At 37.2% G+C, this 144,179-nt stretch overlaps 4 protein-coding genes across 4 annotated transcripts; 2 read left to right on the forward strand and 2 right to left on the reverse strand.

The window, feature by feature from the left end:
* Positions 1–6,304: 6,304 nt before the first annotated feature.
* Positions 6,305–9,976, forward strand: LOC142529362 (putative sodium/metabolite cotransporter BASS3, chloroplastic). The gene is made up of 5 exons (XM_075634873.1): positions 6,305–6,814; positions 7,795–7,890; positions 8,006–8,312; positions 8,479–8,726; positions 9,437–9,976. The coding sequence occupies exons 1-5, from the start codon at positions 6,432–6,434 to the stop codon at positions 9,675–9,677; spliced, it is 1,275 nt and encodes a 424-aa protein (XP_075490988.1). The 5' UTR covers positions 6,305–6,431; the 3' UTR covers positions 9,678–9,976.
* Positions 9,977–10,980: 1,004 nt separating this feature from the next.
* Positions 10,981–18,295, reverse strand: LOC142529476 (fimbrin-2). The gene is made up of 14 exons (XM_075635018.1): positions 18,058–18,295; positions 17,806–17,979; positions 16,898–17,139; positions 16,637–16,808; positions 15,885–15,923; positions 15,720–15,788; positions 15,501–15,617; positions 15,102–15,313; positions 14,710–14,865; positions 14,413–14,612; positions 14,174–14,331; positions 13,688–13,784; positions 11,492–11,583; positions 10,981–11,391 (listed from the first exon to the last, which is right to left on the reverse strand). Exons 1-14 carry the CDS (start codon positions 18,142–18,144, stop codon positions 11,209–11,211), a joined length of 1,998 nt encoding a protein of 665 aa, XP_075491133.1. The 5' UTR covers positions 18,145–18,295; the 3' UTR covers positions 10,981–11,208.
* A 23,990-nt stretch (positions 18,296–42,285) lies between these two features.
* Positions 42,286–47,002, reverse strand: LOC142529334 (protein PEP-RELATED DEVELOPMENT ARRESTED 1, chloroplastic). The gene is made up of 9 exons (XM_075634849.1): positions 46,658–47,002; positions 46,038–46,193; positions 45,557–45,625; positions 45,305–45,475; positions 43,913–44,056; positions 43,665–43,820; positions 43,487–43,552; positions 43,166–43,225; positions 42,286–42,726 (listed from the first exon to the last, which is right to left on the reverse strand). The coding sequence occupies exons 1-9, from the start codon at positions 46,955–46,957 to the stop codon at positions 42,682–42,684; spliced, it is 1,167 nt and encodes a 388-aa protein (XP_075490964.1). The 5' UTR covers positions 46,958–47,002; the 3' UTR covers positions 42,286–42,681.
* Positions 47,003–54,026: 7,024 nt separating this feature from the next.
* LOC142528391 (uncharacterized) lies at positions 54,027–55,526 on the forward strand. The gene has a single exon (XM_075633437.1). It carries the CDS (start codon positions 54,027–54,029, stop codon positions 55,524–55,526), a length of 1,500 nt encoding a protein of 499 aa, XP_075489552.1.
* The last annotated feature ends 88,653 nt before the right edge of the window (positions 55,527–144,179 follow it).

Here is a 144,179-nt window from a genome sequence, read left to right on the forward strand (position 1 = left end):
TTAAAACATGGACCGAAGTCCCGGTTTTAACCCGAATCAACCTGAAACTGAACCAAACTTTTCCAAACATAAACCATGACTTAACACCACATAATCGGACCTAAAACAACCATATTGAGACCATTCAAGACACCAAAAACGCGGCTGAACCCTGCTGTAAATTTATGTTCTTATGGAGGTCGAAAACCCTAGTGCGCCAAGCCTCCGACTTTCAATCCTAGGCTCGAAACCAAAGCCTCCAGACCTTGACTAACCCCCCTAGGACCATGACTAGAGCCACGTACATCTGACTGGACTGACCTAACCCAAGTCTACAGCCCTTGCGCCTGGGACCACTTGAACTCACCCAAACCGCGACTTAGCTTGCCTCCAAGCCCTCGATCCAAATCTAGCCCTGCGACCAGCGGCCCATGGACAATTCCAAGCCCCAACATGGACCCACTAGGGTCTGAACCACAGCTCAGACTGAGCCCATGCACGCTGTCCACGGATCTTCATCGGATCAATCCATCATATGTCCTAAACCAAGGAAACACAATCGGTCCATAGACCTCCTCGATCCAGATCCGATCTCACCACTTAAATCTTCTCTAAACCTGCTGTAAATCGTCCCTTAAATGTCAAAACCTGGAAAACCGTTCAACCATATAAAAAACGTGAGGAATAATACAAATAACACTATGTTTTCATGTAAAAATCATGTAAATTTGAAGCTTAAGAGTAGATCTATTAATTATCATGCATAATCATTCAATATACAGGTTTTATTAAAATGCTTATTTATTGATTTTTAAATGCAAGTTGGTGACATGAATATGTGCTTTTATTTCATGAATTACTAGATTTCATTTAATTAGGCTTTTAGCATTATTCCACATTCGAACGAGAAATGGAGACCGGGCACAGTTAAGGAAAAATGTTTTTATTAAATAAATTTTTTTAATTATTTAATATATGATGTATTTATTAGAAATTTTCAAAAATGAGCCTTTGAAGATATATTTATACATTGAGCCGTATTATAAACCGGTATTCAATTTATATCGAAATGGAGGACTTTTCGGTGGTTCGGTAATATTTTTAAAAGCATACTTAAGGAAATATTTTACGTGCATGTTATTGGGCCTAATGGGCTTGTGTTAGTTAGTTTTTGAGCCAACCCATTACACCTCTTTATTTTTAAAACCAAGACCCAATAGTCACTCATTTTATTATCAAAAAATTCCCCCAAACCCTAATCCCTCCCCTCTCTCTCGGCCAGCCCCCTCTCAGAATTTTCAGCAGCTCCGGCTCTCATTTGCAAGAAAATTCGGTAGAAATGTTGCCCCGTCCTCCGGCATTGCATATGTTTCTTCATTAAGGCACACCTTATATCTTGTTTTCTCATCAATCACACCACGGTATGTATGTTGAATGTTTTTGCATGATATATTGGGGATATAGTGTTATGCATCGGTTTTGTTTGATTTTATGCAAAAACGTTGGACTTTCCTGCATGTTTCCCATGTGTTGATCATGTTTTGTAAGGGGCTGACATGGCTAGATAGATAAGAGTGATCAACAGCAGGTTTACCATGGGTTGAAGGTCATGGCAAAGGGCAGTGAAGGGCGGTTTGGTTGTGGTCTAGGATAGGTTGGTTCGAGCCTAGTCCGGGCCGATGTAGCGTGGGAAGATTTGGCTTTGAGGTGGAAATGTAGGTTTTTTCCCCGCAGGCTTGGCGTCGCAGCACTGCAGTGCTTGAGCTTCAACTCTTGTAGCATCAGCAGCGCTAATGCATGGCACCTAGGCGCTTACAAGCTCCGCAGCGCTACTCAGCCGCCTAGGCGCTAGTCCTTCACTTGAGAGTTTTTTTATTTTGATGAGCATGGTTCATTTTGGGTGTTGATATATCAATGTGTTCAAGGTTTTGAAGGTTTAATTTGATCATACAGGGTTTGGTCGGGAGACTTTGAAATATGGTTTAAGTTTGGTTAAGTTCGGACTAAAAAATGGACTTCGGTCTAAGTTTTAAGCGAATTATAGAAGTTAAGGTTTGAGCTCTAGTTTACATCTAAGAAATGGTGACAAATATGTTTTTAAGGCGTTCGATAAGTGTGATTGGGAACCGATCATTTTTGCAGCCGAGTTATGTTAGCAGTCCTTGCAGTGCCCTGACAACTGTTTATGCATGTTTAAAATGTATATGTTAATTATGAATATGAATTTTTATGAAAATGATGATAAATACGTTGCATGCTTATTTTTAAGAAAATGTATGTTTTTGTATTAATTTTACAAGTGATGAATACGATGACATGTTTTGAAGGAGGTGAGTTGGTTGTGACTAATACGAACACGAACATGTAAGGCCAAGGCTCAGTGGACGGATAAAATTGTCGTTGATGTCCCCTCCGTCGGGTACCGCGGTTATACGTAGATGGATCCATCGACCTAGAGCTGATACAAAAGTCACAACTAATGATATGAATTCAATAAGAAAAAATGAACATGTATATGTTGATACGATAAGACATGATTTGAAATTAATATATTTACGCTTATGTTTATACTTTTGAAGATCATGAAACCTAGGTTAATTACAGTACTTTTCACTGTTTCTTGATATGTATATGTACTTGTTATTACGTTTCAGGAGTGTTGAGTCTTTAGGCTCACTAGGTGTTATTGATGTAGGTGATCACGAGGATATAGAGACTGAAGGGACTGAAGACTGAGTAGGCGGAGCACATGATAACCCGAAGACCTTGAATTCTTTCGTATATTATGTCTAGGAGTCAGGGGGTTTTAAAAACTATTTTCACATGTTTATGATTTTCGCTTATGCTCTGGTGATGGCCAGAATTTTAGATATTTGTTGGTGTTCTTTTTGTTAAACAGTAATTTCCCCGATGATATCACATTTTAAGATTTTGTGTAAATGGATTTATTTTTTTGTCAGTGTTTGGATGAATTTTAAAACGCATGATTAACTTATTTAAATGTTTATGAGTGTTTATTTTATGCCACGGTTTTTTTAAAAAAACATAAATATTTCGATATAATTTTAAGCAGTAGATGTTACAAAAAGGGTGTAGGGCATGCCTCAATGAATAAATGCACGCAAAAAGACGACCAACGGAGCGAGGGATGAACACCAGAGGGACTGGGCAAACTTGTACCGAATTTTTCTTACAAAATGCAAAGCAAGTTGCTGCTGATTTTCGAAAGGGTTTTTCAAGGGAAAGAATGATATACAAATAATAGGATAATGGACCTAGGTTTAAAACATTAAAGTATAGAGGTCTAGGCTCAAAAACCCATTAAAACAAGCCCACTAAGCCCAATGATAATCCCGCAAAATATTTCGTTTTAATACGTTTTTAAAAATATTGTCTGAACCCACAAAAAGTCCTTCATTTTGCTAAAAATTGTCTACCAATTTAAAATATGACTCGATTTGTAAAAAATACAACAAAGGGCACATTTTTTAAATTTACATATCAAATATATCATATATTAAATAACTAAAAATAATTATTTAATAAAATATTTTTCCTCAATTGTCCCCAGGTCTCCGTTCCTCGTTCAAGCGTGAAATGCTGCTAGAAGTCTTATATTATGCAATTCTAATAACTCATGAATTAAAAACATATTTCCATGTCCTAGTCATGCATTAAAGGCATTTAACATTAATTAAATAATCATTTTAATAAAATCCTAGATTTGCAACAGTCAGGTTACGTCGTTCGAATTTCTAGACCTTACATCATGACTCCTAGGGTTTGGTTCTCTCAAACACTCGGCCACACACACACCACACATCAGCATATTCACATCGGTTTTGTGGCACAAAATTGCAGCACGTTTCATCCGCGTCTCTCTGTCAACGTCCCTCGTGTCAAGGATTATTTTTCGTGCGTGAAACATGCAAAGGCATGCCTTAGTCTTCTTTCACTCATCGTTCATACCATATTATGTGTATTTATTCATGTTTACTTGAAAAATATGAAACATACCCTCCTTTTATTTTCATTTTTGAGGCATATACATGATAAAACCTTGGTTTTTATGCTTTTAAGTCCATGTTTATGTTGCACAAAGAGGATGTCATGATAGGGGCATAAAAAGGGACTAATTTAGTAGGTTTAGGGACTCCTAGATGCATGACTAAGGGCTGGAAAGTAAGGATGCTAGGGCTACACATTTTCTTGGGTTTTTGCAAAACTAGGGTTGGAACTTGGTTCTAGAAGGACACGGCTGTGGGCTGCTGTTGGTCAAGTCCAGTGGTCCCTAGAGGGGTCAAGTCATGGTCCTAAATAGCTTGAGAAAAGGCTGTTGCAAGGCCTAGGGCTATAGGAGGAAGCTGGAGTCGTGCAAGCCTTGTAGATGCATGGGTTGAGGGCCGATCGTGTAAGGCCTGTAGGTCATGGTCCATCAAATTGTTAAGGGCTCGTTCTAGGTCCTATGATGGTTGGTTAGGGTTTGACATGTTGGCTAAGGGCTGGGCTCGAAGATCTCATAGGTTGACTTGGGCTAGGGTTTGATCAAATTGTGCAGAAAATTCAGTAGACGTTCAAAGCTATTCCAAGGTCTTAAATGGTTTGATTTTGGTTACATAAGGTATGGTTAGGTGTTAATAAACTATGATCCAAGTTTGGTTAAGTTTCGAGTCGATTCGGGTTAAAACTGGGACGTAGGTTCAAGTCTTAAAACGAATTAGGAAATTAGTTGAGGAGCTTAAATTTACGTCTGAGAAATACTTATGGGGTGTATTTTAAGGTGATTTGGTAAGTTTGGATGGATTCGGGACATCGTTTTAAGGTCCAAGGGTAATTTGGGAAGTTAGCGTTTCAGGGGCAAAACAGTCATTTTACATCTGAAAAATGTTAGACGTCCTGTCAGTGTCCTGAATATTGTAATGAATGTTAAAATATTTATTTTGAAAGTTTACGGGATTTTGTGTTCGAAAACGATAATGCTAAAAGTTGTGTTGCATGTTTGGTTTAAAGAAAAAATGATATATATGCATGAATTTTTAAAAGTGATGAATATAATGAAAGGTTGAACGAAGTGACTTGATTGTGACTAATATGAAAGGATATGATGATATGTAAGGCCAATGCTCAGTTGACGGGTGAGAGTGTCGCTGATGTCCCCGCCGCCTGGTACCATAGTTATACATGTTGTCGCTGATGTCCCTCCCGTCGAGTACCACGGTTACGCGTAGATGGATCCATCGACTGACACGATGATACGAAATTCACAATTAATGAACGGAATTCAAATTAAGAAAAACGAACACGTATATGCTGATATGATATGATATGTTATGAAAATATTTATGCTTCAACATGTTATGATTATGCATGCGACTTTTACGATCATGAAATGTATTTTCATTACAGTACTTTTCAGTGTTGTTTGTTATGTATATGTACTTACTATAACGTTACAGGTGTTGAGTCTTTATACTCACTAGGTGTGAACGATGTAGGTGAGCATATCGATGAGGAGACTGGAGGCGCCAAAGACTAAGTAGGCGGGTCTGCATGTGCGCACGCTAACCCGAGGACCTTATTTCTTCCGCTCATCATGTTTATGAGATAGGAATGATTTGGATATTTATTTTTATACGCTATCGTTTTATATGTTGATAGTTGGCAGAAACTTTACACATATTTCATATTTGAATTATTTCTTTAAAAACGTAAGCTTGGGGATGACGATTTGTTATGGATTTTTAACTGCAGTATTTTACTTATTAGTTGATTACAGATATTTTTAATGTGAATTTTCAGCAGTATTGCATGCATGCATTTAAATATAAAATTTCGAGTAGTAGCTTTCAAAAAAAAAATATCTAGTAGTAGTTTAAACAGCAGACGTTTCAAAGAACATAATGTATAACTTATGAATTTCATATAATTATTTATATTTATTATTAAGGTATCCAAATTTATAAAAATTAAAAGTAAGACCTTTGAAAATAATTAAATATTAAATTAATTAGAAATAAAATAATATAATTCAAACACATTAGCGTCTCAGAAAATATCATTATGAATCATTTTTTCCTTGATAAATTTCCAAGTAATTTTTTTGAAAAATAAACTTGTATAAATTTTTCTGAAATATTTAGTTCACTAATTTATTTATTTTATAGTTTTATGTAATATATAATAAAATTAGTTAAATAACATATACAGAAAAGACTATATAAAATATAATATTGGAAGGATAATTGTGATCCCTTTGTGCGAACAATTTGATACAAATAATATAATATAATATAAAGGAAAATATCAACGCTTTACAGTTAACTCATTTTTATTACCTTATCCCACCCCTCCACCCCATCCTCCCCCTCACCGCCGTTCCCTCGCCGGAAAACTCTTCTCTTCTTCGGCGAGCGAATACTCTGCCCTCTGCCCGCAGAAAACTCGCTTCAATAATGTCTACAATATCATTTTTCTCCCTCCAAAGCTCCAACAAGACTTCACTTTTCCAGCCATCATCACCTAAAACTTCGGTGTCCTGCAGTTTAAAGGATCATTCTTTTGCTTCAATTCGAAAAGGGATTCCGAGGAACGCGAAGAATTTTAATGGAGGGACTTTGTTTGCTGTTGCATGTTCGACTTCATCGCCTTTCATTGGGAAAGTTGGGTGGCACAAAAGAGAGGGGAACTTTTCATTGCTTTCGTTCGGTGTGGATCCCAAGAGTTTTGTGGAAGCTGAAGCGAAATCTGATGCTTCTCAATTCTTGTCTGCTCTACTTCCATTTGTTGTTGCTCTCACTGCCGTAGCTGCCCTTTACCAGCCTTCAACTTTCACATGGTGAGCATGACAGGAAACATCAAATTATACAAGTAAATTTTCAGTACATACAAGAACAGATTCGAAATTTTGCTGCCAAATTTGTTAAATAGGCCTTTAGGATTGGGCTCGTTTTGGAGTTTCCTTTGCGAAATTATTTTCGTGATTGAAATCATACTCCAATGTGTTCTAGTGAGACTTATAAATTAGTGCTACGGGATGCATATGGAGTGTAAACACCTAAAAATTGGTGGAAGCCGGTCACTAACATGGCACATAATGAAACGGAGATTGTGTATATATGAGAATAATATCTTCTCAAGTAGAATTAGATTTGGTATATATGTGATTTTGCTCTGGATGCTATTGTTTGTTATAGTCCATTGACATAAGAGAGCAAAGGTGATATATATCATCAACATCATTATGGTTCTTCTTGAACTGTTAAAATACATTTTTGGTATTTATATATTGCTTTTTGCCTTCTATAGTTATGATGTGATATTCAAAATGCTTTACTTTTGTATTTGTTACAATTTTAATTTTTTTTTTTATAATTCTAAGTGTTTTAGAGTTGTATGATGCGGTTATACATGGAATAGTCAAGACCACTACATGAAATTGCCATGGAAGTGGATAGGTGGTTATTGCAACAACGACCACGACTCTTCCTATAAACCATGTGCTTAACGACTGAATATTTATTACTGTTTTTTTTTTTTTTGTTCTTCTTTGGTGGGGTGTTTGGGGCCTTTAAGATTTATGATTTATGATAAGATAGTATTGTACATTTATTTCAAGGAACTTTGTTCGGGCATAGCAACTTCTTGTAATAACTGCACATGCCTAGTAAAACTTTATCTGTTTCATTCCATGATTTATGTGATATTGAAAATTAATGATAATAACCTCTAGATTCTTATTATCGTAGTTAACTAGCGTTGATACGTTTTTAAGATGTGCACATTCTTCTTGTTTGTAAACGATAGAAGAACCTGCAGGGTGTCAAAGGATTTATATGCGCCAGCACTTGGAGGCATTATGTTGTCTATTGGAATTAAACTTTCAATCGATGATTTTACTCTGGCATTTAAGAGGTCAAAACTTTTCTCTGCTCCCTTCCTTTCGTTATTCGTATATTTGGTTAACATTGGTTCCATTTATCTAAATATAACAGCATATGGAACTTATGAGTGTTTCTATCTGTTACAGACCTGTGCCGTTGTCCATTGGCTTTATTGCACAGTATTTGCTGAAGCCAGCACTTGGTTTGTTCATGGCCCGGGCATTTGGAATGTCCCCAATGTTCTTTGCTGGTTTTGTTCTTATGTCATGTGTGGCGGGAGCTCAATTATCTAGTTATGCCAGCTTCTTGGGCAAAGGAGATGTGGCTTTGAGCATCCTCTTGACCAGCTCATCTACCATGGCATCAGTCCTTGTTACTCCTGTTTTAACTGGCCTTCTTATTGGTTCTGTCGTTCCAGTTGATGCTGTTGCAATGTCAAAATCGATTTTGCAGGTATCTAAGGCTTAATAGAGTAGGCATTTATCAGATTTTCTTTTCTTTTTTCTTTTATGCGATCTGGGAAATTTATCTCGAAACAATTTATGTGCACAATCATGCTTGTTGGGACTCAATTGTAATTGCTCAGTGTATTATATTTCTCATGAATTTGCTTTTGCAGGTAGTTCTTGCTCCAGTAACACTTGGCTTGTTGATCAACACTTATGCCAGATCGGTTGTGACTATTCTACAACCGGTGATGACATTTGTCGCGATGATTTGTACGTCCTTGTGTATTGGAAGCCCTCTTGCTATAAATAGAAGTCAAATTCTTTCTGCAGAGGGATTGAGACTGATCGGCCCTGTATTATCATTTCATACAGCGGCATTCACTTTGGGTTATTGGATATCCAAAATTCAACCATTCAGGCAAGTATTATTTCAACTGTACTTTCTTTGTGGGTCCAAATAAAGTAACAGTTTTACGATCATTGTATAGTTTCTATGTTCATTTACTTGTTTGCTAGTCACTATTGAACCATATTTCATGGTACATAAACAATCTAGGCATCTATTGATCTAATAGTGGTGACACAAATGAATACTGTCTTGCATGATGAAATAATTTGATACAGAGAGGTTTATGGTTGAAACCATTTTGTTGATGTTTGAACTGTGCTATGAGGATTCTCAGTACCTACTGTTGGAGCCACTTGGGATTCCTCGGAGCTAAAGTCCGATAGGTGCATGTATAGATACTCAGACTAGACAAAACTTGTTGGGATTTTTTTCTTCGAGATGTGTGATATTCAGAACATCTGATTCTTGGTTATAAAAAACAAGTGGTTAATGATTGCATCTACTTGGTGATGTTTTGAACTTGTGGAGGTAATTTGATTCACTTTGAATGTCGGATAAGGTTTCTGGTGATTCCAATATTATAATCTTTCTATGAGGTGTAGGAAGAATGGTTAAATGTCAGTTAAACATCACCATGATCGAATTGAAGGAGGAGGGAGAGGTGCCATCGCCACTCCATTTTAAATTTTTTTGTCCTGAATTTCGCCCATTATTCCCGGAGCATTGATTGCCCAAATCATCATTATTAAACAGGCTAAAGTGATACGATATGATGACAGGTTAGAGGAAGAAGCCTGTAGGACAATCTCGTTGTGCACGGGGATGCAAAGTTCTACGCTGGCGGGACTCCTAGCAACCCAATTCCTCGGGAGCACTCAAGCCGTCCCCCCTGCTTGCTCAGTCGTTGCTATGGCTATCATGGGTCTTTGCCTAGCATCTTTCTGGGGTAATGGGTATAGGATCAGGGATTTACCATCGCTGGTGATTCCAAAAACTGGTTCAGCCCTGAATGCTCAATGAAGCATCATCTGGGAACACGAGTTCTTGAAATATAACACATACAGGGGAGTAGATTCGGTTAGTAAACTTTAGCCGAATCATAACCCATATGTACTACTCTAGTGATCGATAGGTAGCATGTTCGTGTCCGCTGCTTACAGGAGATGAAATTTTGAAGGTCGGAAGTTTTCCTGAATCTTGCATTAGCTGCACGCGTATGTATATTCGTTGTGTATAGCACATCAAAGGTAGAAGAAATAACTTTCAAGTCCGAGGTTATGTAATTTGGAAGATGGAATCTATAGAATATTAAAAAAATATAGGTAATATTTGATTTTTTCTCCAATACGAGGCGCATCATCTCTGTTGCTTCTCGTTGGGAAAAGACTAAGGTAAACAATATAATCTTATTTATTTATGATGTTGTTTGACTAAGTGTAAAATTATTTAAAACAATTCATCAATATTTTATTTAGAATAAATTATTATTAAAGTGTTTGAATGAATTTATTTTAAATAAATTAAAAAAGTTAATGTGTTATAAGATATTTTTATCATTAAAATTTTTAAAAATAATATAAATAGTTTTAATATTAAAAAATAAATTTATTTTATATTTATATTTAGAAAAATCGATGATTGAGAAAAAAGATTTAATATTATTTTTATTGTGTGCAAGTAAAATTTTGATTAAAAAAATTGTAGTTAATTTTCTTTTTTATATTATAACAAAAGGATAAAACTATAAATTCGATAAAAAAAAAAGTAATAAAATAGAGATTTAAGAATTGAGAATAAAGTCTGTATTTAAAAAGATATATAAGGTTATTTTGAAAAGTGAAATATTAAAATAAGATTTTTTTATTAAAAAAATGTGGTATCTTATTTTCTAGAAAACAACTTATAAGCTGTCAAATAACTTATATTTATCAAACAAATTACGAGAACTTATAAGTTCAGTTTACTGAAAGGATTTTCAATTGAGGTGATGTTATCTTGTCGTGCAATCTAAACATGGAATAATAATTAAATTTGATCGAAGTATGGCGTGTAAACTTAAGGTGTGGATTATGAGCATCAGTATTATTAGTTCAATTTATCTTTTAATATATTTTTTCGTGTGAATTTTAATTATATACATAGCAAAAAATATTAAAGTAAGAAAATGTTTTATATTATGTTATTTAATTTATACTTTAAAAAAATAAGTTCGTATAAACTCGAGTAAACAAAAAAAAACTGTTTTGAAATTTATTGAAATAAATTGTTTGACATTAAAGTCTCAAGTTTTAGACCAAATCCAAACAGGTTGGGGGAGGGGGGGGTGCGGGGGGTGCTGTGTGTGTGGGTGTTTGATTACAGACCCGCCCAGCCCCTAATGAATTGAAGGTGTACAAATGGCCTTCTTTACTATACAAATGTGTAGTTTTTTTTGCTTCAGCAAAAATGAATTCAAATGCTCAATTTCTACACTCAAAATCACTCTATAAACCAATCAAAGGATCAATACAATACAACAAAAAAGGTACTCACGCTCAAATTCTTCTTTTTCTTAGTTATTGCTGTCATCCAATGATGACTCAGAAGCAGTATCATCGATGGTCGAGTTTGAGCTCGTATCTACAAAGCTTCCAGTTTCACTGTCCGAAGATCCAAATGGTCGATCGTCCATCGGTTGTTTCAATGTCCAATACATAATGCTTGCAGTCAATGTAAGGATCATCTTCTGGTTTACCTGCAAATGAAAGAGAAATATGAAGCAAATCACTGGCGGTAGTCTCCCCTTTTTTTATTTTATGAGGATTGGTCTCGTTTAAGTTTGATGTGAAGATTACCTCTATTATGTCTTCCGGAAGCAAAAATATGGAGCACCCGAGTTTCCTGGCAATACTTATTATGTACGTTGCATTCATCTTCTTCTCATCCTCTACATCATCCAAAGTTTAGAGGACAATAAAATGAGCTTCAAAATGATGAATCCATGCGAAAAGCCATGAAGAAAATGTTAGAGTAGATGCCCTGCAAGCCAACGGTTGGCTAGGGAATTTGTTGACTCAAGTGTAATAAACAATCTTTATTTTAATATAATTTAACTTTTTATGGTCTTGTTATACTTTATCTGTATACCCATGCAAACAGCATAGATAAAGTCCTTGATTATGCTTTAATACAAATGAATCGTAATTCGATGTTGAAACTCATTTGTAAACACTGTATATTCTAAATTCGTTCCTAGTCAATTCAGCCGCCTAAAATAGGGATAAAGGTCGCTTGAGCTCGAGACTAGCATCTGTGATGTTGTGTACTGCGTTTCTTGGTAAGGGCATGTAGATGTCCAAATATGCAGATGGGTAGTCATATGATGATTATACCGAACAACCCTCCCTCGGACTTTCCAAGTGGTTATGATTGTACACCATTAGTCCTTACGACCCAGGACAACACTGAGGCTCTATATGCTAGGGCTGTGCTTTGACTCGTTTACCGGCTCCAGGAGAGTCATCAGGTGGCGAGGTTGGGTACAGTTGCGACACATATAGGAGCCAATGCATTGGAGTCAGGGATTCACCGCTCACCTACGGGTGTGGATATCCTGTGTGATCTGATAAAAATAATAGTGCATGGAATCTCCGGCCAGAGTATGAGATGTACGTTAGAGAAGGAGTTCTCAAATAGTACACGCGATGCCACTATTATAGTTATCACATCACATAGTTATCGAATTATTATGCAACCCTCGATGAACCAATGGTTGCAGATTCGATCGGGATATATGAGATGAAGGGACCGTACTGTACGTTAATCATAATCGACTGATTCTTGCAGGCACTATCAGTGATACCTAGGGGATCATGGGGCGATGCTACTAGACGCTCTTACCATGATCCGATGGGTGCAATCAGAATTGAGTTCAAGATGAAAAGAATAGGGCTAACTAGGGTAAGCCCGAATAAAGGATTATGTCCTGAATCACAATGAGTTGTGAACCCACGGCTAGCTGCATCCTTGAACCATTGAGGGTCACACAAGCACTGGATCGTTTGTTCCCGTTGAGAGAATAAATTCAAGGAGTTGAATTTATATTATGATATAGTAAATTCAAGGAGTTGAATTTATGAGATAGTAAATTCAAGAAGTTGAATTTATGAATTTATAAAATTTGGGAGAATAAATTCAAGGAGTTGAATTTATAAAATTCGAGAATTTAATTTATTAAACTCAAAAGTTGAGTTTATTAAATATTAAATTTTGGAGGTGAGAAAATTTAAGGAGTTGAATTTATAATTTAAATAATAAATTCAAATGTTGAATTTATAATCGATTTAATTTATTAAGGCTCAAAAGTTGAGTTTGTTAAATATTAAATTAAAATTGGTATGAGTATGTTTAATGGGCTTGTAGGAGTATAAGTCCAACATACTTAATAATTAAAGTTTAATGGACTTTGATTAAATTAATTAAACTAGTTGGACTAGCCCAATTAATTAATCAAGCCCATTAATATTAATTATATGTATTAGGTCATGAGTTAATTATAAATAGGTGTTGAGAAGCCATAACCCTAGCCACCACTAATTGAGAAATTCGAAAATCCCTCTTCCCAAAACCTAAAAATTTCGGCCACCTTCTTCAAGGAAAAAGGTTGAACCGTCTCTCAAACCTTGATCTCCAACGCAAAACTTCTCCCAATTTTCTAGTGCAAATTGGAAGAGGAATAGATCATCCAGTCGTGGATCTGATTAGAAGAAAAGCAAGGAGTCTCTTGAAGAAAGTTCGTATGGATTCATCAAGAACTAGATCCGTCATACCGGATGAGTTGGTGCCAAGTGATTTAATTCACTAAAGGTATAATTTTCTAACATCCTATGAATGTTTTTGTTAAAATCAAACGAGCACCCAAAGCAAAACATATTTTGATTGTCAAAATAAATAAAAATTTTAAAACTTCCGCTGCGTTTGGGCGTGTAGAAAACCCAGATCCAACAGAAAAATGATATGGATACAACTAAATCACAAAGAAAGATACATACCAGTTGATCCTTTTGTAACAAGACTCCAGTTGACAGATCTGGGGTGCACAGCACTGAGTAGCTCGATGAAAAATATTCCATTAGACAAGCTCTTATCCTAAAACATGACATTGCATACCTTTTCGTAAATGTCTCTACAATAATAATAAATTGGAGGGAGTCAAATGAAAAGAACTAAGATGCACAGAGTGGAATAATAAACCAATAAATCTAAGAGCAATAATTTGCAAGTAAGCAATCGAATGTAGTACTCTAGAGTTATGCATTTTTAAACATTACTGTCAGCTATAGTTTTTGATAAAACCATCAAAACATGATATTTGAGTTTCAGTTTTAAAAATCTGAGTTATATCATTACATCAGCTATAACTCTTGGTCCTGCTGCAATTCTTGATGATGCAGAAACAAACAATTATTGATCCTGCTATTTTTCGTGTTTTCAGTTACATACACATCCATGGAATAAAAATGGTTCGTGAATTCTACCTTAAAACTGATCATGTGACTTTGACTCCCCGAATTTCTGACCTTTCCATTAGCCCACTCTAAAATGTCTGCATCAGTAATTTCTTTACCATGGGAATGATACCTTAAGTTTTTCAAGAGCTGAAGCATGTTACACCTCATCAACTGCCATAGAAAGGCTGAAAATCCACGAAAAGGGTAGATGTTACCATATAGCACTACTAGTTTTTCTTCTCAAATATATGGTATCAAGAAGGTACCCAATATTAGTTTCTTATTCCCTTGAACAATGTCATTTCCAGCTATATTGACCAAGGAAAACTTCAAATGTTTCCCTATCTTCACAACTTGATTGCAGTTTTCTACTTTTCTGAATGGCATCTTAATTGGTGGCTTGGTAGCTATTTTCCAATTAACAATCCCTGGAGACACTTTGTCAAGTGTCTCGAGGAGAAGCCATCTGCAAACAAAGCAAAAATGTCCAGATTTCTGAAAAACTCTTGGAGGACCACTAAAGTATGTAAATTTTTTCCCTGGAAAAAGTAAGAGATATTAACCCGTTTCTGAGATCTTCGAAGACATTGTCAATGCACGAGGAATTTCCGAGACTATTCATCCAAAACCGGAATGCCCTCTCTTCTCTGGAGATCTGTGTGTCATCAGGTAAGGTTTCAAGAAAAGATATCTGTTTTGTTTGGGTTGAGAGTCCATTCCTGTATATGAAGTCTCATCAGCTATACAATAGAAATAAAGAGTGAAGTAGAGACAAGAATTATCCAGTGCCTAATAGGATCAGTCAGCAATCCGGTGTTTTGTATATAGTTTCTAGAAACTGCTATTATATTTTTGCAGTTGTAGCAATAGAGCCATAGTCAGTTGTTAATCTGATCACCAAAAATGCATAAAATGTCATAATTAAGATGTAGCATAATTCAGAAAGTACTCTCACCTGTGCTGGAAGATATGTGCTACAAATGCAAGATTAAGGTTTGGAGAACCTTCAACTATGTCTTTTGCCGTTAAGTATCTCTTGCAACCCATTCTATCAGCATGTTCAAGAACTAATTTTGCTCTCTCGAGATGATTTTTTACTTTCAGCGTAGACGGATGGCTGTGTTCTGGGGCTAGAACATTCAAGAGAAGAGCATAGGCCTCAGCATCCTGCTCGACCAGGAATTTCACCAATCAAATGTTAATAGCTTCCCACTAGTATTGAAGATAAAGCAAAAAAACAACCAAGAGGAGAAACAATACCAATGTAAACAACCAAATACCATGTGAACGGTGAACACGATTATATGTAGAAAACGGAACCAATCTGAATCTCGACTCATTTCCATTTACCTACCTTTACATCAGAAGAGAAGTTTGTAACTGTTTTCGTGTATGCTGCCTTTTTCAATTGAAAATTCATCCATCTTAGCAAGATCTTCTCAGGTGGAAGGCTCATCAACTCTTCCACGTCCTGATATTTAAAATAAGAAAGTGGATAAACTACAGCGGCCAAGATATTCTTCAGGAAAGAATAAAGTTCCACTCTGTTATATAAAAATCTTATATCAATTACCTTACTATCATCAACCAGCTCAACCAACTGTGGTGTTTTCTTCAAATTGAGGTCCGCCAGCAGTTGTATCTATAAGAGCATGTAGAAAAGGTGCTACGTAAAAAGATTTAACTTCCTGTTATTTGTGATCTTATACTATAGGTATATATAAATCTTGATTCATACCTTGATAATTTGAGATATGACTCCAAGAACAAGATGTCTCTGAAAATTAGCGGTGCAAAAATTGTTATGATTTAAGAACTAGATTGAAGTCAATTATTCAAAAATCACAATTATATATTTACCAGAAACATCACGATTATCAAATGTCAACTAAAGAAACCAAATCAACACACGGAGAGGTGATTTCAATCAAATAAAAAAGGCAACAAAATTCGTCAAGCAACCAATAGAACCTTTTAAGCATATTAAGAAATAACGACAGAGAGTGGGAATTCCAATCATAGTAAGTTAATAATACGAGCAGAAGGACAATTTCATATAACATTAGAGCAGATTGGCAAAATGATTAGCAAACACTTTTTAGCCTGCAAAACCAAGCTCTATCCGCTTTGTACACAGCTTCATATTCATTTGTTAGTTCTCCTACACCAAAAGAGAGAGACTGAAAGAAAAATGCAAAATATTTCAGAATTCAAGTATTTAAAAAAACAGCAATTTCAACCTACCAAAACAAAGCTTGACGAGTGCTGAGAATGGTGTCTGTAAATTTTCATCAATAATCACTTAAATACAACAACTACCATTGAATGGAGTGTGAGTGAAAATTATTAACTGGAAAACAAGAAAAAATATAATCAAAATGACTCAAGAAAAGGATAAACTAGAATATCATAATCTTTGTGGAACCCCTTTCACAATGAATGTGAAAGGATAGTCTAGCTTAATTAGGAAAATGGAATGAGTACACATACCCTTCCTTCAATAAAATCCTGAGTTCCTATATTGACTACTGTGCATCCAATTGCCTTGGCAGAGTTGAGGCATAATGTATGATTCTCATTCCTCTCCCATGGATTGAGCATTCTCTTTGTATTTACCGCACGCTCATCGATTGTTCCAGGTACAGCAATATTAATTAGCTTACTGCATTCGAAGGACACATTTCTTCAAAGTTCAAACAAAGTCGCAAAATAAAGAGCATACATGCATGACTTGCAATAATAGATCGTCACCAAATAAGAACTCCATCTTTGGCAATCTCAAATAGATCATTGGTGCTTGCATCAATAGGAAGATATTTCTGCAAGAATTCATCTGCGGCAAGATAGTTATTGATATGTGCAACATATGACGCTTTTTCAGATTCACTTATCGTATGTAGCAGTGTGGAAGTAGGAGATTTCAAGAATGCAGATGAATTCTTTGCACCACTTCCCCATCTTTCGGTTGCTAGAGCTTGGAGTTTGAGATAAACCTTTCACAACATATTAAAAAAAAATTCATACAAACTATACAGATAATATAAGAAACAGGGAAACTGAAAAATTAAAGAATCAAATTGTTGAACCCATTTTGAATTTTCATGAAAATTCAATTTAAATCCACAGGCTGAGTTGACAGCGTCTAGACATAATGTCCAAAAATTCAATTGCCAAGTCTTTCTTATGCCTTGCATTTGTTAAAACATCAGGATAGTGAAACGGGACTAAGCAACAGACTTGTTAAGGAGATCAAAATGAGAAAATTAACATTTTGAAAATTGGAACCAATAGCAAATAAAGTGAACAGCTCCCTTTGATCCCAGACTTCGTGGCCGCACAAAGCTAATGAATAATCCTGAACATATATGATCCGAGGATATTTTACCATCGAAATCATTTCTGTGTAATCAAAACAAGATGTTGCTAAAGCTTTGAGATTCGTTTAACTGCTAAGAAATGAAAAAATTAAAGAAAGAAACCAACAATACATAATCTTGATCAATCGGTTTAGATCTTTCAGCTTTATTACATCATCTTGATAGATCGAGAATTAAAGTTCAACCCTTCGGATCATTCACCTTTTCGAAAAATGTTTTGCATTAAAATTATAATTAAATTCCTCGATCAAATCTAAATGATGCAGAGAAACATCGGCTTACCCTGAGAAAGAGTTCAAAATCAACTTCACTTTCCAAGTTCTCATACGAATCTTGAAGAACCGCAGTTCTGTCTTCCACCGTCAGATTCTCGCCCACGTGTTTCAGCCTGGACATCTTCTCCGGCAACTCCCCCAGCTTTAGACCACCACCGCTCTCCCTTCTCATCGCCATGAACTGCAAGAACCGAATTCATCACAACCGCAACCTAAAGAATTCATTCAAGAAAGGCAACAAAAACGACACAAAACTTACAAAAGACTTCAAGCTGCGTAGCTCCACCTGCGTGAACTGATTCTGAAGCCATGGATCTGAAACCAACACCCCAACATAGCCAGCCATTGTTAAGAATTGTTCGGACTTAGCTAAAAAAAAGAGAAAAAAATTACAGAGAAAAGGGTGTCTGCTTGAGGAGACACTGGGGTAGGAGCAAAGCTGTCACATGAAAACTGAGAATTCAAATATGTCCCTCTTTCTTTCATTTTGAATTGAATCATTATTTTTTCAAAAGAAATAACACGGTGAAAGAGATAATTTAAAAATTATTAAATGTATCGTTTTAACGGTCACTTTTTTTCTAGTTGGATTAATTTCTTTTCATTTTTTCTTTGTTATTTTATTTTATTTTTGGATGGGTTAATTTCTTGCCAATACTATATACTACCAAATAATCAAATATATGGTACTCTTATTACATTTTAATTAATTATTTCCATACATAAAAAAACATGTGTTTTTTTTACTATTGTACTTATTAATATATTAATGATAAAACATTTCGATGCTCGACCAAATCGGTTTCTCCGTATGTTACTTGCTATATTAAGTCTTGATGGTTCAATACCTCCAAAATCACATGAAAATAATTAATAAACCAGTGAAGGTGTGCAAGGATTTCTCTCATAGCAAAAACTTGTGTGAGACGGTCTCACATGTCGTATTTTATGAGACGATCTCTTATTTGGCTTATCCATGAAAAATTATTACTTTTTATGCTAAGAATATTACTTTTTATTGTGAATATCGGTAGGGCTTGACGCGTCTCACAGATAAAGATTCATAAGACCGTTTCACAATAGATCTACTCTTATCTCGGAGTGATCTCCCCAATGGCAGAGTATCGTAGAGTTAAAAAAATGGGGATGAGAGTAAAGTAAAGAAGGTGAAGTAAGTGTTTTTGTATATAATAAAAATTCATCATTATTTTATGTTAAATAAAATACATATTTTCTCCTTCTTATACCTTATTTTGGATAGTCCATTTATTTGGCATAATGTGTCCCAAAAGTCTAGATCTCTGGATCATTCCTAAGATGACTCAAGAAAATAGGACTATATATGATATGCAAATGAGTCTATGTGACGCGTCGAACGATTATTTTATGGGATATCGTTTTTATGTGTATGTATGGAGTAAATTTATAAAAGTTATTAAATCTTGTTTTTAATTTTGTAAGAATGAAGAAATATATATTATTGAATTGTGTGTGTAATGTGTTATTTATTGATGAGTAAAGTATAAAAGCATATCACATGGTTGTGGTTGTTGCTTGGGGCTTCCATTGCTTTTTACATAAAGTGGAGTTTGAAAACACAAAAATAGACCAATGTTTGGCAATTTAAATTATATATAGTTTGTGTGGATAAGTACGTAAAGCTTAATAATCGGGATGGTTTTTTTCTGAAATTAAATAAATATCTATTCTCATTTTTATATGAATAAGTAGTTTAGATTTCATATATTTTTAAAATAATTTACTTTATACTTTTAAAACAAGACTGAAAAAGCCTATACTAAAACAAATACATGTGTTTAGGAGGGGAAAAAAACTATGACAGCTAAATGTTGATCAAAAGTATCGGAGGAAGAGGCATCTCCCTTCGTTTTCTTTTTTGGATGCATAGAAGCACCACACTAATTCCCAACAGCACAACTGAAACTTAGCTTCAAAGTCTCACAACTTTCACTAATATGGTATACCCGTTGATGTGATCTGTCTGAAATGGATGAGCCGGGTAAGGAGCTCCAACGGATCAAATCAACAATTTATTGTGTTTTGAGAATTTTGAGTGAAGATAATAGCTTGGACAGCACCTGTAAATAAGAAAGTAACTCGTGAATGGGCGCCGGAGGGGTGTCCGGCGTGGCCACTCCGATGCTTAAGTCAGCAGGCTTTTAAGGTAGACACAAGCAATATTTGAGAGAAAATATGTGTAATGCTTGAGAGTTGAAAGATTTCAGACCTGGCGCTAGATTCCTCGTCTTCTCCTCCCATCTCATCCTCCCTCATCTCCTGCTCCTGCTCCTGCTCATGCCCCTGTCTATCCCCGGACGGTGTAACATGATGAGATACTTCTTTCCTGGCCATAGCTTGCTTTATGGCATCAGATACAATCTTTTGTAACTCCTCCGGGGTTAAAGTAATGAGATTTGGTCCAGTGTTATTAACACCGGCTTGTCTTGAAGTCTGCCCTCCATCATCCTGGGCGCGAGAATTATCTTGGTAGGTTCTTCTTGTACGAGCCATATCAACGTCTTGAACTCAAGTTTCCCACAGACAGCGCCAATGATGTGATCTGTCTGAAATGGATGAGCAGGGTAAGGAGCTCCAACGGATCAAATCAACAATTTATTGTGTTTTGGGAATTTTGAGTGAAGATAATGTCTTGGACAGCACCTGTAAATAAGAAAGTAACTCTTGAATGGGTGCCGGAGGGATGTCCGGTGTGGCCACTCCGATGCTTAAGTCAGTAGGCTTTTTAGGTTGACACAAGCAATATTTGAGAGACAATATGTGTAATGCTTGAGAGTTGAAAGATTTCAGACCTAGCGCTAGATTCTTCGTCTTCTCCTCCCATCTCATCCTCCCTCATCTCCTGCTCCTGCTCCTGTTCATGCCCCTGTCTAACCCCGGACGGTGTAACATGATGAGATACTTAATGATGTGATCTTCATCTCCCGGCACCATGATATAATTTCTTTGCCCTGAAATTGTCTCTCATTATCTGAGATTAGTCTTCTGGGCACTCCAAACCGGCACACAATGTTCTTCCACAGAAATTTTAATACTTCCTGCTCAGTGATTTTTGCCAACGGTTCGGCTTCTACCCATTTGGAGATGTAGTCCACAGCTACTAACAAGAATTTTTTCTGAGCTCGGGCAATTGTGAAAGGACCCACGATATCCATGCCCCATTGATCAAAGGGGCAAGATGCCCAGATAGGCTTCATGAGAGTAGCCGGGTTGTGCTTAAAATTTGAATGATGTTGAACAGCCCTCAGAAGTTTGGACCACCCGCGCAGCATCTTGACTTAAAGTTGGCCACCAGAAACCAGCAAGCATTGTTTTCCAGGCCAAAGACATTTCTCCGAGGTGCTCGGCACAACATCCTTCATGAATCTCTCGGAGTACATAATCCACCTCTTTCTCAGATAAGCATTTCAAAAGAGGTCCCTGGAATGATCTCCTGTACAAAATATTATTTAAGAGAACAAACCTGAGAGCTTGTCTCTTAGTTTTCTGAGCTCGGGCTCTGTCCTCGGGTAACTCATTATTTACCATGAACTTGATCAGAGGTGTCATCCAGGAGTCCTCTGGTTCTGATAACATTTCTTCCTCAGTAGAAAGGATCAACAGGGAAACATGCAAGACCTCCCGGGTACTTACCTCTGACAAAGAAGCAGCCATTTTTGCCAGAGTATCTGCCTCACTATTCTCTTCCCGGGGTATTTGTTCAATCCCCCAATCTGCAAAAACTTCCGTTCGGGCTTTGATGAGCTGTAAATATTTTAGCATCTTGTCATCCTTAGCCTCATACACGCCCTTTATTTGTTGAGTGATGAGTTGCGAATCTGAATATAGAATAATCCGGGAAGCCCCGACTTCCCGGGCAGCTTGAATACCAGCCAGAACAGCCTCATACTCGGCCTCATTGTTGGTTACCCGGGAGTCAATCCTCAGTGCTAGTTTAATTTTTTCTCCCGGGGGAGATATTATCACAACCCCTACTCCGCACCCGGCAAGGCTAGACGCCTCATCCACGAATACTCTCCATACTTCTTCTTCATTGGGTTGGACCATCTCGGATAAAAAATCTGACAGAGCTTGTGCTTTGATGGCCATCCGAGGTTTGTATTCGATGTCATACTCCCCCAACTCTACTGTCCATTTGATCATACGCCCGAACACCTCAGAGTGAGTCATGATCCTGCCAAGAGGACTATTCACTACAAGAAATTTCAGAATCAACAACACACCTACGACAACAGTTTTAAATAAAACCGTTGTTAAAAAACTTTTAACAACGGTTTTATTTAAAACCGTTGTCGTAGATCATTTTTTAAGCAAAAGACAAAGGTTTTTATAAAACCGTTGTCTTTTGGGGGTCAAAGACAACGGTTTTTAGGGTCAATAACAACGGTTCTGTAAAACCGTTGTCTTTGAACGTTTATGACAACGGTTTCATGAACCGTTGTTTATTAGCGTGTTTTTTCGGACAATCGAGAGAAAACCGTTGTCGATTAGCGTGTGCTTAAAATAAAACACAATATTATTTAGCGACGGTTTGCCTAAAACCGTCGCTAATGTTAGCGACAGTTTAACCTATATCGTCGCTAATTTCAAATTAACGACGATTTCATTTAAACCGTCGCTAAAGTTAGCAACAGCATCATGTACACCCGTCGCTAATTTAAAATTAGAAATTTTCTCACTTACACGATTTTACAACTTCACAACACTTAAAATTTTTTTCTCTTACACGATTTTTTTACCACTTTAAAACAATTAAAATTTTTATCTCTTAGAGCATGACTGACATAATAAACAGGCTTTTGATCAGAGCCTTCTTCTTTTACTAAAACCGAGCTGACAGCATACTCCGTAGTAGACAAATAGACATATAATTTCACCCCGGGCTCCGGCTTCACCAATACAGGGAGTTCTGCAAGATGAATCTTCAAGTCCTGGAAGGCCTGTTCACATTTACCATCACATCCAAACTGCTGGGCCTTCCTCAAAACTTGAAAGAAAGGAGAACTTCTATGCGCTGACCGGGAAATAAATCGAGAGAGGGAAGCAATCCTCCCGGTCAACTTCTGTACTTCCTTGACAGATCGGGGAGATGGCATGCACAACACAGACTTGACTTTCTCCTGATTCACCTCGATCCCCGATCTGTCACTATGAATCCCAAGAATTTGCCACTCTTTACGCCAATGATGCACTTGGCAGGGTTAAGCTTGATCCCGTACTGCATGAGAGTGGCAAAAGTTTCTTCCAGATCAACAATAAAGCTTGCAACCTCCTGGGTTTTGCCCAAAATATCATCCACATAGACTTCCACATTTCGCCCCAACTGCTTCTCGAAGACTTTGTCCATCAGACTCTGGTAAGTAGCCCCTGCATTCTTCAAGCCGAAAGGCATTACAATATAACAAAATGTACATCCCGAGGTGATGAAGCTGACTTTATCTTGATCACTCTTGGCCGGGGGGATTTAATGATACCCCTGGTACGAGTCCATGAAGCTTAGCAATTCGAAGCCCGATGTTGAATCCACCAATTGATCAATGCGGGGCAGAGGATAATGATCCTTGGGACAAGCTTTATTAAGATCGCGGAAGTCTACGCACATGCGCCACTTCCCGGTAGATTGGGCACCAAGACCACATTCGAGAGCCATGAAGGGAATTGAATTTCTCGAATGTGGCCAGCCTTCAGGAGTTCTTTTTATTGCTCATCAATAACTTTGTCCTTTTCAGGACCAAAGTGTCTCTTCTTTTGCTTTACCGGGTGAGATCCCGGGAGAATGTTCAGTTGGTGTTCCGATATTAAGGGAGAAATCCCTGTCAGCTCCTGTTGGGACCAGGCAAACACATGGATATTAGCTTTTAAACAGTTGATTAAACTGACCCGGGTGGATGTACTGAGATCCCGAGCCACCCGGATTTGTTGGCCTGGTCCGACTTCTACTATCTCCTGCTCTTCTTCTGCTACAAAATGCACTTCCCCTTTTTCCACCACTCTTCCTCCTGCTACATCCACTCTGGCTTTCTTCTCCTCCCTCTTGGATTTTCTCTGATCCGCCCGGACCGCTTCCACATAGCATTTCCGAGAAGATGGCTGATCTCCTCGGACTTCTCCCACCCTGGCTCCCACAGGAAACTTTATCTTTTGGTGGTACGTAGATGCCACAGCCCTCAGCTCATTCATGGCCGGCCTCCCTAGAATGATGTTATAAGATGATGGGGAGTCTACCACAGTGAAAGAAGTCATCACCAGTTTTCTTGAGATCCTGGGAGCCCAGGGTTAGTTGTAAGATAATCTCCCCTTCCGGGTAGACCACATGGCCAGCAAAGCCAAAGAGGGCTGTTTCCACAGTTTCCAAGTGATAGCCCTGCAAATCCATCTGCACAAAGGCATCTTTAAAAATTACATTTACAGGAGCTGCTAGAGTCAATAAAGACTCTCAGAATGTCATAATTTGCCACCCGGGCTTGGATCACCAAGGCATCATTGTGGGGTAGATTCACTCCCTTTAAATTCTCGTGGCCAAAAATGATGACCGCCTCGTTCTTCCTCATTCCTTCTACCTCCATACACTCCCTCCTACTCCTCGACTTCTTCGCCCGATTGGAGTCTCCGTCAGTAGAGCCTCCTGATATCATTTTTATCAACCCCGTAGCAGGGGGTGAATTCTTTTTTCTCTCAAGCTCGGGCTCTCTTCTTCTCCCGGGCTCTCCTATCGGACTATTCCTCATACCTCCTCCCCGGGCGCTCGACCCTGGCTGCCGAGATGTCCAAGGTGGAAATCTCGGCTCTCTGTTGTTGTGACTGGGTCCGGGAATGGAAGATGAGACATAATTTCCTTTTAATGTTTTGCAATCTTCAGTGTTATGGTTACACTTTTTGTGGAAGGTGCACAATCCTCTCTTTTCTGGCAAGGATAATTGATGGTCCGGAGCCAGGTCTCTACTGCATTCTTGTACTTCTCTTTTCCGGGCAATCTTCAGAGGCACGTGCTGAGAAAAATGCCCTGGATTACTCCTTTTTTGCCCCCTCTTCTCGGGCTTAGACACCCGATCTCCTCTCTCCTTCTTAACAGCCTCCCTCTTCTGTTTCTGAGCCTCTTCCATGTTAATATACTTATCAGCCCGGGACAATAAGTACTCAAAATCCCCGGGCACCTTCTTAGTTAATGATTTAAAAAACTCACCCTCTCTCAGGCCCTGGGTGAATGCAGTAGTCTTTGTCTCAGTGGCACAAGTCGGGACATCCAGAGCCACTCTGTTGAATATTCGTATATAAGCCCTCAAACTCTCCTCCGGGCTCTGCTTGACTTTGAAAAGACTAAAAGCAGTCTTCTTGTACTTTTTGCTGCTACTGAAATGGTGTGAGAACATCTTTTGGAAGTCTCTGAAAGAACTAATACTTTGGGGGGCCAAACCTTCGAACCACCTTTGAGCCGAATCCACCAATGTTGTCAGGAACACTTTACACTTGATTCTATCAGTGTAACAATGTAGCATGGCCATGTTCTCGAATTTGGCCAGATGTTCCTCTGGGTCTGCGTTGCCATTATAATCCTTTATTTTGGGTGATTTAAAGTTCCCGGGAAGAGGTTCCCGGACAATGATCTCAGCAAACGGGCATCCCCTAGGAACTGCCCAGGAAGTGCCCTGATTCTCCAACTGTCCTTCCAGCATCTTCATCTTTTGTCTCAACTCCAACAACTCTTCTGCCACGGTAGGAGATTTGGACCTGGCGCTAGATTCCTCGTCTTCTACTCCCATCTCATCCTCCCTCATCTCCTGCTCCTGCTCCTGTTCATGCCCTTGTCTATCCCCGGACGGTGTAACATGATGAGATACTTCATTCCTGGCCATAGCTTGCTTTATGGCATCAGATACAATATTTTGTAACTCATCCGGGGTTAAAGTAATGAGATTTGGTCCAGTGTTATTAACACCGGCTTGTCTTGAAGTCTGCCCTCCATCATCCTGGGCGCGAGAATTATCTTGGTTGGTTCTTCTTGTACGAGCCATATCAACGTCTTGAACTCAAGTTTCCCACAGACGGCGCCAATGATGTGATCTGTCTGAAATGGATGAGCCGGGTAAGGAGCTCCAACGGATCAAATCAACAATTTATTGTGTTTTGGGAATTTTGAGTGAAGATAATGGCTTGGACAGCACCTGTAAATAAGAAAGTAACTCATGAATGGGCGCCGAAGGGGTGTTCGACGTGGCCATTCCGATGCTTAAGTCAGCAGCCTTTTCAGGTAGACACAAGCAATATTTGAGAGAAAATATGTGTAATGCTTGAGAGTTGAAAGATTTCAGACCTGGCGCTAGATTCCTCGTCTTCTCCTCCCATCTCATCCTCCCTCATCTCTGCTCCTGCTCCTGCTCATGCCCCTGTCTATCCCCGGATGGTGTAACATGATGAGATACTTCTTTCCTGGCCATAGCTTGCTTTATGGCATCAGATACAATCTTTTGTAACTCCTCCGGGGTTAAAGTAATGAGATTTGGTCCAATGTTACCCGTAAATGCTGCAAACACTAACTTCACCCCAAAACATCGACAATTAAGCAACCACACAGTTCTATACTCTACAATTATCAATAGTCAAGCACTCATAATTATTTAATAATAATAACCCACCATAGCAAGCCTATGATTGAAAACCCACAGGTCAAAAGAAGGATATGTTCATTGGAGAAGAAGGGTATGCTGGAGAGAGTAGGGTTTGCTGGAGAGAACCTTAGTTCACCGAGAAGGAAGGAAGCACCGGTGGTGGTCAGTGTGATGGCGAGGCAGCGGTTGGCTAATGGCGAGTAGGCTAGGTGAAGTGTGGCGGCCGCTGAGAGAGAGGAAGAGAAAAGATAGGGTTTATAATGCTCCAAAAATGCATATCTGAAATGATTTTAATAGAGTCTCGCGCACGGGTGCGCACTCATATCGCGCATTCAGGCGCTCGTGTCTGTAATTCATGGTTATGCCATCATGCGTGGGTGCACGCAGAGATCGCGCAGCTGCACGCCTGTGTCTATGTTATGTGCGTGCTAAGATCGGGTAGGTGCACGCATATCTCTGCTGCTTTGGTACATGGTGTGCGCGCAGATGTGCGTAGGCTTCTGATTTCGGACTTTTTTTACACCTGCAAGAATAAAAAAATATATTGATTGAGTCATCCAAAAATATGTAATCAAACAAGATTGAACTAAAAGCGAAAAATTTATAAAAATAAAGAAAATTTATGGGTCGCCTCCCACACATCGTGTTAGGATCGCTTTGATGGGTCAAAGTGTTAGAATGGATGTTGAATAAACACTTGGTTATTTTTGGCCCTTTTCAAAGTATGAATCAGTTTGGTGCTAAAATGAACTAAAGAATCTTGTTGTCAATATCAATCAGTTAACTTGTTTGAAGTTCGAAAATAAACCAACTGATAGATTGAATACTCAAGCAATAAATAAGGTATTGAACACGAAGATTTTTATGGATGTTCGGAGACTAAAAACGCTCATACGTCACCCCTTCTATCACAAGGATATGTTTTCCCTAAAAGACTTTGATTGATTACAACAAGTGTAATAATTCACTTAAGTTTGGACTTAAATACTGCCAAAATTGAAACTCTTAATTTCTACTAACTTATCAGTATTTCAAACTAATCGTGCTCAGTAACGTAGCACAAGTGATCTTAAAAGATCGAATACAAAAATGTAATGTGCTAGTGTTTTTTGCTCAAATAAAAGCCTGAATGCTATGAATATGACTATGAAGTGTGAGCTTTTTGTCTGCGCAAATATCGCAACTGATCTTAGATGAGTAGCTGAATCTTTCAAATGTTCTTTTTTTCGAAAATTCTCAATCAATCTTCTTACTGAACTCCTCAACTATTTATAGAATTTTCTTCCAACGGTAACATTGAATGTGTTAATTAATACATATCCGTTGATTCTCCTTTCTGAGTGTGTCAACATTCTTCTGACAATAGTACAATGTTGCAGTATGTTGTGCGGCGCTCCTTCTGATTGTTGCAGTCTGCTTAGTATGACTTGTCAGTTTAAACGTCTTGGTCAGTTCTAACTGATAGTTCAGTTGACTTTACTGATTCGGTTAATTTTGTTCAGTTCGATTGCATCCGATCATTTATCTCATTAATCTTCAGATGATTTCAGTTTTCCATCTTATATGATCAGTTATACCAGGGATCAGTATGAGGCGAGAACAGAATAACAGTACTTCTTGTCCCGACTCGAAGTCTCTTATCAGAATATGCTTGCATGTCATTTCTTTATTTTCTCCTTATAAATCTTCGCGTTTTCGTAAGAATCATTCCTGAACTTCTCCATCTCACTTAGTTGTAAATATCGTTGTTCACCAACAGCCTTCATATAAAAATTTAATTTCTTGACAGCCCAAAAGTCTTGATGCTCCAGCATTAGCGGTAGTTGACACGCTTTACCAAATACTAACCGATAGGGAAACATCCTGATAGGTGTCTTGTATGTCGTCCTATAGGCCCATAATGAATCGTCGAGCTTGATTGACCGATCTTTCTGGTTTGTCTTCACTGTCTTCTCCAGCATTTTCTTGATCTACGGTTGGATATTTCTGCTTGTCCGTTTGATTGTTATGTGAGTGCCTCCTTATGTTTCATATTATATTTAGCCAAGAGTTCGTTAAAAATTTTATTACATAAATGTGTACCTTCATCACTCAGTATGGCTCTTGGCGTTCCAAATCTAGTAAAAATATTCCTCTGGATAAAAATACACATAACTCGAGCATCATTTAGTATTCGTAGAAATTTCTTCCACCCATTTTAAACATGTCCACAACAAGTAAAATATAATAAAGGCCAAAGGAAGTTGGCAATGGTCCCATGAAGTCAATTCCACAAATGCCAAAGAGTTCCACCTCCAACATATTTGTCAAAGGTAACTCATCATGCCTAGAAATATTTCCAACTCTTTGGCACATATCATATGAATTCACTCAGGAATAATAGTCCTTAAATAAACCGAGCCAATAAAAATCAGACTGTAATACCTTTGTTGTTGTTCTTGATGTTCCAAAGTGGTCATCGTATGGTGCAGAATGTCATTGTTAGAGGTTTTCACGTGATTCTTCCTCAACCAAACATCTTCTGATAATTTGATCGACACATCTCTTGAACACGAACGGTTCATCCCACATATAGAATTTAACATCATGGGGAAACTTCTTCTTTTGATGGTGATTTAGATCTGGAGGTAAAACACCACAAGAGAGGAAATTGGCAATATTAGCAAACCAATGGAAGTTCAGTGGCTTACCTCGAAAATTTGTTCATCTGGGAATGTCTGGTTTATAGCTTCTCGTTTTCCAACTCTGATATGCTTCTGAATTTTCACTGCCTTTTTTATCTTGTACCTAAAATAAAATTCTTGCAGCAGCGGTATTGTAACGCCCGAAAATCAGTCTACGTAAATCGCATGCATGAAAATTATTAAATTTCTAAAATATTTTAATTAAATGATTTTATATGCATGAATGATATATTTTGAGTGACTAAATGATTGATTATGTAATTTTACTCGATTGCATAATTTAAAGATTTTCAGACGAATATTGATGGTGGCCGGGAACGGAGGATCGGAGACGATTAAGATGTTAAAGATTTAAAAGCTAAATTTTTATTTTTAGTTAAGAAAAATCTTGGAAATATGTATTTTATCTTGGAAATATGTATTTTAAAGATTAAGATATTAAAGATTTAAAAGATAATATTTTAAGAATTATTGTATTTTTAAGGTCAAATTTAAATTAATTAGAGGGGGCAAGGAATTTTATGTATTTTATATGGGAATTTTTGGAAATATGTATTTTTAAACTTTTTTAATTTAATTCTAATAATTTTATTAATCTTAATGGGTCTAATTTATTAATTAAAAACTAGTGTTGATTAACCCATTAATTAAAAAGTTAAAAATCTTTTTTGTTTTTTTAATTATACATTAAAACCTAAACACGCACACACACATTCACGTAAGGTTCAAGGAATGGTCAGAGAAAACTTGGGCTCTTGGCAAGGGATGTTTTTGATTTTTTTTCCTTCTTCGTTCTTCATTTTTCTTCATCGTTCTTTCTTCAAACAACGATCATCCGACTCCCTTGCATCCCAAAGTGGGTTATCGATGGGGTTTTGACAAGAAAAAAAGGTAGAAATCGTCTTCCATTCGTCACTGACGTTCCACCGCTTCGGTATTCGTAATTCGAGCGTTTTAAAAACAAATGCACGTTTCTAAACCTTCTTTTTGCACTATTATAAACTTTTGAATCTAGGTTCTAATTGACGATTAAAAGTATAGTTGTTGTCAGGAGACATTTATTGCATATGTTGGGATTTTAAGAATGCTAAACACATAAATTGGATAGGTAGAATCTTGAATTATCTTGACTACAATAAATTAAGGAATGAAATTTCTATGTTAAATAAATTAATCTAGAGTCCTAGCCATGCTAGGACTCTTCCCTAGCTGCTATACTAGACTCCTAGCCATGCTAGGACTCTTCCCAGCCCTTGACCACATCCAGCCCCGCCTCTAGCCATGCCCTGGCCGAGCTACGCGTAGCCATGCAACCTAGCCGATCACTTATTCACGTGGGAACCATAAGAAACCCTAGGCGTATTTTTCCTAGTCAAGCTTGACTCCAGCCCACGTTCCATCTTAAATCATCCATGTTCCACCCATTAAACATCCTATGTTAGCAGCCTAACCCTTGGAAATCATAACATTTTTCAAACAAGCGTAAAATCATCAAAACTTTGAAAATATTTGTTCTATCATTAAACGAATCGCGTTTAAATATTTTTCATGCAAAAATAAATAAAAACAAGTATAATATGATTTGAATGATGCGTCAAAGGAATTTAGAAACTTGCATTTGCGCTTTAGAACCCTCGAACATACGATAGTGGCGTGGGACGCGAAGAAAGACGAACAACGACGAAAAATCCTGGAATTTGCTCTTGATATTTTCGAAAATATGTGTGTAGTGTGTGTGTGTGTGTGTGTTTCGGCTGCTATTCCTCAAGAAAAACCTAGGATTTCTCTTTTTTTATAGATTTTAATTTGCATGTTAATGTACTTAGGTTTTGGGCCTTTGAGTTTAGGAGCAATCAGGCCTACTAATCTTAGGTAAAATAGACCCTAAGAACACCTATTTAATTGAAAAATAAAAGTTTATAAAAATTAGTTTTCAAAAATAATAATTTTGATATTTTAAAAGTCCATCGTTTGCCAAAAACCGGCTTCCCGGATAAAATCAAGCTCGTCTCATAAAATAATTTGAACTCTACCATTTTTAGAAAAATTTAATCATATTTAATCATATTAATAAGCCTTGAAAATATTTATTGAAAAATATTTATTTGATCTTGAACGTCATCGGTCTCCATTCCCCAGCCTATTATCGAATATTTGGGTAAAATCTACAGTTTTCATAAAATCATACAATTAGACCCTTAATCATATAGTGTATGCTTCATGTAAGTATTTAAAATAAATTAAATAAAACAATTAAGTAATTTAAATAATTTGCGTGCATGTGGTTTACGCGGGTTAGTTGGACGTTACATCAAAGAATAGTTTTCCAAGAGATCAAATAAACTGAAGCAAGCACTCGATTAGTCACATATATTCTCATCTAGCTTATCAGTTTATCTACAATTGTTGTGAATCTGGATCATTTAAGATTTATAATTCATATTTTTTCAAACACCAAAAAATGAAAAAAAATGAATCAATTAAGTTTTAGGTGATTGAACAAATTGAGCTGAACTGAACTGAACATGAGATCAACTGAATGTATTATAAGAAAAAATTTGTTTGAAGCCTAACTGATATCAAGGTTTACTGAACTAAAAGCTGAAGATCAACTGGATTAAAAGATAGTTGAGTAAATGAAGAAACATTCTCTGAAGAATCTTAGACTAGTCAGAGTTACAAAGTTTACTTAATGGATAAAGTATTTTGTACCAACAATCTATGAATTGTCAGAAATCCATTAGCACTACCTACAGTATACGAATTGTCAGAAATGACACTGACGTGAAAAAGAAGGGATTAACGGCTATAATATTTGGAACATATATAATATTTGATTTTATTGATAATTGAATCCAAGTCTCTAAATAGTTGAACTTATAAATCAGTTAGGCTCTCTAGAATAATCGCATAAGTTCAAGTATTTAAACTTTCAATAGCCCAACAGCTTTCAAGATTTCGAAGCACACACTTATGTATTATATCATATCAACGAGGGTCAATTGTGCTTAATATTTTCATTTTGAAATACTTGTAAATTGACAGTTAAAATATTGTTCAGTGTAATTTAAGTAAGTAATTAAATTAGGAGTTTCAGTTAGACAGTGATAAAGTCCTACTGAATCGAGTTACAAATTTGTAATATCCAAAGCCTTCTAGTGAACATCATTCCACAAAGAAGAAGAGGTGACATAGGAGTTATTCAAAAATCCGAACATCCAGAAATATATTTGTGTTATTTAAATTTCAGTCAACTTACTCTTGATAACCCAAATATATTTCTTACTTAGCCATTTTTTAGTGTTCAATATGTCAGTTTGACTTTCTTCTGCAAATAACTTAGTTAATTAACCAACTGACATTGACTTGACGAGAATTACTAAATTCAAAGTTGTTTACCCAACCGAATTTTTGGACAAACTAGTGTAATTGTTTATTCAACCCCTATTCTAACCAATCACCCGATCCTAATACACACACACACACACATATATATATATATTAATTTTAATCAATCTATACTTCTCTTCGTTATGTGTTTCCATTTTCAACAAATAATAGTTACACAATTAATTCAACCCAAAAACTAATGAAATAAGAAAAAGTAAAATTCCAATAAAACTCGAAGTAACTGAATTTTATATATTTTGAAAGGTTACCTTTTTTTTTTCATTTTTCTTACTTCAATGTTGTGAAGATATATGTTACGAAAAGTTCTAATATGTTTAATAAAAAACTATAACTAATGATAATAGTGCAACTCAAATATTTTAAGTTATTAATCGTTCTATGTAATGTGCCGAGTGCTCTCCTAATGAAGGAAATTATTTATATTCCAACAATCTCTCTTCCAGTAAATTGTACTTCTTGTAATGTATAAAATTGAACCCGTAAAATTGCTTTAATATCAATTGTAGGATAGAGAAATTAACGTTTGCCAAAATTTATAAGTAGTGGTAATAGTGTTAGAAATATTATTTTCTACAATGAGCTTACATATTTAAATAACAATTATATTATATATACTATCTAATTAATTTTGAGTCTAATAAGTGATTTATAAAGTCTACTCAATTATATATTTAAAGTATGGAATTTAATGTGTAGAAATCATATAGTATTAGGATTGATGGGATTCTAATGAAAGGGTATCATTTAATGTGGTGTTTGGCAAAGGACACATTGCTTTGCTAAGTCCACATTGAAGGGACACATTGAATGGTTTTAGTCCCCAAACCAAATATATATATATACATGTAGTTATCCTTCTTTCCCCATTCAAGAGAGGATTAAGAAAATTCTAATAGGAATCAAAAGTGAGAAACTTGTTGATCCATTGAGGAATCAAGGAGATTTGGTTGTGGAAGGCTTCATCCAAAACACATTTGCTATTATGGATTCCGGTATATTTTATAGTATTTATTCTGATAATTTGACATGAATGTTTAAAGATCTTGTTGTGGTTATGAAATCTAAAGTGCCAACAAATGGTATCAGAGCAATCATTCATGGCAAATTATTGAATTTTTTTATTTTCTTTTTATTATTTTTTTGGATGGAGTCACTGGGTTAGCACATATGCAATCTATGTACTGTGTCTTATTAATGATGTGTATATGGCCTTATGAGGATTCCGTGCATGATTTGAAATTTGATTACTGTTAGAGAGAATTCCTTGCCATCTTGTTTATACCGTAAGTTTTTTTATTTGATTTGAGTAAAGATTAATAATTGCTAAACATAACTTGTTTCATGCATATTATTTCAACCGCTCATCCATCACCAATGGGGTTGCACCATTTCATAAGTTCTGGCCAAGTGAAAGTTGCATCATTTCATGGAGTCATGTTTTTTGAACTTTAGAATTAAATTCGAACTTTAGAATTAAATTCGAGAGTGATTTTCTAGTTTCGAATTTTTTAAGCAATTGCGATTAAATCCAAGTTTTACAAGATATATACTCTTCAATTTGGATTTTTAAGTTTAACGCTTAGAATTCAAAACTGGAAAGTTCAAATGTCGATCGGTGGTTGCAAGTGTTCGAACGGCCATAAGGATGATCGTCAACTATCGATTTGGCCGGTATGGGGCGGCGATGGTGGTCATAGTGGGTGAGGGAGAACGGTTAAGGCATAAAAATCAAATAAATATTAATTAATTAATTACTAGTTTAATTAATTAATTAATTAATCATAAAATGATTTATTTCTCTTTAATCATAATTATTATATGAATTGGATTATTTTTAAATCTCCATGTCAAATTCAATTCATATATTGTCCAATCTTGTGGATTATTTTGTTATAATATTTCAATATAAATTGATTGAAATTATATGTTGTCAAAGTAACCTCTATAATATAGATTTATTTATTTTGAAATATTATAATCTGTGTCTATTATTTATGAAAATATGATCGGCCCAAAGGAAGATTATTATTTAGTCAAATAATACACATGTTAATTTTTAATTATTTTACATTATAAATAATAAGTCGGTCCAAAGAAAGACTTACTATTTGAATAAATTTAATTAATTAAGTATTTGATTACCATGTCAAGAGTACCATTTGCAATTGATAGTTTGTCTAAAGATTAAATATCAATTTTGTGTTAGGTATCTTGTTTTAGGGCCCACCATTATGTGAAGTATTTAATCATATCATATGTATGTTTATTTATTTATTTTATAATTATGATATTATTATGAATTGCGAGCATGATGTATTATCTTTTATTTGTTCAGTCAATACTTCTACTTCTACTATATCTGCTAGTATCAATTCCATTCCTGTGCTTAATGGCACAAACTTCAAGAACTTGAAAGAGAATGTCATGATTGTTTTGGGTTGTATGGACTTGGACTTTGCGCTTCGGGAGGAACGACCTGTACCTCTTACTGAAGGAGGTTCTGCCGATGAAAAGGCAAACATGGATAAATGAGATCGTTCTAATCGCATGAGTCTTATGATCATGAAACGCTCTATTCTTGAAACCTTCCGGGGCTTTATGTCCGAGGAAAAAGTTGCTACTAAGTTCTTAGAGGAAATAGAACAACGTTTTGCAAAGAATGAAAAGGCCGAGACAAGTACTCTTTTGGCTAATCTTGTGTCCATGAAATATAAAGGAAAAGGGAACATAAGGGAGTACATAATGGAGATGTCTCATATCGCTTCCAAACTAAAAGCACTGAAGCTACATCTATCCGATGATTTGCTGGTGCATTTAGTTTTGATTTCTCTCTCTGTGCAATACAGTCATTTTAAGGTGAGTTATAATACTCAAAAGGATAAATGGACTCTTAACGAGCTCATATCTCACTGTGTGCAAGAAGAGGAGAGGATAAAGCGAGAAAGAATCGAAAGTGCAAACTTAGCAACAGCCTTCAAGGACAAAAAAAGAAAAATGAGGAAAAGAAGCTGCAGTTGGGACATCAAACAACAAGAAGCAAAAGAGACAGAATACAGAAATTAGATGTTTCTTTTGCCGTAAAGTTGATCACTTAAAGAAAGATTGTCACAAGTACGCCACTGGCGTATCAAGAAAGGTTCGCTTCTCAATTTAGTTTGTTCTGAAGCTAATTTGAGTTCTGTACCTAAACACACTTGGTGGATAGGTTCTGGTGCTACTACTCACATAAGTGTGTCTATGCAGGGTTGCCTGTGGAGCTGACGACCAAATGATGCTGAAAGATTCATCTATGTGGGCAATGGTGAAACAGCGGCAGTAGAGGCTATAGGAACTTTTAGGTTGTTATTAAAGACAAGTCATTATTTGAATTTGGAAGAGAATTATGTTGTATCGTCTTTTAGACGAAATTTAATTTCAATTTCTCTTTTGGACAATTACTCTTGCTCATTTAGAAATAATAAATTTAGTCTTTTTCATAATTCAAATCTCATTGGTACTGGTTCTTTATTTTTACATGACAACCTATATTTATTGGATACTATTGTCTCATTTAATGAAACCTTGCACACAATTCACGTGGTACAAAACGAAAATTAATTGATAAAGATTCTGTCACACTACAGCATAAGCATCTAGGTCATATCTCATAAGCATCTACGGCATAAGCATCTAGGTCACATCTTGATCCTCTTGATTTTACAAATTTTCAAATTTGTATTGAGTGTATAAAGAGGAAATAGACAAACACAAGAAAATTAAGTGCAAACAAATGCTTGGATGTCTTAGAACTAATTCATACTGATATTTGTGGACCATTTCCTACAGCTTCATGGAATGGCCAACGGTATTTTATTACGTTCATAGACGATTATTCAAGATATGGGTACCTATATTTAATCCATGAGAAGTCTCAAGCATTAGACGTATTTAAGATATTCAAAGCTGAAGTTGAAAATCAACTTGGCAAGAAAATTAAAGCCGTCAAATCTGATCGTGGTGGAGAATACTATGGCAGGTACGATGGATCTAGTGAACAACGTCAAGGACCTTTCGCAAAATACCTAGAGGAATGCGGTATCGTCCCGCAATACACAATGCCGGGCAAACCCAGCATGAATGGTGTTGCTGAAAGACGAAATAGGATGCTTAAGAATATGGTAAGAAGTATGATTAGTCATTCTTCTTTGCCAGAATCTCTCTTGAGAGAAGCTTTAAAAACTGCAGTTTATATCCTCAATCGGGTTCCTAGCAAAGCAGCAGCAAAAACCCCTTATGAACTATGGATAGGCAAAAAGCCAAGCATTAATCATCTTCATATTTGGGGTTGTCCAGCAGAGGCAAGACCTTACAAGCCTCATGAAAAGAAACTGGACTCTTGAACTGTAAGTTGCTACTTTGTTGGTTACTCTGAGCGCTCAAGGGGTTTTAAATTTTATGTTCCTACTACTAAGAATATTTTCGAGACAGGAAAGCAAGATTTCTTGAGAAAGTTGAGTTTGTGGATGGAGATAAGGTTAGAAATATTGCCTTTGAAGAGGAATTTGTTAATATTCCATTTATTGCAATTGATAATGGTCAATACGTTATTCAAAATGCAAATTTGGATAATCAAGGCAATATAAAAGAACCACAAAATATAGAAACAACTCCTGTAGTGCAAACTCAACAATCTGAAGAAAATATGCCATTACGAAGATCCACTAGAGAAAGGAGAACTGCAATTTCGGATGACTATTTTGTTTTTCTCCAAGAACATGAAAATGATATAAGCATGGTGGAGGATCCAATCAACTTTCATCAAGCCAAACAAAGTCCCAATTCTCAAAAGTGGATAGATGCAATGAATGATGAGATGAAATCCATGATGGAAAATGACGTTTGGGATCTCGTTGAATTGCCTGAAGGTGTCAAACCTATTGGTTGTAAATGGATATTTAAAACCAAAAGGAATTCGAAAGGCAATATCGAGAAATATAAGGCACGTCTAGTTGCCAAGGGGTTCACTCAAAAGGAAGGCATCGATTATAAAGAGACTTTCTCTCCTGTTTCAACGAAAGACTCTTTTAGAATCATAATGGCACTTGTAGCTCATTTTGACTTAGAGTTACATCAGATGGATGTTAAAACTGCGTTTCTTAATGGTAACATTGATGAAACGATATACATGACGCAACCAGAAAACTTTGTATCAGGCGACCCAAAGAAAATGGTTTGCAAACTAAAGAAATCCATCTATGGTCTCAAACAAGCTTCTCGTCAATGGTATCACAAATTTCACCAAGTAATTATCTCATTTGGTTTTGAGGTAAACAAAGTTGATGATTGTGTATATCATAAGTTCGGTGGGAGTAAATACATATTTCTAGTATTATATGTCGATGATATCATACTTGCTAGTAGCGATGTAGGCTTATTGCACGAAACCAAGAGATATCTGACCAAAAATTTTGAGATGAAAGATCTTGGGGACGCCTATTTTGTATTAGGTATACAAATACATCAAGATCGCCATCGATGCATTCTTGGGTTATCACAAAAGAGCTATAATCAAAAGAATTCTTGATAGATTCGGCATGAAAGGATGTTCTCTAGGAGACACTCCTGTTGCTAAGGGCGATAAATTTAGTTTGAGTCAATGCCCTAGAAATGAGTTGAAACAAAAGGATATGCAAAAAATTCCTTATGCATCAATTGTAGGAAGTTTGATGTATGCCCAAGTATGTACGCGTCCAGATATTGCGTTCATTGTAGGAATGTTAGGCAGATATTTATGTAATCCAGGGATGGATCACTGGAAAGAAGCCAAACGAGTTATGCGTTATTTGCAAAGAACAAAAGATCACATGCTCACTTATCGGAAATCAAATAATTTGGAGATCATTGGGTATTCTGATTCTGATTTTGCTGGATGACAAGATAGTAAAAGATCCACTTCAGGCTATATTTACTTGTTAGCCGGAGGGGCTATTTCATGGAAAAGTGCTAAGCAGACACTCATAGCTTCATCCACTATGGCGGCAGAGTTTGTTGCTTGTTACGAGGCATCTAATCATGGGATATGGTTGAGAAATTTTGTCACTGGGTTGCGTGTTGTGGATAACATTGAAAGACCGTTAAAGATATATTGTGACAATAATTCGGCAGTACTTTATTCCAATAACAACAGAAGCTCTTCGAAATCAAAGCATATAGACATCAAGTTTCTTGTTGTTAAAGAAAGAGTTCAGAGTCGTCAAATTACTATAGAACATATTGGGACAAACTTTATGATTGAGGATCCGCTTACTAAAGGATTACCACCTAAGGTCTTTCACGAGCATACTGCTTATATGGATGTTGTACTATTTGATGATGTGCATGTTTAGTGGGAGTTTGTATTTTAATGTTCTTTGGTACATATATACATTTTTTATGTTTGTGTTCCTGCAGAATAAATTATTTGGTTCAATTCTTAAACTCTGAATGTTACTTATGATTTATTTGATTTCATTAAAGAATATTGTTGGACTAGTTGGAATTAGGCATGTTGATCACATAGCATGTAATTTCCATGCTACACATCCATACTTGATCTATATCATTGAATATATCAGTAAGGTGACCATTGATGGATCTAGTTATGAATAAATGTAACAAAGATCGCTTTGATTCCATTCTGATATATTAGATGGACCAGATTGTTGCTAAGAAAATTGGATAGTTAATTTTTGCGCATTCAAGTCCATATAATATAATTGATCAAGAAACATATGAAGCCCAAGTGGAAGATTGTTAGAAATATTATTTTCTACAATGAGCTTACATATTTAAATAACAATTATATGATATGTACTACCTAATTAATTTTGAGTCTAATAAGTTATTTATAAAGTCTACTCAATTATATATTTAAAGTATGTAATTTAATGTGTAGAAATCATATAGTATTAGGAATGATGGGATTCTAATGAAAAGGTTTCATTTAATGTGATGTTTGGCAAAGGACACATTGCTTTGCTAAGTCCACATTGAAGGGACACATTGCTTTGCTAAGTCCACATTGAAGGGACACATTGAATGGTTGTAGTCCCCAAACCAAATATATATATATACATGTAGTTATCCTTCTTTCCCCATTCAAGAGAGGCTTAAGAAAATTCTAATAGGAATCAAAAGTGAGAAACTTGTTGATCCATTGAGGAATCAAGGAGATTTGGTTGTGGAAGACTTCATCCAAAACACATTTGCTATTATGGATTTCGGTATATTTTATAGTATTTATTCTGATAATTTGACATGAATATTTAAAGATCTTATTGTGGTTATGAAATCTAAAATACCAACAAATAGTACAACTAAATATTTTAAACTGTACAACAATTTAAACATCTATGGATCGTTCTCACATGAGAACATTATTACACTTCACACCGTGTGATATTTTAGAAAGTATAAGAAATATAAGTCGGTAATTCATTATTGCGTTTATGTGCCTATATTTATATAGATAGATAGATAAATCGAGTGTCCGGATTTTGTCATGACTAAGTTTCAAATTTGGTTGGATCTGGTTTGAGGCCTTATATATTTTTGTAAAACAAAATATTACAAACATATAGACAATCACGTAATGGTGATCCAAGTGAAATTTATTGATTTTGGGTTTTTCTTCTTCTTTTTTTTTTTTTTTGGGCGACGGGTGCGATAATGGGATGACGAGATTGTCGTTTTCAAAAAGTACAAGGGTCCAGCAAGTTAAAGATGGTTTGCTCTGAAGAAGTTCGAATTGATAACCCAACGGCTCTGTCACCTCGCCCTATAAAATCCTCCACGATATGAAATAAATGTATCTGATAAATTACATTATTTCTTATTTAGCTTCAATATTTTAAATTTTTATTTATTTTAGATTTAAATAATTTCATAATATATTTTTAAAAATTTATTGGATAACAAAATATGTATTTTCCCGAGCTATCTTCTTTCTAAATACATACCTTTGAACGACGAAAAAAAAATAAAACTAAAAAAGTGTTATTCAACAATTTAAATTTTGAAAAACATTTAAACAAAAAAAAGTGATAATCAAAATATTTAACCTAAAATTGAAAAAAAAAAAAAAAAAACTAGAAAAAGTGGTTGATTTCGTCCTAACAAAAGTAGCATTAGATCTGACTTGAATTAAGAACGGTTGGTGGTAGTGGTAGTGGTAGTGGTAGTGGTAGTGGTAAAGTCCAATAGATTGATATAATTTATTTTTAAAATGTTTTTATATAATTTCATATATACAAAATATAGTTTCAATTTCCATCCCATGCAGTGACCTATATGAATTAAATCGAAATCGTTTGTCTAAAGTTTAATGATTCACATTATATTATAGATGTGAATTAAGACTCACGTGCAATGTTGAGAGCCATCATTGATGATGTAGAGGCACAGTGAAGAAAATGGGGAAGACAAGACTACTTAGTGAAGACAGCTGGAACATAATGGAAACTAAAAAGAAGAAGAGGGTTTTAAAGCTTTTGTAGATGCATCTATGTTTAATGTAGCCAAACACAAATGTTACATGAATTATAAAGATTTGGATTGAATATTTCTCATCTTATTATATGGTTAAATGTTAGTCATCGGATCATCGACATATATGTTAAGCTTCAGTAAAAATATGAGAGATTCACATGATCTAATGATATTGAAATAGAAGGTGAAATATTCCCGATATGACGTAGATCAACAACAATCATAATAATCATCATCATTGTTATTTTATTATTATAATATATCAATAATAATGAGATTATTATCATTATAAAATATAAAATATTTTTTTAAGCTATACTTATTTTAAAAATCTTATAATTATTATAGTAATTTTATTAATATTCTAATAATTATTGATACAATTATAATTGTACTTATTATTATATTTTAATTTTTTTTGTTTAAAATAAAAAAAAAATACAAAAAATAACTACTATATTATTTCTATATTTTCACATCTTTTTTGTAATCATCATATAAAAAATCTTATAATATTAAACAATCAACCATTTTAAGATTTATTATCTTATTTTATTCAAACAGTTTAAAATTTTATTTTTAAAATAATACATCACATTTTAAGCTCTTAAAACAACTTATAAGATACATGAATTTATGAGTCGTTTTAAATAAGTTTAACCAAACGTTCTCTTAATTCAGTAGAGGATAAATTGACCATTGTAATTGAATGAGCTAATTAAAACGAAATAAACTGGACTACAATAAAATTTTGTAACTAAACAAAATTGGTCGGTTTTTTTTTTTTTTTTTTTTGCCTAAACGCTTATCATATTTAAAGTTTTTTGTGTTATAAATAATATTTTATTATCAAATTGTCATTTATTTTTTGTTCTTATTTAATATAACATATTATCCTCAACACCATATGTTGCACAAGACTAAATAAATATTTTTTTTATGTAAATCGTAGCTAGTAAATATACAATCACCCCAATCAATCAGTATTACACCAAAAACTATTGAAAAGCAAATAAATAAAATTGATTTAGAATGAGATATGATAACAGACATTGATGATGAGCTGCCCAAAATGTTGCATTCATTCTTCATCAAGGGAAGGGCAGAAGGTCTTGTCTTGTAGGCCCTTCTACACATGGGTTTCTATCAATTTACATGTACAAATCTTGGCCATTGTCATCATTGCCAATTTGCAACTCATTCAGCAGTGACAAAAGGCTATTTGGTCAAGAATGATGCAAGTTTGTGTATCGATCCATGCAAAATTCATATAATTTATTACTTACAATTCGTTTATTATAAATGTTTAATATTCAAATCATGTTATAATATGTTTAAGAAAACACAATAAGTCTGTAAATGTTTGGTAAAATATATTTTAGAAAGATCAAGTTCTAAAAAAAAAACTTAAAAGATTAAACTATCACTATCTCAGACATTTTAGAGGTATTTCAAAATTTTTACACCGACAGAAAGAAACATAATTGCTTCATGGTAAGCAGATTTGTGAATTGAGGCAGTGCATCAACGATATGCGTGTCCACATGTGTATAGAGCAGAAGGCATCTCCGCTGTGTACTAGCACCATATCTTGTAAATGATTCCCTGCTTTGCAAAACTTCATTTTGGTGAGGAAAACTAGAACGCAATTTCTTGAAGAATTTGGAGTGTGTTCTGATGAACCTGCAACATAGACAAGAATTGAAGGATTCGATGTTGCATTCGTCTGAAATCACATTTTTTAGACACATGAATTCATGGGAAGTAACCCAATAATAGTATCGATACTTAAACAAGATCCTTCATGTAAGATAACTTCAGAAAATATACACAAGGAATCATCATCAAAGGTGCACACGTGCACGTTAGCTGCGTGTTGGTACTAGGCTACCATCGTGTTTATACAGATCTTTTTAAGTCCTGTTTTGACCCATCATGCATTAAAATTCCCTCTTTCATTTACAATCCAAATTATTCACTACAATATTGATGCAAAAAACTGGATAATGTGATCTTCGAAGAAAGATATAAAGGATGCCCACGACTCAAAATGAAAGCATGAAATTTCTTCCATTCATTGTTCTCATTGGCACTCTTTTTCTTGAGAGAGAAATTAGGTTACCCATTCTAGATGCTGTGCTGTAACTCCAGATGTGTTTCCTGCATAGATTCCACCTAGTACCTAATATCCCGACAAACAAAGATCAGAGAAAAAGTAAGAACACTTGAAGAAAATTTGTCGTAAGGCTCTCTGAGAATCCATCTGTGTTTTTTAGCAGCTGTGTGCATAATAGATCAAACAGACTAAAGGGAAACATTGGTCCTTGATAGATGGTACAAAAAATTACATAACCCAAACATAATCATTTTTTCTTGAGGGTACGCAGGATAGATGTCCAAACAACAAAAGTGTGAGTACACAAATCCAAAAACACAATGTTACCTTGGATACAGTCTCAAGAAACATGCCAGGTCGCACAGGTAATGGCTTACGACCACTGACACTACCCTGGAGATCAAGATTTGATGTCAAAACATGTGCTACCTAGGTATGTAAATTATAATAAGTTTGTTTTAACAAAAAAATTTTGGTTGGTTTGTTTGATTAGAGACTGTCTCACCCTTCCTGCTACTCCACTTAAAATCTTCTCACCTACTACTCCATCTTCACTTTCAGAAGTTTCTGCACCTTCGTCTTCTCCTTGCATTACACGTTTTATCATACCACGTACAGTTTTCCCTGGTCTTAGAGCGACAAGTTTAGTTAAAAAGTTTACCTGTAAAATGCATGACAATCAATATAACCCACCAGTAAATGAAACAAATCTCTATCAAATGGCAAGGTCATGATGACCCAAAGAATACAGACCTCTGATTCAGGGAGTGTGCTAAGACCACGATCATTTCTCTCATCCAATATTCCACCTCCAATCATATTCCTGGCTTCTTCTCTGATCAAAACAAGTCTTGCAAGTAGCTTCCGGTCAGGAACAACAGGACGTGATTCCATCGTCTGCAGAAGATTTAATCAGCATTGGTCCATCCATGATCCATCAAGGGACATACTATCATCAGTACAAAACTCAGTTCAAGAAAAGGTGCCAGAAAATAAAAGAAATCAAAACATCCTCACATTTTCAGCACTTTAATTCTTTGTTACATGCTAAAGAATAATCCATGACTGTCCACCCCAGGACCGCCTAAAAACAACTTTGGTACAGTCACGCCAGAGTTGTTCTACATCACAGGGAGTTCAAAAACAAGTTTATTGTTACTGAATGATAACTATTTCAAGGATCAAGAGATATCTAGAACCAAATTACTAATATGGAATCTGATGAGCTTAACTTGGTATACTTGTAAGTTAGAGATGTAATCAAGATGAGAAACGATTCCAACTTAGAGTTTCTTTCTTGTCCACTGGAAAGGACACAGTAGATAAAAATATTCACGCTGATGGAGAATACAAAATATCAGCTTAGGCAAGTAAAAGTTGCGCTCACTACAATATACCAACGGTTCACGTACCTTTTCCCCTTACTTTTCAAAGACTATTTTTTATCAATACAAATGTAGATTTTTATCAAGGGATGGATGATAGTTGCATAGCATGAGTAACTTGGGCCAAGACCCAAGACAAAGGCAAAAAGGCACTTGCCATTTTATCCAATGTACGAAAAATAATATAGAGTACGGCATCATTTGATATACATATATCAAAATACCAAAACATGTTAAATTCTCAAACACAGAAGAAGGTGCTTGCCATAGAATACCCAGCCCTCATCCCCCTCTCTTTATATGGCTTGAAAAATTACCTATCATATTATTTACTGAAGTTTTCCTCGTTAACTTACAGAGCTTCCAAAATCAAATGACATCAGATAAAAAAAAAACCTGTATGGGAGAAGGCCTCGACGTCATAGAGCAATATTGTCTTTCAACCAGAAACACACAAATGCTCCAAGATATTGATTTACTTTACAAGAAACTTTTGTGCTTGTTAATGAAGTCTTATAAAACAATGGCACCTTTGATAGAAAATCTGTCAATGTTCTGAAGAATAACGACGCCATATTACAGGCATTTCACAGATAAAATTAACAACGGTGCACAAATGAGGTGGTCTGAATTTTATACTCATCTTGGGAGCAATTATTTTTTGTTCTATTGAAACTTGTGACAATCAAAAGGTACCATATACACCAATAGTTGGTAGATACTGTCAAAAAACAAAGCATTCATCGTTCCAAAAGCCCACCTCCAAAAGGTCATCAGCCTGGTTAGATATGTCATTCAAATTAGCCCCGGGCAGATGAACTTTTGTACCATTTTCACTTTTAAAAACACCACCACCTGCAGCAACTCGCCTCAGTAATTCATGCCTGCTCTCTTTTTCTGGAGTTCTGCAAAGCAGGCCAATTACTTGAACCTAAAATGAAATAGAACACAGCAGAATTAAGAAGAGAATTTGGACAGGTATAATGGTAGTTGAGTTCATGAGTGTTCTCACATGTGGGGGACATTTTTTCGTGAGATGAGATAATACAGTCTCCTTAATAACCTCCAACAGAGATTTCCTCTGCAAAATAAATAATTGAGGATCACATGAATCTGCCCAGGCTCAGTGAGCTATAAAACAGTATTCAGACTTGTATTATTAGTATCAACTTGATTTTACTTATATAAAAAGATTAAACATACCAATCTCATATAGCTTAGTGAAATGAAACTTGTCGCCATAATTTGAAATTAATTCATAATCGAAGTCCTTACAATATGAGAAGGGATACAGTACACTTTTTGATATGCCAAGATAGTTTTTCTTACACCCGACATAAACCTATTATGTTTCCAAATTTACCCTTATGCATATCTCTTTAACTTGAGGTTACAGATACAATGAAACAATTTACAGTCATACAAAATAAAATGTTGCATTACTTTCGAATCATAAAAATAAATTGTGGCTTATATGCATTTCCTACCATTACCTTATCATCCCGGTCTCTTTCCGCAAGCTGTATCATGTAATCAAGTCCCATCATAAATCCTGTCTCCATCTCATCAACTCTCTTCCCAATCACTCCTTGTGCAGCTAATTGTACTGCCAGCTCCTCAGATGCTTCATCCATGTTCATATCCTCCAACTACTCTTACATGTATGCACCAGAAATAAATTTGTTACACCTGATCTCTTAACTACAGGAATGGACCAGGGAAGATAATGGGGAAAGCTAATTCAGATTTTCAATGGTGAATTTCGCCAAGAACAATGACATGATGTTTTGCAATTCTGCAGGCCGTAGCATTATCTTAGATTGAAATTAGTTTCCAAGTCTAATTCTTCTTGACATCATGTGCATGAGGATAGGGAAGGGATCACTATTGGAATTTCTGATACATTCCAGATTAGCGTAGTAGCTAGATAAACATCAGTTTCAGATCATTAGCACCTTATTTAACAAAATTTGCACACACAACACATGCATTGACTGAACAACTCAGCAACATATTATACACATACAAAAAACTTAAGAAAATGAACAACACTCAAAATAACAGCATAATCCCAGTAAAATGAACTCTCAAAACTGAACCGATAAGTACTTACGAGCTTTGCCATTTCTTCAAGAACAGAGATGACCTGTTCGCCACCCTTAAGCAGGAGTTCATGTTGGGCAGCATCCCATTTCCGGTTCTCGTTATCTCCGATTCCCTTACTACCCACGCCACCATTTGCGAAGAATTCTTCCACCCCAGAAGAGCCCACGTGTACGGATAGGGTGGAAAACTTTGCCCGGTTCAGTTGGAAATTGCGATGTGGGTTGAGAAAAAATGATGGGATTGTTGAATTTGAAAGCGAAGCGGAGGAAGAAATGGTAATTGCTGCTGGGATTGAGGGTGCGGCCATTGGAGAGCACTCCGCAAAATTGTTGCAAGTATTATAAAAATAGTTTGGATATTTAAGCCATAGGAGGCGTTTTTACAAATATGGATATATAAATATCTAATATGATTAGAGACATATAAGCAAAATACGATACTCATTTTTTGTTTAACCCAGACCAGTAATAGTTTCATTTCTCAAACCTTTATTTTTTTCATCTTTTAGGTAGCTTAAAAACACTCAAATAAGTCCAATTTTTTAAACTGTTTTTTATTTTTTTTGTTGTTTAGATAAATATTGAATTTTTTATTTTAAAATTGAAGAAGAAGCTACATAAGCCATAAATTCTAATCTCAAAAAAAAAAAAAAAATTGTAATCAAACTATATAATTTTTAAGAAAAACATTTTTTTTGAAAAAAATTTAATCCGTTGACTTTTCAATCAAACATACTTATATTAGGCAAAAATTTGTGTGAGACGGTCTCACGAGTCGTATTTTATGAGACATATCTCTTATTTGGGTTATCCATTGATACCCCATGGATGAACCCACTACCCTTGGCCCATTCCTAGCCCAGATGGAAGACATGAATGAGCCCACTACCCTTGGCCCATCCCTAGCCCAAATGGAAGACAAGCCCATCAAGGGCCCATGTATCCTCCTATAAATATCAGGTTTGAGTGTTCTGTAGAACCCGTAAATCAGTCTACGTATAAGCCATGCATAATTCTAGATTTTTTAAAAATTAAATTGACTTCATTGCATGATTATTTTAATGCATTTCTTTGAAGCTAATTATTTTATTATTTCATTGCAGTAGTTTGATTTTTTCAGTTATTTCAGTGAGGCCAGACTGGAGTTAGAGTTTTGAGATAGAATTTAAGATTCGAGAAATATTTCCAGAAGTTAATTTAGCTAGCAAGTAAGTTCATTTAAGTTAAAAAGGATGTTTTGAGGATTTAATTTAATTACTTGAGGTGATTAAGGAATAAGTTCATTTAAGTTCCAATAATTAAGGGTTAATTCACTAAATTATTTAAAGGATTAGTGAGGCTTTTAAGGGTTATTAATTTACTAGATAATCAACATTTTTTCCTCCATTTATTAGTGAATTTTCGGCGCCCCTAAGTTGCTAGACTATCCCTTGCCAACTCATCACCCTTTGACCCATTCTTGGTTGAATTAGCATAATGATCTTTTTAATTCTTGGTCCACCTTAATTAAGTAAATATTTAGCATTGTCCTAGTCTAATAAACTCAAGAATTCGGCCACCCTATTCTAGAAGCATCCAACAAAGATTTGATAGCAAACCACAATTCAAATTCAAATTTGAGGGAGACTTGGTCTTGATTTGGCCTTATATTTTGCACCATTCTCCTCCACTCTTTTAACCACTTATTTCCCCTCCATACCACCGAAATTCAGAGTGTATTCAGAGGTAAAATCGTGAGTCTTAGCTAGAGAGAAAGGAAGAAAAAACCGAGAGCAAGAAAGAAAACAAAAGAAACGTTCCACTCCTCCGTGCCGCGTCGTCGTCGTTTCGTTCGTTTTCTTTCGAAACGAAACCAGGCATGTCTAGATTTCTTGTAAACCTCAATCAAGTCATATTATCAATTATTTTTCAGTACATGATCAGGTTTTATCATGCAAAACCGAAATACATCAAAAAATTTTCAGAAAAACATCCATGCAGATTTCGATTTTTCTTGTGCAGTTCACGGCTCCTTCTTGTTTTGTGGTTTCAGGTTATGGATCGACTCCAGGCTCCCAAGGCGACGTCTATGCATGTAATAGGATGCATTAGGACCCCACTTGTACAATGGTTTAACCCCATACTAGCTGGAAAACAAGGAAAGGACAGCAACTCCACATGTGTCCATTTGTACCGTTCGAAAATTCAGTTTGGTTGTCCAAGGGAAAGGATCTGATCATGGCTGCCCTAGGGGCCTATAGCCATGGTTAGATCACTCCCCTAGCATATCTAAGACGTTACTAAGTCGCCCTTTTGGTGGCTTGGTCCATGGCACATCGGTTTTTACATAAAACATCAAGAACAACCCCTCCCCTCTCGGCCCATTCGGTTTTGACAGCACATGTACTTCGAGTTGGTTGGTTTGGTGTGGATCTTGGTTGGCCTATGGCCCTTAGCCACGATTCATACCATGCCCCTAAATGTCTAGATCGTGCCATGGTCAATCAAATGGCCACTGGAACGACATGAGACAGAAATCAAAACAAAACACTACACACGCACGCATGAGGGCCCTCGGTAAGAGTTTTCGGTTGGTTGCTGGAAAGGTGAGGATTGTGGCTGGCCTAGGGCCCTTAGCCATGGTTCAAATCATTCCTTGGGACGTTGTGGAGAGGCTTTGGTCGGTGGTTCACGCCCCAATGGCCAAAAGTCTCGCAAACGACGTGATGCAAGCAAGGTTGCAGCTGCTGGAAATTTACAGCAAGTTGCTGTGTCGGTTCGGAGGCTCGTTTGAGTTCTTGGTTGGCTTTTAGCCTGTGGCCTTGGACTGGACAGTGCCTCATCAAGTTAGGAAGGTCGTGTTTTTGACCGTTTGTGATTCGGATCATTTTTGAGGTCGTACGAGAATTTACGGTGCGATGTGCCAAATTGACTCTCGAAAGAGCGTTTCTTGTTTTGGCCTCCATTTCACCTAGATTTCGACCCTCATCATTTTAGGAGCATTAGTTCATAATTTCAAGCGTATTTTAATCATGACTATACGTCGGTCGCCAGTGACCGATCAGTTCAGTTTGGTACCACCCGGTCGCCAGTGACCGGCCAGCTCAGTTCAGTTTTATACTCCCCGGTAGCCAGTTTCCGATCAGTTCAGTTCAGTGCAGGGGCCACAGGCGTAGACCATAATCTCAACAAAAAATTTTTACCAGTTATTTCAGTACAAGGCTCCAAGGAGCAAACATTTTTACTATGATTTCAGTTCAGTTATGCACGTATTATAATTGCTCAGTACAAGTTATTTTCAGTATGCCTCATGACATGATATTTTATCCATGCAAATTACATTTTCTAGTTACCTACGATATTTGCATGCTGAGTCTTTAGGCTCACTAGACTTGATTGTTGTAGGTACTGATGACGCCAGGGCCGAGGGCGGGGACCAGTGAGCCAGCTTGGGTCGACAGTAGTGGCACCCAAGGACCTCAGTTTCAGCACTTGCCACTTTTTTATGCTCAGACATTTTATCAGCTGTTGAATATTTTTAAATTGTTATTTTCGGCAAATTTTATTTTCTTCCGCTGCTATATTTTAAACATTGAACTTAAGTTATCAGTTGATTTTATGAACGAGGCACTCCATTTATTTTTAAAAAGAAAATTTTTAATTTTCCGCAAATTTCCAAGCTAAGAATTTTCGGGCCACGACAATTGGTATCAGAGCCGACCTTTCTTAGTACGGTGTGGTTCGGGGACGAACTAAGCGGAAGCTGGTGGGCATGTGAGGCCCGGGGCCGAAGAGAGCAGGGGGTGATCGCCGGTGCCATCAGTTGCACGGACAATGAGCGGCTCCTAGGCAGGCTTCTAGGTGGAGGGAACATGAATGAACCGACCCACACGGGAATGAGAGGAATTCCGAGACTGTTCAATGTAATGGACTGTACAGTTGAAGAGGGCTTAAAAGATTTGATTTGTACTACTCATATCACGAAGGTGCATCTTCTTTTCGGTAGCTCATCACATAAGAACTCCAAAGTTAAGCGTGCTTGACTTGGGGCAATTTTGGGATGGGTGACCTCCTGGGAAGTTTCCCAGGGTGCGTGTGAGTGAGGACATAAGCACGCTGGAAAGACTCGTCTTGATACAGTGAGGACAGTCGTCGAATCTGGGGCGTTACATGTTCAGTTAATTCATTCACTATATTGTTTTCAGCAGTACCCTTAGCTGCTCCCTCTATATATCCTCAGTCACTGACTTGAGCGTCGGAGGGGCTACGCCAGGACACCCTCCTGGCCCATTTTTAACGGTTTTTTTTGTGATTTCAGGCTCAGTACAATTTCAAAACCATGCGTCTGTACTAGTGACACTTGCTGGAAGCGGACCCTAAATTTCCCGCGAGTATCACTTGGCGCCGTCAGTGGGAAATTTGAGTTGAGACGTAAATATGGTAGGGAAGAGAGGGAGTGGAAGAGCTACCTCAACATCATCGCATCCTCGGAGGGGACCCGAACCATCTCATGCTGAGACAATACCGGAATAACTGCATCTTGAGACGAGACAGGAACAACCTCGTCAAGAGACAAGAATCGAGCAGCCCATTCACGAGACGAGGGTCGAGCAAACCCGTCCCAATGAGAATGTGGGGAACTTGACCCTGGAATAGCTGGGCCAATTTATCACCCGAACTGTGGACGAGGCCATGAAAAGGAATCAAGAATCTATCTTTGTAGAGGAACAGGCCGCCCGGCAGGAGCGTGAGGAAAATGTTGAAGTCCACCAGAGCAGGGTTGAAGAGACGCAACCCCCTCAAAGTAGAGAGATTAGTGAGATGTGGAAGGAGATACGGAGATTGAGGGAGCAGGTAGGAAGCAGGGCGCCGGTACCCAAGAGAAGAAGCCTTTTTTCACTATTCATCTTGGAAGAAGGGCTTCCCCAAAATTTCCGACAATCGAACGTTGGAGAATATGACGGACATACAGACCCCGAAGAACACTTGGGGAGATTTGAGAATGCAGCTCTGTTGCACCAATATTCTGATGGAGTTAGATGCAGGGTGTTTTTGGGCACGTTGGTAAGGTCAGCCCAACAATGGTTTAATACCCTGAAGCCCAACTCCATACAGTCTTTCGAAAATTTTTCTGTAGCTTACTTGCACCGATTTGCCAGCTGCAAGAGGCACCAGAAAAACTACTTGAGTTTGTTTGTAATGAAACAGCAAGAGGCTGAAACTTTATGGGAGTTTGTCCAGCGCTTCAACAGCGCAGCGTTGGAAATACCAGCGGCTACCCCCGACATCATGATAAGTACCTTTACCCAAGGGCTGAGGGGGAGGGGGGAGAATTCTTCAAATCGCTGGTCAAGAAACCTCCGTCGAGCTATGATGACTTGTTAGCTCGGGCGGAAAAATATGTAAAATTGGAAGATGCCCAACGGTATAGAAGGATGGAAAACCGGCCCGGAGGGAGTAGGGTGGAGGGAGCCGAGAGAGGCGGTAAGAAGAGAGGTGCAGGTGAGAGGGAGGAGGACAGAACCAGAAGTAGAGGACAATTCTCATCACATGTTCCTCTGAATAGGAGTCGGGATAAGGTGATGGAGATGAGGGAGTCAGGGGAGAGTGGGGAGAAGTTGCAGAGGGTTGAGAGCAGTGCTCGACCTCCGCCGCGGGGTAGACAAGAAGGATCCTCGTCCAGGAGTGAACTGAGATCTCGCCCATCTTCTAGGCGGGGTCGAGGCCCTCCGTGGATAGGATCGAGGAGCCGAGGAGAGAAGGTTGAGGTCAGGATGTCCCTCGGGAGCCCGCTGAACCGAGGAGGGGAACGAATGAGGATAACTACCCTACGAGAGGAATGATTCACATGATCTTGGGGGGTGCTACTGATGGGGATTCCGGGCAAGCGCGAAAGGCGCATGGGAGGAGGTTGGAGAATTTTGAAATATCTAGGGGTGCGGACTTACCCCAGGATCCTGTCATCAGTTTTGGACCAGATGACCTCCGAGGCATTGTGGATCCTCATAACGATGCCTTGGTGGTAACGGCCACCGTTGCCAATTACGATGTGGCACGAATCTTTATTGATAATGGAAGCTCTGTTAATATCCTATTCAAGAGCACTCTGGATCAGATGAAGGTGGAGGGATTTGAGTTCGAGCCAATCTCTACTCCTCTATATGGATTTGCAGGACATGCCATCCCGTCGCTCGGTCAGATTGTCCTTCCTCTAGTCTTTGGGACATGAGCCTCGGCGGGTAACAAAGATGACAACATTTGCTGTGGTGGACATCCCATCCGCTTAAAATGGAATTCTGGGGCGACCAGCCCTAAAGGATTTCAGAGTTGTAGCGTCCACGTATCATCAGAAGTTGAAGTTTACTGTAGGGAAGGAGGTTGAAGTCTTATGCGGGGACCAGAGGGTCGCGCGTCGGTGTTATGAGGGGATAGTGAAAGAAGAGGGGAAGAGGGCGCGTGTGGAGGTCAATATGATTAGAAGGGGGCGAAATGGGTTTCCCGTAGTAGTGAGGGAGGTTCATGAGGTGATAGATGAGAAGCCGGAGATCGTGACATTGGGGCCCGACAAGAAGACGCTAAGAATAGCCCCTGACCTTGACCCAGAGGTCAGGGATGAACTCATTACTTGTTTACAGGCTAATCTCAGCGGGTTCTCTTGGTCAGCCCAAGAGCTCACAGGGACGAGCCCAGATGTAGTAGAACACCGATTAAACATCTTACCAAATTCTCGTCCCATGAAGCAGAAGAAAAGACACTTCGAGCCTGAGAAAGATATAGTTATAAAGAAGGAGGTGGGAGAGTTGCTCAATGCTGGGCACATTCGAGAGGTGCAGTTTCCTACTTGGCTCTCGAATGTTGTTCTTGTTCCGAAGAGTTCAGGGAAATGGAGGATGTGTGTGGATTTCAGAGACCTCAATAAGGCATGCCCTAAAGATTGTTATCCTCTGCCTCGGATAGATCAATTGGTGGACTCCACAGCGGGACATCAATATTTGTGTATGTTGGATGCTTATCAGGGATATCATCAAATTCCCTTGGCTGTGGAGGACCAAGATAAAGTGAGTTTCATCACCTTTGAAGGAACTTTCTGCTACGTGGTCATGCCCTTCGGACTCGAAAATGCCGGAGCCACGTATCAGCGATTGATGGATAGAGTCTTTTCTGAACAGGTGGGAAGGAACGTCGAAGTGTATGTGGACGACATCATGGTAAAGTCTAAGGATTCAACCCAGCTCGTACCTGACTTAGTGGAGACCTTTTCCACCCTCAGGTCTTATGGGCTGAAGTTGAATCCTCAGAAGTGTATCTTTGGGGGTGAAGAGTGGGAAGTTTCTGGGTTATATGGTGACAAAGAGGGAGATTGAAGCTAACCCCGAGAAAGTTCAAGCTATCCAAGATATGGTCTCTCCCCGGGGACCCAAAGATGTTCAGCAGTTGACAGGGAGGATTGCTGCCTTGGAACGTTTTATCTCGAGGTCCGCCCACAGAAGCTTACCGTTCTTCCTGATTTTGAGAAAGGCGAAAAAATTTGAATGGGATCCAGCCTGCGAGAAAGCGTTTGAAGAGTTGAAAAGATACCTTGCTGAGCTGCCTGTCCTGGCCAAACCGACGGCAGGTGAGCCTTTGTGGGTATATTTATCTGCCACCGAGAAAGCTGTGAGTTCAGTCCTTGTCAAGTTGGAGGGAACAACTCAACAGCCAGTCTATTATGTTTCGCATGCACTCATGGGGGCAGAGATCAGATACTCAGGGTTGGAAAAATTGGCTTTAGCCTTAGTGATGACTGCGGGACTTTTGAGACCCTACTTCCTATCTCATCCGATTGTGGTGCTCACCAACAGTCCATTGGGGAGGATCTTAACTCATTCCGATATGTCTGGCCGGTTGGTAAAATGGACTACTGAGTTGGGAGAGTATGACATCCAGTATGAGCCAAGAACAGCTATCAAAGCACAAGCCTTAGCCGATTTTCTGGCCGAGACCGTGCATCAGGAGAATGAAGACCCTTGGAAGCTGTATGTGGATGGTTCCTCGTCAAAGGAGGGAAGTGGGGTGAGGGTAGTACTGATTTCACCAGCTGGGGAGGAAGTGAGGTTGGCTGTAAGGTTGGACTTTCGAGCATCCAACAATGAGGCAGAATATGAGGCTGTGTTGGCAGGACTGCGAGCAGCCAGAAATGTGGGAGCTACTCGGGTACTTATTTTTTCTGACTCACAGTTGGTAGCACAACAGATGAAGGTGATGTATGATGTGAAAGATGAGAAGCTTATTGAGTATGCTCGAGAAGTGGACAGAGTCAGAGAGAAATTCACAGAGATTACATTTGAACAGATTCCCAGGAAAGAAAATGAAAAGGCAGACACTCTAGCCAAAATGGCTGGAACAATGGGAAGTTGGAAGACTAGAGATGTGGTATTTCAAGTTGAACTCATACCTCACCCGAGATCACCCGCAGTTGAACAGGAGGAGGAGGATTGGAGGACTAGCATAGTTGATTACTTGAAAGAGGGAAAGCTTCCTGATAACCCTCGCGAAGCTCGTAAGTTGAAGACAAAGTGTTCGCGTTATGTGATGATCGGAGAAGTGTTGTATAGAACTTCTTTTGTAGGGCCGCTTCTTCGGTGCTTGAGTTATCAAGAGGCTGATTATGTGCTCCGAGAAGTTCACGAGGGATGTTGTGGAAATCATTTAAGGGCTTATGCATTGGCAAGGAAGGTGCTGCTCGCCGGTTATTCTTGGCCCTCCGTGCTACATGATGCTCAAGAGTTAGTGATGTTTTGTGATAGTTGTCAACGCCATGCTCGGTTACATCACCGGCCGGCCGCGGCGATGAAGGCTGTTACGGCCGCCTGTCCTTTTGACCAATGGGGAATAGATATTGTGGGGATTTTCCTATAGCTCTCGTTCAGAAGAAGTTCCTATTGGTAGCAGTTGACTATTTTTCAAAATTGATGGAAGCAGAGCCTCTGGCCAGAATCACTGAGAATGACGTCCTGAAGTTCTTGTGGAAGAGTATAGTATGAAGATACGGAGTACCTAAGAAACTGATATCCGATAATGGGAGACAGTTCCAAGGGGCCAGGATCCAAGATTGGTGTAAAGAGATGAAGATCCAGCAATTCTTTACCTCTGTAGCTTACCCGCAGAGTAATGGTCAGGTGGAGGTGACTAATCGGACACTGGTGCAGGGTCTAAAGGTTCGACTTGGCAAAGCTAAGGGCAATTGGGTGGATGAGCTACCAAGTGTCTTATGGGCATACCGAACCACTCCGAGGGAAGGAACCAAAGAAACTCCTTTCAGTTTGGTCTACGGTAATGAGGCAATGCTCCCGGCTGAGATTGTGCTGAAGTCAGCAAAGGTAATATTTTACGACGAGGACAACGATGCAAGACGCGCCACTAATGTTGATCTTCTGGAAGAAAAGAGAGAGGCTGCCAGCATTCACATGGAAGCTTATAAAAATCGCATTGCACAGTCTTATAATCGAAGGGTCATTCAAAGAAACTTCCAGATAGGTGACTTGGTCCTGAGGAAGGTGCAAGAAGTGCAGAGAGGAAAATTGGACCCAAAGTGGGAGGGTCCCTTCAAAGTTATTGAAAGGCTGAGCTCTGGAGCCTATTATTTGGAGAATGTGCAAGGCAAGGCATTGAAGAGGACCTGGAACGCTTATCATCTTAGAAAATATTATCCTTGATTTGATTGCTGATGTATTTCATTTCGAATTTTTCTATTTAATCATTTGGAATTCAATAAAATTCTGTTCTTCTTTTTAATTCATGAATGTTGTTGTATTGGAAGAATAGAAAAGATTTTTATTTTCCTACTTAGGCTGTGCCTAGTAGAGGAGCAGAGTGGGGGCGGGGAGAAATTTTATTTTTCTACTAAGACATCGCCTAGTAGAGTAGCATAGTTCGGAAGAAGAGAAAAAAATTTTATTTTCCTACTTAGGCTGTGCCTAGTAGAGGAGCAGAATGGGGGCGAGGAGAAATTTTATTTTCCTACTAAGGCATCGCCTAGTAGAGGAGCAGAGTTTGGAAGAAGAGAAAAAATTTTTATTTTCCTACTTAGGCTGTGCCTAGTAGAGGAGCAGAGTGGGGGCGGGGAGAAATTTTATTTTTCTACTTAGGTTGTGCCTAGTAGAGGAGCAGAGTTTGGAAGAAGAGAAAAAATTTTTATTTTCCTACTTAGGCTGTGCCTAGTAGAGAAGCAGAGTGGGGGCGGGGAGAATTTTATTTTCCTACTTAGGTTGTGCCTAGTAGAGGAGCAGAGTGGGGGCGGGGAGAAATTTTATTTTTCTACTAAGGCATCGCCTAGTAGAGGAGCAGAGTGGGGGCGGGGAGAAATTTATTTTCCTACTAAGGCATCGCCTAGTAGAGGAGCAGAGGGTGGAGATGTTGAATTTTTATTTTCTGCTAAGATATCACCTAGCAGAGGAGTTAGAGGGCGTGAATGTTGAATTTTTATTTTCCTGCTAAGGTATCACCTAGCAGAGGAGTTAGAGGGCGGGGATGTTGAATTTTCAATTTCCTGCTAAGGTATCGCCTAGCAGAAGAGTTAGAGGGTGGAGATGTTGAATTTTTATTTTCCTGCTAAGGTATCACCTAGCAGATGAGTTAGAAGGTGAGGGTGTTGAATTTTCAATTTCCTGCTAAGATATTACCTAGCAGAGGAGTTCGTACCATGTCGATATTATTCACCCTAGTGGTTTAAAGGCATCAGAGATAAATTTAGAAGAAGCAGTGAATGCAAACACAAAATAGTCAATACGACAGAAAATGAGTTCGTACATGCTAAAAGTGCGCGAAAGGAAATAATCAAATGTAAACATCACAAAAGTTGCATAGTACTACGGAGAGTAAAGCAGTGCAGAAAATAACAGAATATGGCCCGAAGGCATACAATGTCTGCGTAAATGAAAAATAACACAAGTAAAGGAGCTCGGCCTAATAATCGGGGGGGGGGGGGAGGAGACTCGCTACGAAAGCCTCAATGTCGATGAAGTCAGTAGGGGCGCCTGGCGGAGGATAGCCCTGAGCCTTGAAGAGGTCCGACTGCACCCTCGAAACCCACCTCCAGAAAATGACAAGCTTTAGGAGCGCAGATATCGTTGAACTCCTCATACTTGAGGAATTCTTCCTTGAATGAAGAGGCTTCGGAAGCGTGTTGCGCCTTGGCGTCCTTGAGGTTCCTATGGATTTGTGCTGCCTCAGCTCGAGCAGTCTTTAACTCTTATTTCAGCCTCTGATTCTCGTTTACACTGTCCTCTGTCAGTCGCTGAAACTCTTGTTTCTCTTTCAGAAGCTCTTGTTTCTCCTTCAGAAGCTCGTCGCCTCGAGCTTGGGACTTCATCGATAGTAGCCTGGAGCTGTTCACGAAGAGTCACGCCCTCGCGTAAGTCTTGGCAGGCAGTAGATCGAGTGGCGTTGGCACGCTCAACCAACTCCCCTATGTACATCATGCCCTGGATAAGTAGACAAGAGTGTAAAGATGACAAGAAAATCATACATGTATTGGACATCAATCTAGAGACTAAAGGAGAAATATACCTCAGTGATGCTGCTGCATGTCCGGCGAGTGAGGTCAGACCACCCAGTGAATTCATGAATGCTGCATCCGCGTCGAAAGGAAGCTGATACATTATCTTGTGAGTCAGCTGAGTCGGACCCCGCCCCACGATGGCCGAATCCGAGGTGTATAAAGGATGTACCCCCGATTCAAGGGGAGGCCCCTCGTTTGACTCGGACCCTTCTGGAGAAGAGACCGATACGTCTGAGATCTCAGAAATCTTGCGCTTACCATGCTGTGGGGCTAATGGGCTAGGATCAATGGACACCTTCTTCTTATCAGACGGAGGAGGAGGCCTGGCTTGGGGAGGTGGAGGTGAAGCTCGCTTTGTGGCGAAAAAGGATGAGCATGCCTTCTTCTTCACAGCCGTAGGGGAGCTAGTAGATCTCTTCGCAGTAGTAGAGCAAGAACCTGTTTTCTTCTTCTCAGTAGCATGACAGTCTCCTTTTGTACCCGTCGTGACTGCTGGAACGACGGACTTCTGTGGGGCATATGATGAACTCCCAAATTTTTTTTTCGCAATCTCACGAAGCAGTGCGGCATTCATGATTCTAATACCTGCAAATAAAAACAGTGAACCGAATGAGAATATTATCAAAGAATACAATAAGCAAAAGAGAAACAGAAAGGGTGAAGAGATGAAAATTGAAACGTCTGCCCTTTTTATTGCTTAAAAAGTACTAGAATTTTTTTTTAAACACTCAAATATCGGCCATGACATATAACACATGAAAATATTTTTATAAAAATATTTTACCCTTTAAAATAAAATCTCAACCAACTAGCATTTTAAAAATCAAGTGCAATAGTCATAAAATGAAATCGTCAACTGTTTTAGCATAGGGGTGGGCGTCGGTCGGTTCGGTCCGGTTTTTCTCTATAACGGTTCGGTTTTTCGGTTTTCGGTTTTGAATATATCTGGTCCAAAACCAAACCATTTTATTACGGTTCGGTCCGGTTTTTCTGTAATACGGTTCGGTTATATGGTCGGTTATATGGTCGGTTTTATAATATTTTGTTAAGAAATAAAATTATGCATCGCTTGATGCTTAACACATACAAAAGAAACAATGATAGTAGATGAGTAGAACATATACGATTACAATACACTTATGAATTAACAATCTAAGTTTCAATAACAAATTGAAATACAATTTCAAACAGTAGCTCTTCAATAAAAAGATATATAGTCATTAAATTCCAATTTTCAACTCCAAAATGCACATAGATTTTGCATCTCAAATCTCAATACATTTAACAATATGAGCTTCAATAACAATTTGAAATTCCAATTGTCAATATTGGACTTGTCACATGACTAAGGCCCATTTATTAGCCCATTATACAAAAAGCCCTATAGTTAAATATAATATGGCCGGTTCGGTTATTTCGGTTTTTTGGGAATAAAAACCGTAAACCGAATAGAAAAATCGAATTTCTTTAATTTTGAAACCGTAACCGGCCGAAAAACCGAACCATTTAAACCGAATTTTTCGGTTCGGTCGGTTATTTCGGTTTTAACCAAACTATGCCCACCCCTATTTTAGCAACCCTAAAAAGTAATAAGTTTGAAAAGTATAGCCCATACTAAACCTCTCAAAGATCTCTCAAAAAGCATAAATAAATAGTCTTAAAATCTTTAACATAAATCATAAGTCATAATCGTAATTGCGGAAAAAGTAGAAGGTGGTCATCGGGTTGTGTGCGCCTTCAGTCCAGTCAAATCACCATGTCAAGACCTCCCTCAATCAAACCTGCATCCATCACACCTAGTGAGTCTAAAGACTCAACACACCATAATCTTGGTAACAAGTAATACGTAATATAATCAACATATAACAGTGAAAAATACTTGTACTTAAAATATCGTTTTCATGAAGATGCATAAACTTTAAACATGAACATTTTCGTGAACTTTTTATGATGCATGAACTTTAAATAGGAACATTTTCATAATGATGTATCAACTTTAAGTATAAACATTTTCATGACATGCATAACATAAACCTTAACCTTTCCTTTTTCCTCAACATGGCATAACATAAACATTTTTCATGATCATAAATATTTTTTCTTTTCCTTTTCCTTTGTTGAATTCAGATCGTTAGTTGTGACTTTCCTCATCATGACATAAACCTCAAAAGTCGATGGATTCATCTACATGAAACCGCAAGTACTGGGCGGCGGGGGACACCAGCAACACTCTCACTGGTCAACTGGGCCTGACCTATCCTCATCGAATAGAAATACGATCGTCGGGGCTCCCTCTGGGGCCTTCTCCCATAAATGGGCTCCCTCTGGGGCCTTCTCCCGTCACAATATTCCCATTCTTACCTCAAAACTCATATCCTCATATTCGTAATAATGGAAACACGATCGTCGGGCTCCCACTGGGACCGTCGCCCTCACGATATCTCCAATATTAGCGAATTAGTCACAATCACTTCACTTCCTTCAACGTTTTACATTCTCATTACTTTATAAAAATCATGCATAGCATAACATTTTTGCTTTTGAAACCAAGCATGCAACACGTCTTTTAAATGTCAACCTTAAATCATAAAAATTCATGGACATTTAAAAATCATAATTTAATCATGAACATTTCATAAACATTTTAAATGACATTTTAACCTCAAAAAATTTAAAATAACATTTTGAAATATTAAATCATAAACATATAAAATTCCCTAAACATTTAAAATATCATTTTAACATATAAAATCTCATAAACATTTAAAATATCATTTTAACATAAACAAATTCCATAAACATCCATAACTATAGAAAATTATCATATTAGCACATAAAACAGCATTCAGGGCACTGCCATGACGTTTACTAATTTTAGGTGTAAAAAGACCGTTTTACCCCTGCACGTAAAATTCCTCGTTTTTGACATTTTCTTAAATTCATTGACTCTAAAATGTCGCAAATAATTATTTAAGCCTACATGAATTTTCTCATATTTTTATTTAGCTTAAATCGAGAACTTTTAATTTAATCTTTAAATAAGACGTATTACTGCGTTTTTAATCCCGAATTAAACCAAAACTTAATATAAAATTCCCAAATTAAAACTTAGGCTTTTAATAATTATTTAAGCTTAAATATAATTTTTCATAATTTTATAAAGCTTAAAACTAGGCTTTTTGAATAATTTGTTGGTTAACGTTTCGTGCGGCGGTAAAATCCCGAATAAATCCAAAACTCGTTATTTTGATCCCAAATTTTAACATAACCTTTTTATGATTTATTCTACCATTCCAAGTCTTGAGCCACCCCCGTAGACCCATGGATTCAACTTTTGCCTTTTAATTTTTGTTTTTGACACCTTATCGAACATACAGAGCCATCTCCTAATTTACCCGAGCCACGCCCAAGCCACCTCGAGCCAAACCCGAGCCAACCCACCTATGGACCCTATTGACCAGGCACAGCCCAAAAAACCATCCCCTAAGCCGCACAATCACTCCTGGAAACTGACCCCATTGCATGTGCTGTGTGTTCGTGAGTTTCATAGTTGCTCTAGAACTCCTAGTTAGCCTAGGACTCTACCAGCTGAACCACCACCGAGCCCACACGACCCTAACCATCCCTGGACAATGCCTAGACGATAACCAATCCTAGCCCAGCCCTTGACCGCGCGCACGAGCCACCTGAATCAAAAGACACGAGTTGCGCGCTGGTGCTTCTTTCACGTGCTGCCGCTGTCACTTGTCGTGGAGGCTTCTACCCAGGCCACCACCGACCCCAGCCCTTCCTAACCTTCTCTGGACCATCCTTGGCAACCGTCCAGACCACCTAACCCAGCCCTCAATCGAGCCATCCCCCATAAATTCTCGGCTACACCAGAATTCCCTCGAGAAGAGTCCCATCCAGCGGGGTCTCCTCTCCAGCCATGATGCGCGAGTCCTAGCCCCATAGGGCTCTACCAGGCCCTCTCCCCTGACCCTCCTCGAGCCCCAGCCAGCCTTGACCAAGCCCCAAGGCCCCATGCAAAGAAACCGAGCCACACACATCTAGTACCCAACACATAAACTCACGGCCCTTTTTTGTAAATCCTTGCCCAAGGTTCCAACTTTATTTTCTAGTCTGTTGCAGTGTTTTTGGTGTGTAATTAGGGTCCTAAATCTCGTGTAAAACCATCCATTAACATCCTAATACATGGCAGCCCCTTTGACAACACAATAATCATGTTTTTAAATCCACACACAAGTTTTAAAAATCATAGAATATGCATGTACGAAAATCTTCAAGTTGTGTGTCTTTTTTTTCTTTCAAAACATGTTCAAATAATATTATGATGTGATAGATGTTTGAAGAAAAGAAATATGGCGTGCCTTTGCGTATTTAACGCACGATTTTACGTTGACAAATCGAAGAATGGCGGAGAGAAGACGATGGCTTGAAACCCTTTGCAACTTTTGAACTTTCCTTGAAAATATGGTGTGTGTGTGCCGTATGTTGGAGTGTTTTGGTGTGCAAAAATTTCTGAAAAGTGGCGCCATCCTTCTGGGTATAAGGTGGACTGGAGTCGATTTCTTTTCAAAATCATGATGGATATGATTGTTCGAAATAGTTCTGGTTTTGCTGTGCATATCAGCACAATGCTCAAGGATGCTGGTTTTGCTTTTACTACTGAACAGGATGCCTCCTACGTCACAATGGCTGATGCTGACAATGTGCTTGCGCTAAGGCCAAAGCCAACTGTGGCTGAATTTATTTCTATGAAAAAAGAGGTTGGAGATGCACAAACTGAGGCTCAAGAACCTCAGAAGAAAATCAAAAGGAAAAGAGTTGTTATCTCCACTAATTCTGACAAAACAGTATCTGAGGAGTCTGCTGCTCCCACCAAGGCATCTCTACCAGCAACTCCAAGTCAGAAGAAGGCTCGCACTCTCCTTCACATCAAGAAAATAGCAGCAATTGCTGATTTAGACGTTGTCCCATTGCGAAAAGTGTTTCCAGAAGCCGTTTCTTCTGTACCAAAAACTACCTCTGTCTCTAAACCAGCTGCTGCTTCTGTTACCACAACCTTTACTGCTCCGACTCTTAGACCTTTGTCTGGAATTGTTATTCGTGAATCTACTGCAGGGTCTTCTGCTTTTAGACCCATGTTGCTTGCTTTATCGGGTAAAGGCAAAGGAAAACTCATTGAAGAACCACCATTTTTCGCCGCCAAATCATTTGTTTCAAGTGGTATTGATCTTCATTTGGAAGAAATTGAGAAATCTGCCAATGAAGAAATGACTTTCTTTGATGATTGGCACAAGGTTCGAGTATTCCATCCTCTCACATTCTTCAGAAAACCAGGTGCATTTGGTAAAATGGTAAAGAATTAAGAGAAAGTATTTGCTCTTTCCAAGACTAAAAATGTGATTGAAACAATGAGACGCCGAAGTTTCATTCTTGAGCAGCTTAAACGACAGAAGCTGGAATCAGTGTTGAAGACTCTTCAGTCAAATTTTTATGCCTTGATTCCCAATACTGCTCAGGATCAGAATGTGATCCATATTCTAACTGACCGATTAAGAATGATGAATGAGCAACTTCTTGCTCAGGAACAAACTTTTGAAGATTCTGTACTGTATTCAGTAGGCTTCATTCCAGAACTTGCTCAGACTAAGCCAGTTGAGGAAAGAACTATAGCTCCTCCAGAAGCTAAGGTTTCTAGTACTCCTACCTCCCCCAAGTTGCCTGCTCAATCCTCTCCTCTCATCTCTGTCCGTGAACTGGCTTCAGTGGATGAAGTCGTTCAATCTATTACTGTTGATATCTCTGCTGCACCAGAAGCAACCTGGGCTGATGACATGGTCCAACCGGAAACTTCTCCAGCAGCTCAACAATTAGCAGAATCAGATGCTACCCAATCTCCATCAATGCCGAGTTTGGAGATCTTCTCCTCTGAACATCAAGAAGAAATGGTAGCTATCTTAAATGATCAAATTCCAGCCGCTGAACAGTTGGAGGCCATAGAAGCCAAGCAACCAGAAGAAAGAGCACTTCTTGAATCCTCTGCTGCTGCTGAAAGTTCTTCTGCTGAATAGTCTACTGCTATCACTACTGCTCCACCAAATCCTGTTTCTTCTACTGCCTTAGCTATCCTTCCTATTGACTCACCCTCTCAAATTTCTCATATTGCGCATCTTACTGAAATCAAAGAACGAATGCTCGCCAGAAGCCCATCTCCACAGGAAGAACAATTCAATCTTGAGTTTGAAATTGACACACTCAGACGGAATATTGAAAGGATCTCAGAGATCGTCAAGCTGTTATCTCATGCACATGCTGTGAGGTCTATGCCACCACAAATTTCAGAGAACGAGTCACGAAGTATGTTATCAACACAGCAGAATCATTGGCAAAACTTGAGGTTGGATCCGATCTTTTCAGAACTAATGTACTGAAAAGCCACGCTGACCTTGTGCTTGGTCAATCTGATGTTCTTCGTAGAATCTCTACTCATGACGCGTCTCTTCACTCCGTCTCTACCAAAGTTGAATCTAGGGACTCTAGACTCAAAACTATCAACACTCAGATTGAGTCCCAATCTCAATCGATTCAGGCTCTGAATGAACAAGTTTCGAGTCAAACACCACTTCTGGAGATACTGAACAATGGCATTGTTTCTCTTACTGGACGAGTGGATTTCTTACTCACTCGAGTGCAGGTTACTGATGCCAAAAAGGGGGAAACAGAGAACAGTACAGAATAGAATCAGAAGGAAGGAGGTCAGAAGAAGGAAGAACTGGAGAACATCAAGCAGAAACATCCTTCAGAAATCAAGATCCTCAGAATGAGGAAACTTTGTTCCAAGATATTGGAACAGTTGACTAAAATTTCTTGCCGCTTTATGAACCTTGTTCAACTGTTTATTTACTTATTAATCATCTGGTTTTAATTGCTATTTGCTTTATTATTCATCGCTACTAACTTCTAGGTTTTGGCATCACCACAAAAGGGGAAATTGATAGACTTAATTTAGTTGTGGTGATGAGAATCAAAATGAGTAGGAATAGCAATTACCAGAAGTCAATACAAAGAAGAAGCTATCGATTCGTTTTACAAAAGCAGTACTTTAGTTAGTACTCAACGACTTAGAAAAACAGAAGCAGAACTAAGCAGAACTTGGCTTCACTAGAACAGTACTTAACGGCTTTTACTCGATTGTTTCAATCTTAAATGTTACCGTTACTTTACCAAGTACGAGTATTAAATGCTTCATCAATGCTGAACAAAGTCATTTAATACGCATTACCTATTTTGGTATGAAACAAGACTGATTGTTTTGTAGGAACCTTTTTAAGCAATAAAGCTGTATCTATCAGAAGTCAAAGAAGCCGTTTTAATTATAGACGCTGGATTCAAATTATCTATATATATGGATCAAACCCATTTAAAGAAAAATGCTGATTAATTTATGAAGAAACATATTATCTATCCAACTTTACTTTGAGCAACCGCGAACCAATCGTTATCTTCCAAGCTCAACTTGCAGAAAAGTAGTACACGCTTCATATCTTACATCTGATCTTTGGAGGTCATTTTGTACTACTGTTTCTTCACCTCTTCAAGCAAAACACTTTACAATAATTTTCGAAGAAGAGTTTGTAATCTAGAAAAGAGTCTTTTCCAGAACCTCGTTGTATTGAATTATATTGTGTTGAGTTACTAAGAGTTTTAGTAGGCAAAAGATAAGTCCTGTTTAAGTGGGTGTGTACAAGTGAGTACTGTAAAATCCAAAGTCTTTTAGTGATACCTTCTGGAAACAGAAGAAGGAGAGACGTAGAAGATTTTATCTTGGAACTTCCAGAAACAACTACTTTTCTACTGCCTACTGTTATTACTATTTTCACCTTACTCCATCGGATCGTTTTTGCACTTATATTTGTGATCTGCTGGACTTACTCTTGAACAAGAACAGCTACAATCTCTAACATGATTCTAGCACCCTTGGCAAAAACTATCTTCAAAGGAAAGATTTTATTCATCCCCCCTCTAAACTCTACATCGATCCCCAACACAGGGTTTCAGAGACTTTCGAGGGTCTTAACGGTCTGAATTAGGTTTTAAGGGCTGGTCATGTGTGGTTAAATCATGATTTAAGTTTGGGAAAATTTGGTTGAGTTTTGGGTTGATTCGGGTTAATATCGGGACTCCGATCCATGTTTTTAAAAGAATGATAGAATTAATGTATGAGCTCGAGTTTACGTCTAAGAAATAAATAAAATTATGTTTTAAGGTGTTTTGATAAGTTTAGATGAATTCGGGTCGAAATTTTAAGGTCGTCCGGGTGTAAAATGGTCAAATTAAGGTTTCAGAGGAAAAATGGTTATTTTGCACCTAAATTTAGTTAACTGTCCTGAAAATGTCTTGACAACTGAAAATACATGTTTAAAATTTTTATTTCATTTCATTATGGAATTTTTATGAAAATGCTGAAAACACGTTGAATACTTGTTTTCAAGAAAATTTATATATATGCATGAAATTTTATTAAGTGATGAATATAATGAATTGTTTCAAGGAGGTGACTTTGTTGTGACTAATACGAACACGAAAAAGAAACATGTAAAGCCAAGGCTCAGTTAACGGGAGAGAGTGTCGCTGATGTCCTCCCCGCTTGGTACAATGGTTATACGTAGATGGATCCATCGAACATTAGCTGATACGAAAGTCATAACTAATAATCTGAATTCAATAAAGGAAAAACGAATACGTTTATGATGAGATGATTTGACTATGTTTATGTTAATGTTATGGTTATGTATATGAACATTCTTTAGAAATATCATGAAATTTATTTTAATTACAGTACTTTTCATTGTTCAAGTGTGTTGAGTCTTTACACTCACAAGGTGTGATTGATGCATGTGAGTACTTTTTTATAACTGTTCGGTTGTGTTGAATATTTACACTCATTAGGTGTGATTTATGCTGGTGAGCAGTTTGTTGATGAGGAGACTGGAGGTGCTGAGGACTAAGTGGACTCGTCTGGTGGTGCATCTTTACACTCACTAGGTGTGATTGATCCAGATGAGCAGTTTGTTGATGAGGAGATTGGAGGTGCTGAGGACTGAGTGGACTCGGCTGGTGGCGCACTGGAAGCCCAAGGACCTTGCGTTTCTTCCGCATTTCATGATTTTAAGAGGACATGTTGAAATTTTTTTAAAAGGTTGAGGATTTTAGTGTGTCGAGGGTTTATGGCAAATTTTATTATGCTTGGTATTTTACATTTAACAATAATGTTTCAGTATATTACATTTTTGGATTTTTAACCTCAATTATTTTATTCAGTAGTTGGGATGTTTGGTAAGTCGAGTGAGACAAATTCATATATATATATATATATATATATATTTATTTATTAAAAAAAATAAGTAGCATTTTAGCAGTAGACGTCTCAGTTGGTATCAGAGCCAGGTTACTCTTGTAGAGGGTTGTGCCACCGCCAGCTTCAGAAGCTCAGTCGCCAAGCCTCAAGTCTGAAAGATTTCATGCATTAAATGTTTAAAATATTTTTACTGTTATCAATTGCATGTTTACATGATTTACGTGTTTCAGTATATGTCGATATGATTATATGTGTTGACGTTGAAATATTTAAAAGCTAGATTGAATTGCATGTTGGTTACGTTTAGAATTTGGACTGTATTTAGATATGCCTCTCAGACGAGATCCTAGCACTGACAGGCAGGATGGTAACCCTGGAGATGGCAGAGGTTTTCCACCACCACCACCCGAAGACGCCGCCACCCAAGTTTTGGAAGGCATAGCTCGGCTGATGGAGCAAGCCCAACAGGCTCCTAGGCCTCAGCAAGACATTTATGAGCAGTTCAGGAGGCTGAATCCGAAAGAGTTCAGTGGCACTACCAACCCTTTTGTGGCTGAGGGTTGGGTCAGGTCCCTGGAGTCACACTTTCGATATCTTGACATGGGGGATGCTGACAGGGTTAGATGTGCCACCTACATGCTGCGAGATGATGCGTCTTTGTGGTGGGAAGGAGCAGCTCACGAGGTTAATCTAGCTATTCTCACATGAGATCAGTTTAAAGATCTCTTTCTATGGCAAGTATTTTCCTGCAGTCGTCAGAGGGCGTCTGACCAGGCAACTCATGAGTGTCCGACAGGGAGACTCGTCTGTTGCAGAGTTCATTTGGAAGTTTGACAGGGGTTGTCACTTTGTGCCCATTATTGCCAGGGACGTTGTAGAAAAACTGAGGCACTTCATGGATGGCCTCAAACCTACCATTCTCAGAGATGTTATGTTGATGAGGCCGGTGAGTTATGATGCTGCCACTGCTTAATCCTTTCAGGAAGAGCAGGCTTTGAGAAATATGGATGTGGAGATGTAGAGGAAGAGGCACCAGGCTCAGCAGAGTTCGCAACCCCACAAGAAGCAGTTCACAATGCCTTCTAGGAATAACTGGCAGCAGAAGCCCAAAGGTCAGTTCAAGAAGTCGGGGCAGCAGTAGCCCTCTCAGAACACAGGTGCCCCAAAGAAAGAGGAGAGAAAGTCATGCAAACAATGCAACCGTTTTCATTATGGTAAATGCATGTGGGGGACGTTTAAGTGCTTCATCTGCAAAGAAGAGGGTCACAAGGCTGCTGATTGCCTGAGGAACAAAAAACCACTACCGACAGGGCTTATGTGATACATGCCGATGAAGAAGAACCTGGGCTAGACACGACATTGATCACTAGTAAACTATTTGCTTAACATTTTTACATTGCTCGATTTGCATGAAACATTAAATTGATCAATAGAGTTGTTTTGGGAATCGAGAACTTAGAAGAAAATTAGGTTGCGTTTTAGGTGGATTTAAAGGATGACAATGAATTTTCGAAAAATTAGACTTGATATGTAAACTTTATTTTGTCAAAAGATGAATTGAAGTAATTTAAGAATTTTTGAGGGTGGAATTGCATAAGCCAAAAACTTGAGGGACTAGAATGCAATAATGGAGAATGCAAGGACTAAGTTGCAAAATCCAAAAATTTCATGGCCTTTAGGACAAAAATCTAAATTTATACGGGCTTGTTTGCTATTGCTCGAAACTTTTGAGGAGAGATTTGCGATTAATTCGAGAAATGCAAGGACAAAAATGTAATTTTGTGAAATTATGAGGGTCAATTTGTATAATTCGGAACTTTTAAGCACTTATCGGAGTAATTTTCGATACTTATGGGTTATTACTATTAGAATTTCTTGAATTTATTAGGCTTGAACGTTTTTTATGGTATTTCTGTCGCATGAAGGATATTTATTTCAGGTGTAGCTACCTATGCACTGCTAGATGCAGGAGCTACACATTCATTTATATTCGAGACATTTTAAAGCGACTGGGAATTATAATAGAAGACATGGATTTGGGCTTTAGAGTATCGATTCCATCTGGTGATCAGATGTTTACCTCGAATACAGTGAAGAGTTTGGAGCTTCGATTACAAAAGAATGTTGTGCAGACAGATTTGATTGTGCTACCGATGCCCGGGTTCGACATCATTCTGGGTATGGATTGGCTAGATTTGAATGGAGCTTTGATAGATATCCGACAGAGATTAGTGTCTGTTCAACCATCTAGAGGAAAGTCTTTTGTTTTTGAAACAGCAAGGAACAAGCAGATTCCGCACATTATCTCCTGTATCTGTGCGAGAAAACTTTTGAAGAGAGGTTACCAAGCATTTCTGGTAAGCATTGTGTCAGTATCTGAGGCATTCGGTCAGAGACTAGAGGATGTCGAGGTTCTCAGAGATTTTCCTAGAGTCTTTCTTGAGGACGTTTTTGGCATTTCACTAGACTGAGAGGTGTATTTCTCGATTGAGTTGATGTTGGGTACAATGCCGATTTCGAAGATAGCCCACCGTCTAGCACCTAACAGAGATGAAAGAGTTGAAAGATCAGATTCAGGATTTGCTGGACAAGGGTTTTATTCTCCTGCATTTTTCTCCATGGGGCACATCGGTACTGTTTGTGAAGAAGAAGGACGACAGTATGCGACTCTGCATCGATTATAGAGAGTTGAACAGGGTTACTGTCGAGAATAATTATCTCCTGCCTAGAATTGAAGACTTATTTGATCAGCTTCAGGGAACTTCAGTGTTTCGATCTTCGTTTAGGATATCTCCAGCTAAAGTGAGAGAGGCAGATGTTCACAAGACGGCTTTCAGCATGATAAAGTGATAGCTTATGCGTCCAGACATCTGAAGGTCCATGAGAAGAATTGTCCGAATCATGACCTCAAGTTAGCAGCAGTAGTATTCGCTCTGAAGATTTGAAGACACTATCTGTACGGGGAGAAGTGCGAGATTTTCACAGAACACAAGAGTTTGAAGTACTTCTTCACCCTGATAGAGCTGAATATGAGGCAATAGAGATGGTTAGAACTAATGAAGGACTACGAATGCGACATTAGCTACCACCCAAGAAAGGCTAATGTGGTCGCAGATGCGCTGAGTAGGAAGAATGCAGTGATAGCTCAGTTGTCAGTTCAGAGGCCATTGTAGGCAGATATTCGAGCTTGCAATGTATGCTAGGGGAGATGCTCCTAATCTTTCTACCCTGACAGTTCAGTCGACACTGAGAGACATGATTCGATCATGTCAGTCTTCTGGTGAGCAGTTGCAGAAGTGGAGACTGAGGGATGAGTCCAAGGGTTTGAGATTGTATTCTGTCGAGAATGGCATAGTCCGATATCGCGACCGACTGCGGGTTCCTAGTGGTGATTCATTGAGGGAAGACATTATGAAAGAAGCACACAACACCATGTACTCCATTCACCTAAAGAGTACGAAGATGTTTAAGGATCTGTAATCCTTGTATTGGTGGTCGGGCAAGAAGCGAGATATTTTGTGTTTTGTGACTGAGTGCTTAACATGTCAGCAGGTTAAGGCATAGCATCAAAGACCTGCAGGAAAGCTTAGACGGCTTCCTATTCTCGAGAGGAAATGGGAGAACATCACGATGGATTTTTTGACATGGTTACCCAGGACATTTGGATGATATAATATCATCTGGGTGATTGTCTATTGGCTCACTAAATCAGCACATTTTCTACCGATTAAGAAGAATTTCACCATGAATCAGTATGCAGAGCTGTATATCAGAGAGATAGTCAGATTTTATGGGATTCCAGTATCTATTGTATCAGACAGAAACCCGAGATTTACATCTGTGTTCTGGAAGAGTCTGCATCAGGCATTGGGTACCAAGTTGCTATTCACTAAAGCTTTCCATCCTCAGACCGACGTTCAGTTTGAGAGAGTGATTCAGATCTTGGAGGATCTACTCAAGGCTTGGATGATCGACTTCCAGGGCAGCTGGGAGCCGAATCTACCTCTTGTGGAGCTCATATACAACAACAGCTATCAAGCATGTATTGTATGGCTCCTTATGAGGCACTTTATGGGAGAAAGTGTAAATCACCGATCTATTGGGATGAGTTACGTGAACAAGCAGAGTTGGGTCTAGACATTTCCAGGTAGACTGTAGAGCTAGTAGTCAAAATCCGAGATAGGACAAAGACCGCTCAGAGCCGACAGAAGAGTTGTGCAAATAAGTGGCGGAGAAATCTAGAGTTTGCAGTGGGTGACCATGTGTTTGTGAAAGTTGCACATATGAAGGGTATAATGAAGTTTGGCAAGAAAGGAAAACTCAGTCCTAGATTCATAGGACCATTTGTGATTCTCGAGAGAGTTGGGACACTAGCTTACAGAGCTCCATTGCCGTCGAATCTGGCTGGAGTTCATAATGTGTTCCACATCTCGATGCTGCAAAAGTACATGCCGATTCCTTCGCATGTATTGAATTATGAGCCTCTATAGTTGACACTGAACCTAACTTTCGAGGAAAGACCTACAGAGATTTTGGAAATACATGAAAGGAGACTCTGCAACAAAGTGATTAAAATTGTCAAAGTTAAGTGGCTAAATCATTTCGAGGAGAAAGCTGCTTGGGCAATCGAGGCGGAGATGAGGAGTCGCTACCCACAGCTTTTCAGTAAGTTTTAAATTTCGAGGACAAAATTCTAGTTAAGAGGGGAGGAATTGTAAGGCCTAGAAATTCAAGCGACGTAATCTAATTGCATGCAAATCTAGAGTATTATTAAAAATGCTTAATTAAATGTTTTAAATACATTTAATGCATGTTTATGATATTATTTTATGATGCCATGGCATGGTTTACTAGAATTGCACAAATTAGGGTTTTTGCAGCATTCGATGCTCGAACGAGGAGCGGAGAGCGAAGATAGTTTAAAGAAAATGTTTTATTAAATAATTAAAAATAATTATTTAATATATGATGTGTCTGTTAGGTGATTTTCGAAAATGGTCCCTTTGTGGCGTTTTTGCACGTCGAGTCATATTTTCAATTGATTGTTGATTTTTAACAATACGAAGGACTTTCTAAGGGTTCGGGTAATATTTTTGAAAATTTACCAAAAAGAAATGTTTTACGTGCGTGTTATTGGGCCTAATGAGCTTGTGTTAGTAGATTTTTGGGCCAAACTCACTACACCTCACTATTTTAAAAACCTAGGCTCAATTACTCATTCATTTTATTATCAAAGATTCACTCAAAACCTAGCCTCCCCCTCCCCTCCCTCTCGACCGCACACCTCCCATCTTCAGCAGGTTTGCCACGTTTTATTTCAAGAAAAATCGCTAGGGTTGTGATCCCGTCTCTCCGGTGTTCGTTCCTCGCTCTGTTAGTTGGATTTTTCGAACATTTTATCACCAAGGCACGCTCGAAAACCTTTGTTTCTTCATCTTTCACATCATTTTACATATTTTGATTGATCTTGCATGCCCTGTTATAGATCTATTAATATACAATTGTTTTACATGTTTATACATGAAAATATTGGATTTTCTCCACTTGCATCCCACATTTTTGCATGGTATGAAGGGGCTGCCAGGTTCTCATAGTTAGAGACTCGACTCAGCAGGTTTGAAGATGTTTAAGTGTTAAAATCAGATCCGGTAGCGGTGTTAAGAGGAGGACCGATCGGATCACACGTTTGAGGAGATTTTGGGTTCAGTCGGAAAAGAGAAAGGAGGGAGGCATGCATGGGACCGTTGTGAGTCAGGGTTCAGACCCTGATGGGTCTGGATGGAGGCTCAGGATAGACCATTGATTGCTGGTTGTAGCGTGTTGCTTGTTTCGAAAGGGTAAAGGCGTGCAATGGTCATGAGGGTGCCTTTGGGTGAACCAGCACGCAAGGGCTGGCAGGCTAGGGCTAGATCAATTCAAGGGGGTTCGATCTTGTCCTAGCTGAGGCTGGTTTGGGTCTGGTCCAGGTTGGTTTGGTCTAGGGTCGAGAGATTGAGGCTAGGGCAATGCTAGGGTTTCGGCCCTTTAAGTGCAGAATTTTCCAGCAGGGTTTCAGAGGGTTTTGAGGGTCTTAAATGGTCTGAATTAGGTTGTTTAAGGGCTGGTCATGTGTGGTTTATTCATTGTTTAAGTTTGGGAAAATTTGGTTGAGTTTCAAGTTGATTTGGGTCAAAACCGGGACTGCGAGACAAGTTTTAAAACGAATGATAGAATTTAATGCGTGAGCTTGAGTTTATGTTTTAAGGCGTTTTAATAAGTTTGGATGGCTTTGGGTCAAAGTTTTATGGTCCGAGGGTAAAATGGTCAAATTAGGGTTTAACGGTCATTTTGCACTTGAATCGAGTTAGCAGTCCTGACAAAGCCATGACAACTGAAAATACATGTTTAAAATGTTTATTTCATTTGATTATGTAATTTTTATTAAAATGCTAAAAGTACGTTGCATGATTGTTTTCAAGAAAATTTTTGTATATGAATGAAATTTTATTAAATGATGAATACGATGACATGTTTGATGGAGGTGACTTGGTGGTGACTAATACGAACACGAACACGAAACATGTAAGGCCAATGCTTAATTGACGGGTGAGAGTGTTGTTGATGTCTCAGCCGCCTAGTACTTTAGTTATACGTAGATGAATCCATCGAACAAGGGCTGATACAAAAGTCACAACTAATTATCTGAATTCAATAAATGAAAACGAAAACGTTTATGATGACATGATTAAATATGTTTATTTTTATGTTATGGTTATGTATATGGACATGCTTTAGAAATATCATGAAAGTTATTTTAATTACAGCACTTTTCAATGTTGGTTGATATGTATATGTATTTTGTTATATTGGTTAAGATGTGATGTTAAACTTCCACTACTCATTTTTCTTTAAAATGTACTAGATTTTTTTTCCTGCCATTTCATTCGGCCGAAATATTTATTTTTAAATATAATTTTGCACCATTTAAAATAAATCAATCAACTTATTATTTGAACATCCAAAAGAATGTATGCAAAAAATAAAATCATATATCGAAAAACTAGCAAAGGTCCTCGGGTTATGTGCAGCATCAGTCCAGCTAGTTCAACCATCAAGTCCTCTATCATCAACAACATCATGCTCACCTGCATGATCACACCTAGTGAGTCTACTGACTCAAGCAAACCTTAACTATGATTACAAATAATACATATATATTCAGAAGCAATAGTGAAAGATACTTTTAATAAAATAATTTTTCATGTACATGTACAATTTTAAAATTTTTTCCTTTTGTCATAAACATTTTCTTTCATCACATATGTATATGTTTCTCTTTTATTGAATTTGGATCGTTAATTGTGACTTTCGTATCAGCTGTAGGTCGATTGATCCATCTACGTATAACAATGGTACTAGGCAACGGGGATATCAGCAACACTCTCACCCGTCAACTGAGCCCTGGCCTTACATATCATTATAATCATCATATCATCGTATTAGTCACAATCAAGTCACCTCCTTCAATCTTTCATTATACTCATCACTTGTAAAAATTCATGCATATATATAGTTTTCCTTTTTACCCAAGCATGCAACACGTCTTTTAGCATTATTGTTTTTCATCATAAAATTCGATAAACATTCAAAATAACCATTTTTATCATTCATTACAGCATTCAGCACACTGCTAGAACGTCTAACATTTTCAAGTGTAAAATGACTGTTTTGCCCCTGAAATCCAAACTTTCCCAATTTATCATTGGACCTTAAAACGATGACCTAAATACATCCAAACATAACATAAAACCTTAAAACACACCCATAAACATTCTTAAACATAAACTTACGCTCCTTGACTAATTTCCCAATTCGTTTTAAAACTTAGACGTACGTCTTGGTTGTACCCGAATCGACTCGAAACTTAGCCAAACTTTACCAAACTTGAACCATAGCTTTAAAACACCTAACCATACCCTATAAAACCCAAATCAAGCCAATTAAAACCCTTGAAAAAGCCTAGAACCTTGCTGGAATATTCTGCTAATTTTCGAAAACTCTAACTTGAACAAACCCTCAATCTTTCGAGCCTAGCCCATGGCCGACCAAACCAGACCCTAGCTGATCATGCTAGGACCATGACGCAATCCTAGGGACGTTGCTGGACAACCTATAATGAGCCATGCACGAGGACATGCATGGTGCGTTCCAAGCACACCCGCGCAAGGCTAGATCGAGCCTCTAGCCGTATGCCTACTCATCCTCGACCCTCCAGCCGTCCTTGGACCACCATGACTCATAGCTAGGACCCTCACGAGCCCAGCCCCTCATCTGTACAGCCGCTGCACAATGGCTATTCTATTTCCTTCCCAAAAATCGTGCCCTAGCCTTGTGAACCCAATTTTTGTTCAGCCTCTATTTCCTCACTTCCAGCCCCTATGCAGCCTTATCTAAGCTCCTAAACCCTCTAAAATTCATCCTTTCTAATAGCCCTACCTTGGTAACCCTTTTGTACATCAATACCATGAATTTAAAAAGATGAAAACTCTAGTTTTGTTCGTGTTTTGCCATAAAAACAAAAATATAAGATAGTGTATCATATTTTTCATGAAAACATGTATCAATACATATAATATGGTATGAACGATGAGTGAAGGAATATTAAGGCGTGCCTTTGTGTATTTCATGTACGAAAAACAATTTGCGATGCGAAGAACGGCGACGGAGAGAAGACCTTGCTGAAATCCCTTAAAATTCACGTGATTTGCTCTAAAAAAATGTGTGGTGTATGTATTTGTGTTCTGATGGTGGAAAAGCCCTAGGTTTCTAGTGTTTTAAACATGTGGTTTGAAGTGTTTTGTGGTTTAAAAACTCCTTAATTTGATTTACATAATTGGGCAGGAGTTTAGGCCGAATAACATTATCATAATAGGCCCATTAGCCCGTTATAGTGTAGATAAAATATTTCATTTAGGAAAATTTAGAAAATATTAGTCGAGTTCCCAAAAAATAATTAATAATCATTTAATAAAAATATTTTTCCTTTATAGTCCCCGATCTCCGTTCCTCGATCGCGTCTCGAATAACCCTTAAAACATAATTTTATGCATTCTAATATAAAATTCTATTTTAAACATGTAAACATGCCTACCACATTTACTTAATACAATTAAAACAATTTAATTAAGCATGTTTCATTTTTCCTAGATTTGCATGCAGTTGGATTATGTTATCGCATTTTGAACCTTACATGTTGAGTCTTTAGACTCACTAGATTTGATTGATGCAGGTGAGCATTTTGTTGATGAGGAGACTGGAGGTGCTGAGGACTGAGTGGACTAGGTTGGTGGCGCATTGGAAGCCCGAGGACCTTGTGTTTCTTCCGCATTTCATGATTTTGAGAGGACATGTTTAAACAATTTTAAAAGGTTGAGTATTTTACTGTATTGAGGGTTTTTGGCAAATTTTATTATGCTTGGTATTTTACGTTTAACAGTAACGTTTCAGTCGATTACACTTTTGGATTTTTAACCGCGGTTATTTTATTCAGTAGTTGGGTTGTTTGGTAAGTTGAGTGGGATGAATTTATATATATATGTATGTATGTATATTTCGGCCAAGGGTTAGACTTTTTTAAAAAAAAAATTCAGTAGTATTTTAGCAGTAGACGTCTCGGTCACACCTTTGGATTATCAAATGAAACTTATCTTCTCAGTAAAAAGCTTTCCGAGAGCCAAACAGAAATAGCCAGCACACTCTGATAAATCATTAATTGATCATTTTAAGGATCAAATTTGTGCTTAGAATTTCTTTGAGAAATTTATGCAATTGAGAATAAGAATTCTTACTGCTCAAAGTATCTAGATTGAAGTTTTTACTAAGATTTTCTGTTATGCAGTGTTAAGTCTTACTGAAGTGGATGATTTCAAATTACTTGTAATTACCAAAGTCTTTTAGTGAAAACCTTCCGCAATGAAGAAATGGTACATAGGAGTTTTGGAATCTCCGAACATCCAGAAACGATCTTGCACTTGTTTATTTTTAAGTATGAGTTTCTTACTGAACTTCTTGATAAGCCATTTGTTCAACCAGTTCAGTAAGCCTACTTCTGCACAGTTCACACTTATTGACTTGCTGAGAACTCAACTGACAAGGATAAAATTTCAGTGTTGCTAACCAAACCGAAAAATATTGAGATAAATTTATTCACCCCCCCTATAAATTTATTTCGATCCTTACAAGTTGTATCAGAGTGGTTTATTCTTGCCTCTGAACAAAAAATTCTACATGGCATCATTCAGTTAGATTCCAATATACTCTAAAGAAGATTTTGATGAGTGGAAGATCAGGATGTAGGCTCATCTAGCTGCTCAAGAAGATGATATGTGGTATGTCATCACAGACGGACCAATGAAAATTATGAAAGCAAACATTTCTATTGCCATTTCTGACGGTACTCTGCATATGGTTGACAAACCAAGAATGGAATTGACCAATGAGGACAAGAATAAGGAAAATCTAGAAAAGTTTAGCAAAGGACATATTATAGAAAATTTTGGACAAGAATACCTTCAGCAAGATCAAAATGTGATCAAATACCAAAGATATATGAGATAATACAATTATGTGAAGGTAATGATCAAATAAAGGAGAATAAATTGTCTGTAGAAATCCAAAAATTTGACAGTGTTAATATGAAGGATGGAGAATCCATGTATAAATCCAATGAAAGAGTGAGCAGTATTATTATTGAAATGGCTGCTCTTGGGTAAGAATATAGAAATAGAGAAATAGCCTTGAAAATCATGATAGCACTCCCAAAAGAATGAGATATCAAAACAATGGTTATGCGAGAATCAAATTACCTTAACAAACATGAACTCCACGATATGTTTGCAGATCTCAAAACATATAAATTTGAATTAGAAATGAGAACTGATGGTGAATCTTCAATCAAACTGACAAAGGCTCTCTTGCTGCTGCAACTACTGAATCTCAAAAGAGAAGTCAGCTGAGCAATTGAGCAGTGATGCAAGTCACTTATGTAAAGAAATTTGGGAAGTTCTTAAGAAAGAATCGGGGTAACTTTGAAAGCTCAAGCAAACTCAATCATCACAATATAGAGTTAACTAGCGAGGACAACACATGTTTCAACTATAGGAAATTGGGCATTTCATAGCCGACGGTCCCAAGACAAAGAAAGATTAAAGGATGCCAACTGGCAAAAAATGATGATTTCATGACAAGAAGAAAAAGTCCAAAGATGATAGGAGTGTTAGAGTACTATTTTCTCGCACTCAAAGGGTAACAAAATTCTTAAAATTTTAGTTTCGATGATCGAAAATTTCCTTGGGCCTCGTATAAATTTAAACATCCATAAAGTGTTTAGAATTATTATCTTCACATATTTACACTGGACACCAAACTAGTCTGGGATTAGTGGACTTGGTCCTTCTTGTATATCCCTTCGAATATATATTTCTCATTTGATCGTCAAATTAAGTTCACAGTCGGAGACTTTGTTCGTTGTTTGGATTGCACTAGAAATCACAAACAATTTCTGCGCTGAGACTAGGACACTCAAATGTTAGAAATCTAGAGTCGGTGTTGTGGCAACGAGACGGCAGCGGTTAAAGTACACTGCCAAAATTTGTTCTTTCAAAATTTAGTGATGGCCGAATTTTTTGTTGAGAAGTAGGAAGAGAAATTTTTTGTTGTGTTGTGTATGATGACAGGTTATGTATTATAAACCTTTGTTAACATATTTATTTAAAATACACAAATTCTATGTCACTCGGATTGTGACAGGATTCCTAATCCTAGTGTCCTTAGATCTTTTAATTTTCATTAATTAAAATTCTCATATTATTATTATACCATATTAATCAACTTTTAATAATGCATTATATATGTAATATATATAATTTTATATCTCCACACACACACACATATATATATATATATATATTATTATTATTATTATTATTATTACATCTACACATGCATATTAGTAGTCACTACTACTATTATTTAATTAATAAATTCTAAATTCATTAAATAAATAATTGTGATCTCATTATAGCCCGATCGACGATCTGACATCGTTGACGTATGAAGGATACATTTTTGTTCATATAATAAAAATTTCAATTTTTTGGCAACTACCAAATTTGCAAACTCATTCACCAAAATAGGAAGTCTCACTCTCCTTACTCAATTAGCAGTTAAGCTAACTTCCACTTGTTTCATCCTATGGAATCAACTTATAAACTCCTCTATAAGGATTCTGTTTGATTTCTATCCAACTATTGTTGCCAAATTCAACTCTTTGAATTTTGATTTTCTCAAAAGGAACACCGAATCTGATATCTTGTGGCCCTCAATGGTTCAGGGATACAGCTAGCTGAGGTTTCACATCTCCATGTGATTTAGAATAACATTAATTCTTATTTAGGATTACCCTATTAACTCCATTCTTTTCATCAATACCTTGATCAAGAATGTCAGAACTCATTTTTGATTGCACCGATCAGATAATAGTAAGAACATCTATTTGCATCACTCCATGATCCCCTAAGGATCGCTGATAGTGCCTCAAAGAACCTTAAGTTATGGTTAGTAAACATCACGGTCTCTTCAACTCATATATTCTGATCGAATCTGCAACCATTGGTATATCGAGAGTTGCATATGAATTCGATAACGATGTGATTTATCTTTGAATACTAATAGCGATATGATATGCACAACTGAGGAAACACCTTTTCAAAATGCACATGTCTTATTCTAGCCAGAGAGTCCTGACACTATTAACTAATAAGATCACATAAGATATCATTACCCATAGGAAAATGTTGAATCACTGACTACAACGCAATTGCACCCAACCTCGCCACCTGATGAACCTCAATGGAATTGGTAAATGGATCAAAGTGCATACTAGTACGTAGAACCTCTGCATTGTCCCAGGTCAAATGACAAAAGTGTACTACCATAACCGCAAACAATTCTACTCGATAAATGATAACTAATTGGAAAATACGGGGTATGATTGTTCAGTGAATCATCAAATGATAACACATCTGTATGAATAGACATTTCCATGTCCTTACCAATTAAACTTGTCATTTACATCACAGATGTTAGTCTCAAGGTAAAGTGACTTTTATCATTATTTTAGGCGGTTGATGACTAGGAACCTATTTAGAATATATGGCATAATTCTTAAAGAGTTTCATGGCCTTGCGTTGAGAGACAGACCTCATGGTACCAATTATATATTCAAGGATTTTATCTATGCAGCTTGTATGTGTATACATCTAAATTAAATGACATAATTTGATAAAACTATAAATATTAAAATAAAGATCGATTTACATTAGAATCAATAAAGCTCAAGCCACAAGTTGACTAGCTGTGCACCTACTCTAATAATCTCTCACTTGTCCTATAGCCAACTACTAATAGATCTTAGACTCATTGCTTCACGATGCTTCTCAAACAATGGTCCTGAAATGGGATTCGTCAGTGGATCAACAATGTTATCTACAAAGGTGACTCTCTTTATTGATATGTCTCATCTTCCCACAATCTCCTGGATTATGTGGAACTTCCTTAGTATATGTGTAGAGCCCAAAATCAGTACACGTAAATCCCATGCATTTATTTAATTGTTAAATTATTTATTCAAGTTTAAAATGATTTATAGCGATGCACGATCTATTTAAATTGCATTATTTTAATTATTTATGTTTATGTGATGCACGTTAAATGTTTTCTTGAGTGTCATGTTTCAGGCGATTATTCGATGCGGGATCGAGGAAATGAGACCGGCGACGATTTTGGCAATTTAAAACGTGATATTTTATTTTAAGTTAAGAATGGAGCATTTTAAATGATCTATTAAGTTTTTAGCATTTTAAAGCCTAATTTATTTAATTAGTGATTTTAAGATTTTAAAACTTTTAAAGTTTAGCAAATGTGCATTACATTTTTTTAAATTAAGGGATTTTTATTACGTTAAAAGTGGGTTAACTAATTGTTTGCTAATTATTTATTAAGCAATATTTAGTCCCTAATTATTAATAAACCCACAAACACACACATCGAGACACACACACACATACACGTTTTAACATACAACACACACATACACATTTCATTCATATTTTTGAGAGCAAAACCTAGGGTTCTCCTAGCAAGATTGCAGCCGCCCCATCCTTTGTACATTTTCCAGCGAGATTTGTTACTTTTCTTCAAAGAAAATCGTTCCACGTTCGTCCCGGATCAATCCTCGCACCGTTCCCACTTCGATATCGTTGTTTTGGTATTTCAAATCATCAAAAGACATGTATATTCTTTCGTTTCTGCATCGATCTTGTCATAGTAAATATTTTGACGTTTATTGTATGAAAACCATGTGTATGTTATGTAAGAGTTTGAGAAAATATGGTTGGATCACTTTTGAAACGGTTTTTGGATCTCAAAACTCGAATTTGTTGTTCTTTTAATTACTGAAATTTTTCGGTCAATGTTCTGGAAAAACTTTCAACATATGAAACGTAGAAATTTTTGATACCTTAGATAAAGATATAAAATTCAAAATATTTGGATAAATATTGAGTGAGTTATGGCCGTTTTCGTGGGGCTGCTCAAACTGCGTTTTTCCGAAAAAATACGTTCTTGACGCGTTCTTGAAGTTTTATTGTTGCAGGCTTCGTTGGGGATCGACGGCTGAGCACTGCTACGTTTAGGTATGTCGAGAATGATGTTGGGATGAATGTTAGTGTTTCGTTTCGTGTCATTAGGCACCAGGTGGAATTAGAAGTCGTAGGAATGCTTTTGGTGTCAATGGTCGTGTTCACGGATTTGTTGCGTTGTTTGTGATGCATAGTTGTTTTGGGGCATTTGTATAGGCTTGATTCAGTGCTATAGTATCCTAGGATGGGTCTCGAGGTGTTGTTTTAAGGTCGGAATGATCAAGTTGGGGAGACTAAGTCACAAACACATAAATTCTCATTGGTTTGCCTCTCCCGCAGGTACACGGACCCTCACACAGACCCTTACATGGGTCCTGTGCCCTTGTTTTCTTCGAAGTGTCAACTTACAGAGCCTAGACGGACCCTGACACGGGATCCGTGTCCTTAATTCTTTTCGGGCATAGTTTACAGAGCCTACACGGACCCGTAGCCGGACCTGGGCAAGGGGTCCGTGTACTCCTTTTTTTGGGAAAAACATGTTGATGGTTTTGGAGTTCGATGTCTTGGTTTAGTACGATGATTAAACGAGGTCAAGTCCCGAGTGATCTAGAATGTCATAAGCTATTTATTTACTTCGGTTGTGAGCACGAGTACCTACGTCCAAGCTATGAAAGATAAGTGTTTGAACTCATGTTAGTATGTGCAGCAGCGGCCCCAAGCGAGATCCAACGAATCCCTCAACGCCAAGTAAGTATGTTCGACGTGCAAAAGAAAATATTTTCATGTTTTTGAGGTATGCTAAATGTCTTGTGACCAAACTATGTATGGGATTGGAAAGCGGTAAAGCATGACCAGGGACCAATCCACCCTGGTAAAGCATGACCGGGTATAGATCAGGATTGGAAAGCGGTAAAGCATGATTAGGGACCAATCTACCCGTTAAAGCATGAACGGGGATCTCATGTATGTGGTAGTGGAACTTCCCTGTCAGCCTAGTACTGTGGTTTAGTCTGATCAGGATTATTTATGTATGAGTCACTTGCTTTGAAACATATCTCTACGCAAAATGATGAAGTTCATGTATGTTCAAGTATGTATGTTGCAAGCATGTTTGAGAAAAGTTTCACGTTATGGCACGTCTATGTTATGTATGTAAAAGTTCAAGCTTTTACACAAATGTTCAAGTTTTAAGTATGTACGCTCTACTTTAAAGATTCATGTGGTTTTATTAAGTATTACTCGTTATTTCCAGTTTATGCATGTTGAGTCTTTAGACTCACTAGACTTGATCGATGCAGGTGAGGATGACTTTGAGGAGACGAGGGGTGCGGACCAGTGAGCTGGCTTGGACTGAGTGGGAGGCTAAACCCGAGGACCGCCCATGTTTTTAAGATTTCACGCACGATAAATTTTTTTACTCTGATTTCATGATTTGGGTTATGATGTTTAAACAATTGTTTTTAGCAAACTTTATTTGTGATCTTTAGTTGCAAATATTTTGAATGATCAGTTTATTTCTATCGCAATATGAAGGTTTCTGTTTAACTAAGAAAATTTTTAATTTTCCGCAAATTTTAAAGTAGTTAAAAGTACGGTACGTTACAATATGTTTGGATCGCTGATGAGAACTCGGTTCATTTGTTTGAGCAATGACACCGGTGTTGTTGTAGTAGACCGAGACTGGATCAATTGTTTGAGGAATGACACTCATATCTTGAACGAAATTCCTCATCCAAACCCCCTCTTTTGCTGTAGCCGGTGCACTATGTATTCGGCCTCAGTGGTTGAATCTGTTGTGGTGTCTTGCTTGGAACAATTCCAAGAGACAACACCTCTATTGATCTTGAGTATACATCCAGAGGTTGATTTCGAATAATTCATATCTGATTGGAAGCTAAAATCAGTATAGCTTTCCAATTTTAATTCACCACTGCCATAAACCAAGAACAAATTCTTTGTTCTTCTCAAGTACTTAAGAATGTATTTTAAGGTCCAAAATGCAATAACGTAATCTAACTGCATGAAAATCTAAGAAAAAATGGAAAATGTCTGATTAAATTATTTTAATTGCATATATTAAATGTAGTAGGCATGTTTACATGTTTAAAGTAGGGTTTTCTATTAGAATGCATTAATCGGTGTTTTCAATGGTTATTCGAGACGCGACCGAGAAACGAAAACCGAGGATTGCAAAGGAAAAATATTTTTATTAAATGATTATTTTTAATTATTTAATATATGTTATAATTAATGTGTAAATTTCGAAAATAGGTTCTTTTGAGGTATTTTTACATGTCGAGTCATATTTCAAACCGGTATATTTTTGACTAAAATAAAACTTTTTGGAGACTCGATTAATATTTTCGAAAACTTTCCTAAAGGAGATATTTTCCTATGTATAATTGGGCCTAATGGGCCTATCATACTATGATCATTGGACCTAATTGTCTACCTTAGTATTTATATCCAAAGCTTTGGCTTCCAAGCCCTAAATCTCCATTAAACCCACGCTTAAAACAAAAGAAAACATAGGGTTTCTGTAAGGTCCAAAATACGATAACGTAATCCAACTACATGTAAATCTAGGAAATATGAAAAATGCCAAATTATAATTATTTAAATTGCATGAATTAAATGTGGTAGGCATCTTTACATGTTTAAAATATGGTTTTTCTATTAGAACACATAAAATAATGTTTTTAAGGATTATTTGATACGCGATCGAGGAACGGAGACCGGAGACGATAAAAGGAAAATATTTTTATTAAATGATTATTTTTAATTATTTAATATATGGTATATTTTATATGTTGTTTCCGAAAATAGGGTCTTTTGATGCGTTTTTACTTGTCGAGTCATATATTAAACTAGTCATCGATTTTCGATGAATAATAAAGACTTTTTGGGAACTCGGCTAATATTTTCGAAAACTTTCCTAAATAAAATATTTTTCCTACATTCTAATGGGAATAATGGGCCTATTGTACTAAGGTTAATGGGTCTAATGGTCTACCATAATATTTATAACCAAAGTTCGAGTTCCAAGCTCTTTTATTCCCCTCAAAACACACGCACACAACACAAGAGAACTAGGACTCTCTCCCTAGCAGTCGTGAACAAACACCACACGTCTTTAGCCAATTCACGTTAGTTTTGAAAGGAAAAACGCAGAAAGGATCCTCCCCGTCTCTCCGCCAACGTTTTTCGCATCTAGAATTGTTTTCGTAAAGGCACGCCTTAATATTTCTTTGTTCATCTTTTGTACCATATTATGCGTGATTGTACATTTTTTATTTTTGTTTTTATGTCATATACATGATCAAACTTTTATTTTCATGCTTTTAAACTCATGATATTGATGAACAAAGGGGCTGTCATGGTAAGGTCATTAGAAGGGACATTTTACAGTAGGTTTAAGGGTCCTAGGCTTACGATTAAGGGCTAGAACGAGGCAAGGGCAAGGATTGAATGGGTTGGACTCGTAAGAACTAGGGCACGATTTTTGGGTCTTGAAGGGTGTAGGCGGCGTGCAAGGGTTGGGCAGCATCCAGAGGGTCTAGGAGGGTCATGATGTGGTCCTAGAATGGAGGATTCACACCAGGTTTGTGGGCAAAGGCCGAAGCCAAGCCCTTGGCCGCGCGATTAGGGTAGGGGGTGGCAGGCGTGAGGAGGATTCTAGCGTTCATGGGCTGTAGAGGCTGGTCCAGTAGAGTCCTAAGGGTTTAGTCTAGGTCCTAAGATGGCTGGTTAGAGGCTGGTCACGTTGGTTAAGGGCTAGGGACGAAGGAGCTAGGGACTTGTTGGGCTAGGGTTTGGTTCAAGAGGTGCAGAAAATTTCAGTAGGTTGCTAGGCGATTATGAGGGTTTTAAACAGCTTGATTTGGGTTGCATATGGTATGGTTAGGTGTTAATAAGCTATGGTTAAAGTTTGGTAAGGTTTGGTTAAATTTCAAGTCGATTCGGGTTAAAACCAGGACTTCGGTTCAAGTTTTGAAGAGAATTACAAATTTATTCGAGGAGCTTAAGGTTACATCTAAGAAATTTTTATGAGTGTATTTTAAGGTGTTAAGTTAAGTTTGGATGGATCTGGGTCGTCGTTTTTAGGTCCGAGGTAAATTGAGAAAGTTAGGTTTCGAGGGAAAAACGGTCATTTTATACCTAAAAAATGTTAGACGTCCTGACAGTGCCCTGAATGCTGTAATGAATGTTAAAATGTTTATTTCGAAAGGTTATGGGACTCATGATGAAAAACGATAAAGTTAAAAGATGTGTTGCATGTTTTGTTTAAAAGAAAAATGATATATATGCATTAATTTTTATAAGTGATGGATATGAAAAAATGTTTGGAGGAGGTGATTAGATTATGATTGATAAAAATACGAATACGAAAGGATATGATGACATGTAAGGCCAATGCTCAGTTGATGGGTGAGAGTGTCGCTGATATCTTCGCCGCCTTGTACCATAGTAATACGTAAGATGGATCAATCGACCAACAGCTGATACGAAATTCACAATTAATAATCTAAATTCAATAAAGGGAAACATTTATGTATATTATGAAAGGAGAAGGTTATGATGAAAGAAAGGTTTTAAAGTTTATGCATCTTAATGAAAAAGCTATTTTATTAAAAATATTTTCACTGTTGCATATGAATGTATACGTATTACTTGCTATCATGGTTAGGGTTTTTTGAATCATTAGACTCACTAGGTGTGAATGATGCAGGTGAGGATGTTTATGAGGATATTGGAGGACTTTATGGTTGAACTGGTTGGACTGATGGTGTACATATCTCGATGACCATTGTTAGTTTTTCCGTATTATGATTATTTTACGGTAGTATAAAGAATTTATGACTTTTATGCTTTTGAGTGGTTTTGAGAGGATTTAAGAGTTTATGCTATTTTTGAAAAATTTGCTAGCTTTAGGTTTTGGTTTGATGATTTTACATTTGCACTGCATTTTTGGATTTTTGAGTATAATAGTTGGTTGAGTTATTTTAAATGGTGCAAAGTATATACATATATATATATAATTATCTGGTATATTTTAAAGAAAAATGAGTAGTAGACATTTTAGTTTTCCTTGCTTAGCAGCCACAGCACACACCACGTCCCTAGGGCATTCACGCGTAGATTTTGAAGGCCAAACTCAGCAAGGTCTTCCCCGTCGCTTCGACAACGTTCTTTCGTGTCAAGACTTGAATAGTCGTGTGTGAATCACGCAAAGGCACGCCTTATTCCTTATTTTCTCATTATTCATACCATATTATGTGTGAATATGCATCCTTGCATGAGAAATCCAATAGTATCATAGTATTTTCGTTTTTATTGTTTATACATGGTAAAACTTGCAATTTTTGACATGAAATTCATGTTATTGATGTTGCACAAGGGGTTGCAAAAGAAGGGAAATGGGGCTGCACAAAACCTAGGGTTTTTCATGGGATAGGGCTCGGCCATTGGTTGTGCAGGGGCTGCAGGTCGTGTTCACTAGTTGGGCTGCATCCAGGTGACCTAGGAGGGTTGTGCCATGGTCCTAGATGGGCTAAGTGGTGGCTGGTGCAAGGGTAGAGGCTGGAGTCGAGCGGCTTGGCCGCGCAACCATGGTGTCGCGAATGTTCGAGCGAACCATGCACGTTCTCGTACATGGTTCATTGGGCTGGTCCAGGAGGGGTACTAGGGGTTCGGTCGTAGTTCTAGGGTCGTTGGTTATGGTCTGGTCACGTCGGTTTGGGTCTAGGATCGAAGGAGCTTGCGATTTGTTGGGGCTAGGTTTTGGCCTAATGGTGCAGAAAAATTCTGTAGGGTTCTAGGCATTTATAAGGGCTCTAAATGGCTTGAATTGACTGAAAAGGGGATGGTTGGGTGTTATTAAGTTATTGTCAAAGTTTGGGAAAGTTTAATTAAGATTCGGGATGATTCATGTAAAGTCCAAGTTTTAAAATGAATTACAAATGTTACTCAAGGGGCTTAAGTTTACGTCTAAGAAATGTTTATGGGTGTGTTTTAAGATGTTATGGTAATTTTATATGGATTTGAGTCGAAGTTTTAAGGTCCAAGGGTAAAATGAAAAAGTTAGGGTTACATGGGCAAAGCGGTCATTTTATATCCAAAAAATGTTAGGAGTCCTGAAAGTGTCCTGAATACTGTAATCAATGTTCAAATGTTAATTTTGAAAAGTTATGTAATTTTATGATGGAAAATGATAAATACTAAAAGATTTGTTGAATGCTTGGTTTAAAAAGAAAATGATATTTAAGCATGTATGTTTATAAAGTGATAAAAATATTTTGAATGAAATGATGGGACAAAGCCAAGAGGGAATCCAACACTAGATTTCTAGAGGCCACATCCCATGGAAAAGTGGTTGCTGGTGTCCCCACAAACTATAGGTCAAGGCACAGAAAAGAAAAGTGCTTATTGTTGCCCCGTCACTTGGTATCATGGTTACAGCTGAGATTGATCAATTGTCCGAAAGATGAAAGGATTGTCACTATTAATGAACCGATTTCAACTTAAAAGGAAATGTATATGTATAAGGATGAAAGGAAATGGTTAAGGTTATGCAAATGTTTATAAGTTAAACTTATTTTATTAATGGTACTTTTCACTATTGCATGTGGATGTACACATATTACTTGGTATTTTTCACTATTGCATGTGGATGTACACATATTACTTGTTATAACGGTAAAGGCATGTTGAGTCATTAGACTCAATAGGTGTGAATATTGCAGATGAGCACTTGATTAGTGGTCAAGAGTTCGATTCTCTTTTCCGATACCTTCTCGAGCGACCCTATCGCACAAAGTTTGCGTAGTGCAGTTTACCTAGCTAACGTGGCTTGTAGGCAATTATATTAGTGCAGGGTTTACCTAATGCGCATCGAAGGATAGCCGCTTCAGGGTTCTATGTTGGAAACTAAATTTCAGTGATTTGACAAACTAAGCATCGTATTTATTGGACTAACTGATCAAGTGACCAGGCTTCGCAAATCAAATATCAGCTGCCTAACTGAAGATTAATGTGCATAATATTAAAGGCAACTGATACCAGCGTAACTGAATTTTCAAGTCAACTGACTGATCAGTCGTAAACCGATCAGTCGATATATTCAGTCGAAAATACACAAGCTATTGCAACACGTCATCAGTTGAAAAGGACACCAACCGACAATAGTACAAGGCAGACTGCAACTCGGAGTGGAACACCGCGTTTCAGAATCTACAGTGTACGAATGTCAGAGAATATTGACGTGGCAATCAACGGATATAAAATTCAAGTTATATTCATTGTTATCGTTGGAAGAGAAGCCTATAAATAGGCGAGAAGAGCAGTCGAAAAACACAAAAACAACAACCAAGAACGAACAACTATTCTATTCAAGCTTGCTGTTACGCTGCTAAAAATCACTACTCGTATTCAAATATCAAAAGCCCACTCTTATCAGATATATCAGTAGCAATCAAGGCTACATTTACGAACTTATCAACACTTTGAAATCTTTGATAGATTCATTCAGTTGTGTTAAATTCAGTCACGCATTGTAAAAGTTTTTGTGAACTAAGAGTTTCAGTTTTGGCAGTGTTAAGTCCAAACTGTAGTGGGTCAATACAACTCTTGTATTCGATCAAAATCTTCTAGTGGATATCCTATCTTAGTGATAGAAGGGGTGACGTAGGAGTTATTCTATTCTCCGAACATCCAGAAACAAACCGTGTGCATTTTATTTCATTTATCATTTTCAGTCAGTTATTCTATCTCTCAGTCAGTTTACTTCCGCAACTGTTTTCTCAGTTAAAGTGATTGTTATCGATTGACGAGATACCGAGTGTCAGTTTGTCACTAAACTGAACTCAATTTTCGAAAAATATACATAATCCGTGAGTGTTTATTCAACCCCCCCTTCTAAACACTTATCACCTTCTAACCGCTCCTTCATGTGGTATCAGAGCAGTTGTATCTCGTATCAGAATATTTCTACTCAAACTGATTATCATGGCATCTTTCAATAAAATCCCTATGTTCTCCAGAGAAGACTTCGATGATTGGAAAATCAGGATGCAGGCTCACTTAGCTGCACAAGATGATGACATGTGGTATGTCATCACTGAAGGTCCGATGAAAATATTGAAAGCCAACACAGCAGTTGCAATCACCGATGGTGCACCTCATAGAATTGAAAAGCCCAGAGATGAATGGACTGCTGAAGATAAAAGAAAAGCAAATTTGGATAATGTGGCATAGGATATATTGTACAAAACGCTGGATAAAGTAACTTTCAGCAAAATCAAGATGTGTAAGACAGCTAAGGAAATTTGGGAAAAACTGATCCAGCTTTGTGAAGGAAATGAACAAACAAAAGAGAATAAACTTTATGTTGCTGTTCAGAAGTTTGACAACATTAAGATGAGAGCTGGAGAATCGATGCATGAGTATGATGAAAGAGTCAGTTGTATCATCAATTATCTAAATGCACTTGGAAAAGTGTATACCAACAAAGAAGTTGTATTAAAAGTGATCAGAGGTCTTCCCAAGGAGTGGGACGTTAAGACCATGTCAATGAGGGAATCCAATGATCTAAACAAGGTTGAGCTTCATGACCTATTTGCTGATCTGAAGGCCTATGAGTTTGAGCTGCAAACTCGAGAAGGAGAAACTTCTACTCCAGCAGCCACAACTGCCTTAGCTGCTGTCAGAACAGAACCAACTGGTTCAGTCGAGAAGTCTGTTGATCAACTGAGCAATGATGATATGTCATTGTTCATCAAAAAGTTTGGAAGGTTTATGATAAAAAATCAAGGGAACTTCCAGAAGCACTATCAGAGAAACAATTCTAAAGAGGAATCAAATGCTTGCTACAACTGTGGTAAACCCGGTCACTTCAATGCTGACTGTCCCAAACCCAAGAAGGACAGTCAAGGCTCGACTGAAAGAAGGAAGAAGTCATATGAGCTCAAAAGGAGACCCAAGGATGATAAGAAGTCTTCCAGAAAGAAGCATGAGGTGCTCCTAGCTAAAGGAAGTAAGTCCAAATGGGCAGAAACTGATAGCGAGGAGTCAGAGTAGAAACCTCATGCAGTTACAGTGATAGTGAAGAGGAAGTGAAGTGTCTAATGGCTGATGATACAGAAGTGGAGTCAAGAAGTCAACAGGTATTTGACTTCAGCTCAACTGATTTCACTAGAGAAGAACTCATTTCAACTCTTCATGACATGGTAAATGAGTACCATAAGCTTGCCTTATCTTTTGAAAAGGACAGAGCAAAGCAAACTGATCCCATAGACAATAAAACTAAAACTGATGAATCAGTTGATGTGTTGAGTCTAAAAAGGGAGATTGTTGATGAAACGTCTGCCTTTTTTTGCTTAAAAACTACTAGGAATTTTTTTTTTATTTTTACACTCAAATTTCGGCCATGACATATAACACATGAAAATATTTTCATAAAAATATTTTACCCTTTAAAATAAAATCTCAACCAACTAGTATTTTAAAAATCAAGTGCAATAGTCATAAAATAAAATTGTCAACTGTTTTAGCAACCCTAAAAAGCAATAAGTTTGAAAAGTATAGCCCATACTAAACCTCTCAAAAATCTCTCAAAAAGCATAAATAAATAGTCTTAAAATCTTTAACATAAATCATAAGCGATAATCGTAATTGCGGAAAAAGTAGAAGCGCTGGTCCTCAGGTTGTGTGCGCCTTCAGTCCAGTCAAATCGCCCGTCAAAACCTCCCTCAACCTCACCTGCATCCATCACACCTAGTGAGTCTAAAGACTTAACACACCATAATCTTGGTAACAATAATACGTAACACAGTCAACATATAACAGTGAAAAATACTTGTACTTAAAATATCGTTTTCATGAAAATGCATAAACTTCAAACATGAACATTTTCGTAAACCTTTTATGATGCATGAACTTTAAATAGGAACATTTTAATAATGATGCATCAACTTTAAGTATAAACATTTTCATGACATGCATAACATAAACCTTAACCTTTCCTTTTTCCTCAACATGGCATAACATAAACATTTTTCAAGATCATAAACATTTTTTTCTTTTCATTTTTCTTTGTTGAATTCAGATCGTTAATTGTGAGTTTCCTCATCATGACATAAACCTCAAAAGTCGATGGATCCATCTACATGAAACCGCAGTACTGGGCGGCGGGGGACACTAGTAACACTCTCACCGGTCAACTGGGCTCTGGCCTATCCTCATCGAATAGAAATACGATCGTCGGGGCTCCCTCTGGGGCCTTCTCCCCTCACGATATTCTCATTCTTACCTCAAACCTCATATCTTCATATCCTCATATTCGTAATAATGGAAACACGATCGTCGGGCTCCCACTGGGACCGTCGCCCTCACGATATCTCCAATATTATCGAATTAGTCACAATCACTTCACTTCCTTCAACATTTTACATTCTCATTACTTTATAAAAATCATGCATAACATAACATTTTTGCTTTTGAAACCAAGCATGCAACACGCCTTTTAAATGTCAACCTTAAATCATAAAAATTCATGGACATTTAAATAAAACATAATTTAATCATGAACATCTCATAAACATTCAAAAATAGTCATAATATCATAAAATAACATTTAGAGCACTGCCATGACATTTACTAATTTTTGGTGTAAAAAGTCCGTTTTACCCCTGGACTTGACAATTTACGTTTTTGACTTTTTTCATGATTGCATGACTTTAACATGTCCCAAATATTTATTTAAGCTTAAATTAATTTTTCCATAATTTTATTTAGCTTAAATATTATACTTATTCATTTATCTTTGATTAATTGTTTTGACGGTGTTTTAATCCCGAAAATCCCAAACTTTAATATAAAATTTCTAACTTCTAAATTTAGTCTTTTTATATTATTTTAGCCCTTATGAACCCCGACTCGACGCCCGTGAGCCGTTTTTCAATTTTTCTTAGTTAAAAACCCTAAATTGACACATAAATTTCGACCCCGAGCCAACTTTCGGTTTTCACGAGTTACCCCCGAACCCTATTGATCCAAAACTTGATGAACATCCTAAAGTACCATACTGGACCCTTAAAATACTAAGGACCCATCCGAAAACCCAAAAACCTGAGCCCCCACTGCCCACCTATGCTGGCCGAGAGTTGCATGAGTGAAGGGACTCTCCCTTTTGCTTTCAGGACCTAGCCAGCGAGCCAAGGCCCCGAACCACTCACCCTCACACCTTCCTAAGACTCTAAAAACTCGTCCTAGCCCAGTCCTTGAGCCCTGGACAGAGCCCCTACTCCCCTACCAGCCGCACGAAGTCTGCACAGAATTGTGCAACTTCTCGGAGAGGACTCCTCCCAGCCCTCTAGACTCGAACCCTTACGTGGTTAGGACCCTTTCCCGGACTCAACCATCCCCTGACCGAGCCCTGGCCCCAAGCCGTAGCTCCCCTGCCCTCACACCAAGGAACCCGATCACCCCAAGCTTTTGACAGCAAAAATCGGCTTCCTTGGTGAGTTGCTTGTCTTGCTTGTTCTTGCTTCGACTTTGGTGATTATGGTGCGTACGTTAGGGCCTTAATTCATGTATAGACACCACTGGTTCCAACCTAAGTTCATGGCAGCCCCCTTTTTTCATAAAATCTTTAAGAATTTGCATCAAAATATCATGTTTTCACAAGTGCATGCAATAATCCGAAATTTATGAAAAATAAATCATGTTATTCATGCATACAATAATTAAAACAATAATATGATATGATGGATGAGAAAAGAAGATGTATGGCGTGCCTTTGCATTTTATAAGCACGAATTTACGTTGACGATGAAGAACGGATCGAAACCTTAGCTTGTTTCCCTTTTAACCTTCGAACAAAACCTTCTACCTTGTGTTGTGTGTATCGTGTAGGGGTGGGAGTGTTTTCAGAAAAGTGGGCGAGAGTTGAGTAGGGTTTTGGGTGGAGTTTTGTATACTATATAGTAAATAAAGTTATTAACTCAAGCTTAGGCCTATTAGGCCAATTTTAGGCCCATTAGTGCTTGTTTAGGATTTAAATAACATTTTATCATAGCTTTGTTTAAATAAATTTGTGAATAAATAGCCGGGTTGCCAAAAAACTCGCATTTTGTTGAAAACCAACACCGATAAAATTTACGTCCCGGCGTATAAAATCACCTCAAAACCCCTTATTTTAAAAAATATGAAAAACCATCAACCATATTTTAAATTATTAAAAATATTTATTTAATAAAAATATTTTACGTTTTTCAGCCCTCGGTCTCCATTCCTCGATCGCAACTTGAATATTCCTTAAAAATACAATTTTATGCATGATGATAATAAAATCATATTTAGCATGTAAGCATGTATGTCACATAATCAAATAGCAATTAAAATCAGTTAATGACTCATTTTCCATTATTTCCTAGATTTGCATGCAGTTGGATTACGTCGTCTTAATTTTGGACCTTACAGCTGAGCTCAATGCTGAAAGAAGCAGGAATCAATCAATGATTCAAAATTTGATGCTTGAAAATTCAAAGCAAACTGAGCTTATTCAGGCGTGGAACAAATCATCTGATGCATTAACTGAAATACAGAACTCACAAAAATCAGTTACTGATAAAACTGGTTTAGGGTTCAATAACCAAGATGAAATGTCTTCCAATGATACTCGACCAAAACTGAATATGGATAAAGGGAAATACATTCACTTTGTCAAATCAGTTGTGGTACTAGAACAAACTGAGCCAAGTAAACTGGTAGAACAGCCTATTGAAAGTACGAACAAGGCTAGAAGATATGGTATTGGTTATAGCCCAAAAGTTTTAACTTACTCACGCAGTCAGTCGTCAAAAAGATTCAGCAGGAATTATTCAAATGGCTACTCCAATTACTATAACAACAAGCTAGTTCAGAAAAGATATCAGCTGAACAATCAGTTGAACAAAGCAAAATCACATATTATCTCATCTGCACACTACACACCAAGCACACACAAATCGAGAAAGACCATCTGGAATACAACAACTGGACAGTCAGTTAGACTGATCCAAGTTTGGGTTCCTAAAGGACTAATCAGTGTAGGACCCAAATAACTAAGGGTACCAAAATTATATCTTGTGTGTGATTGCAGGTAACAGGTACAAGCAAGGAATCAATCTGGTACTTGGATAGTGGATGCTCATGACACATGACGGGAGATGCAAAATCGTTATCTCAACTGATCAAGTACACTGGACCAAACATCAGTTTCGGAGATAATTCCAAAGGTAAAACTGTGGGTAAGGGTAAGCTTATCCATGGTAACTTTATCATTAATGATGTCTTATTAGTTGAGAATCTCAAGTATAATCTTATTAGTATCAACCAATTATTCGATAATGGATTCTCAGTTCAGTTTGACAAACATTCTTGTTCAGTCAAAGACTCAACTGATGAGATCATACTAACTGGTAAACGGTGTGGAAACACTTACAAAGTCTGCTGGAATCATCAACCTTATGCACCAGTATTTTTTATTGCTTCAAAATCTTCTAAAAACTGGTTGTGGCATAAGAGATTAAACCACCTGATATTTAAATCTATTGCATATCTGAGTAATCACGATCTTGTCACTGGTTTGCCCAAAATGGATTTTACCAAAGATAAAATTTGTTCAGCATGTCAGTTTGGTAAACAAGTAAAATCTTCTTTTAAAAACATGGGCAGTAAATCTTCTTCCCGATACTTAGAGCTGTTACATATGGATCTATTTAGTCCAATATCAGTCATGAGCTTAGGGTGAATGAAATACACTTTGGTGATTGTGGATGATTTTTCAAGATTTACTTGGATTATTTTTCTCAAATCCAAAGACCAAATTGCTGCACAACTGATCAAGCTTTTCAAAAGACTATTAAATGAGAAATCAGTTGAAATTGATAGAATCAGATCCGATCGAGGAACTGAATTCATCAATCAAATTCTTTCAAATTTTTTAGAAAATGCTGGAATTAAGCACGAGCTCTCAGCAGCTAGAACTACTCAGCAAAATGGTGTAGCTGAGAGGAGAAATCGAACCCTTAAAGAAGCCGCTAGAACAATGCTTGCTGATTCTGTTATTTCTCAAAGGTTTTGAGCAGAGGCAGTAAACACTACGTGTTATACTCAGAACAAATCAATGATTAATAAAAATCATTTGAAAACACCTTATGAGATCTGGCATGGAAGGAATAGTGTGGTTTCTTACTTCAAAATATTCGGCTGCAGATGTTTTATTCTTGACAATGGCAAAAATCATTTAAAAGCCTTTGATGCTAAATCTGCAGAGGGAATATTTTTGGGATACTCTTCAGTCAGCAAAGCTTATAGAGTTTTTAACAAGAGCACACTAAATGTTGAAAAGTCTATACATGTTGTTTTTGATGAAACTGTACTAACTGACAAGCCAACTGATCCAGTTGAGCTAGTATATAGATTTACAGATATCAATTTGGAAGATGATGATGAAGAAGAAAATCATATCAATCAAGACAACCTCCAAACACCTGAACCAGAAGTGTTAGATCAACCAGTTGAACAGGAAGCTGTTCTTGATAATCAGTTGGCGGAGCCTATTGAGGATATTCAATTACCAACTGATGCAGCAACAACTGAAACTGAAGAAAACACCCAGTTGAAAACTGAAGCAGTTGCTGACTTGGATACAACAAATGCTGAATACAGATGGAAGAAATCACATCCTCCAGAACTGGTAATAGGTAACCCATTTGATCCGCTGAGAACTAGAAATCAGATGCTCGATTTATTTATTCATTCAGCTTTCGTATCGCAATTGGAACCAAAGAAAACTGACGAAGCTCTTGCTGATCAAAACTGGACAAATGCAATGCAAGAGGAGCTGAATCACTTTACCCATAACAATGTCTGGAACCTAGTTCCAAGACCAATTTCAAAAACTGTTATAGGTATAAAATGGGTGTACAGGAATAAACTGAACGAAGATGGTTCAGTTGTGCGCAATAAGGCGAGACTGGTAGCACAAGGATACATGCAAGAAGAAGGAATTGATTACGATGAATCATATGCACCAGTTGCAAGACTGGAAGCTATCAGAATATTCCTTGCCTATGCATCATTCAAGAATTTCAAAGTCTACCAGATGGATGTAAACAGCGCATTCCTAAATGGTCAGTTGCAAGAAGAAGTCTACGTTGAACAACCTCCAGGTTTAATCAATCACCTCTTTCCTGATCATGTCTATCATTTGAACAAAGCCTTGTATGGTCTTAAACAAGCTCCAAGAGCTTGGTATGAAACTCTTTCAAAATTTCTAACTGATCACGATTTTTCTGTTGGATCAGTTGATAAGACATTGTTCAAATTTTCAAAGAATGATCACATTTTACTCGTTCAAATTTATGTTGATGACATTATATTTGGGTCAACTAACCCCAAATTATGCGAGAAATTTGCAAAGTTGATGCAGGATAAATTTGAAATGAGCATGATGGGTGAACTAACATTTTTCCTTGGACTACAAGTGAAGCAACTGGAGACAGGCATTTTTATCAGTCAGACTAAGTACACAAAGGAGTTGCTGAAGAAATTTGGCATGGAATCATGTTCAGCTGCAAGTACTCCCATGAGTTCATCAGTCAAACTAGACAATGATCAAGGGGGAATATCAGTTGAGGCGACACTTTACAGAGGAATAATAGGTTCATTATTGTACCTAACTGATAGTCGTCCCGATATTGTATTTGCTATCTGTATGTGTGCTAGATTTCAAGCAAACCCTAAGCAATCACATTTTTCAGCTGCCAAACGTATTTTAAAATATCTCAAAGGCACTCAAAATATTGGGTTATGGTAATCTAAATACTCCTCTGTCAATCTAGTTGGATATTCAGATGCATATTATGCAGGATGTAAGCTTGATCGTAAAAGTACAAGTGGATCATGTCAGTTTCTAGGAGACATACTGATCTCTTGGTTCAGCAAGAAGCAGACATCCATTGCTACTTCCACAACTGAAGCAGAATATCTTCCTGCTGGGAGTTGCTGTGCTCAACTGCTCTGGATTCAGCAACAACTGAAAGACTATGGAGTTATTGCCAAAGAATCGCCCATATTTTGTGACAATACAAGCACGATTGCTATTACCTACAACCCAGTTCTTCACTCAAGGACCAAGCACATAGATGTCAGGCATCATTTTATCAGAGATCATGCCTTGAAGAAGGACATAAGACTGGAATATGTCTCAACTGAACAACAAGCAGCTGACATCTTCACCAAGCCATTGCCCGAGACTAAGTTTTCTCACTTTCGCAATATACTTGGTTTAATTGATTATCTTAATCATTTTTACTGCAAATATATCAGTTGTTAATTAATTTGTGTCATCTATCAGTTCTTAATTTTTAACTAATGATAGCTTGTCAGTTTGTTATTTGTCAGTTATTATGTTCAGTTCGTGATTTATTTATCAACTGGTGAGATTAACTCTTCCAGGAAAATAAAAAACAAAGATGAACTAGATAAACATTTTATTCATTTAAAAGTAATAAGCACGGAGTACAGTGAATATTCTTTCTCAATAGCAGACCTCCACTTGGCTAACCAACCGGTTAAAACTCCGGTGGAAGTCTTAAGTAAGCTATCTGATTCAGCAATTTTTTATAAGATCTTCCTTTCTTTCTGGAACATTAGTAGGTAGACACCGTCATCTGCGAAGATGTCCACCTTATCAGCAACGTGCAAGCGCTGTCGATATTTCTTCATTTTTGCCACCAGTTTGGGGGTGGTAGCCATTCCACACTCCTGGAGGAATTGGAGTTCTTGAAGCTTTTCCCAGTATCGAAGAATCTTGTCAAAGACTTCATCTTCCATAGCAGTCTTTCTTTCCTCCAGAGGTGAGTCCATAAATGCTTTGGCCATATCAGGAGTCTTCGAGCTACTTGCACCTGCTATATATGTTTTGGATAATTATTTGCTGATATGTTTGAAACTAACCGAGTTATTCTTATTTATAGCCCAGGGTCAAGGAAGCTGAAAGGACAAAATCATTACGGCAGACGATTAAGCATAAGATTTACTTTAATTCTCCTTGCTTAATTTCTCGTAATTTATATATGATTTTATTGAGGGGGAATGACGATTTAAAAAGTTAACTGAGAAGACAATAGTCAGTGGTTTTCAACTGAACTGACTAAGTTCTCAACTAGTCAGTCAGGAGCTAATTTAACTGATCTTCTCCGATACTGTAGAACCCGAAAATCAGATTACGTATAAGCCATGCATAATTTCTATTATTTAAATGAAAAAAATATTTTACATATATATGAAGTGTTTTAATTATTTTAAAAGTAGATGTTTAGTTTTATCTTTTTAGGATAAATACGCGAGGTCGGATCGGAGTTTGGAGATTTGAGATAAGATTAATAATCATAAAATATTCTTAAATTTAATTTAAGGCAAGGAATAATGTAATTTAAAGAAATAAAATGTTTTAGAATTTATTTAATTAATTAGACCTAAGTTGGTAAAAAATTCTTTTAGATTCAATATTTAATTAAAGCTTAATTTAAAATATGTAAACAAGTGGGGATAAATTAATCTAAGTATAATATATTCAAGAAATTAAACATAACATTTAAATACTTAAACTTTAAGTTAAGCTTACCATGCAATGTTCTATTCTAAATTAATTTGTCATTCATTAAAAATATATATAATGAGGGTATTAAACCTTAAGAATTTAAAATGCAAGACTTAAAACACTATTATACCATGCAAGAAGTAGTAATAATATTTGGTTAAGACAATTCAAAAATTGTAGTAAACCTCATTCAAATTTACCACTAAATGATTTTATAGTGCATTCACTTCATACTTTTAATCTCCATAGTGATGGGTAATACATACACCATAACTAACCTTAATCCTTCCTCAACAAGATCCAAACAAACTAGCGTGAATCACAGCAAGAAAAAGAGGAGTAACATCGGCCAGCAAGGGGGAAGGGAAACCAATTCAAACCCATTCAAATTCTCACTTGTAACTCCCCCCTTAATGCACTTCAAGACCCCTTTAACACCTCCTTTATCATACACCTTCATCCCTAACATCAACTACACCCTTACCTTCGAAATTTCAGAAAAGAACATCAGCTAAAAATCGTGCAGCAGCAGCTGAATTAGAAAGAAGGAAGCCAACTCCGATCTCGTCGCGTCGTATTGTCGTTTTGATTTGTTTTCTTCAAAACAAATTTCCAGGCATGTATATGTTGTTTCTTTGCTCTCCAATCAAGTCATAATAAGTATTTTAAATCATTATATGTTCAGGATTCAAGTGACAAAACAAAATATGACAGCAACTTATTCAAAAAAAACTCAAACCTGCTTCTCAGCTTTTGATGGGGCTTCACGTTTTCTGAAATTTTGTTGGTTTCAGGAGTTGTTTCGGTTCCAGGCTTCCAAGGCGGCTTCTAGGCATAAATTAGAATGTGTTAGAGTGTCTTTGAATAATTTTTTTCAGTCCATTTACGCACAAGAATAGAAATGACAGCAATCTTCCCACAAGTGCAGAAATGGGTCACGGTTTGGCCATTTGAGTGGCTAAGGTGTGTGTTCGAATCTTGGCTGTCCTAGGGACGGTAGCCATGGTTAGAACCCTCACTTATCATGTCTAGGACATGACCAAATCGTTCTTTCACTTTCTAATTCATAGATCCATTCAAGATATCACAGCAACTACACAAGGGCACATCTGTTCCTTCACTTTTTCGTGTGAGTGTGTTTCGGTTTTTGAGTGGTTGTATGGATGATATTTGGCTCCTAGCCCATAGCCATGGTTCATACAACTCTCCATCATGTCTAGATCGAGCCATGGTCGATCAAATGGCCCTTGGAACGAGATAAGACAGTAAAATATGTCATTACAAGACACTCCCTCCCAAGGGGAGCTCTCGGCTGGTAGCTGTTCTTGTTCTAAGTAGTGTCTTGGGTTGTGTTTGGCTTCTAGCCCTTAGCCATGGTCCAAGTCATGCCTTAGGATGTTGGTAAGAGTCCTTGGGCGGTGGTTCAAGCCATTAGTCAATAAATTTCAGAGTTACACCTCAAATACACAAGCTACTCCTGCTGTAATTTGACAGCAACTTGCTGTTCGGTTTTGAGGTTGGTTTGAGTCCTTGGTTGGCTTTTAGTCCATGACCTTGGACTGGACAGTACCTTAATGAGTTAGGAAAGTCATGCTTTTGGCCGTTCGTGATTTGGTCGAGTTTAGAGGTCGCACGAGAATTTACAGCGAAAGGTGCCAAAATGACTCTCGAAAGAGTGTTTTATGTTTTTGGATTCCTTTCACCTATTTTCGTGTTTTACAGTTATTATGCATATTTTTCTGTATGTTTGGGGTATTTTTAATCATGTTTAAATGTCGATTTAATGTTGGTTCGGGTTGGTACGAAGCCATGGTTAAAAATCAAGTTGTTGGTCCGAATCGTCTCGTTTTTGGTTCTATGGTTAAGCTTTTGTCAAGTTAAGATTTATTTCATGTGTCACATATTAGTAGTAAGTCGCAGCAAGCCTGGGAACGATCCAACTCATCCGAAAAAAAAAATAAGGTTATAATTATATTACGTGCATAAAAATATAAAATGTTTATTTTTGAGATATATGCGATATGTCTTGTGGCCACATTATGCTTATGGGTTTGGAAGTCGGTAGGAACAATCGAGGACCTCTTCGCCCGGTGACTTACGACCGGTTTATGATTATGTATGGGTACGGACATCCAGTCCAAGGGTTGTGATTGATCTCTACCGCCCAGTATACTGTGGTTTAGTCTGATCAGGCGCTTACGCTATGTTATGGGCCACTTGCTTAGAAACATTATCTCTACCAGAAAATTATGATATGATATGACAGAGCTCTATTGAGCAAAGCTTTTACGTATGATTTTCAGATATGCACGTAGTTATAATTATTCATGACACGATTTTCACCATGTGCTTTACGATACCATATTTTTACGTTGCATGCGATTTTATGATATATTTATTTGTTATTCACGATATATACATGTTGAGTCTTTAGACTCGCTAGACTTGATTGTTGTAGGTATTGATGAGGTCGAGATTGCGGGCTGAGACCAGTGAGTTATCTTGGGGCAGCAGTAGTAAACCCGAGGACCTCATGTTTTAGTTTATGCACCTTTTATCGTTCAAACTCGATTTTAATATGATGGGTTATTTTTAAATTGTTGTTTGAAATACAATGTTGACTTCCGCTGTTATTTTAAAAGTTTAAATTATTTACATGTTTATTTTATAAATGAGGCAAGTTATTTATTTATTTAGGAAATTTTAATAATTCCGCAAAAATTATGAATACGAAATACGGGCCTTTACAGTTGGTATCAGAGCCTATGTTCTTGTAAAGGGTTGTACTACTACTGCTCTCGAGAAGCTCATGAAGTCACGTCTTCGGTCTGTAAGTTTTACGATTACGCATTTCATTTAAAGGATGAAATATTTTTACATCATGATTGTATGAAATATTTTATGTCAAGATTATGATTATGCAATATTTACTTAAATTTAAAGAAAATAGTGGAATTATGCATGTTGGTTACGTATGGGTTATAATGATGGAACAGCATGCCTCCAAGACGCCGTGTTGGACGCCCGAGAGGTGATGATGAGCGCTGTCATGAGGACGGTGAGAATCAGAGACAAGGGGAGAACGAGGAGAGAGATTTACCACCACCCCCTCCACCAGACATGAATGCCCAGATGCTAGCTGGGATGACTCAGTTTTTCGCACAGTTCACGGGGAACAATGCAGTGGGAGCCAGACAGACGGGACCGGAGGCTATCTATGAGCGGTTCATGAAGATGCGACCAAAGGTGTTCTTAGGGACGTCCAAACCTATGGCTGCTGAGGGATGGATTAAGTCCCTTGAGGTATTTTTGAGTTCATGGGGCTCGAAGATGGAGACAGGGTTCGTTGTGCGACTTATGTGTTGGGAGGAGATGCTCGCCTGTGGTGGGAAGGAGCATCTGTGGCTTTGGATTTGACTACTTTGAGCTGGGCGCGCTTCACAGAGGTATTCTATTCTAAATATTTTACTGAGGAGGTGCGTTCGAGGTTGACCACGGAGTTCATGACCCTGAGGCAGGGAGACTTGACTGTTACGGAGTTCATCCGTAAGTTCGAGAGGGGATGTCATTTTGTACCCCTAATTCCTAATGATGCTGGAGCTAAATTGAGGCATTTTCTGAATGGCCTGCGGCCGATCTTATGCCGTGATGTTAGGGTTGCTGGCCCTACTACCTATGACGTTGCTGTTTCCAGAGCTCTAGCTGCAGAGTAGGACCAGCAGGATATTGAGCGCGATCGCCAGGGTAAACGACCATTTCAGGCACCACACCGTCCCCCTCAGCCGCAGCACCAGAATAAGAGACAGTTCCACGGTCCACCCAGGAACAGAAGGCCACAGCAGCAACAGCAGGGACGAGCAGTCCCGAGGACAGTGGAGTACCCAGTCTGTGCCAAGTGCTCACGTCGTCATGCTGGGACTTGTATGTATGGCTCGGGAAAGTGTTACAAATGTGGTAGTACCGACCACATATTGAAGAATTGCCCTCAGAAGAATCTGCCTACCCAAGGCAGAGTTTTTGCTCTACATGGTGCGGAGACTAATCCGGAGACGATGCTCATGACAGGTATCCTAAATCCTTAAGTTGTATTTGAAGTTTAATGTTTTGGGATAAGACTTTGAACTTAGAATTTATGATAGGATTGCATGCTCTAATCAGTGTTATTTACGGGAATTTAGGCTAGAAGAACTTTGACCATGTCTATAAGCATAGTTCTTGTAAAACTATTGGGTTTAGCATAATATTCCAATCTTTCAGGGAGAATTTTATAGCCGGTTCAGCTACGAGAGCCTTGATAGATTCAGGGGCTACTCATTCGTTCATTTCAGAAACTTTGCAAATTCTCTCAAGATCAAATCAATTGGACTAGACATAGCGTATTCCGTAGCATTGTCTTCTGGAGAGGAGATGACAGCTACTAATGTGATTCGAGATATAGACCTTGAACTTCATGGTAATCTTGTGTATGCGGATCTTATCGTTCTGCCGATGACAGAATTTGATATCATTCTAGGGATGGACTGGCTACTGAGGAATCGAGTTTTGATTGACTTCCAGCAAAGATCTGTTCTCGTCCGACCGCCTGGGATGGAACAATTTTTATTCGAGCCAGACAGGTATTTTAATTTACCGCGTATGATATCTTGTGTCCAGGCTAGGAAGCTCATTCATAGAGGGTGCCGAGCATTTTTAGCTACTCTTGTATCTGTTCCCGAGACGCCCAAACAGTCAACATCCGATGTTCCTATTGTCCGGGATTTTCTAGACCTTTTTCCTGACGACGTCTCTGGCTTACCACCTGTGAGAGAGGTGGAATTTTCTATTGAGCTTATGCCCGGTACTACGCCGATCTCCAAAGCACCATACCGATTAGCACCGACAGAGATGGGAGAACTCAAGAAACAGATTCAGGAACTTCTTGACAAGGAGTTCATTCGCCCGAGCTTTTCGCCATGGGGCGCACCGGTCTTGTTTGTGAAGAAAAAGGATGGTTCGATGAGGCACTGCATTGATTACCGGGAGTTGAAACAGAGTTACAGTGAAGAACAAATACCCACTCCCGAGGATTGAAGATTTATTTGATCAGTTGCAGGGAGCTTCCGTATTCTCTAAGATTGATCTGCGTTCTGGGTAGCATCAGTTACGGGTGAAAGACGCCGATGTTCTCAAGACTGCTTTCAGGACTCGTTATGGACACTTCGAGTTCCTTGTGATGCCGTTCGGTTTGACGAATGCGCCAGCGATCTTCATGGATCTCATGAATCGCGTTTTTCAGCCGTATCTTGATCAGTTTGTGATAGTATTCATAGACGACATTCTCGTCTACTCAAAGAATCAAGAGAATCACAACAGACATCTGACCACAGTATTGCAGACCCTACAAAAGCACAAGTTATTCGCAAAGTTCTGCAAGTGCGAGTTCTGGTTAGAGAAGGTGGCGTTCTTAGGCCACGTCATTTCTAGCAGCGGTATTGAGGTAGACCCGGCGAAAGTTGCAGCTGTCAGAGATTGGGTTGTGCCGCAAAATGCATCAGAGATCCGTAGTTTTCTTGGGCTAGTAGGATACTATCGGAAGTTTATTCGGGGATTCTCCTCCATTGCAGTTCCACTCACATCATTGACGAAGAAGAATGTTAAGTATGTGTGGAGCGAGGAATGTCAGAAGAGCTTCGATACATTGAAGCAAGCTCTTATTTCAGCTCCAGTATTGGCCATGCCTTCAGGACCCGGAGATTTTGTTCTGTATACCGATGCTTCGAAACTCGGGTTAGGCGCAGTATTGATGCAGCATGGGAAGGTGATAACATATGCTTCTCGTCAGTTGAAGACTCATGAGAAGAATTATCCTACCCATGATCTAGAGTTGGCAGCCGTAGTATTTGCATTGAAGATTTGGAGGCATTATTTGTACGGAGAGAAGTGTCAGATCTTCACCGACCACAAAATTCTAAAATACTTCTTTACACAGAAAGAGTTGAATATGCGACAAAGGCGTTGGTTGGAGCTAGTAAAGGACTACGACTGTGACATTAGCTATCATCCTGGCAAAGCTAATGTAGTTGCAGACGCGTTGAGCAGGAAAGTCGCAGGGATGGCTCATTTGGTGGTTTCGAGACCTCTTCAGTTTGAGATGCAGAGGTTTGATTTACAGACATATCCTCGAGGTAGAGTTCCTCATCTATCTACTTTGACGATCCAGTCTTCTCTCTTAGACCGTATTCACAGTGGGAAGTTAGCAGATAAGCAATTGGCTAAGTGGAGACAGAGAGATGAAGCCAAGGGCAGTATCTTGTACACAGTTAGAGACGGTATTGTCAGATATCGGGACAGAATGTGGGTTCCAAGCAGCAATTCTATTCGAGAGGATATCTTATCTGAGTCCCATATGTCGTCGTACTCTATTCATCCTGGGAGTACGAAGATGTACAAAGACCTGCAGTTATTATATTGGTGGCCAGGGATGAAGAGGGATATCAGACGATTTGTATCCGAGTGTCTGACGTGTCAGTTAGTGAAAGCGGAACATCAGAGACCAGCGAGTATGCTCAAGCCTCTTCCTATTCCCGAGTGGAAGTGGGAGAATGTCACCATGGACTTCGTTGTCGGTCTGCCGAAGGCAGTCAGAGGGTCGAATGCTATATGGGTGATTGTTGATCGGTTTACGAAGTCAGCTCATTTCTTGCCTATTAAGACGACTTTCTCCATGATCCAGTATGCAGAGTTATATATCCGGGAGATCGTTAGACTTCATGGCATTCCCGTTTCTATAGTGTCTGACCGAGATCCTAGATTCACTTCATCATTTTGGAAGAGTCTACGTTCAGCTATGGGTACAAAGTTGTTGTTTAACACAGCTTTTCACCCACAGACAGATGGTCAGTCCGAGAGAGTTATCCAGATTTTGGAGGATCTTCTTCGTGCATGTGTCCTCGATTTCTCCGGGAGTTGGGAATCAAAGCTACCATTGGTGGAGTTTACCTATAACAACAGTTTTCAGTCGTCTATAGGTATGGCTCCATATGAAGCACTGTACGGTCGTAAGTGTAGATCGCCTATTCATTGGGATGAAGTAGGGGAGAGAGCAGAATTGGGCCCGGAGATTGTGCAACGGGCTGCTGATGTAGTAGTCAAGATCCGTGATAGGATGAGGACTGCTCAGAGTAGACAGAAGAGTTATGCGGATCAGAGACGGAGAGATTTAGAGTTCGCTGTTGGTGACCATGTTTTCGTGAAGATAGCACCGAGATTCATTGGACCATTTGAGATCCTCGACAGAGTTGGGACATTAGCTTACCGTGTTGCTCTTCCGCCTAATCTGGCCGGAGTACACAACGTGTTTCACGTCTCCATGTTGAGGAAGTATATGGCGAATCCATCGCATGTCTTGAACTTTTAACCGTTGCAGCTCACTCCGAACTTGTCTTATGAGGAAAGACCAGCGCAAATCCTAGACAGCCAAGAGAAAAAGCTTCGGAACAAAATGGTCAAGCTAGTGAAAGTCAAATGTCTAAATCATTCGGAGGAGAAAGCTGCATGGGAATCTGAGCCAGAGATGAGGAGTCGTTATCCCGAGTTATTCGGTAAGTTTTAATTTCGGGGACGAAATTCCTTTAAGGGGGGGTAGAGTTGCAGAACCCGAAAATCACATTACGTATAAGCCATGCATAATTTCTATTATTTAAATTAAAAAAAAAAAGAATATTTTACATATATATGAAGTGTTTTAATTATTTTAAAAGTAGATGTTTAGTTTTATCTTTTTAGGATAAATACAAGAGGTCGGATCGGAGTTTGGAGATTTGAGATAAGATTAATAATAAGAAAATATTCCTAAATTTAATTTAAGGCAAGGAATAATGTAATTTAAAGAAATAAAATGTTTTAGAATTTATTTAATTAATTAGATCTAAGTTGGTAAATAAATTCTTTTAGATTCAATATTTAATTAAAGCTTAATTTAAAATAAGTAAACAAGTGGGGATAAATTAATCTAAGTATAATATATTCAAGAAATTAAACATAACATTTAAATACTTAAACTTTAAGTTAAGCTTACCATGCAATGTTCTATTCTAAATTAATTTGTCATTCATTAAAAATATATATAATGAGGGTATTAAACCTTAAGAATTTAAAATGCAAGACTTAAAACACTATTATACCATGCAAGAAGTAGTAATAATATTTGGTTAAGACAATTCAAAAATTATAGTAAACCTCATTCAAATTTACCACTAAATGATTTTATAGTGCATTCACTTCCTACTTTTAATCTCCATATGTAAGGCCCGGGGCCGAAGAGGGCGGGGGGTGATCGTCGGTGCCATCAGTTGCACGGACAATGAGCGGCTCCTGACAGACTTCTAGGTTGAGGGAACATGAATGAACCGACCCACACGGGAATGAGAGGGATTCCGAGACTGTTCAATATAATGGACTGTACAGTTGAAGAGGGCTTAAAAGATTTGATTTGTACTACTCATATCACGAAGGTGCATCTTCTTTTCGGTAGCTCATCACATAAAAACATCAAAGTTAAGCGTGCTTGACTTGGGGCAATTTTTGGATGGGTGACCTCCTGGAAATTTTCCCAGGGTGCGTGTGAGTGAGGACATAAGCACGCTGGAAAGACTCATCTTGGTACAGTGAGGACAGTCGTCAAATCTGGGGCGTTACAGATACGTTAACTGATAAATCGAAAAATATTCTATATTAAGTGACATGACTGATTATCAAGGCATTAAATGTTGTCTTTCAACAAATAGTAGGTTGAAACGTGGACCCATATAATCCATGTCTTCTCAACACACGCTTTTACTACACGTACACACATCTTTTATTCAAAATTTCCTGGACCAATAAGTGTCCAATAATTTGAACAGTCACGTACATAAGTACTTTGCCAGCTCCATTTCAGTTTTTCTTTCTTACGCTTACCTAAGATTATCAGAGCAAAAGCAAATTCAAGCTTTCGTTTTCGCAGAAAATCATTTAGTTCTAATGGCAAATCAGATTCCAGCTCACATCATGAACGCAATGGCTATTGACGTCGATTCAGTTATGGTTGTCCCTGATGATGCAGTGAAGAACATCTTCATTAAACTAGAAGAGGCCGGATTGAAGAAATTTCTGGGTTTATCTTCCCAAGAAATTTATACCAAAGAGATTCAAGATCTCTATGCTAATGGCTTCGTCGATCAGAACGGACATATCACCACCACTGTGAATGGGCAGTTGCTGACTATCGAGGAACAGCTCTTCGGAGACTCATTCCAGCTGCCTTCTGATGGGCTAGCAAACCTTGCTGAAGTTAAGGCATCTGATATCGAAGAGATGCAAACTCTAATTTCTGCTGATGGACGGAAAATCAAAGTTTCCGATCCAAAGAAGGAACTGAAGCCAGAAGTTCAGTTGCTGGCTGATATTGTAGCCAAGGGGCTTAGCAAAGGCAGGATCATTTGCTGCACTAACCTTGGAGAAATTTCAGGCCGTTACTGCTATTATGGTTGGTCGAAGACTGAACTGGATGCATCTTATCTTCAATATCTTGAGGAATATGTTTCAATCAACCAAGCAGTCCAAAGGATTTGCAGTGCAGCTGAGTTATTTGATGAAAGTCAAAGGACTAGTGGCTGATGATTCAGAGAGATCATCAAAACTGAAAATCTTCAACGCCAAAAACGTTCAGCCACCAAAATCAAAGTTGGAAATGTCTCATGAACAATTCTTGAAGATCAAGAAGGAGATTGGGACTGAACAAGCTCCCAAATCAGTCCAAAAGAAGAAAGATGTTCAGAAAAAGACAATCAAACGCAAGTTGATTATAACTGAATCTGAATATGAGAAGACTCCATCTCCAAAGATCATAAAAAAACCACGGACTTTGAAGACCAAGACTGCTGCAATAGTTGGCACTATCCCAATTGATATGGTGACTGTATCAGAAACTCAACAGCCCATTCAGGCTATCCCTTTGAAAGCAATCCCAGCTGAACCCTCAACTGAGGATCAGTTACCCCTATCCAAGATTCTGCTACAGAAGAAAGTCACTGAATCTAATGACAAGAAAAAGCTTCTTGGAGTTACGGCTCCACTAATCAAAATCTCCAGATATAGTCCTTTACCTTTTGCCAGACCAAAAGGTGTAGTGATCAGAGAAGGTATCGATTCAACTACTTCAGGATTAAGCATTCCACATATACTGACTGATCCAAAGGGCAAAGAAAAGATGCAAGAAGAGCCCAGACCTACAAATGCTATACAGACACACATTGATCTCGTTTGGCAGGAGATTAATGAATTTTCAGCAGAGAAGCTCAATATATTTGATGAATGGGTCAGATTCAGGACTCATGTCTTTGCAAAAGAACTTCAGAAGAAATCCAAAGTAAGGAGGTTTATTGATCTTGAAAAAGTGGTGATGAAGATAGTAAAGGCATCGACCATTACTCAAGTTCTTGAAAGGAAGAAGTATGTCTTCGATCTTATGAGAGTACAGAGACTACAAAAGATAGTTGCTAAGCTGCAGCAAAACTTTGATCCAACTAGTCCAATCGCATTCAATGATAAAGCAGTGTATGCTCAACTAGAAACGGATCTTATCAGTCTACAAATGGAAATAAAAAATTGGGAAATGGATCAAGAGTTAATCATCCCAGCAGCCACTCAAGACTTCTCAACTGAAGATTCAGTTCAAGAGTCTCCTCAGGACGTTGCTACTTCTTCTCAAAAAGCAATTGTTCCTTCAACTTCAGTTGCTCAAACTTCACCAATTTCTACACCAACTACTGATAATCCACAGCTTTACTCTGAAGCTGAATTGACATTGGCAAATCTAGATGAGGTCATCGAGTCAGTTACGAATGGCATTCAGGTTGAAACAGTCAGAACAGCTGAAGATGTTGCATCAACTGAAAAACCAGCAGATGTTCAAATTGAAGCAACTGAAGAACAAGCCGAAATGGCTAATTTTGAAGTACTTTTTTAACCAGTTCAGTCGGTGGTTGTCACTGAACAGGCAGTTCATAGTTCTACAGAAGAGGCTCCACTGAACTCAGTTTCAACTGAAAATATGCAAACTGATGTACCAATAGTTCAAAAAACTGAAAAACCATCTTCTTCATTGGATCCTCCTACTATCTCTTCTCCTCCTCAGAATCTACAAGAGCTGATACATGCTGAAACAGAAGTTTCTGACAGGACTTTGGTGGTCTTTGATCAAACTACCAATGAACAAGAACCAGAGCCATCTGGATCTGTATCTCCTCATTCATCCTCAGAAATGGACTTATTACATGAAGAGATTCGGGACATTCAGAACAACATGTCAAAGATAATGAAAGAAATTAAGGAAATTCAACACACTCAACTTGCTCACTCTCTGAAGCTGAACTCCTCAAGTGAATTCAATTCAGAGAAACAGAAGTCAATTCAAACTGCTGTGACCTCTATCTTTTTTACAATCGATGAACTTAAAAGGCACAGAGGCTTAGCTGAGAGTCTCTCCCTAACTCAAGACTCAATCAGCAAACGAGTTGAATCTATGGAGATATATGTTTCAAATAAAATCGACTTGCTGCAAACCACTGTATTGTCAGCTGTCAAAGATATTGCAGCTGATGTTCGAATTTTATCTCGAAAAGTCGATGTTCTTGACAAAAAGGGGGAAGCAGTTAGATTGATGAAGGAATAAGAGAGGATCAGAACTGAAAAGACAACTGTTGTTAGTTATTAGTTGAAGGATAGTTGAAGGATATTTGTTTTCTTTGCACGAATCTATACACTAGAAAAATTATTTTATCTACAAGGTTTTAAAGTATGCTCTCTACTTCTGTTGATCAGTTTATTAAGTTCCAAGTTTTGTCAATCACCAAAAAGGGAGAAATTGTTAGAAACTAAATTTCAATGATTTGGCAAACTAAGTATCGTATTTATTGGACTAACTGATCAAGTGATCAGGCTTCACAAATCAACTATCAGCTGCCTAACTGAAGATTAATGTGCATAATATTAAAGGCAACTGATACCAACGTAGCTGAATTTTCAAGTCAACTGACTGATCAGTCGTAAACCGATCATTCGATATATTCAGTCGAAAACACAAAAGCTATTCCAACACGTCATCAGTTGAAAATGACATCAACCGACAATAGTACAAGGCAGACTGCAACTCGGAGTGGAACGCCGCATTTCAGAATCTACAGTGTACGAATGTCAGAGAATATTGACGTGGCAATCAAGGGATATAAAATTCAAGTTATATTCATTGTTACCGTTGGAAGAGAAGCCTATAAATAGATGAGAATAGCAGTCGAAAAACACAAAAACAACAACCAAGAACGAACAACTATTCTATTCAAGCTTGCTGTTACGCTGCTAAAATCACTACTCGTATTCAAATATCAAAAGCTCACTCTTATCAGATATATCGGTAGCAATGAAGGCTACATTTACGAGCTTATCAACACTTTGAAATCTTTGATAGATTCATTCAGTTCTGTTAAATTCAGTCACGCATTGTAAAAGTTTTTTTGAAATAAGAGTTTCAGTTTTGGCAGTGCTAAGTCCAAATTAAAGTGAGTCAGTACAACTCTTGTATTCGATCAAAGTCTTTTAGTGGATATCATATCTTCGTGATAGAAGGGGTGACGTAGGAGTTATTCTATTCTCCGAACATCCAGAAACAAACCGTGTGCATTTTATTTCTGTTATCATTTTCAGTCAGTTATTCTATCTCTCAGTCAGTTTACTTCCGCAATTGTTTTCTCAGTTAAACTGATTGTTATCGACTGACGAGATACCGAATGTCAGTTTGTCACTAAACTGAACTCAATTTTCGAAAAATATACATAATCCGTGAGTGTTTATTCAACCTCCTTCTATACACTTATCACCTTCTAACCGATCCTTTCATTCTCACATCATATAATATACATATATATAAATTAATAATTTTCCAATATGTATTTCGTATCTAAATATGTCATTGGATATTCAAATCACTAATTCATCTCTCAATTTGATTGAAAGAGCGAGCTATACCCAATTACCATTAACGAGTTTGCTTATGTTATTACTATTCTAATGGATTGTTTGCAATATCTAAATAAAAGTGATTTTTCACTTCAGTTTAAAAAAAATTATATTTATTAACCCTCGATTTTGTTTCTACTTAATTCAAATCCAAAAAGTTTGTCCTATTGATTATATTTTTTCAAAAATGGTTGTGATATTTTGATAAATAAATATAATTTTCAACACACTTTAACCACTAACCTCTAATATTTTGAATTTTGTAACCATGTTGCTTTTTGCTTTAATAAAGCATTTTACTATTGTTATTTTGAGATGGAATCCGGGGTTTGATGTCCGGCTCTTCTATCTATTTATAGGTTACTTCTGTGTCTTTAGGAGGACACGGTCGAGTTTGCTCCCCTCTATTCTCTCTTGTAAACAACCCTTCTGAAGTTTATAAATAAAAGTTTGCAGTTCTGATAACAACTTTGTAAGTTCTTACTGTTTTTATTTTCTGTTTTTATTTACTGTTTTAAATTTTTTATATTTCATAAGATTAGCCTGAATGACAGGCTAAAGTATTCGTGCTAAGTTATTACCTTATTATGACATGATCTATATTTATTTGTTTCTTGAGATCAGATTGAGATAATAAAATATTTATTTAAATTTTTGGAATTTAATGTAATATAAGAGTCTTTGGTTAGAACATAAGGTAAAAAGATGAACCAGGAAATGGTAAACACAAGGTTTGAGTTTAACCAGGAAAAAATAAATTCATGTTGTAGCCCTTCAGCCTGCTTAGCCAAGAAATGGCGTTTAAGGCGTTTATAGGTGATTTTTATGAATTTATGACTCTATGGTATCTCAGTAAAATCCTCTGTTTTTTAATTTCTTTGGTATATCTTTTATAAATCCTTTTATGTTTTGTAAAAGTTCCAAATAAGAACCTTATATTCATTATTATTCTGAGATTTAAGTTCTTCCTTTTCTTAGCACAGTATGAGTTGAAGATGGTATATAGGCTGGAAACCAATAATCTCCATGTGTGCGAAAGCCACTAAGGAAAATTTTTGTATAACAATGCCATGTATCAGATTCCTCACTTTGATCCCAAGCCCCGGATAACGGTTGTGATATTTTGATAAATAAATATAATTTTCAACACACTTTAACCTCTAACCTCTAATATTTTTATATAATGCAAAATCACCTTTTATATTCATTTACAATTCACAGTACAATTTCAAACTCTATTTTTTGCAAGCACTTCAATAAAGATATTTTTATTATTTTTAAATATAGTATTATAATAACTTATTTTCCAAACACTTTACCTTAATTTTTTTCATCTATTCAATTTTATTTTCAAACAACATCAACTTCTTCTTTTTTCCAACATATTCACAATCCCAATCTTTTACATGAGAAGGAGTGTTCAATGTTGTGAGTATGTTGATGTAATGACGTTGGTATCTTCGTTATATGTTGATGTCTTTAATGATAATTTCATCTCATGGTTATTTAATGATAAGATGATGTTACAGAGATGATGTTGAAATATTAATATTTTATTTCATTAAATATATGTGTATTTAAACAAAAAATAAAATTGCATAAAATTGAACAAAATTAAAAATAAACATAATTAAAAGTTAAAAGTTTACACATAATTTTAAAAACATAGTTGAAGGCATTGGAGATTTATATGCACAATTTGTTTTTAATTTATTTTAATGATTTTATATTTTTAAAGGCTTAAAAAAAATTTATTTTTTTATTATTAATTTTTATAATTTAAAATGACCATATTAATCTGGCCATTTTATTTGCTCATATTTTAAATATATATAAAATATTGCTGGAAGAGTTCACCGTGTGGAAAGAATCTACAAGAGGTTTGCATGCAAACTTAAAGTAGTTCTTTTGTATTTCTTGATGCTGCTGAAATGCTACAAGAACATTTTCTGGAAGTCTTCAAAAGACTGGATATTTTTAGGGATCAGTCCCTCAAACCATCTCTAGGCTCAGTCAACCAGAGTGGTTAAAAACACTTTACACTTGATCATATCCCCATAGCAATGTAACATAGCCAAGTTCTCAAATTTGGCAAGGTGTTCCTCAGGATCAGCACTCCCATCATAATCCTTTATTTTCGCAGATTTAAAATGCCCCGGAAAAGGTTCCCGGATGATGACATCAGATAAAAGACAGCCTCTAGTGATTACCATGGTATTATTCCTACCTTCAACCTGCCCCTCCAAAATCTTCATCTTCCTTGTCAACTCCTCGAACTCTTCAGCTATAGTAGAAAATTTTGAACCAGTACTAGACTCTCTCTCCTCGGGTCTTACCTCCTCTTCTCTCCCCTCTTGATCTCGCTCCTGCTCCTGCTCTGGCAGAGTAGAATGGTGAGAAGAGGCCTTTCTTGCAATAGCCTTTTCGACGGCGTCAGATATGATCCGAGCCAACTCCTCGGGTGACAATGTGATAGTAGGCTGAGGTCCCGTGGGTGGAGGGCCACCTTGACCAGAAAGAAATGGATTATCTCCTGGGACCCAAGAATTTTCTTGATTCATTCTTCTAGTGGAAGCCACATCTACGTCTTGAGCTCAATTTCCCACAGATGGTGTAACGCCTCGATTTGAAGGTCCACGCAAACAATATGCATACGAATTATTAAATTCCTTGTATTTTAACTAAATGTTTTAATTGCATGAATTAAATATGTTGTGCATATTTGCATGTTTAAAATATACTTTTCTACATGGTTACATTAAAATGTATTTTTAAAAGGTTATTCGAGTTGCGATCGATTAACGGAGACCGAGGGCTGCAAAATAAAAAATATTTTTATTAAATAACTGTTTTTAATTATTTAAAATATGATTGATGCTTTTTCATATTTTTGAAAATAAAGAGTTTTGAAGTGATTTTATACGCCGAGACGTAAATTTTATCGGTATTGATTTTTCAACAAAAATACAAACGTTTTGGCAACCCGGCTAATAAATTCACAAACTTTTCTACTCAAAATAATTTTTAAAATTTTGATTAAGTACTAATGGGCCTAATTACCTTTTTAATGAGCCTAAGCCTTATAAATAGGATCGATTAACGTATCAAGAGTGTTTAGAAGGGGGGGTTGAATAAACACTCACAATTAAAACTGATCTTTTCGAATTTTGAGTTCAGTTTGGTGACAAACTGATTCTCGGAATCTTGTTGGTCAATGACAATCAGTTAAACTAAAGTAGTTGCGGAAAATAACTGACTGAAAGATAGAATACGAAACTGAAATAAAATAGGCAAGGGTTGTTTCTGGATGTTCGGAGAATTTAATTACTCCTACGTCACCCCTTCTATCTCAAGGATAGGATATCCACTAAAAAACTTTGATCAACTACAAGAATTGGACTGACCCACTTCAGTTTGGACTTAACACTCCCAAAACTGAAACTCTTAGTTTAACAGGATGTTCTCAGTGCGTAACTGATCTTAGCACTATCGAATTTCAACGATTATTACAACTTGCTAATGAGCTCAAATTGTAGCCTTAACTGCTACGAATATATCAAGTAAGATTGAGCTGAGATTTTGACAGAGTGACCGCAAGCTTTTGAATAGTGTTGACTCTTTTTCTTCAGCTGTTCTTCTGTCATATTTATAAGCTTCTTTTCTCCAATGGTAACTTGAGATGAATTTGAATCTTTGTATCCGTTGATTATTCCTTGGACATTGTTTGCTTCATTTACTGTGATGCGGCGTCTTAATTGCTTTCGCCGAAATGCGTTTTTCTAAGCTGTATTGATTGAAGTGCGGCGTTGCAATCATCTATGTCTCTTGACGGTTGATTGTTCTTTCCCGAGATATGTTCAGTTGAAGGGTGCTTAGCATACGGCTGAATATATCAACTGATCAGTTTCCAACTGATCACTCAGTTGATTTCAGTTATTAAGTCCAGTTGCTGAGTTCAGTTTACTCGATCAGCTGGTTCGTATTTTCAGTTGATTCATATTTTGTCAAACGCCGGAATTTAGTTTCCAACACTTATTAGTGGCTTAATTAAGTATTTAATATACAAACTTGACCCCAAACTCTCTTCACATCACACGCCCACTCTCCTATCAACAAAACAAAATTCTCCCCAAACTCTACCACCAGAAACACGGCACACACATCACAATTAGAAAGGAAAAGCTTCGGTCTTCTGAAGAAAAATTCAGCCTAGGTGTCTGCGTCTCCGTTCTTCGCATCGTCGCTTCATTTTCGTGCGTAAAATACGTAAAGGCACGCCATATTCTTTCCTTCAAACATCTATCACATTATAGTATTTATTTAAAAATATTTTTGCATGAAAAACAAGTGCATCATGCCATATTTACGTATAGACAACCTATGCAATTTTTAAAGCTTGTAATTTCATCAAAAACCATGTTTATTATGTTGTTAAAGGGGCTGCCATGATTAGAATATGATCAAAGATGATTTACACAAGTTTTAGAGTCATAGAAAACAACCAAACGTTGCGCATCATAAACTAAACAAAGCTGGAACCATGTTTCTGCTATGGTGCTCAAGGGGCTCGGCTATTGGGTTCTTGCTACTGGACTTGGGTTCGGTTGGGGCCAGGGCTTGGCTAGAGTCATGAGGGGTCATGAGAAGAGTCCTAGCCATGCTAGGACTCGAGACAAGAAGCTGGGGAAGAGTCCTAGCCATGCTAGGACTCGAGACAAGAAGCTGGGGAAGAGTCCTAGCAAGCCAGGACTCAACCCGAGAGAGGTATCAAGGAAGGGTGCAGGTTGCAGCAGGTTGTGCAGGTTGTGTTGTCTCGGCCAGGGACTTTGAGCTGGGCTAGGCTAGGTCCTTAGGGTACTAAGGGGGTACACAAGGGTCTGGGCAAGGGCTGGTGTGGCTTGGGTGGCTGCTGGCTCGAGAGAAAACAAGACAACCTTGATGGAGCAAGGTTACGCGCGAGCTGCTGTCTTGGTGCAGAGCTTCGTGCATGGCTTAGGGGCTCGGGTTGGGGGTGGCTTGGGTCTGGAAGTGGTCTAGGGTCAGTAAGGGTCATGGGTGCTCAATGGTTAAGGGCTGGTAAAGTCCTAAGGCCGCTAGGAAACCTAATACAACTAGGGCACCCTACACGCACATACACATGAAAACGGGTCAATAGGGTTCCTAGATGGGTTTGCTCGGGTTTGGCTCGAGGTGGCTCGGGCGTGGCTCGAGTAAATTGGGAGATGGCTCGGTGGGTTCGTCTAGGTGTCAAAAACAAAAATTTAAGAACTAAAATTGAAACCATGGGTCCACAGGTGTGGTTCATGGCTCCCAAGGGTGGAATAAATAATAAAAATACTATGTTTAAACTTTGGCATCAAAATAATGAGTTTTAGATTTATTAAATATTTAATCGCCGCACGAAACTTTGATTAAATAATTAATGGAAACGCCTAGATTTAAACTTGATAAAATTAGGGAAAATTATATTTAAGCTCAAATAATTATTAAAAGTCTAAGTTTGTAATTCGGGAATTTTATATTAAGGTTTGGTTTAATTCGGGATTAAAACGCATGAATACGTTATATTTAAAGATTAATTTAAAAGTCGTCGAATTAGGCTAAATAAAAATATGAGAAAATTCATGTAATCTTAAATAATTATTTTGGACATGTTAGAGTCAATGAAATTAAGAAAAAGTCAAAAACGTGAAATTTTACTTCTAGAGGTAAAACGGTAATTTTACACCCGAAAATTAGAAAACGTCATGGCATTGCCCTGAATGCTATTTTATGTGCTAATATGATTATTTTCAATGGTTATGGATGTTTATGAAATTTTAAATGTTAAAATGAGTATTTTAAATGTTCATTGAATTTTATATGTTTAAGATTTAATATGTCAAAAAGTTATTTTAAATGTTTTGATGTTAAAATGTCATTTTAAATGTTTATGGATTTTTAATATGTTCAAATGTTTATTTTAAACGATTATGGATTTTTGTGATAAAACGATAACGTTAAAAGATATGTTGAATGCTTGTTTTTAAAAGGGAAAGGATACTAAATGCATGATTTTTTATAAAGTGATGAAAATACGAAGCATTGGAGGAGGTGAAGTAATTGTGACTATGAGGATATGAGGATAAGAATGGGAATATCGTGAGGAAAAAGGTCCTAGAGGAAGCCCATTTATGGGTGAAGGTCTCAGAGGGAGCCCGATGATCGTATTTCCATTCGATGAGGATAGGCCAGGGTCCAGTTGATCGGTGCGAGTGTTACTGGTGTCCCCGCCCTCCAGTACTGTGGTTTCATGTAGATGGATCCATCGACTTTTTTAAAATGAGGAAAGTCACAATTAAAGATCTGAATTCAATAAAAAGGAAAAATCTTTATGCTCATGGTGAAAGGATATATGATATGAAATGATAAAAAGGAAAACGTTGAGGTTTAAGTTATTCGTATTCATATAAGTATGTTTATGAGGATATGAAAAGGTTTACGAAAATGTTTATGAAAATGTTTATAAAAAGTTTATGAAAATTTTTATGTTTAAAGTTGATACATCATTATGAAAATGGTTTTATTTAAATTTTATGCACCATGAAAATTTTTACGAAAATGTTCATATTCAAGTTTATGCATTTTCATTAAAATGATATTTTAAGTACAAGTATTTTTACGGTGCATGTGATCTGTATATCTAAAGGCCCGTAATTTCGTATTCATATTTTAGCGGAATTATTAAAAATTTTCTAATTAAATAATTATCTTGCCTCATTTATAAAATAAACATGTAAATAATTTTAACTTTAAAATAACAGCGGAAGCAAATATTGTTTTCAAACAACAACTTCAAAATATATCCTGTAATGCCCGAATTTTGAAAAAAATAAAATTGTGGCAGTGTTGTGATGATTTATGGCTTTACGTTATGGTATGAATGGTAATGAATGTTATAGAATTGAATAGATAATGGATGGGTAGAATCAAATGTTGAATTTGAGCTAAATAGGTAATGGAAGTGCAGAAACGGTATGAAAAATGTGGCAATAGTTGTGGTTTTTAGCATAATGTTTTGTATATTGATCCAATTGATGTGAGGCTACTTTCATTAGAAAGATAAGATATAAGGCTATAACTTTCTTATTTTGAGTTTTGGTCAAATCATTAGGGAAGATGATCCAAAAGCGCCCCGAAGTGTGTCGTGCGTATCGTCGTTCCTACAATGACACATGTTGGGAGATTGAGCATAACCTTTTACTCGGACCTTCAAATGACATGAGGCTAATTGGAGATGCAAGCCAAGACATAGGTCTACAACTTTCTAGTTTACTACTTTCGCAAATTCTAAGCTAAAAATGCGTTTTGGACAGAATACGGAGTGCCCCTGCGCCAGATCCCGCGCGATGGCGCGCCCATTGCTGAAATTTTGGTGTTTGGGCAGTATGGTGCGCGCCCCTGCGCCAAAACACGCGCCATGGCGCCTAGCACTTGTACAAAAAACGTGTTTTGAGGTTTGGATGGTATATATTAGATTGGGGAATGATTTTTGTATCATTTCTTCTCATCCTCATTTCTCTCCATCGGTTTAGAGCTAGGGTTCTTCATTCTCCTTCAATCCAAATGCTTCCAAGACATTAATCTTTGATTGAAGCCTTAATATTGCTTGGAGATTAGAAGTTCTTCTCCTCAAGAGTTTATAAGCAAGGTAAGAAAGCTTATTTCCTTGGGTTAGTGATTGAAGGGAAAACAATGGGTTGTTTGGTTTGATTGTTGAGGTAAAGTTGTTAATATAAGGATTGATGGTATTGTATGTATTGATATTTTGGAAAAGAAATGGAATTGTAGAGGAGCTAACTCTTTAGCACGCACGTCACGTGTTTGACAAAATGATTCAATGTATGTTTTTATGCCATATTATGGTTAAGAAATAATATGGATTCCTTCTTTACACAATTGTTGGGATTTGAGTTTTCTTGAATATCCAAATTGCGGATCTTGATTCGAAGCATTATTGAATTAATTATGAATTTTGTAGAGAAATTGCTCTATTTTGATAAATGATCCGAGTTCTTGAGTTATAGTAGAATTCAGAGGTTCAAGACTTCTCACCTACACATTTCGATCTTCTTTTGGTAATATTTGAAAGGTATGTTACGGTCGGTAACATACGAGGTAAAAGTATCATTTTTATTTTAAATTGAAAATTCTATGGCTTGATGAAATACTTGTGATTTTTGATGATTGATCTTTTGAGATGAGCTTATTATGATATTGACTTGATGAGATTGAAATGCATCATTGCATTGCATATTGAGCCACTTTTCGACTCAAATTTGATATGGCGGAGGTCGCCTTGATATATTGATTTGTTGGACGTATGGGGCTATAGTTGAGTTGGCATATTGTATGCGGAGGTCGCTGCTATGGCCTGAACACTCTCTATAGCGCACCATAGTCCTGGGATTGTAGAACACAGCACCCCACCTCGAGCGGATGAGTCGGTGGATGTTGCTGGGGGATTCTCTTTCCTTGGGTACCCTATGACCAGATGATTCACTTGATCTTGAAATTTATTGATAGCCCACAGCTTCTGATCATGCATTGCATTATATTGCATCTTTATGGATTTATATGAACTATTTTGAAAATTAAATTCTCATTTGTTATTGATTGTATCATACTGGGTTTATACTCACCGGCACGTCAGCTACCTCTTGTTTTCATGTGCTTGACGGTAGGTGAGGCGAGGCTTGAGATGCCAGAGTCAAGTTCCAGGCGAGGAGATACGAGTTAGAGTGGGATTCTCGGGTCTTAGGAGCTATTTGATGATGTTTGGATTACTTTTATTCACTAGTTATTTTGACATGTTGAAAATTATATTTCAAACATTTGAGACATTTTAATTATTCTGACGATGTTTATGTGGATTTTTGAACTACAAATTATGTATTTTACTAAATCGTTTGGTTTGTTACAATTATAATTATTAGCAATAGATATCGGACCCGGGGCCCCACATTTCCAACGTATTAAAACTGAGTTTGAACATAAGAAAATGCATAAACTAAAACTTGAGGTCCTCGGGTTCCTACTACAGCTGACCCAAGCCAACTCACTGGTCTCCTCTCTCGGCCTCGACCTCATCAGTACCTACGACAATCAAGTCTAGTGAGTCTAAAGACTCAACATGTATATATCGTGAATAACAAGAAAATATATCATAAAATCGCATGCAACGTAAAAATATGGTATCGTAAAGCGTACAGTGAAAGTCGTATCATTAATAATTATAACTACGTGCATATATGAAAATCATACGTAAAAGCTTTGCTCAATAGAGCTCTATCATATCATATTATAATTTTCTGGTAGAGATAATGTTTCTAAGCAAGTGGCCCATAACATAACGTGAGTGTCTGATCAGACTAAACCACAGTATACTGGGCGGTAGAGATCACCACAGCCCTTGGACTGGATATCCGTACCCATACATAATCAAAAACCGGTCGTAAGTCACCGGGTGGAGAGGTCCTCGGTTGCGCATACCGGCTTCCAAACCCATAACATAAGTTGGCCACAAGACATATCGCATATATCTCAAAAATAAACATTTTATATTTTTATGCACGTAATATAATTATAATCTTGTTTTTACCGAATGAGTTGGATCGCTCCCAGGCTTGTTGCAACCTAATTCTAATATGTGACATATGCAAATAATCTTATCTTGACCAAAACTTGACAATCAAACCGAGACGATTATGACCAGCAACTTAATTTTTTCCAATCCTGGCTTCGTACCAACCCGAACCAACATTAAACCGACGTTTAACCATGATTAAAAATACCCCGAACATACTGAAAAATATTCATGATGATATTTGTACACGAAAATTAGTGAATGGAATCCAAAAACATAAAACACTCTTTCGAGAGTCATTTTGGCACATTGCACCGTAAATTCTCGTACGACCTCTAAACTCAACCGAATTACAAACGGCCAAAAACATGACTTTCCTAACTCATTAATGTATTGTCCAGTCCAAGGCCATAGGCTAAAATCCAAGCAAGAACTCAAACAAGACCTATGAACCGAAACTCAACTTGCTGTCAAAAATACAACCGTAGCAACTTGTGTGTATGTGGTGTAAACTCTGAAATTAATGACCATTGGCTTAAACCACAGACCAAAAGACTCTTACCAACCTCCAAAGGCATGGCTTGGACCATAGCTAAGGGCTAAAAGCCAGCCACAACCCTAGCAACAACCTTGGACAGTACCAAGCTTCTACCGAGAACACCCATTCTGTGCAGTGGGATATATTGCATTGTTTTGTCATCTTAGATCGTTCCAGTGACTACGTGATCAACCATGGCTCGATCTAGACATGATGAAGTGTTGTATGAACCATGGCTATGAGCTAGGAGCCAACCATCATCCATACAATCACTAACAACCCGAAACTCACTTACACAGAAAAATGAAGAACCGAAATGCACTTGAATTGTTGTTGTGAAATTCTGATGGATCCATGAACCAAGCTTCAAAAGGACACCTTGGTCATGTCCTAGACATGTTAAGGGAGGGTTCTAACCATGGTTACAGTCCCTAGGACAGCCAAGATTCAAACACGCACCTTAAACACCCAATGACAAAAAAAACGTGAACCAAATCTATAGCTTGTGGAAATAGTTGCTGTCATGCTTTTATTTGAAATGTTTGGACTCAAACCAATGAACCAAAAACACCCTAACACACTCCAAATTATGTCTAGATGCAGCCTTGAGTTCCTGGAGCCGAACAATATCCTGAAATCAACAAAACTCAATAACCGTGAAGAGCAAGCCATTGGCTGAGAAGCATGTTCAGATTTTTGTAAAAACTTGATGTAAATTTCGTGATGTCTCATGATTCTTGATCATATACTGATTTAAAGTATCTAATATGACTTGATTGAAGAGCAAAGAAACAACATATACATGCCTGGAATTTGTTTTGACAAAAACAAATCAATACGACGAATACGAGCGGCGGAACGGAGTTGAATTTTTTTCTTCTTGTTTGTGCTGCTGTTTTCACAGTTTTTAAGCTGCTGATATCTCTGCTAATTTCGAAGGTGGATAGGAAAGAATGCTAGGTATTGAAGGGGAAGGTTACAAGGGGTGTTAAATGGGTATTGAAGTGAATTTAGTTGAGAGTTACAAGTGATGAAGTTGGATGGAATTTGAAATACATTTTGATTCCCTTTTTCTGCCGATCCCTTGCTCTTATTCTTGCTGTTATTCACGTTTATTTGCTAGCATAAAGGGGTTGAGGAGCTTTGAAGAGAATTATGGTGCATGTATTACCCATTATTAGGGAATTTAAAAGTGGGAAATGAATACACTGATTTGAATGGGGTTCGCTACACATTTGAATTTGTTTAAAGTGTTGACCGATTTCATCTTAATTTTGCATGGTATGTTATGGTTTAAACTTTGCATTTTAATTGTTTAAGGTTTTTAAATACCCACTATACATTTTAGTGAATTAACACATTAATTTATACTAAACTCTTGCATGGTCTTGCATGGATTCAAATTTAAGTATTTAAATACTATGTTTATTTTCTTGAATATATATTATACCTAGATTAATTCATCATCAATTGTTTACACCTTTTAATTTAAGCTATGATTAAATATTAACCTAAAGAACTTATTTAATAACTTAACTCTAATTAATTTAATAAATCCTAAAACATTCTATTTCTTTTAATTAAATTATTCTTTGATTTAAATTAAATTTAGGAATACTTTTCTTATTATTAATCTTAACTCTAATCTCCAAACTCCGGTCCGACCTCGCGTATTTATCCTGAAAAGATAAAACTAAACATTTACCTTTAAAATAAATAATCATGACTTAACATTTATAAAAATGAATTAAACACTTCATATATTTATAAAAATTCATTTTTAATTTAAATAATAGCAATTATGCATGGCTTATACGTAATCTGATTTTTTTCGGGTTCTATAGTATATTTAGTACTTGTTATCAAGATTATGGTGTGTTGAGTCTTTAGGCTGACTAGGTGTGATTGATGCAGGTGATTATGATAATAATATTTATGGAGGTCTTGATGGTTGACTTTTCTGGACTGAAGGTGCGCATAACCCGAGGACCGACGCTAGTTTCCGCACTAGTTTATGATTTATGATTTTAAGATTATGTTAAAGATATTTTATGACTTTTATTTATGTTTATGAGTGGTTTTTGAGATGTTATAGTATGGGCTATACTTTTCAAATAATGTTTTTAGGTTGGTAAAACGTTTGACGATTTTATGCTTTAAACTATTTTCCTTAGATTTTTAAATATCTGTTGGTTGTGTTATTTTAAAATGGCGTCAAAAATACTTTAAGTATTCTATGCAAGTGTTCGGCCGATGCTAGTAAGGGTTTTAAAAAAATCTAGTACGTTTTAAAAAAACAAATAGCAGACGTTTCAGTTGATATCAGAGCAATGGTTATGCAAATGGTTGTGCCACCATCAGCGCCGGAAAGCTCCGTCGTCAAGCCTCAATTTGTAAGTTTACATGTTTTATATGATTTATATGTTGTTATCTGCATGACTACATGAATTATATGTTCACATCACATGTTTAATAGTTTGATGATGATATATGATTATTATGCTTTAGAATTTCTATACGTGATACGATATGAAATAAGAAATTATTTGATTTCAACGCATGTTGGCTTTGTGGTGGAATTGGACTATGTTGATTTTTGGGTTTCAATATTGACGTTCTACTTTTTGGCTCATAAGTTAATCGTGAATTTTATGAATGCTTTTGCGACACGAAGATTTTTCTAAGAAAATATTTATGATTCGTGGCTACTAGTTGAATTTATTTTTTGAAATTACTCATAAGTAATAATTATTCGAGAACTGCGATTATCTTTGAGAGTAAGAAAATGTATAAATTGGAATTTTAAGTTTGATGAAAGGTAAGATTGGTTATAGGAATTGATTTTTGGGTAAATAAGTTTAAAATTATCGAAATTTATGTTATGGGAAACCCGTAGAAGAGAATTAAGAATGCCAAGAACTTATGAGTTAACCGTAGGATTTTTGAAATTAAGGATCAATTGGATAATTTTTGAGGAAATTGAGAATTTATTTTGCAATAGTTAAGAAATTTGGGGACTAGTTTGACAATAAATGAAAATCGAATGGGTTAAATATTTAGAACCTTAGGATATCTTGGTTATAATGTTATAAAGAATGTTTTTAAAGATGAAACAATATTAGGCTTGAATAATCTAAGCGTTAGCGGATACATTTGAGGTTTTAATGTTGAATATGATGAGTTGATGAAAAATTTGGGTGTAAAATAAGAAAAATAATATACGATAAGTATGGTCATCCATCTTTGAAAATTGAGAATTTTAAGAAAATTTGAAATTCGAAATTATAATAGTAACAACACTAAGTCATTATGGGTCTTTTTATGTTGCAATTCGAAAACAAGGATTTAGAAGGTAAATTTAATTAGGATCAAGGAGAAGTAAGGACATTCTAGAACTTAAGTTTTATCATAATAGCGCAGCGGAAGCGTGGATTTTTGGGATACTAGAACTAAGTCTAAACTTTAGAATATCAAAGATAAGCGAATTTCGAGGAAGAAATTTAAATTAAGGGGGGGAGATTGTAACGCCCCGATTGAAGGTCCACGCGAATCACATGCATACGAATTATTAAATTCCCTTGTATTTTAATTAAATGTTTTAATTTCATTGATTAAATATTTTGTGCATATTTGCATGTTTAAAATATACTTTTCTACATGGTTACATTAAAATGTATTTTTAAAAGTTTATTCGAGTTGCAATCGATGAACGGAGACCGAGGGCTGCAAACTGAAAAAATTTGTTATTAAATAATTTTTTTTAATTATTTAAAATATGATTGATGCTTTTTTCATATTTTGAAAATAAGGAGTTTTGAGCATTATTTTATACGCCGAGACTTAAATTTTATCGGTATTGATTTTTCAACAAAAATACAAATGTTTTGGCAACCCAGCTAATAAATTCACAAAATTTTCTACTCAAAATAATTTTAAATATTTTAATTAAGTACTAATGGACCTAATTACCTTCTTAATGGGCATAAGCCTTATTAGTGGCTTAATTAGTTATTTAATATATAAACTTGACCCCAAACCCTCCTCACATCACACGCCCCCTCTCCTACCAACAAAACAAAATTCTCCCCAAACTCTCCACCAGCAACACGGCACACACATCACAATTAGAAAAGAAAAGCTTCGGTCTTTTGAAGAAAAATTCAGCCTAGGTGTCTACGTCGTCGTTCTTCGCATCGTCGCTTCGTTTTCGTGCGTAAAATACACAAAAGCACGCCATATTCTTTCCTTCAAACATCTATCACATCATATTATTTATTTAAAATTATTTTTGCATGAAAAACAAGTGCATCATGCCATATTTTTGTATAGACAACCTATGCAATTTTTAAAGCTTGTAATTTCATCAAAAACCATGTTTATTATGTTGTTAAATGGGCTGCAATGATTAGGGTATGATCAAAGATGATTTTCACAAGTTTTAGAGTCATAGAAAACAACCAAAACGTTGCACATCATAAACTAAACAAAGTTGGAACCATGTTTATGATATGATGCTCAAGGGGCTCGGCTATTGGGTTCTTGCTACTTGACTTGGGTTCGGTTGGGGCCAGGGCTTGGGTAGGGTCCGTAAGGGGTCCGGGTAAGAGTCCTAGCCATTCTAGGACTTGAGACAAGAGGCTGGGGAGGAGTCCTAGCAAGCTAGGACTCAACCCGAGAGAGGTATCAAGGAAGGGCGCAGGTTGCAGCAGGTTGTGCAGGGTGTGTTGGCTCGGCTAGGGGCTTTGGGCATGGCTAGGTTAGGTCCTAAGGGGGTGCACAAGGGTCTGGGAAAGGGCTGGTGCGGCTTGGGTGGATTCTAGCTCGAGAGAAAACGAGACAACCTTGAGGGAGCAAGGTTACGCACGAGATGCTGTCTTGGTGCAAAGCTTCGTGCGTGGCTCAAGTGCTCGGGCTGGGGGTGGCTCGGGTCTGGGACTAGTCTAGGGTCAGTAAGGGTCATGGGTGCTTAGTGGTTAAGGGCTGGTAGAGTCCTAAGGCAGCTAGGAAACCTAATAAAACTAGGACACCCTACACGCACATACACATGCAAACAGGTCTACTGTCCAGCAGGGTTTGACCAAGCTAGGGCTAGGTTCTTTGGGTTGAGCTTTGTCAGTAGGGTTCCTAGATGGGTTGGATCGGGTTTGGCTCGAGGTGGCTTGGGCGTGGCTCGAGTAAATTGGGAGATAACTCGGTGTGTTCGTCTAGGTGTCAAAAACAAAAATTTAAGAACTAAAATTGAAACCATGGGTCCACGGGTGTGGTTCATGGCTCCCAAGGATAGAATAAATAATAAAAATGCTATGTTTAAAATTTTGGATCAAAATAATGAGTTTCGGATATATCCGGAATTTAATCGCCTCACGAAATGTTGATTAAAGAATTAATGAAAATGCCTAGATTTAAACTTGATAAAATTATGAAAAATTATATTTAAGCTCAAATAATTATTAAAAGTCTAATTTTGTAATTTGGGAATTTTATATTAAGTTTTGTTTTAATTCGGGATTAAAACACATTAATACGTTATATTTAAAGATTAATTTAAAAGTCGTCGAATTAAGCTAAATAAAAATATGAGAAAATTCATGTGAGCTTAAATAATTATTTGGGACATGTTAGAGTCAATGAAATTAAGAAAAAGTCAAAAACGTGAAATTTTACGTCTAGGGGTAAAACGGTCATTTTACTCCCGAAAATTAGTAACGTCATGGCAATACCCTGAATGCTGTTTTATTTGCTAATATGATTATTTTCAATTGTAATGGATGTTTATGGAATTTTATATGTTAAAATGAGTATTTTAATTGTTGATTGAATTTTATATGTTTATGATTTAATACGTCAAAATGTTATTTTAAATGTTTTGATGTTAAAATGTCATTTTAAATGTTTATGAATTTTTAATATGTTCAAATATTTATTTTAAACGATTATGGATTTTTTTGATAAAACGATAATGTTATAAGATATGTTGCATGCTTGTTTTTAAAAGGAAAAGGATATTAAATGCATGATTTTTTATAAATTGATGAAAATACGAAACATTGGAGGAGGTGAAGTAATTGTGACTATGAGGATATGAGGATAAAAATGGGGACATCGTGAGGGAAAAGGCCCCAGAGGGAGCCCATTTTTGGGAGAAGGCTCCAGAGGGAACCCGACGATCTTATTTCCATTCGATGAGGATAAGCCAGGGCCCAGTTGACTGGTGAGAGTGTTGCTAGTGTCCCCGCCATCCAGTACTGTGGTTTCATGTAGATGGATCCATCGTCTTTTGAGGATGAGGAAAGTCACAATTAACGATCTGAATTCAATAAAAATGAAAAATGTTTATGCTCATGATGAAAGGATATATGATATGAAATGATAAAAAGGAAAACGTTGAGGTTTAAGTTATGCATGTTCATTTGAATATGTTTATGAGTATATGAAAAGGTTTACGAAAATGTTTATGAAAATGTTTATGAAAATTTTTATTTTTAAAGTTGATGCATCATTATGAAAATGTTTTTATTTAAATTTTATGCATAATGAAAATGTTTACGAAAATGTACATGTTCAAGTTTATGCATCTTCATGAAAACGATATTTGAAGTAAAAGTATTTTTATGATGCATGTGATCTGTATAATTAGTATTTGTTATCAAAATTATGGTGTGTTGTATATTTAGACTCACTCGGTGTGATTGATGCAGGTGATTATGATAATAATGTTTATGGAGGTCTTGATGATTGACTTTGCTGGACTGAAGGTGCACATAACCCGAGGACCGAAGCTAGTTTCCGCACTAATTTATGATTTATGACTTTAAGATTATGTTAAAGATATTTTATGACTTTTATTTATGTTTATGAGTGGTTTTTGAGAGGTTATAGTATGGGCTATACTTTTCAAATAATGTTATTAGGTTGGTAAAATGTTTGCCGATTTTATGCTTTAAACTAATTCCCTTAGATTTTTAAATGTTAGTTCGTTGGGTTATTTTAAAATGACGTCAAAAATATTTTAAGTATTTTATGCAAGTGTGCGGCCGATGCTAGTAAGGGTTTTAAAAAATATACAGTACGTTTTAAGAAAATGACTAGCAGATGTTTCAGATGGTGCCAATGATATGATCCGGGTGAATCGGGTTAGTTGAGTCGGGGCAATCCACCGAATCTGATAAGAATTTTGTTTGAAGGGAAAAATAAGCAAGGATGTATATCTTGAGATAAGAATATATCATTGTAATATGGCTGTAATCGTGTCCTGCAAACAAGAAGATGAACTTGTGAATGGGCGCGGAGGAGTGTCCGGTGTGGCCACTCTGATGCTTAAATCAGCAGGTGAAATATGAAGAGAACCAGTATAGAGAAATAAATGCTACTGGTGTGTATATATCTATATATCTGAATGAAATAATGCAAATCAAACCTGATATTTATAAAAAGGAAGATGATGATTTTCTTTGTTTTCAGTGCCTATTTATCACTTGTAGCCACTACCTACTTGCTGTCACGCGTCTTAACTTTTTCATCAAGTCAAATCATCAAGATTTTTTTAGATACGCTTATCGAGAGAAGATATTACCTGCTTTCGTACTTGAGTGCAGTGCTATTACCGAGGCATCCCGGGTAGAGAGTCATCATCCGAAAATTTTCCCGAGAGCTCGGGCCCCTGATTGCCCGGAAATTGATGTTTCGGGCACTCTCCTACCCGGCTACTCATGAGCCCCTTCTGTAAGCTTACCTTGCTCTGGATCATCCATTTACCATCCCGGGTCATCAAATGACCCGGACCCTTCCAGGGATATCACAAATAAAAAAGTTGGTCTCTTGATGATTTTGTTGAATAGTGATTAATATATTTTGATAAATAAATGAAAAAATTTATAGATACTATTACCTTAAATATTTTTGTCTAATCCAAAATTATATTTAACATTCATTCGCAGTTCACGATCAAATTATATCATTTGCAAACAATTCAATAAGGGTATTTTTTTATATTCTTTTAAAAAGCTAGTTATCAAAATAATTTATTTACCAAACATTATACCTTAAAAGTTACAAGTTTTTACTTTTATTTTCAAATATTTACTTCATGTTTTTTCGCATCTCTTCACAATATATAAATTTAATCAATTTTGTAAAACTATAATATTTTGTAAACACCTGCTGAATATCAACAAATTGCAATTGCTATAAATAAATATTATCCGGCTAAAGTAGTAAATTACTTATCGAATATATAATATTTTTCCACATGATTTACGTGCATTAAAACATTTAAAAATTAAAATTAATTATGCTAAAACATAATAATTCTATTTTTTTTATCAAACCAATTACAAAATTATATATCCATCACCGATACTAGTTAGTGGACAGTTTAGTTAATTCACAATAGTTTGGGCATTGATGCTTGGTGTAGAGCTGCAATCGGGGATAGAGCAGAGTGCTAGAGATGTAAATGACTGTACTCGATGCTGGATTAAATGTGAGGCTTATGGGTTTTTCCATGTAAGTGAATTAGAAATTTAGAAAGGTGGGTTTGTCCCACATTGGAAAAATGAAGTGGTAAAGATAAGTTTATATTGTGTTACACTTTATGGAGGTGTAACAATGATTGGTCAAGAGGCTCTCTCTCGCGCACGCCAGCGAAGGGGGTGCAAATCATGAGCCCGATTTAAAGTGGAAAATAGCTTGACTTGTGTGCGAGCATACGCGCGTGACTTGGGTGTGTCGAATGTCAGACTGATCAAGGCAAAAATCGCCTAGCCGTCTATGCGATCTTTTGTTTTTTTTTTCCGATGAGACCTTTCACATGCTCTTGAGACCTTTGGTTGGCTTGGCTTTTGGTGTTTCGTCTTCCCTAACCCTTGGTGTTTCATCTACCATTTAAGGCATCTTTAAGGCGATCTTTGGCCTTTCATATGGGTGGTATTGACATGTATAAATATGTGATGTGTCTGGCCAAGAAAGCACACCGAAATCCACTTTCTCCTGCATTCTGTTTCTATCTTCCCGTTGTGCTGCTTTTGGTTCTGCTGAACTACTGCTTCTGGTTCTACTGAACTACTGATTCTGCTTTTTAACTTCTGCTTCTGCTTCCTCCACTGATAAAGTTCAGGTACTGTTTTTGTTCGCTAGCATAGTGTTTAGTGCTGCAACTCTGCTAGTCTGCCCGTTGTATCCTGCGAAACATACGTCCGCTGGAAACTCAAAGCACATACCGGAGGGGGCGAATCTGTTTTAAGGAAACTGTACAAGCTACAGGCCTCGTTTGATTTATTTAAGCATTGTAATACTGTTTTGATTCGCTGTACTGATTTGATGGTTTTATACATATCTGTCCTGGGCCATTCGTTATATATTGAACAACAATCTTAAAACAAATTGATCATTACGTGGTTTGTTTCAGATATGGCTACTGAAACTAGCGTGCAAAGGGAAACTTGTCAAGTTGTCCCTACTGTAATAATGTAATGGCTATTAAGCCCGTGATGAATAAAGTTAATACTTTTGCTTACTTGCTTGAGTCTTCTTGTTTGTGGCATGGTAGACTTGGACACGTTAATTATGATACAATTCATAGATTAATTAACATGAAAAGCATTCCTGCATTCCAAATTGATAAACAACACAAATGTGAAACTTGTGTTGAGGCAAAACTAACGAGATCATCTTTTCGAACTATTGAAAGAAATAGTGAACCACTTGATCTAATTCACATTGATATATGTGATTTAAAAGGTGTACAAACTCGTGGTGGAAATAAATACTTCATTACTTTTGTTGACGATAGCACAAAATATTGTTATGTGTATCTTCTTAAAAGTAAGGATGAAGTTGTTGAAAAATTTGTCCAATATAAGAGTGAAGTTGAAAACCAACTTAGCAAGAAAATAGAGGTGCTAAGAAGTGATCGTGGAGGTGGATACGAATCACCATTTGCTGAGTTTTGTGCTCAACACGGTATCAAAGATGAAAGAACTGCACCTTATTCTCCTCAGCAAAATGGTATTGCAGAGAGAAAGAATCGCACATTGAAAGAAATGATGAATGCGTTGTTATTAATTTCTGGTTTACCATAGAACTTGTGTGGGAAGCTGTTCTAACAGCAAACTACCTTTTAAATAAGGTGCCCCGAAAGAAGCAAGATAAAAATCCATACGAGTTATGGAAAGGTAGAAGTTCTTCCTACCAATACTTCTAAGTGTGGGGGTGTCTTGCTAAAGTAGCAGTACCCACTCCAAAGAAAGTAAAGATAGGACCCAAAACTGTTGATTGCATTTTCATTGGATATGCTCAAAACAGTACCGCGTATCGTTTTCTTGTACATGAATATCAAATACCTGATATTCACAAGAATACAATAATGGAATCAAGAAATGCTTCGTTCTTTGAACACATGTTTCCATACAAATCTAAGGAAGAACCGAGTTCATCCAAAAGATTGTACGAGACAATTTATAAAGAACAAGAGCTTGATCAAGATATTGAACCTAGACGTAGTAAGAGAGATAGGACTGAGAAATCTTTTGGTCCAGATTTCATCACTTTCATGATGGAAAGTGAATCTCAAAGCTTCAAGGAAGCAATCAGTTCATCTGAGGGACCTCTATGGAAAGAGGCTATCAATTCCGAAATGAAATCCATTTTACAAAACCATACGTGGGAATTAATAAATCTTCCTCCGGGAAGCAAACCACTAGGCTGTAAATGAGTTTTCAAAAGGAAAATGAAATCAGATGGAACCATAGATAAGTATAAAGCCAGATTGGTAATTAAAGGTTACCATTAACATGAAGGGCTTGATTACTTTGACACGTATTCTCCTGTATCGAGAATAACCTCTATTCGTGTGATACTTGCGATTACCGCCTTACGGAATCTTGAAGTACACCAAATGGACGTAAAGACAGCTTTTCTAAATGGAGATTTAAAAGAGGAAATTTACATGGAACAACCTGAGGGATTTTCTGCGACTGGGTAAGAAAATAAGGTATGTAAACTGGTGAAGTCTCTGTATGGCTTAAAACAAGCACCAAATCAATGGCACGAAAAATTTGATAAAGCCATGATGGAAAGTGAATTTAAATTCAGTGAATGTGACAAATGTGTATACATAAATAACACTAAAATTGGATATGTCATTTTATGTCTTTACGTAGATGACATACTTATCATTGGTAGTAATGATAAGATGATTAAATTCACAAAGATTTTAATCGAACTCAAGATTTGACATGAAAGATTTGGGCTTAGCCGATGTAATCCTTGAAATTAAAATCCATAGAGCATCAGAAGGGCTAGTCCTAAGTCAGTCACATTATGTTGACAAAATACTTGAGAAATTCAATAATGATGACTCTGCATTGGCTAGAACCCCGATAGATACCAATCAGCATCTATCAAAGAATCGAGGTGAGAGTATGTCTCAATTAGAATACTCTCGAGTAATTGGAAGTCTGATGTACTTAATGAGTTGTACAAGACCAGACATAGCTTATGCAGTAAGCAAATTGAGTAGATTCACAAGTAATCCAGGAGTTGAACACTGGAAAGCAATTATCAGATTGCTAAGATACTTAAGGTTCACTCGTGATCATGGGCTGCATTATACCAGATATCCTGCTGTTATTAAAGGATACAGTGATGCAAATTGGATATCTGATATGAAAGACTCAAAATCTACAAGTGGATTTGTATTCACTTTAGGAGGTGCAGCAATTGCGTGGAAACCTTCTAAATAAACTGTAATAGCCAGATCCACAATGGAATCTGAGTTTATAGCTCTTGACAAGTGTGCTGAAGGGGCTAAATGGCTGCGTCACTTCTTAGAAGATGTTCCAAGATGGGAAAAACCAGTGCCGGCTATATGCATACATTGTGATAGCCAATCTGCGATTGGAAGGGCGCAAAATAAAATGTATAATGGTAAGTCTAGGCATATACGTCGTAGACATAATACCATTAGACAACTACTCTCAATTGGAGTTATCTCCGTTGACTATGTAAAGTCAAAGGATAATATAGCGGATCCACTGACCAAAGGGTTAAACAGAGAGTTAGTTGCGAAATCGTCAAGGGGAATGTGGCTCAAGCCTATAGAATAAATTGGTGCGAAGGAAAACCCAACATACGCTGACTGGAGATCCCAAGAACTAGGTTCAATGGGACAACCTAATCGCACTAATTTGGTATATCACTGTGGGGGTTATCCCTAGTCCATTTCTTATGAAACAGTGAATGTTGAGGATAAACTTATGGCTTTTAATGATTCTGATGAGAAAAATATAGAATCACCTATGTGAGAGAGAAGTGGGTCCGCTTCGAATGAATTGTAAGACTCAATTCTAGACCCTCTCGCAGAATTAGACGTTTGTTCATGGCCAAAACGAACACAATCATGAGAACTGAATAGTACCAGAGAGAGACTTGTGTGAAGTATATCTTAATTTACATAAACGGATGTACAATTCAAAGACATCACGTCTACTGTCAACCAGTGAATTATTATACTTTCACAAAGGAAGGTTCAAAGGGTAACACCTACCTATCCTATGCAAGACTCAACTGTTGAACTTTATCAGAAAATTCTTTTGAATAACTTTCAATTTCCATTCATGTGGCGGATTGTTGGATTAAATGTGAAACTTATGGGCTTGAGGTTTATGGGCTTTTCCATGTAAGTGAATTTTAAATTTAGAAAGGTGGGTTTGTCCCACATTGGAAAAATGAAGTGGTATAGATAAGTTTATATTATGTTACACTTTATGGAGGTGTATCAATGATTGGTCAAGAGGCTCTCTCTCGCGCACGCCGACGAAGGGGGGTGCAAATCATGGGCCCGATTTGCAGTGGAAAAAGGCTTGACTTGTGTGCAAGCGTACGAGCACGACCTGGGTGAGTCGAATGTCGAATCGATCAAGGCAAAAATCGCCTAGCAGTCTATGTTATCTTTTGTTTTTTTTTTTCGTTGAAACCTTTCACATGCTCTTGAGACCTTTTGTTGGCTTGGCTTTTGGTGCTTCGTCTTCCCCAACTCTTGGTGCTTCATCTACCATGTTTAAGGAATCTTTAAGGCGACCTTTGGCTTTTCGTATGGGTGGTATTGACATGTATAAATTTGGGATGTGCCTAGCCAAGAAAGAACACTGAAATCCACTTTCTCCTGCATTCTATTTATGTCTTCCTGTTGTGCTGCTTCTGGTTCTGCTGAACTTATAACGTCCCGAAAATTTGAAGGTTCACGTAAACCACATGCATGCAAGTTAATAAATTTCTTTGGTATTTTATTAAATTGTTTTAAAGCATTAAATTCTTATTTATTTCATTAAATGGTGTTTAATTATTTTTATGCATGTTATGCATAAATTATGCATGATAGGATTTATTTCATGAAATTTTAAAATTTCATGCACTATGATTTTTAAGTTGCATTTCGCGCTCGAACGAGAAACGGAGACCGAAAAATTTTCAAAAAAATTATTTTTATTACAAGATTAATTTTTATTAATTAATATAAGGTGTTTTAAAAGTATTTTTTAAGAAATGAGATTTTATTGAGTATTTTGAACCAAATGATTTTATTTTATTTAGGAATCATTATATTTTAATTAATTTCCTAATTAAATCCTAGGCTCCACTAAACTTATTACCATCCCGCAATAGCCGACACAACCCACCCCCCATCAATTCCTCTCCTTTTCAGCCAACTATCATAGGTTTCCTTCATTAAAGAGCTCTTGGTGTCTCGGTTTATTTTGTTCTTGCAAAGGAAAAGTTCTCCCGAGTTCCCTCTTCTCGTTCTTGCTCTCCAAACATATTAAGGCACGTCATGTACTTTTATTGCTGCATCATACACGTTATATACATGTTGTATTATGTTGATTTGTTTGTGGAATTCATGATCCAAAGCATATCATGGAGATCCCTCGGTTTTTGTTCAAACACATGCATCTTTTGTTCACTACTCATGTTTTCTCTGAAATGTTGCAAGGGGACTGCTGTAATGTGTGATAAGGGGCTGTGCGAAGGGGTAAGTTTCTGTCATTTAAGCTAGAGTCGCGTTATGCTCATGGTGGTGAGGGAGCCGATGGTTTTGTGGTTTGGGTTGGGGTTTTTGGTGGACAAGAGTGAGGAAGGGAGGCTCGGCCAAAGGGGAACCAAACCAGGTCATGGTGAGGTCCAGCAGGGTCCAAACCGTAGCCTTGGAGAGGTCCTTCATGGTTGGGTTCAGCTAGGTGGAATTCGAGGGTTGTTAGGGTCGATTTTTGAGCTTGTAGGGGATAGAGCAATTAAATGAGGAGGAAGAGCTGTGGCCGTGGATTGCATGGTCTAGGAAGGAGTCCCTAGGCTCGGTCTTGATCTTAAGGTGTCGAGATAGTGGCTGGACAAGTCGGAGTTTAGACAAAAATCGATAAGATTACGGTTCATTGCATGGAGAGGCATGAGAGTTCAAAGTGTCTAAACACCAGCAGCTTTTGAGGGCTGTTGTCGTGGGTTTTGAGGGCTGGAGGGAGTGGTTTAGGGGCTGTAGGAGATGTTTTAAGTATGGTAAAAGTTTGGGAAAATTTTGGTTAAGTTTCGAGTCGATTCGGGTTAAAACCCGGACTCCGGTCCAAGTTTTAAAACAATTCGGCTAAGTTGTGAAACGAGCTCGAGTTATTTCTAGGAATGCTTTTAAATATGTTTTGGGATATTTTAAGGAGTTTAGTAAGCTTCGGATCAAAATAATGAGTTTTGGATTTATCCGGGATTTAATCGTCGCACGAAACGTAAATTAAAGAATTAATTGAAACGCCTAGATTTAGGCTTAATAAAATTATGAAAAATTATATTTAAGCTCAATTAATTATTAGAAGTCTAAGTTTTTAATTTGAGAATTTTACGCTAAGGTTTGGTTTAATTCGGGATTTAAAATATATTAATATGTTATATTTAAAGATTAATTTAAAAGTCATCGATTTATGTCAAATAAAAATATGAGAAAATTCATGTAGGCTTAAATAATTATTTGGGACATGTTAGAGTCAATGAAATTAAGAATATGTCAAAAACGTGAAATTTTACGTCTAGGGGTGAAACGATAAATTTTGGGTTTTCAGGGGCAAAATGGTCATTTTGCACCTGGGTGAGATTTTGGTCGTGGCAGCGCCCTGAACACATTTTATCATGTTTTAAATGTTTATGCATCACGTTCATGAATTTTATGGAGTTACGATAAATACGTTGTATGCTTGGTTTAAAGGAAAAAGTTACGTATATGCATGTTTTTATTTAGCGGTGAATATGATGATGTTTTTGAAGGATGGGAATTGGTTGTGACTGATGATTTATATGTATACGATGATATAAGATATGATGAGCTGAGGCCCGGGCTCAGTGGACGGGTATTGCTGTCGTTGATGTTCCCTCGCCGCCCGGTACCGTGGTTATACGTAGATGGATCCATCGATAGAGCTGATACGAAAGTCACAACTAATGAAATGAATTCAATTAAAAAAAATGTTTACGTATATGATGACATGAGATGACATGCTTTAACACGTATATGCTGATACGATGATACATGCTATGATTATTATCATGTTTTGAAAGGATACGACATGTTTACGTATATGATGACATGAGATGACATGCTTTGACAAGATATGATTTTACACAACACGTTTATGTTATGAATTTAAGTTCGTGAAAAATATGTTGTGTATGATATTTTTCACGGCTGTGTGCTATGTATATGTACTTGTTATTCCTTGTACATGTGTGTTGAGTCTTTAGACTCACTAGGCGTGTGTGATGCAGGTGAGCTAAATGTTGAGGAGACTGGAGGTGGCGAACTCTGAGTAGGCAGACCTAGTGCGGTGACATGACCTGAGAATCCACATGTTTTCCGCATTTTGATTTATGAGATTTGAGATGAGATGAATATTTTCATATGTTGATTATTTTAGGATTTTTACATGTTTACGTTTACGTTGATTTTGGATGATGGTAGTTATTTTAAACAACATTAATTTTATTGCCAATTAAAAAGATTATTTTAAATGTTATTTTTAAATGCGAGCTTTATAAAAAAAAATATTTCCGCACTTTTTAAAACTAGTAGACGTTTCAGAACTACTGCTTCTGGTTCTACTGAACTACTGCTTCTGCTCGTTAACTTCTGCTTCTGCTTCCTCCACTGATAAAGTTCAGGTACTGTTTTTGTTCGCTAGCATAGTGTTTAGTGCTGCAACTCTGCTAGTCTGCCCGTTGTGTCCTGGGAAACAGACGTCCGCTGGAACCTCAAAGCACATACCGGAGGGGGCGAATCTGTTTTAAGGAAACTGTACAAGCTACAGGCCTCGTTTTGATTTATTTAAGCATTGTAATACTGTTTTGATTCGCTGTACTGATTTGCTGATTTTATACATATCTGTCATGGGCCATTCGTTATATATTGAACAACACTCGAATATTTGACTTGAGTAATTTTCGAGCTCATAAGCACTAAATTTTAATTTGTGAAAAACTATAATACGAAAATTGAGATGTGGCACTAGGGAACCCTATTTTGGTGGGGGGTTTTTTTTTTTCCAGAGATCATTTTTCTTATGGACACTTCATCAACCTAATTCATGGACAAAATTATGTAACAGAGCAGTTCCAGAAAAAAATATGCGTAATTATCTTGATTCGTAATAGAATTAAACAATTATGGTTTCATTTTGAAGATAACTTATAGATCTACAACTTTTATTTGAACCAAAATTCTAGAATCCTATTGTGCACAGCTCATATTCCTAAAATACAACAGATTTGCATCCCAACTCGAATACATAATACAATTTAGATGTATTTTGATTAAAATTCATATCAAATCCATTAACTTATTGAAATTCGATTATTCTAGTGACCAAAGAAATCAAACACAAAACACTACAAGTTGTATTTAGATTATAACTACAAAATCTTATTGAATATTCTCAACAATCCGAATACAAACACATTATACAACAAATTCCAACCTCGAAACAAAATGAATCGAAGCAAATGAGCAGCTAGACTCCACTCGGTGTGAAGCAGTTGGAACATTTCCAGAAAATGTTGAGAAACAAGCTGGAAAACATTTGAAAACCCAACTAACATATTAAGCTTCAAATCCTTAACAAAATATCATGAATCTGTTAGAGATTTTTCACAAAAATCATGTTTTCATGATATATAATATGCGGAAGCGGATCGAGAATTACCTCCGGCCATTGAAAATTTTTGATTTATCTGATTTTCTTCTCGGTTGATGCCTTCTAAGCACTCCACCCTCTCGATAGATGGTGTATATTTCTTATGAGGTGTGTATGCTTAGGGACCTCAATCGCTCTATTTATAGGCGTTTCTCATACCATCGATGAGTGTATCGGGAGCCGAGATTCAGAAGGAGAATCGTGTACGCATCTAAATTTTCTTGGCCGTCGCCAATATCAATTTGTACACGCTACTTCTTTTAACATGTGTCATATTTCTTACATTCTCCCACTTGACACATATATCTCATTTACCATAGTAGAAAACAGAATACATGAATCATGGTGACAGTTCCTCTAGAAGCGAGTATTATCTTCCATGTATCACAATGCATTATGTATCTCAAACTGTATAACTTAATGAATAAACCTTATGTTTATTCGAGGTCCAACTTTATTGATATTTCTCTAATCAATGAATGTGTGCACAAAAAATATGAGAAAATATCACATCATAGTTTCATTAACTTTGTTCTTACAACAAAATTACATAAAGGAACCAAGTCTCATTCTTTTTGTATGATCCTTAAATTTCAATGGTGGCATGCCCTTAGTCAAAGGATCCACAATAATCAATTCAGTGCTAATGTGCTCGATAAGTAAATTCTTATCTTTAACACGTTCTCGTATGGCTAAATACTTAATGTCGATGTGCTTGCTTCGACTACCACTTTTGTTATTTTTAGCCATAAAAACAGGAGCTGAATTGTCACAATATATTCTTAATGGCCTAGATATAGAATCCATAATTCTAAGCCCTGAAATGAAACTCTTCAACCATACACCATTTGAGGTTGCCTCAAAACAAGCTACGAACTCAGCTTCCAAAGTGGAAGTAGCAGTCAATGTCTGCTTTGCACTTCTCCAAGATACAGCTCCACCAGCTAGCATTAAAATATATCCTGAAGTGGATTTTCTTGAGTCAATGTAGCCATCATAGTCTGAATCAGAGTAACCAATTACTTCCAAATTCTCAGTTCGTCTGAACATAAGCATATAATCTTTGGTCCCTTGAAGGTACCTCATTACTTTCTTTGCAGCTTTCCAATGATCTAAACCTAGATTACTCTGATATCTTCCCAACATCCCAACAACAAATGCAATGTCAGGTCTAGTGCAAACCTGAGCATACATCAAGCTTCCGACAGCTGAAGCATAAGGAATGTTTTTCATTTGTTCCCGCTCTAGATCATTCTTTGGGCATTGGCTCAAATTGAATTTATCGCCTTTTACAACGGGAGCTATACTTGGTGAACAATCTTTCATCCGATATCTCTCTAAAACTTTGTTTATATAGGTTTCTTGAGACAGACCTATAATACCTCGAATTCTGTCACTATGTATCTTAATGCCAATGACATAAGATGAATCGCCCATATCCTTCATATCAAAGTTTTTAGAGAGAAATTGTTTCACCTCATATAACAAACCCTTATCATTAGTTGCAAGTAATATATCATCTACATATAGAATAAGAAAACAAATCTTGCTCCCACTGACCTTCTGGTAAATACATTGAACCATGGGGTTCTCAACGAATCCGAATGAAGAGATAACATCATGAAATTTTAAATATCATTGACGGGAAGCTTGTTTCAATCCATACATAGATTTCTTAAGCTTACAAACCAATTGCTCACCATTACTAGAGAAGAATCCTTCAGGTTGTTTCATATAAACCTCTTCCTCTAGTTCTCCATTGAGAAAAGCCGTTTTCACATCCATTTGTTGTAAATCTAAGTCAAAATGTGCAACTAATGCTAGAATGATACGAAGAGAATCTTTCTTAGATACAGGAGAAAAAGTCTCCTTATAATCGATTCCTTCCTGCTGAGTGAATCCTTTAGCAACGAGTCTTGCTTTATACCTTTCAATGTTGCCTAATGAGTCTTTCTTTGTTTTGAAGACCCATTTACATCCAATGGCTTTTACACCATCAGGAAACTGAACAAGATCCCAGACTCCATTAACTGCCATAGAATTCATCTCTTCTTTCATAGCATTAAACCATAGTTTTGACTCATTACAACTCATGGCTTGTGAAAACGTTTCAGGATCATTTTCGGCTCCGATGTTAAAATCTGATTCTTGTAAATACACAACATAATCACTAGATATTGTTGATCTCCTTATTCTAGTAGATCTCCTAAGGTTGTTTGGTTGATCAACAATTTCTTGTTGTTCTTCATTAACAACTTGATCTACTGGATTTTCATCAGCGATTTGTGGAACTTCAATAACTGGTTGTCTAACACCCATTTGGTCTTGAGGGGTGTGAATAACGACCAATCTGTCATTTAAATAAGAGGGATGTGCATTAATGTGATCATTCTCAAAAATTATGTCATTTGAATGATTACTCCCACTAATCAAATCATTCTCAAGAAATTTTGCATTTCTTGATTCCACAATTCTAGTGTTGTGAGATGGACAATAGAATCTGTATCCTTTGGATTTTTCGGCATACCCAATGAAATATCCACTTATAGTTCTTGGGTCCAGTTTCTTTTCATGGGGTTTGTAAACTCTTATTTCTGAAGGACAACCCCAAATGCGTATATGTTGCAAACTCGGTTTCCAACCTTTAAATAACTCAAATGGCGTCTTTGGGACAGCCTTAGTTGGAACTCGGTTTAATATATACACAGCTGTCTTAAGAGCTTCAGTCCACAAGGATTTAGGAAGTTTAGAGCTACTAAACATGCTCCTCACCATGTCCAATAATGTTCGGTTTCTCCTCTCAGCTACGTCATTCTCGTTAGGAGAACCAGGCATAGTATATTGGGCAACAATCCCATGTTCCTGGAGAAACTTCGCAAACGGACCAGGTGCCTGTCCATTCTCAGTGTATATACCATAATATTCTCCATCTCTATCTGTTCTCACAATCTTAATATGTTTTCCACATTGCTTCTCCACTTCAGCCTTAAAAACCTTAAAGGCTTCTAGTGCTTCGTTTTTGTTATGAAGCATTTAGATATACATGTATCGTGAGTAATCATCAATGAAAGAGATGAAGTATTTCGGACTTTGCATGTCCATATCTGGACAACAAATATCTGAATGTATGATTTCTAATAGTTCTGTACTCCTCTTGGCACCTTTTTTAGATTATTGGTCTGCTTTCCCTTAATGCAGTCCACAAAAGTCTCAAAATTAGTAAAATCTAAAGTACTAAGTACTCCATCATTCACTAATCTTTTAATCCTCTCTGTGGAGATATGTCCCAATCTCCTGTGCCACAATATAGAGGAATCTTCATTTATAACACATTTTTTAATACCTCCTTGAACATGCATAGTGGTGTTATTATTTTATAAAGAAATAGAGAAAAGACCATCAACCATTGTACCATTTCCAATAAGATTTGATTTATAAAACAAATTTATTGATTTATCCAAAAACTTAAAGAAATAACCAAAAGGTACAAGTTTGGATACTGAAATTAAATTCCTAGAAAAACTAGGAACATAAAAGGTCTTTTCCAATTTTAAAATATAACCACTATTTAACACTAGGCAGCAAGTCCCAATAGCCTCCACATTCGAAGACATCTTGTTTCCTGAATAGATGCTTCGCTCATTTTCTATTGGCTTCCTTAGGTTTTGCATATATATCGTAGCAATAGCATAACAATGAGATGGTATTTCACTTTACTATGGTGGATTGATATCAATAGTAACTATGTCTGTGGTGCTCTTATCCCATCGATATAAATTGACAACTCTGAGGGATATAAGCCTATGGTCGTTGATCAACTAATTGCATGCAATCTCTGACTATGTATCTATCAATCCATAAAACATTTAAAATCTTTCGTTGGGACATTTTATCAAACACCTTGAATAC

This window comes from Primulina tabacum, chromosome 16 (assembly GCF_025594145.1).
Source record: "Primulina tabacum isolate GXHZ01 chromosome 16, ASM2559414v2, whole genome shotgun sequence".
Taxonomy (NCBI): domain Eukaryota; kingdom Viridiplantae; phylum Streptophyta; class Magnoliopsida; order Lamiales; family Gesneriaceae; genus Primulina; species Primulina tabacum.

Bases quoted from the DNA above. Each gene is read 5' to 3' on its own strand.
- LOC142529362 (XM_075634873.1), top strand. From the start codon at position 6,432: ATGTCTACAATATCATTTTTCTCCCTCCAAAGCTCCAACAAGACTTCA. The intron at 6,815-7,794 runs GTGAGCATGACA...AAGAACCTGCAG, and splicing joins CAGCCTTCAACTTTCACATG to GGTGTCAAAGGATTTATATG. The intron at 8,313-8,478 runs GTATCTAAGGCT...TTGCTTTTGCAG, and splicing joins TGTCAAAATCGATTTTGCAG to GTAGTTCTTGCTCCAGTAAC.
- LOC142529476 (XM_075635018.1), bottom strand. From the start codon at position 18,144: ATGGCTGGCTATGTTGGGGTGTTGGTTTCAGATCCATGGCTTCAGAAT. The intron at 16,809-16,897 runs GTGACGATCTAT...CTTCGAATGCAG, and splicing joins AAAGATGGAGTTCTTATTTG to TAAGCTAATTAATATTGCTG. The intron at 15,924-16,636 runs GTATGTGTACTC...GCTAATTTTCAG, and splicing joins AGGATTTTATTGAAGGAAGG to AGACATCTTGTTCTTGGAGT.
- LOC142529334 (XM_075634849.1), bottom strand. From the start codon at position 46,957: ATGGCCGCACCCTCAATCCCAGCAGCAATTACCATTTCTTCCTCCGCT. The intron at 45,626-46,037 runs GTAATGGTAGGA...TTTATTTTGCAG, and splicing joins AAAGAGACCGGGATGATAAG to AGGAAATCTCTGTTGGAGGT. The intron at 43,821-43,912 runs GTCTGTATTCTT...TGCATTTTACAG, and splicing joins GCACACTCCCTGAATCAGAG to GTAAACTTTTTAACTAAACT.
- LOC142528391 (XM_075633437.1), top strand. From the start codon at position 54,027: ATGGTCTCTCCCCGGGGACCCAAAGATGTTCAGCAGTTGACAGGGAGG.